The 127,001-nt window shown below is 52.0% G+C and overlaps 3 protein-coding genes across 6 annotated transcripts; all 3 read right to left on the bottom strand.

Annotated features, from left to right (window-relative positions):
- Window positions 1–11,647: 11,647 nt before the first annotated feature.
- LOC133340923 (rho GTPase-activating protein 1-like) lies at window positions 11,648–33,091 on the bottom strand. The gene is made up of 13 exons (XM_061549425.1): window positions 32,917–33,091; window positions 23,576–23,817; window positions 22,880–23,071; window positions 22,508–22,595; window positions 21,033–21,164; window positions 20,042–20,128; window positions 19,712–19,810; window positions 18,455–18,565; window positions 17,506–17,576; window positions 16,718–16,795; window positions 14,677–14,805; window positions 13,654–13,757; window positions 11,648–13,225 (listed from the first exon to the last, which is right to left on the bottom strand). The coding sequence occupies exons 2-13, from the start codon at window positions 23,775–23,777 to the stop codon at window positions 12,995–12,997; spliced, it is 1,524 nt and encodes a 507-aa protein (XP_061405409.1). The 5' UTR covers window positions 23,778–23,817; window positions 32,917–33,091; the 3' UTR covers window positions 11,648–12,994.
- A 5,173-nt stretch (window positions 33,092–38,264) lies between these two features.
- Window positions 38,265–60,141, bottom strand: ARFGAP2 (ADP ribosylation factor GTPase activating protein 2). Of its 4 annotated transcripts, none has more exons than XM_061549352.1 (17): window positions 60,023–60,141; window positions 56,395–56,513; window positions 56,119–56,191; window positions 54,914–55,045; window positions 52,879–52,962; window positions 52,193–52,280; window positions 51,343–51,405; window positions 50,484–50,528; window positions 47,656–47,708; window positions 46,457–46,605; window positions 45,376–45,510; window positions 44,777–44,899; window positions 43,972–44,163; window positions 43,150–43,285; window positions 41,987–42,077; window positions 40,815–40,930; window positions 38,265–40,424 (listed from the first exon to the last, which is right to left on the bottom strand). In XM_061549352.1, the coding sequence occupies exons 1-17, from the start codon at window positions 60,089–60,091 to the stop codon at window positions 40,407–40,409; spliced, it is 1,686 nt and encodes a 561-aa protein (XP_061405336.1). In that variant the 5' UTR covers window positions 60,092–60,141; the 3' UTR covers window positions 38,265–40,406. The 4 variants fall into 4 exon arrangements, with proteins under 4 accessions (XP_061405336.1, XP_061405344.1, XP_061405353.1 ...); XM_061549360.1 differs by having other exon boundaries at window positions 38,266–40,424; window positions 45,376–45,507; XM_061549369.1 differs by lacking the exon at window positions 50,484–50,528 and having other exon boundaries at window positions 38,266–40,424.
- A 2,925-nt stretch (window positions 60,142–63,066) lies between these two features.
- Window positions 63,067–125,210, bottom strand: LOC133341018 (protein kinase C and casein kinase substrate in neurons protein 2-like). Its single transcript, XM_061549595.1, has 10 exons — window positions 124,959–125,210; window positions 72,822–72,915; window positions 71,985–72,141; window positions 71,202–71,437; window positions 70,503–70,658; window positions 69,314–69,489; window positions 68,778–68,898; window positions 67,837–67,964; window positions 66,908–67,095; window positions 63,067–66,577 (listed from the first exon to the last, which is right to left on the bottom strand). The coding sequence occupies exons 2-10, from the start codon at window positions 72,873–72,875 to the stop codon at window positions 66,468–66,470; spliced, it is 1,326 nt and encodes a 441-aa protein (XP_061405579.1). The 5' UTR covers window positions 72,876–72,915; window positions 124,959–125,210; the 3' UTR covers window positions 63,067–66,467.
- Between the last annotated feature and the right edge of the window lie 1,791 nt (window positions 125,211–127,001).

The raw sequence follows: 127,001 nt of genomic DNA, 5'->3' as shown, positions 1-127,001 counted from the left end.
GCCAGACGTGTCTGATTATCCCCACCTGGGGAGAGCGGGGAGAGCGCGGAGAGCGAGGCGGTGGAGCGGGCAACCGTTCGGGACCATTGTGCAGGCACGGCCCCATTCACGCGAGTCAGGAAGGTCAAAAAGAGCGTGGTGGTCGGCGTCTTCAGTCCGCAGTTGTGCATACATTCGTGTGAGCCCAACACGCAGGTTCCATAACTGGCGCGTACTTGGCAAATGACGCCTCTTGGGACTCCGTTTAGATCGGTTGCCATTCGGTGCACTGGGCAGGAGAGGTCAAGAGGTCATGAGCCTTTGCCCAACGAACTCGGCGAAGAAAGAAGGAATAGGTGAAAATTGTTGCCAACGTTATTAAAGATGACTTATGTTTTATTGTGGAGACACCTATGTAATGCGATTGTAATTGCATGCAAACTCATCGTGCGTTGCAGTGGAGCATTATGGGTACGAGCAGTTGTAAGCAGAACTCAATTCTGTCTCCACATACACGTAAAAAAATATATGGTCTGTCTATTAGCCTATCAGTTTTCCAGACCAATATTATCAACAACATTTGTTTAAACAAGCGAACTCTGGACCAGTTGTGTGTTTTATTTCTATGGGGGTGCGGGAGAGGGGGGGGGGAATTATAATCGTCACTGAAACATATATTCTGCGTTTGTTGACCAAGTGTGGGCACGGCTTCCCCCAATCAAACGACAGAGACCGGTTGGAGGCTTGTGCTGTGTGTCAAGCGGGAAGGCGTCACGCCTGCAGTGTCAGCTGTGACTTCAAGTTGTTTGTCGCGTGGACCGAGTGAGGAAGGGCCCCTGGGTACTTGGGGCCTGGCGAGTGGTGGGGGGAAGAAGCCAGCGCTTGGCTGCTTGGCGCACGGTGGTTTGGTTTTGTTTGTTGTCCTTGCCCCCCCCACCACACACCTCCGATTCGCACGGTTGGCTACGTACGTGCACGTAGAGGGCATTTCACGTTGAGGACTTGGCGTCTCTCGCTGATCAACTCGAAGGTTTCTCGTCTTTCAGGAGGAGTCAAACAAAATGCCGTTTACTTTGGTCTCTGTTATTAGAATCCGTTGATGCAAAATGAAGCAGATGGAATTAATTTACTTGCTTATCAAGTTCACCGAGCAAAACAATACTCCGATAACGAGCTGCACATTGTGAAATAGATGAAGTGAAATGTGGTTCCTCCGACTCGGCTTGAAGGTGCATAGAGAAAGAAGCGTTTGCTTAATGGCTGTGGATATTTTTCTGTTGGAAGGTTGCCTTACTGAGAGCAGCTGTAGGATGCAATGACAGCAGCACAGGAAAGTCATAACAATAATGTTTAGTTTTAATGGGGTGATTCTCTCCCCTTCGCATTTCTAATTCTTTGTCACGACAAACGTGGAATGCCATCCCCCCACAAATGAGGAGACTCCGCTCTTCAAAGTGCACTTTTCACAAGAACGACGCTCAGAATTTATGCCGGGATGGTCCCAGACGCAACGTGTACAGCTGTCTCTCCGCGACATATCGTGTGCCGGTTTAAAGGTTAACATTTCCATTGTCCGCTCGGCACGAGCACTGCCGCCACAGACGTCGATGGTTGAACAGCTGACCTCGACGACCAAGGTTGCACTATGAAGTCAAATGTCAACACGCACCGGCAAAGTATTCGGGCAACTCGCTAAATGGTCTCCGTCGTCAGGCCTGGGTACAGCAACTCAGTCGGTTGTCCAACACAGCTGTGCTTTAACAACGGGCCATGTAACTTTGCGTTTATCGCTGAAGCAATGGGGACAATTTCGAAGTTTCACCTGCAGCTTATGTTGGTCGTTTCACGTGGGTCTTGACGATTTTTATCGAAGGGGAAATCAAATTATCCCGAGGACTGCCCCAGGGTCATTTTCGTGGCACCGCCTTTGTGGCGAGCGGCGCAACAATTGCAGCAGCGTCAACTTAAACCTTAAATGTTTCTCCTCCGTGCCCTCGGCGCCCCCGTGTAGCTGTTCCGCACGGTGACCTCGTGCCATCGGCCCGCCGCGGGTGCCGAAACTGAAAGGGGGGACGGTAGCAGCACCCGTTCACATTTCAAGTGACAGCGTAAACTTGTTTGAAGCACCAAAGACCATTGACTCTTGACCAGACGAAGAGGGCCGAGTGCGTGAAGTCCTTGGACGGTGGTGGCACACTCATCCTTGCAGAAAGATGCCTTCTCAATGATTTCACGTGGCCGGCCTGTGGGGTGACCAGCAAATGGCACAGCAGCAATGAGCTCAAGTCTACAGGTGATTCGGTCAATGCAGAGTTTGTCTCCGGCTACTCCAGTGTCCTCTTGCATGCCAAACGAATACGTGTATGGAATTGGCCAAATATCCAAATATTTATGCTGGAGGAATCCGATGAGCTGCGAAGCAGGGGACCCCCTTGTGATGAACAAAAGCGGGGCTTTCCTGCCCATTGAAAGGGGCATTATTCTCCGTAACCCGCTACTCAAACGGGACCCCCCCGCCCCCGATTGGAGCGATTCGTCAATCGAGCTGCCCATTGCGCCGTGTTAGTCTCAGGCGAGAGTTCAGAGAATCGATCGACCACGACGTGCCGCCCGTTGCACTCTTAAAAGTCGTTCAACCATCGACTTGCGCGCGGCGTACGGAGACCCAATGGTGGGGGGGGGGGGTCCTTACTGCTGGGAAGGGCAGGACCTGGGTACTCCTGGTGTGGGTCCTGGGCCAGTGCTCGGTGTGGTGGGAGCAGCTGATGGAGCTCACGGGAGGGGCGAGGAGGAGCTGCTGCCCGTCTCGCTCGTCGCAACCCGCCACTGCAAAGCTCACCGCCTTCAACATTCACCCTGCCTTGAGACGGGGGGGGGGGGGGGGGGACAAATGCCCGAGGCCCGCTGACGCTGTTGCGGGCAAACGGAATGATCTCTCCTTCGGAGCAGTTTGCCAAAATGAGGTGTTGAGCCCCCGTCGCCGTAGAGTTCTCCGGGTACGTCAGGGCGCTCCGGAACGCGAGGCGCGTCCCAAACTCGCGGCTCGTGGCGGCGACGTCGTAACAAATCTGTGACACGGCGTGCACGCCTGGCGCTGGTTCTACGGTGCCCCCCCCCACCTTCTGCTTCAAACAAAACCGGGGGGGAGGGGGGGCAATGCATCATGTTCACGAAGCATTCCGCGTCCAATTGTTGTTTTCTTCGGGCCAGGTGTAGCTCATGCAGGTGGTGAGTTTTGCTGCTTTGTGCTTATTGACCAATGCCAATGCAGTATATTTGAGATTTTTTTTTAGTGGAATTCTCACTCACGATGACCAATTGTTGGGGGGGGGGGGGAGGGCGCGGGGGGCATTCTTCAGACCCCTTCGAGCTGGAGACGTGTCGCCGGTGTTCGCGTACGTGGATGTTAGTGGCGTGTGTCTTGGTGTGGTCGGTCAAAAAGTTTTGAGAACGAGATGAAATATATTTTTCAAAATATATTATGCACAGCTCAAGACTCGTATAGTTTTTAAAGCAGTCACACTTGTATTGATAATACGTCGTTTTATATCATTTACTATTTGTGGGCTTCTCAATAAGCCTCGCAATAGATCTCCGCAACTTTTGATGTGTGTGTGTATATATATTGGGGTCTTATTCTCAAAACTTTTTGGTAGCCTTGTCTTTTTTTTTTACATAGCTATGATCGGACGTGCGGTGGGCGGGTTGGGGGGGGGAAACTAAAGATTTAAGTGGCATTAAGACTTTCTTGTTGCTTGGTTTGAGAATTAAATCCTCTTTTCTCCTCCTCGGAGTCGGGGTGTTGGATGGTGCAGGACTCTCAACGGTGCGAGCCGCTCCAGTTTGCTCGCTGGCCACCAACGCTGATCGCTGTTGACGATGTGTGCGTGTGTATATGTATATATTAGCCCCAAATGTTCACGGTAGGCCTCGTCCGCTCCCTGGACGTGCTGCCGCAGTCCATTCTTAATTAGTTTTTAATACGGTACCATAACGCGCAGAGGACGGACGCACATTTCTATCATAAGAGGTTTTTTTTGGGTGAGATCGCGTAAATATATAAATGTGTCGTTAAACCCGCCACCACCCGACACAGCCAACTAGTAACGGTTGTCACGTGAACAGAAGGTGCCAATTCGTCACTAGTACAGCACACCGGTGTGTTGGAGAGCCAAGCCACAACATTTACAATCTGAGTACGACGTTTCGTCGGTAATTACAACTAGCTTCATCAGGCGACAGCCAGATTTGTGGAGTGGTCCACCTGTTTGTTTCACAACATCGAGCGATGAGCGATTTGAAGGATTTGATTTGGTTGTCGGTCCTTTTTATTTGATCGTTGAACACGTCGAAACGCTCGCTTGTCGAATTTGAAAAGTAATTGCCGGCCGGTGCAGCTCCTGCGTGTACGTGTAATTGACACGGAAATGATTTATCCACGTGCTTAGCTCCAAGTGACGGCAGTTAATGCGCCCCGCGGTGACGTGGGTTGGGTTGGGCGCACAGAGCACTGGGGGAAAAGCTGCCGCGTAACGCCCCTTGTTGGCCACGGGTGAGCATCAACGGGAACAACTTGGCTTGCTTTGGGTACGCACCTACCAGCTTCGGGGGTCTGTCGAGAAAAGATTGCAGTTAATCCCATGGTGATGGCAAGTGTCCCAAATACCTTCGGCGTTAGTATTTGCTGGTTATTATTTTTGTGTCTCGGCTAAAATAACAAAAATTCCACTCCGCTTGGACTTTCCTAAAGTAGGAAAACATTGACAAAACAAATTAGAACTATATTTGCCTTTTCTCCGTGAGCCTTGCGCCTGCACGCGCACTAATGCCCATCATGCGCGTCGTGTGTGATGCGTACGAGCGTGTTTCAGTATGCAGAGGAACTTTCATTTCCCAAGCATACCTGAGTGCCATTTAGGCTGAAAAAAATCCACGGTGATTGGGGCGTGGACCTCCTCGAGACCTTGATGGAAATTTCTGGTCCAGCCCTGATTTGGCTTTGCTTCCTTCCGTTTTAACAACTGGAACCCAATGTGCCTCTCGGCAGTGACTTCACATCAACAACCGTCGAACCAAGTCCTGTACGGTGTCCCACAGGGGGCTCTGACCTTGGACCCCTGCTTTTTAATAGTTATTTCATTGCTACGCAGACGATGCACATATTTATCTCCATCTCTGCCCCCAATCCACTACAGCTGACTCACAACTCATCACTTCAATGTCATGAATAAAGTCACTGCTGAATCAGAACTACCCACAACGCAACAAATCCAAGGCCAATATTTTATTAATCGGATCTCCCAAAAACAGCTGCTTTCCTATGAGTAATTTAAGCTGGAAATTAATCATGTAGCCATTTGGATGCATTGCGTCGTGTAAATGTTAATTATTATTGTAAATGGAATATTTTAAACCAGATTTTCCTCCATATACGTATGACGTGATTAGATTTCGTTTATTGAAGTATGAAGCTGCAGATGGTGACGACATTTATGGATCTTGGCACATGATTACAAATGGGTGAGACGGCTGCAATCGGTGGCGCTTGAGCGTATTTATGATGACAACGGAATTGGTCGGTCAGTTTGAAGCTTCGCTTTGACGCAGCATCGTCGCTCGTGTTGAGAGGTCGGTTACGGATAAAGGGCGAGCAGGAATAGAGCACACATTTGTGGATCGTGGGGTGCGAGTGTGGGATCGGTCCATTCAATAATCTGTGACAGGTTAAATTTCCAAAGAGTGGGTGCTAATCGGTTGCCAAAAATGTCAAAATACCATCGCGCAAATCGGATTCACGTTTGTCAGTAACTGATCGGAGAGGTCCCGATGTGAAGAACGATGATGCCCGTATTTTTCACCCGCGGCGATTGAATTCCTGAGAAAGCGCGAGCGTAACGGCTCTGACCTCTTGGCGCCCTTTGGACTTTTGTCAGTTCACACCTCTGGAAGAGAGAGAGGAAGGCCCCCTTTTGTGGAAGGCGGTGGTTGTAGAGTGACGAGACCTACCACCAACCACATGTCCCAGAATGCAGGCTCTAGTCCGGTTAGTACTTGGATGGGAGACTGCCTGGGAATACCAGGCTAAGGGTGCTGTGGTGGCAAGATGTTAAATACCTCGCCTGGTATACAGGAGGTCGTAGGTTCGAGCCCATCCCCGACGCCTGCTGCTGTATATTTGGAGTTTGCATGTTTCTCTCCCTGTGGTCGTGTGGATTTGTCTCCGGGTCCTCCGGTTTTTCCCTCCAAATTTAGAATCAACGTCACGCATTCAGAGTATTTGGCTCCAATACGTTTCCACGTGATAATCCACTTCGTTGAGCCATCATTTGGGGCCGGGTCGCTTCTGACAAAGAGCGGCATAGTAGCTCAATGGGCCTTACGTGGTAAGATAAAGACTACGTAGTTCTCTAGTTTATTTTTAGGCTGCGTAAGCAGCGCTGCAGTCGTGGGCTAGGAACCAACCGGAGATAGAGGGGGGCAGCAGTCCGAGTGCTTGTGGACCCTCTGGCACCACGAGTAGAGCAGAGTGTGGTTTTGCGGAGAAAGTCTGTCATACCAAATCTTCTCTGTTAAAATAACTTGTTTTGTTCCACGCTTACTGAAACACGCTCGTTTATTATTATAATTATAAAAAAAGGCCTTCCACACGTGTAAATAGCGTACGTGTTCCGCATCGGTTAGGTGCATTTTGCGTGAAGCCCTCTGTGCGTGTGTCACATTGAATTTATTATCCATCACCCTGTGATCCGCGGTTCCTGTTTTACCGATGAGGGGGAGGGGCGGCCTAGCTGGTGGAATTGCCGCAGGGTTGCTGTGGCCTCGGTTCGACTATTGTCCGCTGCTCTGTAAGCGCGGAGACTCATTTCCAGACGCGCATTTCTTACGGTGGAGCAGTGCTTAAGTTGTGTTGTGAATTGGGCAGAAATTGCCTTTTTAGAAAACTTCTTTAAGCCAAAACTCCGTTTGTAGTCTCACTTTGTCCAACGCGCATTGGGGGGGGGGTGCCCGTTCTGTTTCTGCTCTCGACTCGCATTAACAATCGTCAAAGTACCTCCTCTTACAGCAACTAGCACGGTTGGCTGCGTACGGTGCGAAAGAAGTTCAACACAAGTACAATGCACGCCGGTATCTCAGGAGCTGTACCGCCTGCACACGCGCGTAGCGTGCAAGCGCTTCTGTCTTTTCAACTCGGCCATTGTCTCCAGCCAACCTTTTAGTTCTTCTGAAAGTGAATGTGCATATCATCCTTCGTTTATTATTGAAATGCTGAATCATGTGAAATGGCTTGGTGGTGACGAAACACCCCGGCTAAGGGTAGACTTTGCATTTCTTGAAAATGTGAATCCCGAGCGCTACGAAGCCACACAATCTCGGCACGTGAAGATGCATCAGATCGCAGATTATCTCATTGAAAAGTAACAGCGAATCTTCTCGTCGCTTACCTGATGAATCGCTAAACACCGATACATTCACAGTTTATAGTAAAATTTTAATAAAAATGATAGAAACCGCCATCGTGCTTTGTTGATTTTTTTTTTGCTTTTTTAAAACGAACTTTGTCCCGAAATCAAACTTTGTAAATTGATCCTTAACATTCAAAAGAGGCCAATTCGCTTGTTAATTGCAACAACCACTGAACCGGATTGAAACATGATAATTGGTTCTTTACCCTTCTATCTGGCAACAAAACTGACACCTTTTTGCAAGGAGTCATGTTTGCATAGACCGCAATACCTGCAGTCATAAATACAAACAAAAGACATAACTCTGATAATGTGCACTATCAGAGTTATGTCTTTTGTTTGTATTTATGACTGCAGGTATTGCGGTCTATGCAAACATGACTCCTTGCAAAAAGGTGTCAGTTTTGTTGCCAGATAGAAGGGTAAAGAACCAATTATCATATTTTTACTGGCAAATGAGGTCCCCATAGTGCGGATTGAAACAGTTGTGAAAAGCTAACGGGTCCGTAATTGAGCCATGCATCGTGCACCCATGCCGCACGGACCGACCGTGACAGCGTGACATTAGAAACGTTTTGCGCGCGCTCCGCTCGGTTCATCCGCACGGGATCCCTTCTGTAGGCGAGGCGCAGACCGTCCCAAGTGTGCTCGGCTCTCTGCGCTACATGCAGCGGCCGTGTCACGTCCACGTAAACCTCGGTTACAATGCAAAAGGCATTTCACCTCGGAGGAGAAGCGCGGTGTTCTGGTGACGATATCATTGACTCAAGGGATTCCCCAGTTCACTTCCTCTTGCACCCCCCCCCCCCCCCTGTCTTCGTTCGGTGTCTTGTCGTCAAAGTTTGACCTGCGTTCGCAACCTCCTGGCCAGTTCACATATCGCGCACGATCCTGTTGGTAGTGTCGTGCACAGAACTGTTTGGTGAACAACACTTGTGGATGCCGCATGATCAAAAATGAATCTTACGTTCAGACAGTGTTGCCGAATCGGAGCTTTTTTAATAGATCTTTTTGTGAATACGGTAACGTTTGGATGGCGGTGTTATAAGGGTTATTTTGGTAGACGTCATTTAATTTTGTACAATTCCCCTCCAGTTGTTTCTGTCCTGATTTTTTTTCATGCCGCATTGGCGTAATACCGCATCCTCCGAAAAACGACCACTTGTTAGATGTGGCCCTTTATTTTATCGCGCACTTTGTGAATGCGACCGGCCAGTTTGTCAATGTAGCTATATTAAACCTCATTATTCACACAGACAAATGGTGACGTTTTGACCATCCAGACGTTTCTTGTATTTTTTTTATAATAAAGCTTTCACCTAAAGGACCGCAAAAGGGTTCCTCCTTATCAAGGATTTGGCAACACTGCATTTCTGAGTAACAAAGAATACAGGGAGAGGGAGGGAGAAAAACACGGAACTGCTTTGTAACGCTGTCATGAAGTGGAGCTCGGAAGACGACCTCGACGCAGCGTGGGCTGCGAAGCAGCCTTATCGTGTGTGCCCTCCCCGCCATCGGCCGCGGGCCGTTTGGTTCGTTGTGTTCCTGAAACTTGTCGAGAGTATCGTGGGGACGCCACCATCGCCAGCGGCTCCTTAACCGGTGGAAGAGCAGCGTCCAAATTATACAACGGCAACAAAAAGTGGGAGCTGGGGGTGGGGGGGTGTTTAGTACGCGGGATAGGGAGAATTCGTAGAACAAGTGTTTTGAAAAGTAGACCTTTATATATAATAATAACGACTTGTTTTAGTTTTGTCTTCCCAAGCATTTGACATTGTCGCCATTTCGCAGTCTTCAAGTGCCGTTGTCACTCGAGGGACGAGGCTGGCGGGCGGGGGGAGGAGGAGGGCTGCGTTGTGCGTGGGTTGGGGTGTGTGGGTTGTGCGTGGGTTGGGGTGTGTGGGTTGTGAGTGGGTTGGGGTGTGTGGGTTGTGTGTGGGTTGGGGTGCTGCGTTGTGCATGGGTTGGGGTGAGTGGGTTGGGGTGCGTGGGTTGTGAGTGGGTTGGGGTGCTGTGTTGTGTGTGGGTTGGGAAGCTGGGTTGTGCGTGGGTTGGGGTGCGTGGGTTGTGTGTGGGTTAGGGTGCGGCGTTGTGTGTGGGTTGGTGCGTGTGTTGTGCGTGGGTTGGGGTCCGTGGGTTGTGCGTGGGTTGGGGTGCGTGGGTTGTGTGTGGGTTGGGGTGTTGTGTGTGTGTGTTGGGGTGCTGTGTTGTGTGTGGGTTGGGGTGCGTGAGTTGTGTGTGCGTTGGGGTGCTGCGTTGTGTGTGGGTTGGGAAGCTGGGTTGTGTGTGGGTTGTGTGTGGGTTGGGGTGCGTGGGTTGGGGTGCTGCGTTGGCGAGACGGTGGGGCGATGTCGTGGTGGTGGTGGCAGTGGTGTCAGACTTTTGTCCTCACAGGGGGCTAAGAAGAACAAACTCCCCCCCCCCCCCCCCCGTACCTTCCATTTTTAATTTTTTGCTATACTTAAAACAAAAAAACATTTAAAAAACACAAATACAAGATAAGTGTTAGCTGTTTATTTGCCAAACTGCGCCAACTTGTGCACGTGAGAGCGGATGGGGGGTGTTGTTGTGTTGGGTGGGTTCACGTGTACACAGGGTTCACGTGTACACAGGGTTCACGTGCGTGTGATGAGCTGTGCCCCCCCCCCCTCGTCCGTGCAGGAGAGATGAGGGCGGAGGGGAGCTCGGCATGACCCCCCCACCTTCCCCTTGCTACTTCTGTGGCGTCACTCATCACGTGACTGGGTACATGGTCATGTGCTGCCCCCCCCCCCATACAGGGATTATTTTTATTATTATTACTATGACCTAACATCACTGTATGAAATGCAACTCTGTAGGCCGTGTTTGTAATATAACTGATTTTGGGAACAAAATGCGGCAGGTGTCCCCGTGTCATTCTTTAAGTTCTGGATGAGTGTGGACAGGATTCTCTGTTGTGCTTTAACAAGGTTTTAACAAGATTACAGCGAATCGTTTCTCTATTTTTTACAAAGCAGGCACATCTTCCTATCTCCCCCCACCCCACAATCTCATTAAGTCCCAATGTACCCATGGATGCAATGTGACATTTTTCCATATGTAATGTAAACATGACATGTAATGTTTACATTACATTACTCACATTCGTAAATGTTGCGTGGGTTTACTCTCCAACGCACCGGTTTGCTGAACTAGCAACTAAGTGGCACATTTTGTTCACGTGACAAACCTTACCAATTGGCCGTGTCAGGTGGTGGTGGTGGGTTAACGACACATTTACATAGTCTCACGCGATCTGACCCAAGAAAAACAAATCTTTGTTGTGAATCTTGTCGAGGATTGCCCTCTGGATGGAGGACCGTCAGCACGGAGAACTTCAGGTGAAGACGCTGTGGCCTGGCCGAACAAATCGCGAGTACGCTAAAGAAGGCCCTCTCACCCCCACCCTTCCATGCGCTCGCAAGGCCTCTGCCCCCCACGTGGTGAACCCACTTACAGGCTGCAGACACTGGGGGGTGAATCACTCGGTCCTGGACCCTGATCGCCCATCTCCCTACCGCCGCCCCCTCCTCGGCACGGCAAGCAAGCTCCCGCCTCATTCCACATTCGCAAGGAGTGCTGCGGCGGGTCAACGTGGGTACTACCAAGGGGTAATAACACATCCCATGGGTTTCTACCTTCTGTGTGGTGTCAGGTTGATGCTGGTTTGTACCGACGTAATATTTTATTCCTTGTTTTTGTGGTTGTCCCCCCCCACACCGACGGTTAGCTACGCACGGTGAAAAAGAAGTTCCAACTTACGTACGTGTACATACATTCCAGGCGCTTGGGGTTTGGGTTTTTGTGTTAATCGGTTCAACTTGCGCAACGCGGCACGCAGCGCTCGCTCGCTCTTCGACGAGAGCGCGCGAAGGTGAATCTCTCGTCGCCCCCGTGGAGCTGGAGGAAATGCACGATAACAACTTTGAGAATGCACCACAAAATAACACCTTTTCAAAATCAACTTTTTTATATAGAGGAAGTGCTTTACAAATTAGAATTACAAATCTTTTTTTGTTGTGCGTGTGAACAATGCACGTACGGCGCTCCACATTCTGGCACAACTCGACGATTAAACGCGACTGCGATACATCTTCAGGGAGCCAAACTACAGCACAACGGCGATAACGTTGACAAGAGAAAACATTTGAAAAAGATATTCAACTTATGGTCTTTTATTTAAAAAAAAGTCTGTCAAATCCATCTTTCATGGTCCACTCCAACCACCTTCACCTAAACCACAAGCTCCACTGCACAAACTTTTCACTTTTTCCACACCAACTACACTGATAAACCCGCTATACCAATCACAATCCAGTCTGTGTGGGCACCGATTGGCCTGCACGCGATTCTCTGCTCGATATCAACGTCTTTGGGGGTCTATAGGCAAGTCTTTAAATGCACCCTTTTAAACAAATTCACATCAGGCCACTGCATTTAATGTTTACAAATGGCACGCAAATTCCTCGGCGATTAAGGCGATGGGACGGAGATGCACGTACACACAGCTACCCGCGGAAGTGATTTAAGTCAAAACTGAAAATCGTGCAACAAAGACATTAATCAAAAGTGGGTCCCTCTCTGCATCTGACACCCCTTTGTTCCCGTTCCTTCAAAGCTGTGTGGTCAAGTCTCCAGGTCAGACAGGAACAGGGTAATAAAGCTCCTCCTGGGCTGTGTCCCAATGCTGACCCAACACAAACGTGTATTGCATTTACTCAGGAATGCTTTCAACTAAGAATTTGGAAAGTTTAAAGTTTTTCTCTCCAAAGATCCTGCGCTTGAGATGTCCATACCATTTTAGGGTTATGTTCTTGCATGCAGGGAAGGCGACGAGACTACCCAGAGAGCGAGCCCATACATGCAAGACACATTCCTCAAAGGCAATCCTTATCAGTGGCTGTGCCACATTGCCCTGGATGTGGTCATCTTCCATGTTGCCATAGTGCTCGTGATAAACTGGAGCACCACACGCACAATTGTTTCAATCAAAAAAGGCGCAAGGACAAAGTTCCATGCAAGCTGTCTCAGCTGCGGCTTAAGGGAGGAATGCCTTGTGAAGTGTGTACTGCAGCATGGCAGGTAAGGGGCTAAGCCTTTCAATCGACCTTTCGAGCAAGCGAATGTGGGGAAGCACTCGTTCCGATTTGTTTCGGTCGGAGCTCACTCTTGATAGCGCTCGCTCGCGACTGCCATGCACCACCACAGGGGCCTCTTCCCAAGGTGGAGCCATCTTCAATCTGGGCAAACTGCGATGAACGATGCATGTCGACATTTAACAGACAGGTTGCTGTCAATACAATTGTCCCAATGCGGTCGTCAAATTCATCAACATTACCAAACATTTAGGTTCCTTAGCAAAAGTGTGCTTTTAATTGCACACATTTGTGATATTTAGTGAGAAAATAGGGGAGGGGCGGGTTGGTAATTTTACACTTGGCTTTAATCATTACCTAGAAAGCAGAAAACAAGACGTGGTCGGAGAGAGACGAACAACCAAGGGCACACGAAAGTGAGCGAGTCCACGGAGTTCACGGAGAGGCCGCGGGCGTCACGGTGGCGGCGGTGGGCGGCGGCGGCGGCGGCCGCACGGGGCGAGGGACCGCTTGGCCGTGGCTCTGCAGCAGGACGAGCGCGAAGTTGTTGACCGGCGCCATCGTGGCGAGGTTGAGCGACCGCTCGCGCTCCCACACCAGGTTGGGGCCGAACACGATGGCCAAGTTCTCCCCCGACATCTTGTTGACGCCGCTGTGCTGCTCCACCTGGCGTGTGACGAGGGTGGAGCGGAATGAGGGCACCGAGGGCGAGCGTGTTGCGGGGAATGGGTGCGTACGTAGGCGTGGCTACGAAGTGCTTTGGGATATTCGCGTGGAGGCGTGCCCCTGGGAAGTGCACGACGCTCGTGTCGAGCGTCGTGCACTTCCCAGGATTCCTTTCGTAACGCGTGCACGTGTTAAGACACGTGCGTTAAGAGTGGCGCAGCAGCGTGCGCGCGCACAAGTGTTTGATGAGAAATGTGCAGTGTCAAGCATAGGACGAAGCACGGAAACCAGCAGTTGAACGCACCCAAGTTTGCGCGCAAATGTGGTGTCCAAATGCACTCGTGCGTGCGGAGTTAAAATACGCTTGTGTGCGTCCAGGGTGAGTGTGTTGCCGTACGAACGTGGGTGCGCTACGCCTCGGGGCTCACCAGCTTCAGGAAGTCGAGCAGGTGATTGAGGACGGCACGGTTCTCCTCCGGGAGCTTCTTCACCATCTCCACGACGGCGGCTCCGCGCGCATCCTTCTCGAGGCCTGGGAGAGACACCGCGAGACGACCACGACGGTGACGACCACGACGGTGACGACCACGTCGGTGACGACCACGTCGGTGACGACCACGACGGTGACGACCACGTCGGTGACGACCACGACGGTGACGACCACGACGGTGACGACCACGACGGTGACGACCACGACGGTGACGACCACGACGGTGACGACCACGACGGTGACGACCACGACGGTGACGACCACGACGGTGACGACCACGACGGTGACGACCACGACGGTGACGACCACGTCGGTGACGACCACGTCGGTGACGACCACGACGGTGACGACCACGACGGTGACGACCACGACGGTGACGACCACGACGGTGACGACCACGACGGTACTTCACATCGCCGAGCCCACTCGCCTGCTGCTGGCCCGTCGACCCACAGCGAGTCGCGGGACATGGAACACCGAGTGGATGGCAGAGGCAAGGTTCACAGCAGCGATGTACGGGGACTCCTCGACTTACAAACGAGTTAGGTTCCAGAGGTCTGTTCGTAAGTCCCACTTTACTCCTGTTAATTCCAAACATGTACGTCATGTACACTAAACATAGGGAATGGCTTTCAAAGTTGTATAATATCCTGTAGATGTTGATGCCACTAGTTCACCATGTTCTGCAGATGTAGATGCCACTGGTTCTTCACGTTCTGCAGATGTAGATGCCACCACCGCCATCTATTGCGCGAGGCGGTTAAACTTACGACTCCCGGCCCGAACAGGCAACTGGATATTCGGGACAGATTTGTTCGTATCTCTGAAGATCGTAAGTCAAGTGTTCGTAAGTAGAGGAGTCTCTGTAATTGGTTGTGTTGGGGTCCGCAGGGCACGAGTGAGGGAGAAGAGAGGCCTACGCACGGCGCGAAAGAAGTTCAAAGGGGAAGTCGGTCCATACCTTGAACGCTGATGATGTAGGGAAAGAGGCTGAAGGTGAGAAGGGGCTCCGGGAGCTCCCGCAGGAATGTTTTGAGGATGACCGCAGCCAGGTGCACGTCACCCAGGGCTTGGAAGTCCACCGGCTGTCCTGCTCGCACACACGAGCACAGCGCGGGACACGTTCGTGCGTGCACATTGGGTGGGTGGGTTGGGGAAGGAGGCAGTGGGCTCCATAACATTGGGCTACACCAACGGACGATGCTGCAGGGATACTCTGGGAGTTACGCAGCAAGCGTGGCCTAATCCTAGCAGGCGACACACTGATCGGATGAGCAGACGCTGAGATTCTCCTTTGTTGGAGGAAACGTACGGAGCCAGTTGCATCGTGACAGCTTCTCCCCCACCTCCAACCCCCTCCCCTACACCCCACAATCCAGCTGCAGTTAATTCTCAAATTTGTGAAATTTTTTGTTAACACCAACGGGGTGCAAAGCCTGCTCGTGAGTGATGACGTCACGTGAGATCAAACTTCCACGAGACACGCGCTTTGGTCACCGGTTGTCGAAGCCTTCAAATTCGTTGGCCGCGTGAATGTGTCACGTGAATGTGTCATGTGAATGTGTCACGTGAATGTGTCACGTGAATGTGTCACGTCAATGTGTCACGTCAATGTGTCACGTGAATGTGTCACGTGAATGTGTCACGTGAATGTGTCACGTGAATGTGTCACGTGAATGTGTCACGTGAATGTGTCACGTGAATGTGTCACGTGAATGTGTCACGTGAATGTGTCACGTGAATGTGTCACGTGAATGTGTCACGTGAATGTGTCACGTGAATGTGTCACGTGAATGTGTCACGTGAATGTGTCACGTGAATGTGTCACGTGAATGTGTCACGTGAATGTGTCACGTGAATGTGTCACGTGAATGTGTCACGTGAAATGTGTCACGTGAATGTGTCACGGAATGTGTCACGTGAATGTGTCACGTGAATGTGTCACGTGAATGTGTCACGTGAATGTGTCACGTGAATGTGTCCGTGAATGTGTCACGTGAATGTGTCACGTGAATGTGTCACGTGAATGTGTCACGTGAATGTGTCACGTGAATGTGTCACGTGAATGTGTCACGTGAATGTGTCACGTGAATGTGTCACGTGAATGTGTCACGTGAATGTGTCACGTGAATGTGTCACGTGAATGTGTCACGTGAATGTGTCACGTGAATGTGTCACGTGAATGTCACGTGATGTGTCACGTGAATGTGTCACGTGAATGTGTCACGTGAATGTGTCGTGTCACGTGAATGTGTCACGTGAATGTGTCACGTGAATGTGTCACGTGAATGTGTCACGTGAATGTGTCACGTGAATGTGTCACGTGAATGTGTCACGTGAATGTGTCACGTGAATGTGTCACGTGAATGTGTCACGTGAATGTGTCACGTGAATGTGTCACGTGAATGTGTCACGTGAATGTGTCACGTGAATGTGTCACGTGAATGTGTCACGTGAATGTGTCACGTGAATGTGTCACGTGAATGTGTCACGTGAATGTGTCACGTGAATGTGTCACGTGAATGTGTCACGTGAATGTGTCACGTGAATGTGTCACGTGAATGTGTCACGTGAATGTGTCACGTGAATGTGTCACGTGAATGTGTCACGTGAATGTGTCACGTGAATGTGTCATGTGAATGTGTCATGTGAATGTGTCATGTGAATGTGTCATGTGAATGTGTCATGTGAATGTGTCATGTGAATGTGTCATGTGAATGTGTCATGTGAATGTGTCATGTGAATGTGTCATGTGAATGTGTCACTGTGAATGTGTCACGTGAATGTGTCACGTGAATGTGTCACGTGAATGTGTCACGTGAATGTGTCACGTGAATGTGTCACGTGAATGTGTCACGTGAATGTGTCACGTGAATGTGTCACGTGAATGTGTCACGTGAATGTGTCACGTGAATGTGTCACGTGAATGTGTCACGTGAATGTGTCACGTGAATGTGTCACGTGAATGTGTCACGTGCCCGCGAGGGGGCCGTGCGTCGTACCGCGGTTGTAGCGCTCTTGCGTTTCCCTGAGCGCCTGCGTACTTGCAGAACGCCGGAAGATCCCTTCTGTCTGCAGGCCTGCACGCAACGACATCACAACACCATCCCCTTGACGTGCGATGCGAAACATTTAGAATCCACGTGCATTCGGAGTATTTGGCTGCTGTAGATTTCTACACGATGATAAGCATCTTCTCTTTGGGCTATGATTTGTGGTCAGGTCGCTTCTGGAAAAAATGTATATAGCTCAGTGGACCTTACCTGGAAAATAGTATCTAGGACTAATTAAGACGGTATATCAAGACAACACCACGGTGAAATCCAGCACAAGATCGCCACACAGTGCGAGTATTTCTTGAACTTATTTCGCACCGTAGGTATCCAACCGTGATAATCGGAGGTATGGGGAAACGACAAACTAAACACACAAAGCAGGTCTAAAGACTTTACCGAAAAAACCTAAGAGTATGAATCCTTGCAGTCACGAAAGCTTCAAATCTAGAAAGTTCTAAAGAAATTAATTTTCAATCTACATTTAAGAGTGCATAGCTCCAGTGGCTTCCCAATAACAGAAGAGTGTTCCAGACGGCCGCAGAAGCGCATCTGAAAACACGCGATGCGGTGACCACCGACTTTCTTCAATGGCTTAGCCAAAACCCGCTGCTGCAAGGATGACCGGAGTTCGCGTGGTGATGGCACCCAAATTAAGAGGGCCGAGGGTTTGAGTGAAGGTCACAACTTGGGAGGATGGGAATCACGCAAGAGGCACCGTATCGGTGAGCACGCACCATGCTCTTTGAGGTACGCCACCGTATCCCTCACCACCAGGGGGATGAGCTGCCCACTATTCTCGGCCAGCCTGCACACAGCAGGCACAAGGGTGGCACGTATGAACACGCAAGTATGAACAGAGGAACACGCACAAGAATATCACGTGCAAGGAGGTCCGTGTGTGCTCGCGTGTACACACAAGCAAGGAAGTGTGCACGCAGGTAACGCACAAGCCATGTTTAAGAGGTTTTTTTTGCTGTTGGGGTTTTTTAACGTGCTTGTCATTACTGATTTTGGCAGGGCCACAAATCCGACTATGAAGCAGTTGTCGTGTTGACTGCACAAGCACAAAAAAAATACATTCTGGTCAATAAAATTGTCCTGAAAGTAAAAAAAAAACTACAATAGACAACGCTGCAGGTAAAGGGCACTTCTCTGCATATCCTCCAGATGTTTGTGTTTTTTCCCTCTCCCAATGATGCTGCGTGCAACTTGGAAGGCAAGAATCGGCCACTGCATGGGCTGAGTGACAAAGAGCGGTCGACTTTACGCAGAGCCATGAGCTCGGGCGTCATTTGTTGGCAGAGGCCTTGTAAAAGAAAATCCACGAGTACAAATGAGACATTGTCTTACGGAACAAGCTTGACAAGCGATGGACTCGCTGACTACCGACTAATGAGATATCAAGCCGACAATTGGATAATGTGATAAGGCCACCGAGCTAAGCTTCGGCTTTTCACCAGGGGTCAGAGGATCTCACAATATCCCCGTTACTTATCATTCAGATGACTAATTTATCACTCGCCGAAGCAAGGGCACCGCACCGCAGGTAATTAACACTGTCCTTGAAACACTTTATGGAGAGAACTGTAAGTAAGTGTTTTCGTATCCGTGACCCCGGAGACCACAAATCAACGAGGAAGCGGAGTGGTTTCCATCGCTAAAACGGCAATGTATTGTGTGTACCTCTTCAGGCCAACTCCGAACTGCTGTGTGGCCGGAATGTCAGCGACAACGCTCGCCTGGGTGGCTGTGGGAGCCATCACCTTTGACCTCTTGTTTTTCTCTTCATCAAACCTGGTCGCAGCATGCCGACACACACACAAAGATCCCCCTTGTTGCCTTAACAGACTGTTGGGTCAAGTGTTGTTAGCGAGCACCTATGAAGGCTGGAACGGTACATGAGGGGGTGGGTGGCCAGCACTACACCTGGCCGCCTTTGTCTCCCTAGTGCCAATGTTTACACACCACACCAGGTACTCATTTGAGGCTGAGTCGACCTAGGGGAGACCCAGGACCGGTTCAAATAATCGTCAATGGTGTTGGACCGTGAACAGGAATCGAACTCGGTTCGCCGGGTTTATAGCGCAACGCGCTAACCGCTACACTGCCGCTCCCCCCACCCGCACACACACAGATCACGGGGAAACCCCCCACGCTGGCGCCATCTGCTGCGAGGTCGGGCCGCAGGGCCTGGTGCACGAGAGATGCTGGCAGAGCCAATAGCACTCACTCACTCCACGAACTGAATTTTTCTTTCCCCGGCGCTGATGTTGAGCCAACGAATCATGAACTAAAATTCAGGTTTGAGCCCGGGAGAGGGCTCGCTCAAGGAAGTGGCCTCTGGCGTTGCGTGCGGAGCTAGCAACTTGTAATCTGGGTCCCTGTGATCGTAGCCTAGCGTGCTGGGCATCGCAAGCCACACTATAGAACACCAGAACACACGTGTACAGCACGCGCACCTGCAAAGGGAAGTATGGTCATGTGAACATCTTTACTGTTAAGGTGACCGCCGCGCAAAGGTTGCCGGCGGCTTGCAGAGGCTGGCGCTGTACCATTGCTCTCGTTCGCAGGAGGTCATGGGACCGACTGAGATGACCGGCAGATGCAACATACACACACACACACATTCATACAACATACACACACACACATACATGCAATGTGCTCAGTAATAACGTGCCCTCCTCTTCTTTGGGATCTACTGGTGCTGCTCTGTACTTGGTGGACACCTGCGTTGTCATTTCGTTGAATGTTATGACTGGAAAACCCTAAAATAAAGTTATTAACAAGTGGCACGTGGCACTACTCTCTCTCTCTCGACATACACGGGAGTCCAGAATTTAGTGAAAAGCACCTCGCGCTGCAGCTAAAGATGCTACCTGCTCAACAGTTGCAAAAAGTGGTGAAGGTACCGGGTGGACCATCGATGTGACGACTGACCTCACAACTTCCGGTGGGATGATGAGCATGGGGTCCTTCATCTGCAGGTGCAGCTCGCTCAGGTAGTTGAAGTACATCACCTTGCGGCCAAACTTGTAGCTGTCGGGTAGACAGGCGGCGAGCACAACGCACGAATGACGCGCGAACGACAGACGACACGCGCGCTGATCGCGCAAGGCAACGCGCCCGGAGCTAACGTGCACACACGCACACACCGCACGCACCGCTCAACTTGCGCCTCCAACGCACGCACGTACGTTAGACTTCTTTCGCACCGTGCTAATCGGAGGTGCGACAACGAAGATAGGAAAAGAAACCGCCTCTGTCCACCTGATGAAGGGCTTCAGGAAGCTCCACAGCACACGGATGAAGTTGGTGGGATGCACAACGTAGAGCGCCTTGAGGTTCTTCTTGTACCTAGGGGGTGAGCGGAGAGGGTGGCGTCACGACCACGTGCACGCGCATCGCCAACTGCCCATTGCCGTGGTTGCAAGAGTAAAAATGTTTATACCGATTCGATGAAACGTACTGAATGGTAGAACTCAACGAAACATACAAATATATATGAAAGATAACCCGGTGCGTAAAGAATATCGAAATGCAAGAGCAACAGATTGAAAGAAGTCTATCGATATTGACGAGCAGAAGCCAGTCCGTGCGTGTCGAGCAAGTATCAGGAGTAAATAAAAGACCCAACAAAACTTAATACCGACATAATAAATGGCACTCGATGCAAATGGACGGAAACACGTTCAAGCGGTTTTCTTATATTTCCAGTGCCTTCCTGTCAGCTTAATCTGCACTGAAAAAGACCAGGAGCTGTTGGGTTCTTTGCCATCTAAAGCCTCTGTCAATTGATTTGTATTTTCATCGCAGCACCTGTCCAAGCAGAAGACATTCCTTCCCCATGTGCACGAGCACGCATTCTTCCCCGTGCGTGTTGCTACATGCGAGCATCCGTCTGCTATTCATGCGCCATGCGTTTGCCATGCGTGTGCGCAAGTTCGTGGGGAGCGGCGGTGTCGCGCTATGAGCCCAGCAACCCAAGTTCGATTCCCGCTCGCGACCAACACCAGTGACGATTATCTAAACCAGTTCTGGGCCTCCACTAGGCCAAATGTGCCTCAAATGAGTACCTGGCACGGTACATACACAGCACTGTTTATGTACAGAGGTGGCCGGCATGGTGCAGGCCACGACCCCCTTGGGGTGCCATGCCAGCCTGCACAGGTACAGCTCTCTAACAGCACTTGCCCCGACTGTTGAGGCTACACGGGGGGGGGGGGGGGGGGGGGATCTTGGTCCGTGTGCGCGTTCGTACTTGCGGTCAAACTCTCGGTAGGCATTGAGCAGCCACTGGAAAGACGGCTTGTTCTCGCTGGTCAGGCCGTAGTGGAAATAGATGAGGGTGTAGTCACTCTCCACGTACTGATCCAGCGTGTACCGCAGGTATCTGCGCACAAACCACGGACGTGCATGCATACACACACACACGGGCACGCGCACACACACACACAACAGCAAAGGCAACAGTTGGCCTACAAAGAGAGCGGCAGCGACAAGTGGCTGTGGTGCAGCACGGCAGGGGCCCGTCTCACCCTGAATGTTCCGAACGTCGCCATCGACGGAAAACTGACCGCACGCCAATGAAGTTGTATCGGTAGTTCAACGTTAAAGTGGCCATTTCGCTAGGAGGCTGCTACTGCTGCGGTGTGGTGTTAACTTGGTGTGGGTCTGGGACTGTTTTGGTGTTGCTTTTGCTGCCGAAACCAAGCTGGATAAATCGGACTTATACGAGTAATATGTTTATAATTTATCTATATTTGGTGACATTTCCTCTATACTTTTGCACTCCTATCGTGTTTTTGTTTCATCGTTTGCCGTTGTTGTAACTTGCTGACCGCGCGCCCACGCTGGACATGTGTGAAATAGAAAAAAGCTTCGTAGCTCATCGGATTCCTCCTCCTGCAGCCGCCTAAATAAAGATTCTGATTTGAAGAGGCGCGAGCTGGTGGACGGTGCCCGTGAGCGCACGAGCGACTCCCGTACTCGTCTGCGGTACGGAGCTCAGGAATCCGTCCGCTTGGCGACGCCACACTGCCTGCCGGCCATCGGATTTTTCGCAGCGATGTAACGTTTCGTCGTGCACACGACAAAATGGATGTTTCATGGCCAAATAAATACAAAATCTCTTCAGCCCTTCCGACATCCAGTTAACCTGGCCCTTCAGATTAAACCACACGGCAGTGATTTGTTGTTGTTGTCCTTAAATTGTAAATATTTACCAATTTGTAGCTACAAATAAATAGCTGCATTAAACGATATTACATTTTCTCAGATATTTAGTAATTTAGAGGATTTGCGGAGATTCCCCCATAACTGGAAAACGCTTTCCCCACCAATTCGTAGGGCTCCACGAGACCTTAACGAGAAACACTCGGAGTGGCGTGGGGCCCGCACCGAGGAGGAGTTGCGGACAGAAGGGATTCAAGTTACACAAGTTCCACGATAGGCACACATTTTCAATGGCAGTTTTGCAGTTAATTGGGTCGGTTTTTTTTTTACAAGAACCCCTTTCAACGTAACAGCGCCAAAGAATTATGAACCTGAATTTCTTGATTCATTGAATTGGAATTTTACAAACCGGTTCGGTCATCCGGGAATGAAACGCGATACAACCCGTGCACGCGCGGACGGTCACACGTGAAAGCATACGCGACGCCTACGATCACAATACACCACGCACTCAACCCATGCAGGTGAGCCATGCAATCGCAACCGCTCACAGCTACCCACTCAAGCAGCTTGTGGTGGTTGAGCTGGTGTGTCGGTGGCATCCGACAGCAGCTGAAGATGATCACTTTTCGCCCAAGGTTGTCTTCACCTGTGCATGCAACACAAACACAATGCGTTTACATGCAGGCCACACCCACACGGGCGCAATGGCCAGAGGGCTGAGCACCAGGCCAATCTTTTTCAAGTGAGGGCCTGGGCAGGCGAGGGCCTGGACAGGTGCAAGCATTGAGCTGCTGCTCGAAGGTGGAGGGCGGTGCTTGGATGCTGCTGCGTGTGTGCAGCAGTGGGGGGAGAGAGTCCCGGGTGCGTGCGCGTGCCAGCGTGTGCGTGCCAGCGCGTGCGTGCGTCAAGGCGTGCTGCGTGCACACGTACCTACTACCTCCACGATGCCGTGGCGGGCCACGTCGTAGTAAGGGTGTTGGGGGTCCAACTGGGGTCGCGATCCTGGCACAGGCGAGGTGGCCTTCTCCGCCGCTGGGCGCTCAGGGGGTGGCCTGGTTGGGACCGGCGGGGCCGGGTGGCCTCCCTGCAGTTGCTTTTGCTCGTTCTCGTCCCTCTCCAGCTCTGCAAAGGAAGCGGCGCGGGAGGATAAGGGCCACTGCTCTCCAACTAAGAATCGTTACATGACAGCACCTTGTTTCTTTCAAAAAGCTGTGACGTCTTTGTGTAGGTTTCTTCACAAACGCAAATCAATAGCAAGTCACAGTGGTGAGATGTTAACTACCTCGCCTGGTATACAGGAGGTCGTAGGTTCGATCCAAACCCCCAACACCTGTATATTTGGAGTTTGCGTGTCTCTCTCCCCAAGGTCGCGTAGATATTTCTCCGGCTCCTCCGCTTTTTCCCTCCACATTTAGAATTATCATCACGTGTTTTAAGAGTATTTGGCTGCTATACATTTGCACGTGACGATAAGCCACTTCGTTGAGCTATCATTTGCGACCAGGTCGCCTCTGAAAAATAAGCTAATGGCTCGGTGGGCCATATCTGGTTAACTAAAACATAGTTCAGTTTCTAAAATAAAATAGTTTTTTTTATGGACGTTAACCCAAGCAAAGGAACACCCACCTTGTGCAGCTATCGCCTCAAACTCCTGCTCGGCTTTGCGCTCTTCAGAGGTCAAACTCAGCGCTTCAAAGCCACCGGCGTGCCCATCCTCACTGGCCAGGAAGGCCGATGGGCGTGAAGATGCCTGCCTGCCATTGGCCGGCAGAGCCGGCTGTGCAGCGCTGTCTCCAAAGTCGATGAGTTGGCCGTCGCCTGCTGCCATCGTGACTGCGGGGAGAAGGGGTAACGGGGCGGGGAGAGACCTGCGGGGAGAGAACATGGATACACTTACATGTATTTATTTACTTTATTAGATAAGGCCCACTGAGCTATGGAGCTTTTTTTCAGAAGCGACCTGGCCATCACAAACGATAGCTCAACGAAGTGGCTTGTCATCACGTGGAAGCCACAGCAGCCAAATACTCTAAACGCGTGTCATTCATTCTAAATGTGGAGGGGAAAACCGGAGAAAAATCCACGCGACGCTGGGGAGAGAACACGCAAACTCCAAATATACAGCAGGCGTAAAGGGTCGGGATCGAACTCACGACGTCCTTTATACCAGGCGAGGTAGTTAACCGTGGCGCCCCTACAAACCTCGTCCGTGAATAAGCAAGGCTGTAAGAACTTGGGTGAAGAGAGATACGAGGGAAATCCCAAGCCAAGCGGTGTGAGGAGACAAGCCAAAGTCGAAGTGTTGTGAGCTGCAGTGCGACGGTGGTGGTGGTTTGAACACAGCGGTGGATGAGATTGAACGGTCAGGTCTGGCAGACCGAGGCATCGACGTGGCTGGAGGAACGAATGAGTGACGGTTGATGAGAAATCACGCAGCGAGGTGAAGAGAAATGCTCCAGCAGAAAATCGCATCACTTCGGGGCATGGTTCGAGATGAGACATTCAGGAACGGTATTGTTTCGACGTCTCTCCAACGGAGCTCTCGCACCAAAGCACAAGACGACATTCCGCCAAGCTCAGCAGACCCCAGTCGAGAGCGGTCTGCCATTATTATTATTACTGTAGCTTGAAATGTGATGTTTCTCGGGGAAACTATTTTAGCATTTGCGATTTTACGCCTTATTTGCAATGTACTTTAATCGTAATTCTCACTTTATAAAATAGCTTGTTTTGGGTTAGATCTCTTAAATGTGTCGTTAAACCCGCCACCACCCGACATAGCCAATTAGTAAGGTTTGTCACGTAAACAGAACGTGCCAATTCGTGACTAGTACAGCACATACCCGGTGTGTTGGAGAGTAAACCCACTACAACATTCACAATTCGAGTACGGCGACGTTTCGCCAGTAATTGCACCACCCAGCATCATCACCCGGCACCATGATGTGCTGGTTGCTGTAATGGCTGGCGGAATGCCACGCTAGTCGAATTGTGAATGTTGTAGTGGGTTTACTCTCCAACACACCGGGTATGTGCTCTACTCGTGACGAATTGGCACATTTTGTCTACGTGACACAACTTTACTAATGCTCCACAATATAGGGTTTTTTTGGGTTAGATCGTGTAAATATATAAATGTGTCTCTAAACCCGCCACCACCCGACACAGCCCATTAGTAAGGTTTAGTGTCATGGAAAACAGAACGTGGCCAATTCGTCATTAGTACAGCACACCGGTGTGTTGGAGAGCAAATCCACATTTACAATCCGAGCACGACGTTGCCCCAGTAACTACAACCAGCATCATCAGGCTGACAGCCAGATTGGTGGTGGCGGGTTTAACGACACATTTATATTTACGCGATCTAACCCAAGAAAAAACGATATTATGGCGTAATCCTCACTTTAGTGAAATATTTAAAAGATGAATTTGTAATAGACTCTACATCATGTGATTTGTTGCCATTGTTTTTCACTCCGTTAAGTACTTATTTGTATCTCTATTGTTCTTGCGACCTGTTGCCGAGGTCACGCTTGCCAGGGAGCCGATGCTTCTGTTGATGAAACCCAATCCAAGAGCTTCTTTGCTCTCAACATAAACCGATGTTAAACTAACGTACAGTATGAGAAACGAACACATTCCTGCGGAGGGAGCTGGTAGGAACGTTGGGTTGCTCGGTCAATGGCTAGCGTCAACGGCGGCGTGGTGTATTCCGTAAATATGCCGACTGTGAGGGCGGGCAAAAGCCGGCGTGAGTAGGTTAAACGTTGAGTTTTATAAGGGCACCAGGGGGTGACCAGCCCCTCCCCACCCAGCCCCACCCCTCCCACCCCTCCCACCCTCCTCACTCAGCCCCTCCCCACCCTCCCCACCCAGCCACTCCCCACCCTCCCCACCCAGCCCCTCCCCACCCAGCCCCTCCCCACCCAGCCCCTCCCTCCCCTCCCCACCCAACCCCACCCTCCCCACCCAGCCCCTCCCCACCCTCCCCTCTCCACCCAGCCCCTCCCCACCCTCCCCTGTCCACCCAGACTCACCCCTCCCATTTTTGGATGCACGACGGATGGACACAATAATCCCCTGTGGGCTGGTGGAACCAGTAGGTTCCTACCAGTAAAACTTTATCCATCAGCTGGGCAAGGCTACACCGAGTGAAAAGGCCACTGTTTACATTTCCTCTGGCAATGAGTGAGCAGGCAGAGAGCACGATTCGTGACCACTTGCCTGCTGCTGCTGCCGCCCTGTCCACGCGTGGCCGCTCAGACTTTTACCGAGGCTCTCGGTCGTGCCGCGTAAAATGATCTGATGCAGGGAAAATGTACTCAACGAATGCCAAGATATTAACTACCGTGATCATCGCCCATCATCATCATCATCTCTGCTTTTAGCAAATAATTACCTCACTCTTATTTCATCACGCGTAACACTGTAAACTATCCCCCCTATGTGCACAACTATTGCTCATATTTCCGGGCTAACCAGTGATAAGTGTGGCTCAGCAGAAGCCTGTCCAACCAGATGTACATTATTTTGCATAATACCTGTCTCGTACGGCTCTGTACGGGTAACGAAAACAAAACCTATTACTCGCACGAATTTTTGTTGCAACAGTAAAATAACGTGGAATGCACTCACAGAAACGACATGTTGCGGTAGAAGTTAGCTAACACACAGACTTGGGCATTGCCGTCCACATGTTTTGTTTTTGCTGCCAGGGCTGTTAGCGGGCAACTATTTAGGCCGCTATTGTACGCACAGGGCTGCTGTGGATATCTATGTTGAACTTCTTTCGCACCGTACGTAGCACGACATCTGGCCGCCTTTGTCTCAGCAGTGCTGATGTTTTCACATTGCCCCAGATTATAATTTCATGTCGTGTCAATGTAGGGGAGCCCCAGGTTAAGATTCCATACCTGTCAACCCCTTAGCAGTGCCCGACCTTATTACACACCAACGCAGACCTTGTTGGTCACCCCGTGCCCCTCATAAATCTCAACGTTCTTCCTACAAAGTCCCATCACAAGGGAGAAACACAAATAGACGAAAAAAAATGTGCCCGTATTGAAACGGCTGTACGCCGTATGGACCCCGCACAAGAACACGGGTAAACCATATGGGTTGACCGGTATAAACGCTCCAGTTTAGCGGTGGTGAATGGGATACAACTTGTGGTTGTTACGCGTGTACACAAAGACAAAGCTCCACCATACAGCCTTAACGGACTGTTGAGGCAACTGCTGTTAGCAAACAGCGGCGTGGCACACGAGGAGGTAGGGAGCCAGCACCACGCCCGGCCGCTTTGTCTCCCGAGTGGCGGCGATGTTGACACGCCGCACCAGGTATCCGTGTGAGGCCGAGTCAACGAGGCGAGACTCGGGACCCGTTCAAGTCGTTGTCACTGGTGTGGGCGCCGCGAGCGGGGCTCAAACTCGGGTCACCGGGTTCGTAGCGCAGCGCACGCGGACTTCTACGCTGCTGCCATTCGCCACTAAGTGGCGGCGACGTCACCACGGCGCCTGTGCCAGGCCAGGTGCACGTTGAGGCCGTCACCTGAAGTGTCGAAGGCTCGCCGACAGGCAGTCACGGGACAGACCCAGAAGGTGCCGTGGGTTGGCCGACTCGAGATGGCTGGCAGATGCACGCCAGCTGTGCCCCCTGCTGTGCCAAGGTGCATGCACACACCCTCGAGGCACGTGCTAGGTGGGTTCCGAACGCACTGTCCACACACAGCTCCGTTCCAAAGAGCAACGGCGATCCGCTGCGGGCGTACTTCCCCGACAGCTGTAGAGGAGCTTGGCAAACGAATCGCGGGTTACCTCATTACGCACGGGTGACGGGCAGACACGTAAACGGTCCCACACAGAGACATCGTCGTCGGTCACTTGCACGCGCGAGTCTGGGAAAGGACCGAGGCAAGTGCGGCGCTGGGGGGGGGGGGGGGACAGGGGGGGAGCAAGTTGCAAGCGACCGGTTCGCCCAGCCGGCAATGCCTACGGCTCAGCAGCGTATTCGCGCTGCGACGCACAATGGGGCCCTTTCGGTTGGACCCTAAGGAAACAAGGAACTTGTCGCTTGCCCTCGGCGGTGGGTGTAAAAGTCTGACCTCAGCTGGCAAGTGTCATCAGGTAATGGCACTCGTGCCAAATATGTGGGGGGGGAGGGGGTGGTGGTGGGTCTTGTGGAAATTGGCCAATTATAGTTGCAGCGAAACTGCTCTCGGTGAATGCGGATGTTGTGCTCAGGGGCCCAGAATGTGGGACAACTTGACCCAAGACGCTTGACTCACCGCATCACAACGCGGCATAAGCATTCGCTAATTAAGCTGCGCTTGACTGATGACTTACTCTCCAACACACCGTTTTGTTTACGTGACAACCCTTACTGGCTGTGTCGGGTAGTGGAGGATTACGACACATTTATACTTGCGCGGTCTAACCAAACAAGCTTTATCATGATGGTTCATCGTCAGCCACGATCAGTCCACTGCTGGATGAAGGCCTAGCGAAGAACGTCACCGTGACGTGTAGGATCCGCATCGTAACATTCCGCCTGGCACGAGCCGATCTCGCCGCTCCATCTCTGCAGCGGACATCCCCACGGACGCATTCCGTCCTTTGCCTGTCACTCCTCTTCCCCTCTTGCCCACCGCCCACCTCCGCAGCGTCTCGCAACGCGTCTTGCATAAGGCCACTTTTAGTTGCGGCCAGATTATTTCTACAACCCGTCTGCGTGTGTGTTCTACAGTTCCTCATTTCAATAATAATAATTTACATTTATTTGCAAGAAGCCATCCACGAATGTCTCAAGGCGCCTTGTAAGATCTGGGTTAAGGGAAGGCCGAGAGAGGAGAGGTACATCGAATAGACGGACTTAGGAGGAGGGTGGTGTGTTATTAGACGCGACTTTAAAGTGTCCACATTGTCGGTTAAACGAATTTTCAACGCTAGGAAATGTTGCGTCTCAGTGTAAACCCACGCACTTTTAAAGCCTCTAAGTTATCTCCTTCATAGCGGTCGCCCACTTTTCTTAGCCAGGTCATAGCAAGCAACATGTAATGATTCATACCGACTTCATAGGGTAGTACATCTTCATCATTTCGATCCTGGGCTAATATTTCTCTTGACATTTTTTCAAAAAGCGAATCTTGAATCCGGCCTCAGCTTTCTTTATCAGGTTATTCAGCGCGTGAAGAATCTGAATGTGTGTGCTTATACTGGAGGAATCCGATGAGTTGTCAAGCTCTTTTCCACAACTGTCCAAAGTTTCACAGATGTCCGCTATAGGCAATTATGTGAAATGTGAACACGTGTTGACAATGGCAGTTACCCTATACACAACTATACTCCACTGGGTCTGGTGGGTTGGTTGTTTGTGACGGATACGAGATGTTAGATATTCAGATAAACAACATAATTTATTTATCGCAGCAGGAAGTGCAGCAATAAGCTGTTTCGGCTCAATTTCACGGCTATTCTGGGACGGTGCAGATGTTGGACGGTGCAGACCTTAGTCCACATTCATGGTTACATTTGGTCGCGATGCAAACAGGAGGCATCGATCGGCACATGCTGCACATGTTCTGGGCACTGCAGAGGGAACCGGGTCTAAAACGTTACGAAACGTACAAAGCTTGCTCACACTATACTGGTAGGAACCTCCTGGTTACACCAGCCCACAGGGGATTATTGTGTCCGTCCGTCCTGCAGGGAGGGGCTGGGTGGGTAGGGGCTGGGTGGAGCTGGTTGGGGGTGGGAGGGCTTGGTGGGGAGGGGCTGGTCACCCCGTGGTGCCCTTATAAAACTCAACGTTTAACCTACTCACGCCGGCTTGTGCCCGCCCTCACAGTCGGGAATATTTGCGGAATACACCACGCCGCCGTTGACCCTGCAGGCCATTGACCGAGCAACCCAACGTTCATACCAGCTCCCTCCGCATGAATGGGGTTTTACGAGCAAAACCAATGGGGGAGGGGGGGGGATGTCATTTAACAAGAAACATTGCACAAGGTGTTGGTCCAGATGTATTGTGACTCCACAATTAATTGACCCCCCCTAAGATATTTTTTTCCCTTTGCATATTAATGGGATACAAAAATTATTACATTTTAGACCATTAAATGGGGGGGCATAAGCCATCTGGACCACCCTGTACAGTTATATTGTGACATGCGACATCCGCAAATCCAACATGGTGAATGTTTTCTCGATTCATATTTACGAATTCGTTCCTCGAATACCGCTCGTTTTTGTCAGACAACATCCCGATGCTGCTGTGAATAGCGTTGTGCCAAAGTCGTCAACTTGCTCAACGTCCCTTGCAATCTCTCCATCTGCAGCTTGGTGCAGAATTAGCGTCCTTTCATCTGAGCGGCGGCGATGTTCCACTTCGCGTGGGGTTTTATTCCGACTCATAATTGATTTTTGAGTCGTGTGCGTAAAATGCCAACAACGTGACATGCTATGTTTGACTGCTTTAATTATTTATCTATATTGTAAGAGTATGATTACGTAGTCCTTGCTTTGAGAACGCTTGGAATGACTTGGGATAAGTCAAATGTGTGTGTCATGATTAATATATTATGTGTTTGTTGTGGTAACCTTCTTACTGGACATCTGTAAAAACTATATTTAGAGCTCATCGGATTCGTCCAGTTAAAATACAGATCCTGATTCCGAGTGGGAGGTCGACGGTAGAGAAACCTTTGCACAAACACCGCTCGTCTCCCTTGGCCTCCACTGACTTTGTTTGACTGTTGTCGTGATGATGTTCAGTGGCTGTGGGACAGGCCCATGTGGCGTTGCGTTGTCTTTACATTCCACCGTAACAAAGAAACAACCCCACACACACCTCGTTTCTGATGTTTGTCACAAACCGCCGTCAATGCTAGTCTGTGTGTGTCAGTGTGTGTGTGTATCAGTGTGTCACTGTGTGTGTGTCAGTGTGTGTGTGTCAGTGTGTGTGTGTGTGTCAGTGTGTGTCAGTGTGTGTGTGTATCAGTGTGTGTGTGTCACTGTGGGTGTGTGTCACTGGGGAGCGGTGGTGTAGCGGTTAGCGCACTGCGCTATGAACCTGGCGACCCGGGTTCGATTCCCGCTCACGGCCAACACCAGTGACGATTATCTGAACCGGTCTGGTACAGGCTACACGGGGGATCTTTGCCTTTGTTTCCCCCCAAGGCCAAACATTCCAGAGCCAAACGCAGCAGCAGCAGCACCACGGACTGATAGAATCAAGTTCCTGTCGGAAGTGTTGTAACACTGGGTACCCCCCCCCCTTGCCCCCCACAGCTTTGAGACGAAATTTGTAGAGTCTGCACCGAGGGCGAGGTGTTGTTGTTGTTGGTGTTGTTGGTGGTGGTGTTGTTGGTGTTGTTGTTGTCGGTGTTGTTGTGTGTACTGTCTACACTGTGTACTGTCTACACTGTGTGTACTGTGTGTACTGTCTACACTGTGTGTACTGTGTGTACTGTCTACACTGTGTGTACTGTCTACACTGTCTACACTGTGTGTACTGTGTGTACTGTCTACACTGTGTGTACTGTGTGTACTGTCTACACTGTGTGTACTGTGTGTGCTGTCTACACTGTGTACTGTGTGTACTATGTGTACTGTCTACACTGTGTGTGCTGTCTACACTGTGTGTGCTGTCTACACTGTGTGTACTGTCTACACTGTGTGTACTGTGTGTAACTGTCTACACTGGCTACACTGTGTGTACTGTCTACACTGGCTACACTGTGTGTACTGTCTACACTGTCTACACTGTGTGTACTGTCTACACTGTGTACTATGTGTACTGTCTACTATGTGTACTGTCTACACTGTCTGTACTGTGTGTACTGTCTACACTGTGTGCACTGTGTGTACTGTGTGTACTGTCTACATTGTGTGTACTGCGTGTACTGCGTGTACTGTCTACACTGTGTGTACTGTGTACACTGTGTGTACTGCGTGTACTGCGTGTACTATGTGTACTGTGTACACTGTGTGTACTGTATGTACTGTGTACACTGTGTGTACTGTCTACATTGTGTGTACTGCGTGTACTATGTGTACTGTCTACACTGTGTGTACTGTGTACACTGTGTGTACTGTCTACATTGTGTGTACTGCGTGTACTATGTGTACTGTGTACACTGTGTGTACTGTGTGTACTGCGTGTACTGTCTACACTATGTGTACTGTGTACACTGTGTGTACTGCGTGTACTGCGTGTACTATGTGTACTGTCTACACTGTGTGTACTGTGTGTACTGTGTACACTGTGTGTACTGTCTACATTGTGTGTACTGCGTGTACTATGTGTACTGTCTACACTGTGTGTACTGTGTACACTGTGTGTACTGTCTACATTGTGTGTACTGCGTGTACTATGTGTACTGTGTACACTGTGTGTACTGTGTGTACTGCGTGTACTGTCTACACTATGTGTACTGTGTACTGCGTGTACTGCGTGTACTATGTGTACTGTCTACACTGTGTGTACTGTGTGTAACTGTCTACACTGTCTACACTGTGTGCACTGCGTGTACTGCGTGTACTATGTGTACTGTCTACACTGTGTGTACTGTGTACACTGTGTGTACTGCGTGTACTGTGTGTACACTGTGTGTACTGTGTACACTGTGTGTACTGCGTGTACTGCGTGTACTGTCTACACTGTGTGTACTGTCTACACTGTGTGTACTATGTGTACTGTGTGTACAGTGTGTACTGCGTGTTCTGTCTATATTGTGTGTACAGTGTGTACTGTGTGCACAGTGTACACTGTGTACACTGTGTGTACAGTGTGTACTGTGTACAGTGTGTGTACTGTGTGTACAGTGTGTACTGCGTGCTCTGTCAGTGACCGCGTCAGGCCGCGGCCTCGCCCCGACTCCTCCGCCCGGAAACCCGCTCGCTGTCCACCGACGACGCACACACGGCGCACACTCGGGGGTGGGGGGGCTGGTGGTGGTGGGGGGGTACCTGGCAGAGGCCGCGGAGGAAGCCTGAGGGAGCCCTGCGAGCCGTGGGGATCCCTGGGGCCCCTGCGCGAGGGGGTGGAGCTGTAACGTCGGGGACCCGCGGGTGCGAGAAGCCTCGGGCCGCGCTGAGGCGGCGCGCGCGATCACAGCTCGCGGTGGGCGCCGAGGGGGCGGGGCGCCGAGGCCCCCACCCCGTCGCTCGCTCCCCATTGGTGCGAATTGGAGCGAGGCCCGCGAGGCGACGCTTTCAATTGGTGGGTGGGTCTCGCGAGGCCCCGCCTCATTGTGCGTAGCTCCGCCCCTATCTATATAAACCCCGCCCCCCGCCGTCACCACCACCCCCCTCTCTCTCTCCGTGTGTTTGTCAACCGAGGGGTCCTCCTGGTGGCCACGTGCACGAGTTGGTGGCCACATTGACAGCCACCGCAGTGCGAGACTCATCAGAAATGTTAACACGAAGTGGGAGTCGGAGGAGTCGGGGGCTTTCGCGGCCACTATTCTCAATAATAGAGAGAGGAGGGGTTTTTTGGGGGGGGGTTAGATTGCGTAAATTTAAATGTGTCGTTAAACCCGCCTGATGATGCCAGTTTCCTCTGGGAATGTCTGCCCTGTCCACCTCGCGTGTCTGCGGGACACGTCGCTGCGAGTTTGTGCCCTGTCACTTGATGCCCTGTTGTCCTCCTGCTGTCCTCCTTCAAGCCGTCACAGTTGGACGACCGTCACGTTGACCCTTTTCATGTTTAGCTTCGAGATTTATAATCCTGGGTTGAAATGCTATTATGGGTTTTTTTGCTATTTTAACCACCCTGCTCGGTTTGATGTCAAGATTTAATTCCACTTTTTCGCAGAGATAATGTATCCATGTTCTATTGTTGTCCCCCAAAGCGACTTAAAAAATGTTCTTAGTCCCCGTTATACAGTCCCAATAAACACGCCAACGTCGGTCCAACGTTGGAGCAACATTGGCATGTGGATGAACCCGTTGTCGCCTCTTGCATTTCAGTTCTAATCTCATTCTGCGTCCTGGTAGCACTTCCTGCTGGGGTCCACGGTGTCTTCTCCATCTCCTGAGCCGCTGGACCCAGAACTCAACCCAAATCGCAGATCAACTTCAACATTGTCCCTCACCCCTTCTCAAGGTCCCGCACGGGACCCAACTCCTCTCACTGTCACAGCACCTCCCTTCACGCCACGAAACCCTCCAGTCAGCCTTTCCCGAGGTGGGGCGACACGTTATGTCTCCTGAGCTCACACTATCGTCCACAATTTCAATTCCTTCAGACATCCATGCTGTTGACTCCATGTCCCTCTTCAATTCAAAGCTGAATACTCTTCTCTGCCTACGATGGGACTATGAGGAGATGTTGTTCAATGACAGTGCATATTATTAGTGCATATTATTATCATTATCAGAGTTGCTTCTTATTGTTAAGATTTTTTGACTACTTGTGTTGTGGTTATTGCAAACATGATGCCTTGTATAAAGGTGTCAGTTTTGTACCAGTTTAAAAGGGTAAAACCCTACTATTATATTTTGCCACTGGTAAAAGAGGTCTCATATTGTAAATGTTTTATTGTTGCTAAGAGCTGCAGGGAGGTCTACTCGGGATGTTGGCAGCTGACTTCCTCGCATAGAAACACCTGCGGGAGCGTACGCGCTAATCAGAATAAATCGAGTTGCGAATCAAATTTAAAAATATATTGTGGCCAGACATTTCTGAGTGGTCACATTGAAGCGCCACTATCGTTCCCCCCCGCTCCTCCTGGGAGAAGATTCATTATTTGAGGAAACATCATTTGGTGATGCAGCCGCTGCTGCGTTGGCTGCAGTGGTGCGCACGCACAATTAACACACGCGCAACAACACATCAACACAGATAATCATCAATAACAAACACCGTGGCCTTGAGAGGACAAATAAACAATAGGCGACGTTTCGGGCAATGGCCCTGGCATAGAAGGGCGACTGCCCGACACGTGACCCATGATGTATTTTCCCTTTCAGGCCACGGTGCTATTGACGACAGCATTTTACGAATTTTCGGTCGGCAAAAAGGGTGAGCAAACGCAACAACGTTTAGAGACGTTGATACGACGGATGAGAGTCTCTGTGTTTGAGACGAGTGATTACATACCGGCACTCGACTTTAGCCGCTTCACCGACTGAGATGTGTCTCTGTATATATCAACAGACAAAACTGAAATACGTGGCGTGCACGTGAGCAAAAACCATTAACTTTACACTTGCAATGATGAGCATGACACATCTAAAGATCAAAAGGTTAAAGTCCAAATTGTATTCTACGTTTGGGTGAATCATCTACTCTGTAATGCTCGAGTCAAGGAGCTGGTCCAGCACTGCTTGGTGGCGAGGAGATGTTAACTACCTCGCCTGGTGTACAGGAGGTCGTGGGTTCGATCGAGACCCTGACGCCTGCTGCTGTATATTTGGAGTTTGCGGTGTCTCTTTCTCGTTGTGGTCGCGTGGATTTTTCTCCGGATCCTCCGGTTTTTCCCTCCACATTTAGAATCAATGTGAGTTTAGAGTCTTTGGCTGCTATATATTTCCACACGATAAGCCACTTCGTTGAGCTGTCATTTGTGATAACCAGGTCGCTTCTGAAAAAGAGCTACGTAGCTCAAGTTGGGCTTTTACCTGGTAGGATAAAAAATGAAAAAAATTAATGACTTTACTATGCAAGTAAAAAATGTGTTTTAATATTTGTGGGGTTTTTTTTAATTTAGGACCCCTTTATAGCATATGCTACAGGCCCCGCACAATGTCAGCACATCGGTTCGCCTAGACGTGATACGGTGCGCGTGCACATGTTGAAGCTAAACAGTTAAATATCTAACACCTCGTAAGGCTTTCGCGACCAATACCATCCACAATAAAGGGTTTTTTTTGTTGTTAGATCGCGTAAATATAAACGTGTCGTTAAACCCGCCACCACCCGACACAGCCAATTAGTAAGGCGACAGCCTGATGAAGCCAGTTGTAATTACTGGCGAAACGTCGTACTCAGATTGTGAATGTTGTGGATTTGCTCTCCAACACACAACCGGTGTTGCTGTACTAGTACACTACATTATACACTACACTATACACTACACTATACTACACTACTATACACTACACTATACACTAGTGCTGTACTAGTGACGAATTGGCACGTTCTGATTACGCGACACTAAACCTTACTGATTGTCTGTGTCGGGTGGTGGCGGGTTTAACGACATTTATATATTTACGCGATCTAAACAAAACCCTCTATTGTGCAGTTAAATATTGACAGCAGTTGCAACATTGGTGAACCGCTAGCCCAGCGGTCGGGAACCTATGGCTCGCGAGCCATATATGGCTCTTCCAGTGACGGCATATGGCTCCCAGACAATTTTGAGTTGAAAAAATATAAAAAAAAATCAATTTGGAACTGATTTTAAAATACTTGTGATATTGCTTAATAATACTGTGTCATTTTTAAGTAAACAGAAATTAGTTTTGAAGATAACATTTCACGGGTCACGCCTGCACGAAGCTCAACCTCACCACGTATGAACCAGACTACAAGGCCATCAGCAAAACCATGCAGCACCAGAAGTCGCATTAAAAGTAAGACATATTTAATTTATTATACGTTAAAAATACTATATGGCTCTCAATGAAATATATTTAGAAATATTTGGCTTTTATGGCTCTCCCAGTCAAAAAGGTTCCCGACCCCTGCGCCAGCCACTTAAACACTGACCAGTGGGAAGTGTACACTGTCCAGTATTTCATGTTCAACCCAATGACGAGCATGGGGCGAGCTGGCGATCCCGAAGACGAGGTCACGCGAACTCTCGTCAAGATGGTTTTATTAATGCAATCGCAAGGACAAAGTTGCGTTGTTGCCGTGATGAGCAACAGACACGCGGTGGCTTGCCGACTCAAATGTTGGTGGGGCTGCAGGAGCAGCAGCAGAGCGGGAGAGAAGGGCTGCGTGAGAGATGGCACCTAGCGTCTCGCTGTGACTCTGTGACAGAGAGCCGCGATGGACCCCAAGGGAGCTCATCCCGACGAGATGTGCGCCGCCACGCGGACAGGATTAGTAAGTTGCATCTCATATTCTTTGGGTCTTTCGGTTAAGTCACGTAGATAGGTTTCAAAGAAGATCACAAAAAATGATAACTACGACGTTTCGATCCCTACACAAGCGATCGTCATCCTCTTTCCTCCTGATGACGATCGCTTGTGTTGTGATCGAGACGTCGTAGTTTTTTTTAATAAAAATGACTTCACCGACAGACCCAAGAGTATTGATTGTTTTATATTGAGGAAGCCGATGTCTAGGGTTAACATGAATCTGGAAGTAATCAATGACCATGAAATTATTTCCCCCCCTCCCTTTCTCCCCCCCTCCCGTGCCTATATAAAGCCACAACAGCAGATCATTTTCTCACCTGTGTTGCGATCGAAACGTCGTGTTTTATTTTATTTTTTTCTATCTACGTGACTTTACCGAAAGAACCACAGAGTAATGAGCATGTGACTTACTTAATTTTGGATGAAGTTCACAATCATCAATTATATTAATTGCCAACAATGATTTTCGACGTAATTCTCGATCTGGCTACAGATATATATTCTAAAGCCACGGCCCGGACGTAACTCTGATGATCGCAATTGCGGAAACCCGAGTTTAAATCCCGATGGGGGTCAGCTCAGCCCCATCACTTCCCTCCCCCCCCTCTCGTCCCAGTTTAAAGAGGACCACCACAATGAGGCCTGCACCAATCGATGGGAAACCAGCCAGTTGACCTATTTCACTACTGCAGTATTTGTATTTTATCAGGAGCTATGTAGCGCTTTTTAAGAAGCGACCTGACCATAAATGATGGCTCAACGATGTAGCTACTTAATCAGCATGTGGACATTTTTAGCGGCCAAATACTCTTAAACACACGTTGATTATATCATCAATGTGGAGGGAAAAACCAGAGGTCCCGGAGAACAATTCACGTGCAAACTCCAAATATACCGGCGTCAGGATCAGGATCGAACCTACAGCCTCCTACACACCCGGCGAGAGAGTTAACATCTCGCCACCGCTGCGCCCGATAGATCTGATGCCTGCCACCATAATGTAGAACTTTCAGCAAGTGTGCAAGACCAGCAACAAAGCAGTGACCAGTGATAATACCTCTTGAGTCAAAACAACTACACTCGGTAACGTAGCGCAAGACCATTGAAAGATTGGAGCCTTTTCATTCTCTATTTTATTAATTTATTTCTTATTCCATTACAAGTCCAAGTTCTAAGCGACGCCAACACCAAACAGGCGAAACTATTCCCCCAATTGACCCGTGGAGCCACTGCACCCCCACCCTCCCCCTCTGTAAGCTTGCGGTTGGGAGAAAAAAAAAACTGCAGGTAACGTGCGTTTCCATATCGCAGCACACTGTTGTAATTTAAGTTGACAATGTTCCTTTTAAACGTCGTCAAATGAAAATGCAAACAACAACAAAAAACAATCATTCGAAATTAAGCAGAACTTGAGAAACCGGGCGGCTTAATGCACCGTTTAGAAGTCGTTGTTGCGTGCCACCAGATGCACAGGAAAAGGCTTCGGTTACAACTCAACTTATCCTCCAGCGACTTTAGATTTCTCACACACAGGCCATCGAAGAACAAGTGAATGTCCGAGGTGGAGCGAGTTCGCATGGTTAGAAATGCACTACCAAGGATGCAGGTTACACTTTCAATTTGGAACGTCTCGCACGAATCATCGTGCGTCCAGAGGTGGCAAAGCGAGCACTGATGTTGCTCGGCGTGGAATTAGATGTGGCTGTTGTGTTAAGTGACCGGAATACCACTTCAAATTGGGCTTCCCATGCATGGCCAGCTCTGGACCAACAGTAGAGATGATGAACTCCATCCTATGGTCCTGAAAATAAGCACTTAATTCACAAGTAGATTGATTAATTAGTGAATCTATTGCTCAAATCTAGCCTGCATCAAGCAGTGAATCAGAGCGACTTGATTAAACAAAAACTGTCAGCGTAAAATCTACTCTCGACCGACACGGCAATCCTTTCATCGCGCTCGAGTCTTGCAGTAAAGCGCATTGAGCGACCGCCGAGATCATGCGAATCAAGGCGGAGGCCTCAATGAGGCGAGATGGTGAAGTCTCGTTGGCACGACACCTTTGAGTCAGGTTGAGTGAAGTTGACACAAACAAAAAATTGCGGCCTTGATTTCAACGTCTTAAACTTGCTACGCCATTGCCGGCGCCTCATCTGATACAATATTTAAAATGCCCGATAAGACCGCCCCCCCCCCCCACAACTTGACAAAAATATTTTCGGCAGAAAAAATCTTTTTTGCTGTTTCTTTTCTCTCTCAACACAACATCATGCAAAAACTAACATTTTTTGACCAATAGTAATCGGGGCCAATATATTAGCGTAAGAGTATTTATGCAACGTTTTACACCGCCACCTTCGAGCCGCGCTAAAACGGCGCACGTCATAATTACATTTGTGTTCCATTATCACGAAAGCGGCCTTCAACACACAACCGACAGGGGATGAGACTCCCCCCCGCTGAACAATGCCGAACGCAGCATCTGGAAGGTACAAGAAAAAAAAAGTTCCTATTCCACGGAGCTCGATTATTAAACTCAACTAACATAGTTGCGATGTACACCAAATTAAGAACGGACATTCTGAAACAAACAAAAACATTGTGTTATCGGGGAGGGTGGCAAAAAAGCTAAGAATTATCAATCTTTTAATTTACTTTATTTCGTGTAAAGTTAACATGCAAAGTCTCCAACTCCCTCCAAAAGAAAACGGTGCAAATGCTGAAGTTTAGTTCTTTTGACAGCTGTGAATATCCCCCCCCCCCCCCCCTCTTAAGCACAGAGGGCCGACGGTGATCGCATGACTTAAAGTCGCGACTTCCTCCGCCATGTGCCGAGGCCTTGCTGTGAAGGACCGAGAAAATAGCAAAAGTGAACATCTCCGCAGGCTTGACAGGTCGTGGATAAAGTCGTCACTGGGACGACCCCGGGGTCACTCTTGCCGATGGGACTTACCCCTGGTCTCTTGGATTCTCACCTGGTCAAAGTAATCTTGAAAGTCGAAGTGAAGTTAACGGTTTAACAATATGCGCAGAGCGCGTCTTGAAAACGAAATCAGCATGTGAATTGCACTGCGAGTGGCTGGTATTCTTAACGTGTCCATACGTGTTCCCGGTTAACGAGGCTAACGCGTTAGTCGAGAGCGGGCTGACTAAAGGAGGTGCAGCAGGCCCAATTTAATATCTAGCCGGACAGCACGACGACTCCCGGGGCGGTGTGGCGTAGAGGCGTGTGCTTTGGCAGTGCAGTGGTATAATGCGACGTAGTTTAGTAGTGGCGGGGTGTGGTAGAGCGTCTGTTCCGTGGACTTAAGACGACCTTCTGCGTCCAGAAATTTTCTTTTCCGTTTGCAACTTGCGCCCATTTATTAGGAGCCGTAGCGATCCTGCGGTGGGAGACAACACAACGGGCGAATACTTCTGTTTATTCAACATCACCAACGTAAGTGGCCACACCGGACGTCCCCGTAGAGGAGCGAGTTGCAATAATCGAGCCTTGTCGATGCCATACCAACACATTCAAAAGCGGTCTATGAGCTGCCCCGTTGCTTTCCCACCAGATCGGCGATCGCAAACGGCACGCGATGCTCACCGGGGCCAGCACTTGCCCAAAACTACCCGAGCCAAAACGGCGTCGATCTTTTCTCCGGCGAGAGCGGCAAGTGCTCACGGCTGCGCGGCGACGAGTCGCACTCACGGAGCGCCGTGGGCACGCGTGCTCAAAACTCGACGTCCGCGTCGTCCCGAGTTGCTGCGCGAGCGCGTTCGTGCCGCACCTGTATAGAGGTCATGACCCCATTGGCCAGCACGCTCAGCTTGCCGGCGACGGTGCGGACGCCCTGGCGGAACTGCGCCATGTCCGGAGCCACTGGAAGCGCGCTGCCCATCGACGCTGCACGACGACAAGGACAACAACAAGTCTCACGCAAAGACTGCTGGGGCAGCGGGAGGAGGAGGGGGCGGGGGGGGGCAGAGGAGGGGGCAGCGGGAGGAGGATGGGGTGGGGGGAGGAGGGGGCGGGGGGGGCTAGTGCACTCGGCAACCAGCGACTCAAGCCTGGCCACACAACACATGGATGGCGGGGAGGCGGAGGGAGGTGAAGCCGTTTGATGGAAATGCGAGCGGGGGGGTGTTAAGACTGCCGCACACATCGTAGGGGCAATCGCATGAACACGGGGGAAAAGATTATTGTGAAATAAGCAAAACCACAATTAGTCTGCTCAGAATTATGAAATATCTAAGCTGCCAATACTGCGAGAGCTACTTTGGGTGTGCACTGCACACCTGTACTCAAAATCGCCGGCTTAATAAATCAGGACTGGAATGTGGACTTCAAACCATGAAGTACCGTGTGGCAGGACAACACGCACACTTCTGGCCACATGCGCAGCGCTTATTCTGAGCAAGTTAACGGCTCCCCACGAGCAATAAAGGGAAACCCTCTCCATGTACGAGGCTCCTGGAGGCTCCCGGAGGCATACAGCAGCAGCGAACGCCAACGACGGCACTGACGAGTACCAATAAGGGTGAAACCGGTCTACAGCTGCATCTCTGTTTCAGCGCTGCCCGTTTTGGTCGGGCGAGCTGGTGGTCCAAAATGACAAAACGTTCCCACGCGTGCGGCACTTTGTGGAGCCAGCGGTCTGCACAAGGCCGAGAGATGTTTAGGTGCTTACAACGCACGCCTCCTGGACGCATCGTTAAACTTACGCGTTACTTTGAGCCTTTTCCCCGACTGAAAACAAAGGGTCCCTACGGGGTTGTGCGACGATGACACTGCGCGGCCTGGACGGGGCAGCAAACCGCACATCCGTGATAACAAGAGCTTCGTAGCTCATCGGATTCCTCCTCCAGTCTAAATCAAGATTCTGATTCTGACATCGTTTGGGAAAGAGGTTCAGTTTGCTCGTCGACGACGTTGAGGCGACGTTGCGTCTTCGGCCTTTACCGTTGGAGTCGTGCTTCTTGTCGCCAAAGAGGTCAGCCGAGCTGATGGCCGAGCTGCCCTGCATGCTCTCCAGACGGACACGTGTGTCATCCTGCCAGAGTCAGGGGTTATAGAGCGCGCACGGAGAGATCTGGGTCAAACTTTAATTGAGCGGAGCACACACGGACACGCGGACAAAACCGACGCTCCTTGGAAGGGCCTTCCCCGTTCACTCACTCTCTCACGCTCGCAAACTCACTCACTCTCACACTCATGCACTATTACACTCTCACACTCATGCACTATAACACTCTCTCTCTCTCACACTCATGCACTATTACACTCACTCTCTCTCACACTCATGCACTATTACACTCTCTCTCACACTGATTCACTATTACTCTCTCTCTCTCTCACACTCATGCACTAAACACTCTCTCTCTCTCACACTCATGCACTATTACACTCTCTCTCTCTCTCACTCGCTCAATACCTTGCTGATCTCGTCAAGGAGCATAAACCATCACGCAAACTCCGGTCATCCTCGCAGCGGCGGCTTTTGGCTAAAGCCATCGAACAGAGATACGATTCTGCGGCCGTCTGGAACGCTCTCCCTTCTGATATTAGGAAGCCACTGGAGCTCTGCACGTTTAAATCTAGATTGGAAACTCATTTCTTTAGGACTACTTTTTGTGTAGCTTCTGTCCGAACGGTTCAAAAGAAGTTCAACATAAATACATTCAAGACTTTCATTGTGGTCGATTTCTCTAAGGGAAAATGACAGAGAGCCGCACCCTTGTTTGCGTGAGACCCAAAACAGGGATGAACCAAGACAGACCATGAACCTGTGTGCATGCCACTGCCCACTCCTTTCCAAGGTGTTGTTGTATTTACATACAGAAGAGTGAGCGTGTGTAAATATACGTAAATCCCCGAGTGCACGTATAGAAACGAACATTTGACTCAAATGTGCATCTGTGTCTTAAGGGAACGCACATTTGCACTTATTCACATGCGCGTGTATAGGAGCAGAGGTGCGCGTCACAAGTTCATCACATGCCCCAAGCAGATGCAGGAGTACAATGAACGAGCCCGCAAACAAGGGGACGGCTTTCCACGCACAAAATGAGTGTTTAATAAACTCCCGAGTGGCCCGCCCTCCCCCCACCCCCCCATTGCCTGACCTCCGCCCTCTCGTCGCGGCCGAAGAACATGTCGGACGAGATGGCGCGCGCGTTGGCGAACTTCCTCTGCGCCTCGTCCGACGTTGGCGCGGGGCCGGCCGCCTCCGAAGTGTCCGCCTTGCGCCGGCTGGTCGGGCTGGAGGGGTCAAGGTTCAGAAGCCGTGCGGAGAGGAAGTCTGAGATTAAAATAATATAACCTTTTGTTTATTTTACCCGGTAAGGCCCACCGAGCGATTTATCTCTTTTCCAGAAGTGACCGTAAGAACGTTACAACAACAAACAATACAAAGACACGATAGCCGTGCAAAGTACAAGAAAAGTAAACAAATCATCCAAAGACATACCAATGAAACTAAACCATCCCCATCCAACCAGACAAAGCCCACTGATGCATTAACTTATTTTTCAGAAGTGACCTGTCTGTCACAAATGATTGCTCAACGCAATGGCTTATCATGCGGAAATTTATAGCAGCCAAATGCACTACTCTGACACGTTGATTCTAAATGTGGAGGAAAAAACTGGAGAACACGGAAAGAAACCCACGCGATCACAGGCAGAAAGACACGCAAACTCGAAATATACAGCAGGCGTCAGGGTTGGAACCCAACCCACGACTTCCCGCATACCAGGTGAGGCAGTTAACATCTCTGTCCGGGGCGAGGCCGCTTTGTCGCGAAGGCGGCGTTCACGATGCCGCTGAGCGTGAGCCGCCGCAGCTGAGCGGCGGGGCTCAAACAAACGCAGCCTCCGCCAGCGGGCGGTTTAGAACGCGAAGTCCGGCGGGTGCCGGGGCCGCCCCCCTGTGGCCAGCGCGCTCACCGGTCCGAGGACGTCTGGCGCATCGAGCGGCCGCTCTGGCTGCTCAGGTTGACCTCGGTGACCTCCTCGCGGTCCAGGAAGGACCAGCCTCCATCCCCGCCGGAGTCATCCGTGCCCCAGCCCCGGGCTCCGCCGCCTCCGCCGCTCGCCCCACCCAGACTGTCGCTCAGCGCAAACGGGTTGTCCCTGTACCTGCGAGCGCACGCGCGGAATACGGGGCGGGCGCAGGGGCGGGCGCAGGGGCGGGCGCAGGTGTGGGCGGATTCCCGTGTACAGACATTCGCTGCGGTGCAACCGCACTGAGATAATCCGGCACAACTGCCCGATGGTGCTGGCCATAGCTACCGGCGCTAACGTCGTTCTCCATGCTGTGAATTGCTCTCCAACAGCGAGGCACGGGTGGTGCTGCCGAAGCAATAGTCAAACGGGGCCACGTTTGTTCATCGCGGGGACATCATTCATGGGCTGTCAGGTGTGTGGGGAGGGTGCACTACACACATTTTACTTACGCGATCACGATTTGACCCCGAAAATCGATTGTGAATGGCAATAAAGTCGTTGTGTCTCCAAGGTCTAGACGCGGTGAGAACGCACCACATGGCGGACAGGTTTGCGTACGTATGGAGATGCGACGCCCGCGTGTGTGCGTGCCGAGATGTGACGCCCGCGTGTGTGTGTGCGGAGATGCGGTCGCCCGCGTGTGTGTGCAGAGATGCGACGCCCACGTGTGTGCGTGCCGAGATGTGACGCCCGCGTGTGTGTGCGGAGATGCGATGCCCGCGTGCGCGTACGGGGCGAGCCTCACTTGGGGGGCCCCGAGGTGAAGCCGGCGTCGTCGAAGGGGTCAAACTTCCCCTTGGCCTTCGAGACGGAGGGCGCCTCCTGCTCGATCGTCTTCATCTCCTCCACCACCGAGTGAGAAATCCCGCTGCGCCGAGACAACGCGACGCGGTGAGCACGCGCCACGCGGTTCGTGGACGTACGTCTGTGCGTGTGTGCGTGTGTGTGCAATGGCTCCGGACTTATTTAGCCTTGAAGGCGGCTTCGGACCCCGGCGTCACGATATAGCAGCGGCGACGACGAGACGGCAACCAGCGACGACCCGAATCTCTGCCAAACAGCCTCGAACCTCGTTCCTCCCTCTCTCTTATTCTCGGCGTGAACCTCACCCCGCCATAGGTGCCGCCTTCCCTTCTCAAACTCTCTTTTCTGCTGTCACCGCTGTCTTTACATATGTATGTTGAACTTCTTTCACACCGTACGTAGCCAACCGTGCTGATCGGAAGTGCGTGCATGCGTATGCGCGTACGTACGTGCGTGCGTACGTGCGTGCGTACGTGCGTGCTTAGTGTGCACGTGTGTGCGTGTGTACGTGCGTGTGTTCGTGTGTGTGTGTGTACGTACGCGCGCGCGCCGAGCCCCATGCCCAGTCGCTCCGCCTGCGCCCGCTTCTTGCCGTCGGCTGATTGCAGCTTCACCTCCTCCTTCTTGCGCTGCAGCTCCAGCTCCTGGTAGGCGAGGCGCATGGACGTCACCCTGCTTACACGCGCACACACACACGCGCGCACCGATGTGGACGCGTTTACACACACACATATCATTACAAGTGCACGCACAAAATACCAAGACAAAGATACCCCGCTATAGTCTGAACAGACTGCTGGGCCAAGTGCTGCTAGCGAGTGGCACCTATGAAGTTGGTGGCTGGCACCACGCACGGCCGCCTTGGTCTCCCCAGTGGCGATGTTTACACATCGCACCAGGTACTCATTGTTGGCCGTGAGCGGGAATCGAACTCGGGTCGTCGGGTAAGCAGCGGAGCGTAGCGCTAACCGTTGCCTCCGCGCTCTTTGTTGCACACATACACGCAGGCACGCACTCGCATACTAGAGGACACAAGTGCACACAAATAGACTTTCACGTGTAGCTTAGCATTCGGGCTGGGACAGTCGGTCAATGAAAAGCTGATCAACTGAGTAAAAATAATAAAAAGACGGTGGCCACCCCGACATCCTGCCACGTGACATTCATTACGATCAACCGTAAATCAGCAAGTAACAATCAACAATGATCAAACACCACTTTGCATTGACTAGCTATCCGTGCATTTATACGCTTTCACGTGTGCATCCGTTGTGTGTGCGCGTGTTCGTCCGTGCATCTGTGTTGATCAGCAATCGCGCTCTCCGTTGAGCCATGCATTCTGGGAAACTCGGACCCACGTCCAACAGACAAGGCAGGCGTCCTTGCCTGTGGCATCGGGCAGTTTCACCATCCCGCCTCTGACATGGCTCACTTCCAGACAGCAGTGTGGTTGATGGGATGTGTAAACGAAAATATGTGAAGGGGAAGCTATGGGGGAAGCAGGCGTAATGTACTCTCCGCTCGTTAATTTAATCAGTTACCAGGGGCGGCACATCTGCGTCTGCATGAGTTGCGATCATCAGCGCCCCTGCAGCCAAGCTGCCCGCCCCTCCGCACTCACATCGAGTCGTCCTCCGGCTGGTGCTGCTGCTGCTGGTGCTGCTGCTCGCACTGACGGTCCGTCGCCTGCGCTTGGCGTTCGCACTCGTTGAACATCTGGCCGCTCACTTTCTGGGCGCCGAGGCCGCCCGTCTTACGCACCCCTCCCATCTGTGGCGCACGCAAAGACAAAGATCCCCCGCGTAGCCTTCACAGACAGCTGGGGCAAAGTGCTGTTAGCGAGCAGCACCGATGAAGGCCGGCACGGCGCACGAGGGGGTGGGTGGCCAGCAACACCACGCCCGATACATACACACACACGCACCCATGCACAATCAGGCATGCACGTAGAGTACGCGTGCACCTGTTAAAAAAACACACAAGAGATCTCTTTTTAACGTGGACATTGGGGGTAAGCTTGGTTCTTAGCGGTGGTGGTGGTGGAAGCACAATATCCATTGCCATACCATCTGTTTCTCATTTTAAGCTCCATTGACTGACTAATTAGAGGCCGTTCATCAATTGACCACTGGCAACACGCGTGGGACACGGGCCACAAATCGAAAGAGCGCAAGCGACACACGTATTGACGGCGTTCATCAGACTTTTTCACGTGCCGTGCGGTCGAGTGATGGCAGCAGCGTCATCGTCGCGCGGAGCTGAAAGTGTGTGGGGCCACTTTGTGGGAGAGCCGGCACGGCCTTGTGGTTTCACCGTGCCCTCGATTCCGCCCGCTGGCTGATAAAGCCGTTAACTTTACCGGCGGTGGAATTATGGTGGGACCCATTAATGCACGGTGACGCACAAAGACAAAGATCTCCCGTATAGCCTTTAACAGGCTGTTGAGGCAAGTGCTGCTAGCGAGCACCTATGAAGGCCGGCACAACACACGAGGGGGTGGGTGACCAGCACCACACCCGGCCGCCTTTGTCTCCACAGTGGCGATGTTTACACACCACACCTGGTACTCATTTCAGGTTGAGTCAATGTAGGGGAGGCCCAGGACCGGTTTAGATAACAGTCACTGGTGTTGGCCGTGAGCGGGAATCAAACTCGGGTGGGCGGGTTCGTAGCGCGGCGCGCTAACCGCTATACGAGCGCACACATACGCACGCGTACGCACGCACACGTACGCACGCACACGTACGCATGCACACGTACGCACGCACACGTACGCACGCACATGTACGCACGCACACGTACGCACATAAAATCACTCACCCCCTTTTTAGCCGAAGCTGGCTTCTTTTTGCACACGATCGATGACTTCACTTCTAAAACAACAAAAACAAACATGAGAAGACCACAAGCACAAAACATTTTAATTCACTTCCAACATAAAGGGGCATACCCAAAGTGATGACGGTGCTGGTTATCGCACGCAGCCTTGTCTAAGATAAACACTCGATGAACACACTGGGTATCCTGAGCGGGACCTTCCCCTAAGAGAGTTCGAAACTCAGCGAGGCTGCGTAAACACATTTCTTTCTCAAGCGGTGTAACGGATAGATATATTCGACGACCATTAATGATTCTTCGCCTCAATATACACCACGCAAATCACGAGCACAAGAATCGATGTTTTCAATTCATATATTTATCTATATATTTCACACGGAATAGTGACCACAATGTTTAAGTCTTAACAATCAATCAAATAACAATGGGGAGGTGAATCCTTACACTGCTATCCAAAAAGCTGCATGGAAAATGCTGCTGAATAAATTTAAAATATCTGTGGTTATAGATGAATGAAAATACGGTGGGGGTAAAAGCGGAGGGAGGTCCGAATCAGAATCTTTATTTAGCCCGCTGGAGGAATCCGATGAGCTTCGAAGCTCTTTTACTCACAGACATCCAGTAAATGAACCAATGGGTGGCTGAGAAAAACGAATGCCAATTGGTCCACGTAGTTACGGTGAATAGGATTCCCTTTGGGTACGCCCCGAGTAGAATGAACCAAATGTAACCGTGCACTTTTTAACTCGTGCTAGCACACCGTGCACCACTTCACTGGCTGCCTGCGAGTGAAGAGGGTTAATGGGGCACACGCGTTGTTCACGTGCGAAAGCCTGTTAACATCATCAACACAGCACCCGAAACAGGGCCAGGAAAAACGTGGAAAGAAAAAAAGTTCACTCCTGTGAGAGCACGCACACTAATTGGCTTAAGGGATAATGGAACACGCACACACACACACACCGAGAGACAGGAGACGAATTCTGTATTGGGATCCCCCCCTTGGGACATACGGAGCGACCGCACCCTTTAAAAATTGATTATTTTAGCAATTTAAACTAAACTAATTTAGATTGTAGCAGGGATGGTCCACTGAGCTATTTCGCTCTATTTCAGAAACGACCTGGCCACAAATGATAGCCCAACAAAGCGGCTTATCGCGTGGAAATTTACAGCAGCCAAATACTCAAAAGCGCACGTTTCTAAATGTGGAGGGAAAAACCGGAGGGCCCGGAGAAAAATCCACACCACCACAGGGAGAACACGCACACTCCAAATATACAGCAGCAGGCGTCAGGGTCGGGATAAAAGCCACGACCCCCTCCTGCATACCAGGCGAGGCCGATAACATTTCGCCACCGTGGCGCCCCAATTAAAACTCGTTGGCAACGTTCGATCTGAGCTGACAATGCAGGCACTTTGATGCACCCACTGCAGCCAGTTTGTGTTCGCTGTGGACAGCGACAAGTGGAGCCTCTGGCTCTACACATCGCCACTCCCGGCTGACAACTCCCCTACCCCACGCGCGCAGCTCTTTGGAGGCTCTGCTAAGCAGGAGTCATGGAGAACGGTTGTGTCGCCAAGCAGAGCGAAGGTTACGTGACTGCGCTTGTATACATACGTTTTCCTCGCTGGTCATTTATTTTAAAGTTTTGCCGTTTCACAGTCAGGAAGCGCCAATCTGTTGCGCCACACACAGGGCTGCTGTGCCGCTACCGGGGATGCCAAAGGTGTTGTTCAATTTGCTCCTTCACCCCCCGACCCTGGCTGGAGAATCTCTCATGGCATTGCTCCATAATCCCGTGCAGACGATCGGGGGCACAGGAAGTCACGCAGAGCTCGAATCCTGTGCAGGACACTGCGAGTTCAAGACACTCTTTGGCGATTGGTCCCAAATTCCACGTACGGCATTGTAGAAGAGGCAACAAATGCCTTGTTTGGTCTGCAATTCTATGCCAAGGGCAACTGCGTATGGAGGGGGGTTTCTCAAACTCCAGTGCTCGCGACCCCACACTCCGTCTTTTCGCGTTCATCAATTTACACCCCACTTACGTAAAAATGAACTTGTCCCACGCTGCTCGTGCCCAACGATTGTTAAAGAATCATTGTTAAACAATCACATTGAAACCTAATTTCTTTAAGACCTGCTTGTTGCGTTTAGTTTTTGCCCTTCCCCTGCACCTCCTATTAGCACGGTTGGCTACGTACAGTGAGAATAAAGTTCAACAATGCTACGTCTGTAGGTGCCACGTGACGTGCTGAGAAATGAACGCTGCCTGCGTTAATAGAGAGCCGACTCAAATTAAGACCGAGATCTCCGCGTGGGTGTGTGTGCGCTCGTGATCCGCGTGAAGAGGGCAGCGTTAATTACTAAGCGCGTCACGTGGGGGCCTTATTTAACAATCATCCGGCGCGTAAAGCGTGTGGAACGAGTTAGCTTGTATTTGAATGGGTAGGACAAAATTTGTAAACGAGGTGGCATGGTGGTGCGTTACAAGGATTGGAGTTTGGGAAATCCTGGCATAGAGAATATCTCATTTGATTGATGTTCAGTTCTGTGCTAGGGATTATCGGGGACGGAGGTGCTCATCCAATTGAGCTATGCATGGCATCTCGCTGGTAAAAACGAGTTAATAATTTTGTTTCACCCAGCATCCACTCATGCACGGCATGCACATCTTGCAAGAACAGATCATAAAACGGTTAAGACAGGAAAAGCAAACAAAAAAATTAAACATTTACATCCACATTTTGTGTGAATCACAGAGCCAATTAAAATGGTGGGCATTTGCTTTGGGAAGGCCGGTCACCTTTCCTTGGCGAAGCGGCGCTGCCACCTAATCGTTCACAATCAGCTACAGGTGAGAGACACAAACGGTTACGTCACATCCCTAGAGGTAGCCAAGCAAAAAAAAACACGTTGAAAATTCAAATATCTCTCGTCATGAGGCATACCCCCGTGTGTGGCCAAACCATCTGTACTTTACGACGGAACTCGCAAAGGAATGTTCTAAACGTAGGCCCGGACAGCGATAGACAATTGTCGTACTCTCGCAAAGTAAGCTGAGACTTTCAAACCGTAAAGATACCAATAGAAATTGGTGTGAGGCCCGTGATGCTTGCTCACTGCGCACGGGCAGTGAAATGCATTTCTACGCCACATTGATCGATATATTGAAATCAATTTGGCCACGGTTTGAAGAAATGTCGCGTCTGTTGTTGTCCTGCATGAAGATGCGCAAAATCGCTGAGCAGGGCTCTCATTGCACCTGGACGGGACTTCTCTGAGCGTCGTACGTTCCTGCCGATAAAAACTAAAAACGTAGAAAATAAAAATTGGGTGGAAACGTAACTTGTCGGGGATCCTGTGAAAAATAAGATTGTTCGCCATGGATTTTCTTGGGCAAATAAATAAATGGGTGGCAGCAGAAAAGTTTCCCAGCATTCAGCAGGTCAAATACTATCCGCGCCCTTTGCCAGGCAGATTCTCTTCATTCACCGCCGCGCCAACTGGTTCCCTGCAGCGGTAATTGGAGTGCGCGGTCGGCCAGCCTGAACCGGACGCGTTTGGCGTGTGGCACAGGGCTGGCGGTGGCGCCCGCACGCACACACTCCACCACCCCGTGCCGCGGCGTGTGTCTGTGTGCGAGCACGTGTCCCGCGCATTACCGATGGTCGCAGCTTTAGGGGACGTGCCCAGGTGATCCACGCTCGGGCCCCTCTCTGGCTCACCTGACGAAAACGCAAAGCTTCAGTGGTTAAAACTCTTCTATCATTACCGCTTCTCGCAGCGAGCGTTATACACCGAAGCTTCATGGCGCCCGTCCGAGTCGTCGTCATGACGCGGTACGGCATTTCCTTACAATGTGAGGGCACAAAAGTAGTTTAAGTCAGTTTAACACGTCGGCTTTCGTGACCAATATCATCCATAATGCAGGTTTTTTGGGTTAGATCGCGTAAATATATAAATGTGCTGTTAAACCCGCCACCACCCGACACAGCCAACTAGTAAGGTCTGTCAAGTAAACAGAACATGCCAATTGGTTACTAGTACAGCACATAACATGCAAATGTTGTGGCTTGGTTCTCCAACACACCGGTGTGCTGTACTAGTAACGACTTGGCCACGTTCTGTTTACGTGACAACCCTAACTAGTTGGCTGTGTCGGGTGGTGGCGAGTTTTCACGGCACATTTATATTTTTACGGAATGCTCTGTGTATTTAGTGTTATCCTGCGCGGTGTTTGGTGCCAAGGCTAAGACTATGAAACAGAACACACTCGCGGATACGATAGCATCACACAGGTGATGGCCCAGAGTCACCTGTGACACTGTCACCTGTGACACTGTCACCTGATTCGGTCACCTGATACTATCAATCTGTGTGATGGCATCACACAGGTGAGTGCCCAGATTCGAATGCAGGAACCGGAATCGATCCAACCCATTGCTCTGGCATCATGAGTCGTCCGAGCGCCCGGCCACCGATCGATGATCGGCTCGCGGACTCCCAACTCACTGTCGTCCTTGTCGGGGGAGAGAGCAGCTCCGGCTGGGTTTGAGATGAGGGCGGGCACGCTCGGGGCTGGTTCACTCTCCCACGTGTGCTGCACACGCAGGCGCACAGCAGCCGCAGCATAACGCGTTAGCCATCGTACTGGCAAGAACACTTCACCCTTAACATAAGGTCTGCAATGAGCAATACCGAGGTGTGTACCAGCTAACGGCATCATTTTTATATTCTTTTTAGCTTTGGTCACAGAACTACTTGCAGGGCAGTGGCTAACGTGAGGGAGCAGCTCAGCAAAGGAGATCACAGACCTACTTGCGAGATCCCCCCAAGTGACCAAGTAACAACGGGAGAATATCTGCAGCGGCCAACGTGCCTTGCTGCTTTGTTTGTTGCCAGGCAGCCCAACCAAAATGCCACGTGGTTTTTCTTTCAATCATCAGACCCGGAATGTTTGTCAAATTACCTGCAAAACCAAAATGTACTTTTTGTGTGTGTGCGCGTTTGTGCAATCGGTGACCAGGCCCAGATCGGCGAACTGCCGCACTACGTGCCGAGGGTAAAACGCGTTCGCGGCGACGGCAGAGGGAAGCCCACTGCCGCAGGCGATGTGAATGAACGGGGATTGACCCCGGTGCGGCGTACTCGACCCCGATACGGACCGCACACGCACCGCACGAGTCGATCGCACCCACCTCTGTGTGCTCCGCAAAAAAGTCCGCCTCCTTCTTCTGGGGGGAGGTAATGGCCGCCGTGGTGCTCGTGCCATCCAGCCATAGCTGTGGAGAGACGAGCCGAGGGAGAGAAGAGGGTGTTGTTGGTGTGTGTGTGTATATACATATATACACACACACAAGGTGGTGTAGCGGGTAGCGCGCGACGCTACGAACCCGGCGGCCCGGGTTCGATTTCTGCTCACAGCCAACACCGATGATGATGATGATCTAAACCGGTCCTGGGCCTCCCCTAGGTCGACTCAGCCTCAAATGAGTACCTAGTGAGGTGTGTTAAAACATCGCTACTGGGAAGACAAAGGCGGCCGGGCGTGGTGCTGGGCCGCCCACCCCCTCGTGTGCCATGCCAGCCATCATAGGTGCTCGCTTACAGCACTTGCCCCAACCGTCTGTTCAGGCTACATGGGGGATCTTTGTCTTTGTATGTATATACAGTAGGGGGCACATCTGGTGCATCTGCTCGTCATTTCAGTCAGTCGACCCACGGCACCTGCTGGGTCTGTCCCGTGACCTTCTCCTGTCAGCGAGCCTTCGACACTCCACGTGGCCTCAAAGTGCACCTAGCCTGGCACAGGCGCCGTGGTGACGTCTCCGTCACTTAGTGGCGAATGGCTGTTGTTGCCATTGCTATGTTCGTTGAACTTCTTCTGCACCGTACGAAGCCGACCGTGCTAACCAGAGGTGCGGGGGACGGACTCAAAACGAAAAAAACGAAAAGCAATTCCAAATAACTTAGTTTTCAATCGAGAGAATAGGCGGTGTGGGGGAACAACTGATCACTGAGACAAGATATGGGTCCCAGCTCGCGCTAAATAATATAATAACCCCGGCAGCCAAGTGGGCCATAACTACACGCACATATACTGCACAAAAGTGTATGCAGACCTACGTATACTGTATATGCATACGTGTACTGTGTATGCATACGTGTACTGTATATGCGCATACGCTCATAACTCTGCCCGTCGCGGTTTTCCCCATCGCGGGAAAGCTTTTGGTGTAAACCGTTACGAGTACATGACACATTAACGATATAACCGTGAGAATATCTGGCCACGTAGTGTCGCAAACTGTAAGGTTACAAGGTCAAATTCTGGTCCAAGGTCGAATCAGCTGCACCTCCGATGAGCACGGTTGGCTACGTACGGTGCGAAAGAAGTTCAACATACGCACATACATAGCTCAACCATCCCTCCAGGGTCAATAAAGCGAGTACCACTTTGTGGGAAGTCAACAGCGCCTATCCTGTGGAAGGTGCCGGCCTTTGTTAAAACAAAGTGAAATTTCCACCACTGGCTCCTCAGGGGGGCCAGTGGTGGAAATGAGCACAGCCCAGCGTTCGTCTGCGGACAGACACGCTGCGATGACTATTAACCCTTTACCATTCCGAGACATCTGTTAGTCGCAGGGCGGGAGTCACAATCACCCCTCAATCTCGGAACGTGCGAGCGGCTCGGCGTATATTTTTTGTTTAGAGAGGCGTAGTAGCGCCGGTGTTCTAAAGACGTCGTTACTCACCGCGGAGAACCGTAGCAACACGACCGCAACCCTACGATATCCGGCACCAAACTGTGCCACACTCCCTCCCGCATGGCCTTGCAATGGAATGTAATCAGAAATGTGGCTGTCGCCTGATGAAGCTAGTTGTAATTACTGGCGAAACGTCGTACTCGGATTGTAAATGTTGTGGCTTGGCTCTCCAACACACCGGTTAGTGCTGTACTAGTAATGAATTGGCACGTTCTGTTTACGTGACAACCCTTACTAGTTGGCCGTGTCGGGTGGTGGCGGGTTTAACGACACATTTATACATTCACGCGATCTAACCCAAAAAAACCTGCATTATGGAATCAAAAGATTCCGTTCGGAATGGGAAAGTGTTCATAACAATATTGATAAACAATCCACACGCATTCTGCTTTTCTTTTAAGGTGAGAAACCACCGACATTCACCGTCCTGTCCGGCAAAGTCTCAAGCCGGTGCTGCGCGTCTTACGTCCGTGCCGTGTGTGCGCAGCGCGTTGTTCGCCAGCCCCTTGATCTTCTCGCGGTAGAGCGAGGCGGCGCGGCTGTTGTACTTGGCGTTGGTGTCCGTCGTAGTGCAGCCGTGGTGGCAGAAGAACGTGCCCTGCGTGAGCGGCGCGCGGTGCACAAACGTCATCGCACGGCCCCAAGCGCGCACAGCCACGCGTGCAGTCAGCACGGCCAGCGACGGAGCCGGCGACGCGTGACAATGCCATGAAGCAAGCAGCGACGTTACCACAGCTGATACACTCGTGGCAAAATTCGAATCGGCCGTTACACGGTATTCATCTGCCGGACGTGGTGCTGGCCACCCACCAACCTCGTGTGCCGTGCCGGCCTTCACAGGTGCGACTCGCTAACAGCACTTGCCCCTACAGTCTGTTAAAGGCTACACGGGGGGATCTTTGTCTTTTGTGTTTGCACGCACGTGTGTTATTTTTGAGCACTACAGCCCAAGTGTCAGCCAGGCGGTGGCGGTCTACGCATGTGGCCTATAAACCGGCACTGGGGAGGCAGCGACGGTTGGCGGATCTCCGCACAGATGTTGTGAAACTCCCTTTCCTTGGGCGTCGAGGAGGAGCCAATCATACCCTGGGCTCGCCAGGGGAAAGTGGTACAAAAAAATGTGGACCGTATGGGTTGTCTCCGGGCACTCCGGTTTCCTTGGCCGATAGCACCTTAACATTTTTGCACTCACTGGTTCACCGTGTGGCTGCTTCCTGGCTTGTCTGTGGTTCTCTCTAGCCCAGAGAGAACACTCTGCGACGCGGTACCAGTTGAAATGATTATGATTACTATCACAGACTCCATGTGTGCGTGTGCTTGTGCGCGTGTATGACGACAAACCCCCGTGTGTGCTGTGCCGGCCTTCATAGGTGCCCCTCGCTAAAAGCACTTGCTCCTACAGTCTGTTTAGGCTTTACTGGGGGTCTTGGTTGTCTTTGTACGATGGGGGGTGGTAGTGCAGCGGTTTGGGCGCTACAAACCCTGGCCACCCACCCCCTCGTGCACCACTGCCGGCCTTCATCGGTGCTATTCCCAAACCGCATTTGCCCCAACAGTCCGTTAAAGGTTATAAGGGGGACATTTGTCTTTGGTATGATGCGGACCACGCCCAAGACTCTGACGGAGGCGGGCACGTTGTGTCCGGATGTGTACGAGCCCGCGAGCCCTCACCGCGTTCGCATTGCCGCCCACTTGCATGCATCGCAGCTGGAACCAGGTCCAGTTTGAATCGAGCTCCGTGGACCTGCCAGAGAGAGGGGATGTCACACGTCAGTGCAACTCACACAAGCAGATGCAGTGCGGTGTGATGGTGAGGTGCGGTGTGATGGTGAGGTGAGGTGTGATGGTGAGGTGAGGTGAGGTGTGATGGTGAGGTGAGGTGAGGTGTGATGGTGAGGTGAGGTACGGTGTGATAGTGAGGTACGGTGTGATGGTGAGGTGCCATACCGGATGAAGGTGAGGTGCACGCCCAGCGAGCGGTGGGTGCCCGAGCAGTCGATGCACAAGAAGACGCCGTACGTGATGCTCGCCCAGCTTGGGTTCTTAGCGCCACAGTCAAAGCACACCTGCGGGCACACGCATGGCGGGCTCACGATGGATTCTTCAAGAGCCCAATGATGAGGAAAATATGTCCTGACAAAGATGCCAGCAACGGCGTGACGCCGGTGCCCATCATCTTTCCGCGACCTCCTCTTTCATCCGCGGTTAGAAAACCTCCTTCTGGGGAGCGATGGCGCAGCGGTTAGCGCTACGAACCCGGCGACCCAAGTTCGATTCCCGCTCACGGCCACCACCGGTCACGATTGTCTGAACCGGTCCTGAGCCTCCCCTAGGTCGACTCGGCCCCAAATGAGGACCTGGTGCGGTGTGTAAACATCGCCACTGGGGAGACAAAGGCGGCCGGGTGTGGTGCTGGCCACCTGCCCCCTCGTGTGCCGTGCCGGCCTTCATAGGTGCTGCTCGCAAACCGCACTTGCCCCAACAGTCTCTTAAGGCTATATGGGGATCTTTGTTTTCTCCCAGAACCAGCAAGGGCCCATTCAATTTCCTCTTAATGATGTTTTAAGCGTGTGCGCAACTACTCATTCAGCAGATTCCCTTTGTTCTGCCACTTCTTCATGAGTTAGTTAAGCTTGATGTGCTTTCCTCAAAAATGTCAATACAGATTGACATTGTTTTAGGCAAGGCGGGCTGATGGTATGTTTAAAGACAGCAGCCTAATGCGGGAACAAAACATGCTGTTCTCTATTTAATCAATATTTTCATCGGCAACGCAAATCTACTTAAGTTTTCCCTAAACTAATTTATGTAATCATAACCCACTTAGGAGTGTACACTGACCCTTGAAGCCAAGGTGCAAGAGCCAAATCAGTAACCAATGGCATTCAGGGACCCAGGTTCCCTCCCGCACAAGGCAAAGCCAACCCCCTCCCCCCTCCCCGTCTGAAGGAATTGTTCACCAATGCAGGTCTCAGTCGGCCTCACCGTGGATAACGACCATCATCATAATCAATATTATTATTGACAACTCAGATTCTGGTCACTGCTCTGCTGGGAGTCTTGCACACCAACTGGAAGTTCGACATTACCGTGGCCGGGACCAAGTCTATATGGTGCCGTGGAGGCGGCGAGATGTTCACTCTCTCGCCTGGCATGCAGGAGGTCGTGGGTTCCATCCCGACCCTGACGCCCGTACTATTGGAGTGTGCATGGCTCTCCTCGTGGTCGTGCGGATTTTTCTCCGGGTCCTCCGGTTTTTCCATCCACCATTTAGAATCAACGTCACACGCTTAAGAGTATTTGTCTGCATATATATGCTAGCTATATGGGGTTCACCGTCTCTAGCAGTTGAGCATCGGGGAGGGAGGAGCAGATTACTGGTTCACAGACTGTCACGTACTCTGTAGAATGATCTGAAGCTGCAAGGCACTGTTTTCTACGGTGACCCTGGGCCAATAAGTGATGGCGAATACAAAAAGAGTTCAACTACCAGCCGAGCGCACGAGCCAAGAACAAAATATCACAAATAAATGTCAATCGCACAATAAACTCAAACGTGTCGCAGCGCATTAAACATACAGTGAATAAATACCGACATCGCTATCGTACAAAGAACGCACCTTCCGATTCGCACGGGTTTGGCGACGTACGGTGCGAAAGAAGTTCGACAACGAATCAACAATCAAACGAGGTAGAAAAGGCAATCGGACTCGAAATTAACATTGAAAACTTTTCAAGCAAAGCATCCCGTTTATCGGAGGAGGAGGATAAGGGTCCATTGCAGATGACACGCCAGGTGATTCCGGTGGAGAGGAAGAGGAGGGTGTAGATGAAAGGGGGACCTTGAACGGTGGACATTGCTGTGTGATGTATTGCAATGTGCATTGAGGGAAAAAAATAGATATAAAATTCTGCATTCCAATGACATCATAGTGCTTGTTATTTTATTTATCCCGACTGTTTTGACGAATTTCACAAAACAGATTAAAAAGGCCATAACACGAACCACATAAAAAATTGTATTCAGGCACCAAACTCTGGAGTTTCACAAGTTCACACTCAATGCATTCTAATTTATTTTAGAAATGACGATACAAATATATCGATATGACCCAGGGTAGTGGTGAAAACTCCACGTTATCATGGCGGGGAGCAGACTCCGCATTCGACGACCAACTGACAATTTCATCGAGGTTTGTGGGTTAGATCGCGTAAATATAAATGTCTCGTTAAACCCGCCACCATCTGACACAGCCAATGAGTAAGGTTTGTCACGCAGACAAAACGTGCCAATTCGTTACTAGTCCAGCACGCCGGTGTGTTGGTGAGTAAACCCACAACATTTACAATCTGAGTAACGACGTTTCGCCAGTAATTACAACCAGCATCATCAGGCGGACAGCCAGAGGTGTGGAGAAATCTGTGGCTGTGTCGGGTGGTGGCGGGTTTAACGACACATTCATATTTACGCGATTGAACCCAAAAACCTCCATTATGGATATAACAGTGGTCGCGAAAAGCCCTCCTGCGTGTTGAAATGATGACTTGCAGCAATATTGTAATTCACGTTACCGAGGCCGGGGGGTGGGCGGTGGGAAGGAGCAAGTGGGATGATGTCTAACTCGAGATCTTCCACCAAGTCCCCCGCCGTCAAGAACGTCGCACTAACAGGAGTGACACTCACTGCGTTGACGGCCAATACAAAGTAGAATAAATTAGCCTCACTGCAATGAAAGATGCGTGTTTTAGATGTTTTATAATCCTCATAACTTAGGGGTTCTCTTTAATGGTCACTGCAGCGGTGTGGAGCGATGACTCATTGTGTTCACGTTTAAAAAAAAACTAAAATCCGATGACAAACAGGAATTTGATGGAATCTGTTTCGGGACTTAAAACGCACTCACTGTGTTCTAAAACACCTCTCATTGATACTATGAAGAACTTATACATAATCAGCGAGTAAGCAGGATGATTTTAATTTTTGAAAGGACGTATTGTTTTATCCACCCTATCGATTTTCCCAACAGCTTTAAATTATAATGCAACTGTTATGCAAACGGTGTGTAACAGAGAAAGCGGTAGATGACAAATTGACAGAACAATATAAACATCTAAGACATCAGCAGCCAGCGCACCGACACCGTCACGCCGTGGCAGCAGAATATCTTCACCTAAGGAGCCAGCGGTGGCAATTCGGCGGCGATTCCACATTCACATGGCGGGGACCAGGCTTTCCGAAAGGCAACTGCTGCTATAATTTCCATAGAGCCGTCCGTGTATTCTCCACAATACCACCCCGCACGAAGACTACAGAGACGAGACAGAGACGAGGGGGGGGGGGGGCAGAGACGAGGTGGGGACGAGGTGGGGACTGAGCCGGGGTCACTTTCCGAGGCGTCTCTCGCCGACTTTTCGCTTACGTGTACCGTGCGGCCTGACTATCCGAGGCAGCCCCCCCACCCCCGCGGCGTCTCAACTCGCGCGTTGCGGGCAGGGGGGGGGTCCCACGACGGACACCCCGGGAGGTGACGGGGCAGAGCGCGAGGGAGCGAGCGAGCGAGGGAGGAGGCGTCACCTTGTTGGTGGCGGCGGCGCGAAGGCGCTTGAAGACGGCCTGCACCTCCTGCCTGCCCGCCTCCGACATCTTTCCCGAGCGGACCCGGCAACCGGAAGTGGCGACACGACGGCCCCGCCCACTCGGCGTGACGTCAGCGCCACGTTACTCGGGCGAGGGGCGGCGACGTGGGGAGGGGGGGCGGCGACGTGGGGAGGGGGGGCGGCGGCAGCCATGTTGGGTGGGGGGCGGGTGGACAACCCCCCCCCCCACCCCTTCACGCGGGCGGCGGTGGTGGGGAGAGGATGGCGGTGGGGGGGGGCTGGGGGGGCTGGGGGAGGGGGGGCGGTGGGGGGTGCTGGGGGAGGGGGGGGCTGGGGGAAGGGGGGGCTGGGGGGAGGGGCTGAGGGGTCCTTCCCGACGCAAGATGGCCGCCCGTGGTCGCCAGGCGTCGCCGCCGCCGCTCTGTCGACGCCCCCCGGCGGAGCGAGGCGAGTCCCTGACGCAGCAGGCGACAGAGATAGCCCGCACCACCACCACTAACACTACTACCACCACTAACACTAACACCACCACTAACACTAACACCACCACCAACACCACTACCACTATCAACCACCACTACTACCACCACCACCACTACTACCACTACCACCACCACCACTACTACCACCACCACCACTACTACCACCAACACCAACACCACTACCACCACCACCACTACTACCACCACCACCACTACCACCACTAACACTACTACCACCACTAACACTACTACTACTACCACCACCACTACCACCACCACAGCTGTGAAGCCGCTGGGGTCACGTCGTGTTCTCGCGCTGCAGGGAATTGAGTTGTCGAGCCGCTTCAATGCGGGCAGAAACATTTTTATTTTGTCGATGTGTTTGCGTTTCTCCCTCGTGAAGGGTGAACGTTAAGATTAATGTGCTGAACTAGTAAATGATTGGCAAGTTTTGTTGACGTGCCAAACTGTACGAATTGTCAGTGGCCGGGTTAACGAGCACAACAGTGTACTGTATGTGCTCTCGCTCGTGGTTTGTGTGTGAATGTCTTTACTCGTCAACTCCGTAACGTCGCCGGCTGTGAACACGGCGAGGGGAAGTGGAGCTGCGTGGAATCTCCTCGAGCCAAGCGAATCGGGAGACGCGGGGGTGGAGGAGGGCAACCGACTTCAACACAACAACACCATCAAGAAAACTCTTAGGTGTTTTCGGTAAAGTCACGTAGGTACAAATAAAAATACACTAATAAAATAATAATCACGACATTTCGGAAGCAACACAATTATCCGTCATCAGGTGGGACCGTCACAGCCAGATTTACTGTCTCAAGATTTCAAATCTAGAATCATCAAGCAGTTGTATAGAAATGGGAGTTTTCCATCTCGATGATTTGCAAGTGCACACAGCTTCCCACTGGCTTCCTGCGATATCGAGTCTTGTCGGACCAAGCCCCACGAACACACAACACGTGGTGGCGACAAGCCGCTCTCGCTCGCTCTGCAGCGGTGCCCATTGCAGACCGGGATGTTGTTCACGGGTTTAGCGCCCTCTGTTGCCAGCACGATGGCTGCGATGTGTTCTGGACGTCAATGCCAAATGTCTGTTGCTGCTGATGCTGCTGCTGATGCTGATACTGCTGCTGATGATGCTGCTGCTGATGATGCTGCTGATGATCCTGCTGCTGCTGCTGCGTTTCGCGATTCCCAACGCCATGGCACGAGCGCAGGCTCCAGTCGTTCACGCGATGTTCCAGTTCACCGGACACGCCGAGCTGCTGATGCTGCTGCTGATGATGCTGATGCTGATGCTGCTGGTGTTGGGCCGTGGTGGCACCGCGGACGAGGACTCAGAATCTGTGTCCGTGCTGCAGGAGGAATCCGATGAGCTGTAAAGCTCTTTCGCGGGTGTCCAGGAGGGGCACGGGGTCAGAACGTTGCAACAAACACGATGCAAAAACACGATCGCAGTGCAACGTATGGGAAAAGTAAACAAATCACTTAAAAACATTAAGGTTTCATTTCACCTGGTAAGGCCCACGGGGGGATTAGGTTTTTTTTAGAAGCGCCCTGGCCACAAATGATAACCCAACGAAGTGTCTCATCATCGTCACCACCACCACCACGTGGAAACATCCAGCGGCGTCGAGATGCCAAAACCGTGGCTCGCCAAAGACAACTAAAAAGTGGACTTGAGCTCCGTCTGAATGGGATCGTATTGCCACGCAAGCACTCGACGTGTACACATGAATTGGCGGATTTATAAATAAAAAAACCTTTCACATTTTACAAACTGCGAATTGTAAAATGTTAGCATTACACAAGTGTTGAGTATTCATGCGCAATGTGAGGAGGGACTGTGCATCGTGTTATTGCCTTAAGCTTGCTTTTGTTGGCAAATCGGCAGGAATGTGCTTATACAATTTGTACTTCTGTACTTTATTTTATTTTCGTGAGTTCCTTGTCTAGACGTTCTACTTCGTTTTGTGTCGGTTGATGTGGCTCGCTGACCCCGTGACCCGACTGCACATCTGTGGAAGAGCTTGACAGCTCATGAGATACCCCCAGGAGTAAATTACGATACTTCATGTCACGCATGCGATGGCATCGGCAGGAGTTTATCGAAGTTCGCGCGTGTGTGTGTGTGCACCTCCTGCGTAAGCTGTACAATGCGCCGTGGTCGGTTTACGTGGTGAAAAACGACTGCTTAGCAGGCGAACTTAAATAATCTCCGGCTCGGGTCACCGACCTGCGGTATTTACACACATTGCTTGACCATGCTGCTGCATTGGCAGAGCTCGTCGGATTTCTCCAGCGGAAATAAAGATTTCGATTGAGAGGACCGCAGAGCTTGGGAAATTGTTGGCGGTGGTGGCGGCGCGCGTCACAAGTTGAAATTAGCAACGATCAAATCAAGATTGAACAACGATTGTTACGCGAATTCATCAACTCGCCAAAAATAGTGTACGGGGAAATGCACGCGTGTTTTCGCGAAGGCAAATGCGGTGCTAAACACGCGCACAATAACAAGGTCGCAGACAGGTTGCATGTATACATATTTATTGTCATAACTATTCATATATTTATTAATTCTCTATCTGTACACAAGAGGACATCCGTTAACGAACGGGGAAAAAAATCTTTTAAGCAAAAAAAATGTTAAAATGGGTAAAACGTGGGGGGTCTCCCTCTCGACAGCCAAGCTAAACGCGCGGAATTGTTCGATAAATTTAAACCGTAAACACGTGAAAGTGTGCGAGACAAAAAAACTGTCACTTAAACACATTCTCTCCTTTTTATCAAGCAGATTATATGAAAATAAACTTATCTTTACGATTTTTGTTTAAAGCAATATGTTTAGGATTTATTTAAGCATTTCACTGTCTAACGTCAGTATGTAATATGCACTTATTACCAAGAACCAAGGGAAGGCTTAACTTTTAAAACTCCATGCACAAGCCAGTCCACGTGGATAAAACGAGTGGACCATTCCATTGTCACAAAAAGGATGGGCGACGGGAGGGGGGTAACGGGTCAAGATGTACAGGTCCGTCCACTGTTGCAGACGAGGAAAAGGGGTGATGATGGAGCATGTCCTTGGACTGTTCCGTTCACAGAGGGATGTCATCTTAAAAAGTTTGTTGTTGGGAGGTGAAGGGAGGAAAGGGGGATTCTAAGGGACGTGTTTGTTTAAACACACGTTTGTGCCAAAGTGACCCCGAAGAATACCACGGTGGAGGGATTTTACAAAGTAAAAACCGGCGACTGAACTGAAAACCAATTGCAATCACGCTTGTGCATTGCGACTTTTGATGTTTGTTTGCTTTGAGAAGAACAAAAAATTATTCAACAAAAGCGAAAATATAGAAAGAAAAAAATACGATTTGTTTTAACCGATAACGTTTCCTAAAAACGACATTTTTTTTTGCATTTAAAAAAAAAATCGCAGAACAGAAATCCCATTTGGATAAAGCCATCTCGACTCCAGACATCGCGGCCCACGTATCACGTCACACATCCAGCTGACAAACAAGCGAACTTTTATTTTCTCTTCTAGAAGCAAGTCTCGATCAACAGTTGTGAGAACGAGACTATTGGTGCCCTGATAGGAGGCGATGAGGCCTGGAGCCCGAAGACGAAATCCACCATAGCCGATGGCTTTTGACAGCTTTTCCTAAGGCCCCTCTCGTCAAAGCTGCTATGCTTGCTGCTGCAAGAAGAGTCAATGAAGGCAGTTAACAATGATATCCACCCCCTTAAAAATAACTTCGCCGTAGCATTTGCAGTGTATTACTTTAATACTGTTATGTTTGGCCAATTAAAATAATTATCAAAGAAAGCCTGGTTAAAACACGTGTTTTGTTTTACAGGATTGGAGTTGTGTTTGGGATGTCTGGCCAATTGGCTTCCATGTTGTTTGCAAGCTTGGGTAAACTAGGGCGTCTGCAGTAAGTCCACGCATTCTCGAGGCTAAAAATCACATGCCGCACTGAAGGTGAGATGTCCTTAATTACAGCTCAAGGTGGAAACAGGACAATTGTTACCAAGGTCCTTTTCTTACCGACCTTCCACAACCCAACATCCATGTCGCTGCATTAGCAGCATACATTGCCACTGCACATCGTCAGTCTTTTCAATTACACTTTAGAAGGCAGGTTAACTTTCAAATTGGGAAATTGGCCCGCAAAAACACGCTTTGTGCTACTGTTGCAAACGACGGGTCTTAGCCAGTCTATTACGTGGCGGACAACGCAGCCGTGTTAACTAATGATTGCAGAGATGCCTGGGTGAAGAGGTGTAGTGGCGTTCACACACCGACTGCCTGGAGGCACCCCGTGAGTTACCGCTTAGAGGTCTGCAAAGCGCTCCGCTCGCGTACGATTTGGCTCGCGTTGGGAGGATTTGATTTTCCTCGGGGTTTCTCTCGCATGAGTAGTCTTGTCGATGCAACACCAAAAATCTTCCCCATTCACCGGCAAGTAAGACACCACAAAGGCACGCGTTGGGGTCAACTCACGGCACGACTTGCTGTTGCGTAATACTGTATCGACTGCGGCATTTTGGTGGGGTATTTTGCTGGACGAGATTTATTTTGCTTGACGTGAAAAATGCTTCTGAAGTAATTCGAGAACACGTTTACCTTGTCAAATAAGAATTTTACATTCCATTATAAGCATACAACCACCACGCGAACTCCAGTCATCATCCTCACAGCGGCGGCTTTTGGCTGGCCATCCAACAAAGACGGTCGCTGCATCGCGCGGCGCTTTCAGATGCGCTCCTGTGGCCGTCTGGAACGCTCTTCCTTCCGATATTAGGAAGGTACTGGAGCTACGCACTTTTAAATCATCATCTAGATTGATAAACGAATTTCTTTAGAATTGCTTTTTGTGTTTAGTTTGTTGTCCTTCCCCCGCACCTCCGATTAGCGCGGTTGGCTACGGTACGGTGCAAAAAAAGTTCAACATACAGAAGGTCAAACTTGACTATGCCGGCAGGATTTTATGGTTATGATCGAGCAGCTCACAGACATAATGTCAGGAGCGGGACACACGTTAGCACGCGTGTCGATTGCAAAAGCGTCGACGCTGGGTGCGACTGTGACCTGGAAGCCAGTTTAGGCAAGACCACAAGGTTGCTGTTTGAATGAAGCATCCCTTTGGATTGTGGGATTATCGTGTGTACAAATTGACACTATGACTTCACTTTAAGAGCGAAGACTCTCGTTTAGATTGGTTTTTGCAGTAACGTGACGTCAATATTAATACTTGGACAACCGCTACGGAGTGACAAAAAAAAGAATTGCAGCATTCATAGCAGCTTTTTACTTATCTATTTAACATGAACAAAATGATGTAACTAATGCTGGCTCGCCAGATAGGCTGCTTGCAGTAATCTGTATAAATACAAAAGCAAAAAAACAATAACTGAAGTCACCAAGGCAACAGAACAAGCCAATCAGTGTGGCAGGTTGGGTGTCATGGTAAAGAAATTATTTTTTTGTACGATTTTTATTTTTTTTTGCTCAGGCAAAGAAGTGTGGAGGTGGGAACCCCACATGCTCTTTGCGATTCGAGAAGTAGCACAGATTGCCACCACGACCGTCGCCACTGCCACCGCCGGTCACCGTGCCGCGAAGCGGTGAACATGAAACGTGGGGTAGGCTCCAACGCGGCCAGGCCAATCGGAGAGCAGGAAGTAAGGCAGGCTCAGTGAGGGCTGGAGCAACTTTTGATCAGCTCCTTGTGCAGACGGGATTCATGTCACGTGGATATTCAGGATAAAGAGTCCTCGGTTGGAGAGTGGGGAGGGGTCAGGGGGGGGTCGGGGGAGGGGGTCAGGTGGGGTGGAGAGGTCAAGATGGGAGAGGGTAAACATTTGGGTTGGTGCTTAAATGACCACGGCGGGGAAGGGGGGGGGGGGTGGATGGACGGACGTGTGATCCTAGATGGGCTCCACGTAGTTGGCGGGGTACAGCCCCACCTTCCCGCTCTCCAGACGGCCCTTGCACCACCCCTGCTCGTCTTCATCCTCCAGCTTGATGAACTCTTGACCTGCGGAGAGTTCACCAGTGAACAGGGCGACCGTGAAGACTGCTGCCTCCATCTCACCGCCGTTCAACACCCGGTCAGGAAGGCGAGGTGAGTGTGTGCTGGTGGTGATGAAGGGGAGGTGAGTGTGCGCTGGTGGTGAGGAAGGTGAGGTGAGTGTGCGCCAGAGGTCGCAAACGGGTTTTGATTCCTTACCCGTACCCGGCCGCACCAAGGTCGCAAACGGCTACCCGATACCCGGCCGGGTATCGGGTAGGGTACGGGTATCGGGTACCCGATTGCGACCTCTGGTGTGCGCTGGTGGTGAGGAAGGGGAGGTGAGTGTGCTCTCACCGGTGAGGAAGGTGAGCTCGTCCTGCTCCTGCCCGTCGTAGTCGTACAGCGCCCGCACACGCACGCCGGTGGCGGCCGGCGCGCCGTCCTCCTCGAAGGGGTTGCTGTGGCCGTTGGTGCCGCCACCGAACGGGTTGGAGGCCTCCTCGTCCGACCACTCGCCCGCAAAGTTCTGGTTCTGTTCAAAGCTGCGGCGGCGGGAAAAAAAAAAGTGAATTATTTTCTACTCTTGGCACGACAAAACTAAACTTTTTTTTATTTTACCAGGTAAGGCCCACTGAGCTGTAGAGCTCTCTTTAAGAAGCCACCTGGCCATCACAAATGATAGCTCTACAAAGTGGCTTATCACGTGGACATTTATAGCAGTAGCCAAATACTGTGAACGCGTGATGTTGATTCTAAATGTGGAGGGAAAAACCGCAGGACCCGGAGAAAAATCCACGCGACCACAAATATCTATCGCTGCCCCGCACAACGGCCGCCATTCACCACTCCGTGACGGTGAAGTCCGTGCCAGGCCTGCCAAAGACAAAGATCCCCCGTATAGCTTTCACAGACTGTTGGGGCAAGTGCTGTTAGCGAGCACCGATGAAGGCCGGCACGGCACAAGAGAGGGTTGGTGGCCAACACCACGCCCGGCCGCCTTTGTCTCCTCAGTGGCGATGTTTACACACCGCACCAGGTACTCATTTGAGGCTGTGTCGACCTAGGGGAGGCCCAGGACCGGTTCTGATAATCGTCTCCAGTGTTGGCCATGAGTGGGAATCGAACTCGGTTCACCGGGTTCGGAGCGCTAACCGCTACGCCACCGCTCCCCACCAGGCCTGGCGTGCACACACACACACGCACGCTCGCGCGCACACACGCACGCGCACACACACACGCGCTCACGCGCACCATCGAGCGGACACGGACGGAGGGACACGCACCTCTCTGTGTTGGCCCTCGCGGTTGTGTAGTCGCCGGCCTGCGTCATGTTGGTGAGCGTGACGCCGTCGGGTGCCTTGCGAGACTTCTCGCGCTTGCTGATGGTGCGGTTGGTGTCCGGCGAATACTCCTGCACACGCGCACGGCGCGCAAAGACAAAGATACTCCCACACGACCTTCAACAAAATTCTGGGGCGAGTGCTGTTAGCGAGCACCTATTAAGGGTGAGGCAGGGCATGCCCGCCCACCACTGCCGATGTTTTACACACCTCACCAGGTACTTGAGTCGACCTAGAGGAAGCCCAGAACCGGTTCAGATATCCATCACCAATGTTGGCCTGGTTCGTAGTGCAATGCACTAACCACTATGCCACCACTCCCCATACGTCTGCGTATATACGCACGTGTGCGTCAACGGAACGGAACCGGAAGAAAAACTGAAGTCAAATAATTGTATCCGTAGCGAGGCTCCCACAAGGCCATGCGGGAGGCCGTGCGGCACAGTTTGGCGCCGGCTATCGTAGGGTGGCGGTCGTGTCGCTGCGGTTCGCTGCGGTGAGTAACGACGTCTTTAAAAACAACGGCGCTGCTACTACGCCTCTCCAAGTTAAATAAATGCGGAGCCACGCGCGTGTTCAGAGATTCGGCGGTGAACGAGGCCCCCCCCCACCCCCTGCTACTTGGAGACGTCTTGCAACAGCCAAGGGTTAATATAACATTCATAATAAGTTTAAGACGTAGGCTTTCGCTATCCGGCTTCAAATTGTTTGTTACCTTTGCTATTTCGTAAAAATGCAAAACTGAAAAGCGGCCAGATTTTGACCCAATCCCAATTCACCTCCCTTCTTGCTGGCCACGCACCCAGCTGCTCTCAAAGCTGCCCCCCTGCTCACGCTGCCACGCCCCCCCCCGACCCCCCCCCCCTTGCCCTGGCTACCCGCACCTCGAAGGCCGGCCAGTTCATGGGCATCCCAGCGCCCATCGTGTTACGGAACCACTTGAGGTCCTCTTCCTTGTCGATGCTGGAGATGTCATGCTGCAGTTCCCGATAGATGGCAGCAAATCTGCGCAACAGCACGGGGGAGGGGGAGGAGGAGACAGGGGGCAGGGCGGGCGCTCGGTAAGTGCGGCTCCCTGGACGAGCATCCGCTTCTTCTCCCGTTGAGGTGTTGCGCGCTTCTGCATCGGCAGCTCCTCCGGCCGTCTGGAACGCTCTTCCTGTCTGATGTTAGTCACTGAGAACTATGGCGCTTTTAAATAATCCAGATTGAGAACTCACGTCTTAGTCCTTGCGGACTTATCCCAGCCCGTCTCAATATTTACGCCTCCACAGTTCCCTGAGCCTCACTCCATTATTCCCCCATCGGTTACCGACATACGGCGCTGAAGAACTTCAACGCGCACACACACGTACGTCTCGAGAACGCCAGCCGTACGCGATGTCAATTTTCCTAGCTCGTCCGGAAACGGGTTTCTCACTTGTCGTTGTTGGACAGGTCGAGGTGAACCTTGACGCTTGAGAGCACGTCCTTGAAGAAGGTGAGGCGCTTTCCCTCGGCCTCCTGGCACTGGTCAAACACCAGCTCCATGTCCTCCATGTACTTGGGGTTGGCCAAATTCAGATCCTCCAGAACCTTCTGGTAGCGGTCCTTGCTCTGCAGGGGAACAAGGTGGAAGGGAAGAGTCGTGCGTGCGTTCGTTGCGAGCGTGTTTGCGCGCACACGCACAGGTGCTCGATAACAGCACTTGCCCCAGCAGTCTGTTGAGGCTATATGGGGGATCTTTGTGTGTGTGTAGAGACGATGGTAAGCGTGCTGCGCTACGAACCCGCCGACCCGAGTTCGACTGCCCGCTCACGGCGAACACCAGTGACGATTATCTGAACCGGTCCTGGGAGATTAAACCCACAATATGAGAATAGGTTTTCATACTCTTTGGTTCTTTCGGTAAAGTCACGTAGGTAGAAAAAATAATAGATCACGACGTTTCGACCGCAACACAAGCAGTCGTCATCAGGTGAGACAACCACAGCAAGAAAACACCAAAAAGTGCCACAAGGTGCCTCTGGTCTAACACCGTTTTGAGACTAGGCTCAAAAGAAAGCTGTCTCTGGTGTGGACCAATCCGTTTCAAAGACAGTATGTTTTTTGTTTGCATTCTGACCACAAGTATTGTGGTTAAAGCAGACATGATTCCTTGTAAAAGGTTTCAGTTTGGTGTTTTAACATCTTAGCACCTATAGTGATAGGTTTTTACCCTTTCAACTGGTACAAAAAACTGACACCTTTATACAAGGCATCATGTTTGCAATAAGCACAACACAAGCAGTCAAAATGCAAACAAAAAGAACACCTCTGATAATGATAAGCACTGTCCTTAAAGTTGATTGGTCCACACCCGAAACAGTTTTCTTAGAGCCTAGTCTCCATTGGTGTTGGACCAGATGACGCCAAAAGGCGAACAACTCAAAAACAGCGCACTATCAGAGTATTGAGAGCTCGGGGTAAGCATTTACACTATGAGACATCTCCTTTACCAGTGGCAAAATACCTGCCCAGAGAGAAGCCCATTTAGAGCAGTCAAATACTCAAATCCCTTGTTGCCCCTGTGCACGCTCACCCGTGACGACGACACGACTCTCTACCCAGAGCACACCACCCCGACCCACCTTTTGCACTTCGGCCTTGCAGCGTTCCACTTTCTCCGCCAGCTTGCGCTGCACATCGGGTGGCTGTGCCGGGTCAGTCTTGGACTGGTTGTCGCGGCTCTCTGCCATCTTCTCCTCCTTGCAGGCCGCTTGGTACAGCTTCTTGCTGGCGTCCACCTGCCCCGGGCACGGCGCGACACGTTCGAGGAGCCGAACGTACGACGTAGCACGACTCTCGTGTCGGAGGCGCGGGGGCAACGACAAGAAACTAACACGCAACAAAAAAGCGGTCCTAAAGAAATGAGTGTGTCAATCTAGATAATGGTTTAAAAGTGCATAGCTCCAGCCGGCTTCCGAATATTGGAAAGAGGAGCACGTTCCAGACGGTCACACAGGCGGAGGCCGTCTCGCTCCGGCCCCGTGCGAGCTGTCATTGCAAACATAACGCATGACAGAGAAATAATATTTTTCTTATTTATTTCTCTCTAGGAATTCCTCACCGAGCCACAAGACGATCGAGCGAGATTTCTACCTCGGGTTATTCGGCCAATTCCCCCTCTTCGGGATTAATTTTTTTCGTGGAATAGTAAGAATAGTAAGAGTTAAATCTAAAAAATCTCAATCGCACAGTCTAAGGAATACGAGACCATAGCACGGCGGCGGCCGGCGCCGTCGTGACCCCGTGCAGCCAGCTAGGCCAGCTAAGCCCCCCGCACGCACCTCCTTGAGTTTCTTGGCCCACGGCTTCTGCGCCTTGCGGAAGTTGTCCTCGGCCTCCTTGGTCTCCTTGAAGCCGCCAATCATCTGCTTGTGGAAGGCATCCTTCTGCCAGCCCTTGATCGTCTCGATGTCCTTGCTCATGAGCTGCGTGCGCATGTCCACGTGCAGCGTGCTCACGCTGTCCGCCTCGTTCATCAGCCCCTTCCACGCGGTCGCCACCGTGCCGTACTGCGGGCCTGCGGGGGGGGGGGGGGGGACGCAGGCACGCGGGCCACATCAGCTGCGTCGTCGACAATGGCGCCGTCGTCACCGCGAGCACCGGCAGCGTCACCACGAGATCCGGCAGGTCCAGGCGGGGGACTTTTCGCAGGTCACATAATCCGCTGGGCTAAAAAACCCCTGATATCGTTAAAAAAAAACAAGAAACTGTGCAAATTTTAAGAGTTTTTAGCCAAGGGAGTCCTTAAATTCGGGGATTTTACGAGTCGTGCCGTCATGGGCAACAATTACGAACCTGTACGGTACGTGCCGTGCTCGTCCGCACGTCGCAAGTAATATTAAAATATCCCTGAACGAGACGGCACGAGGGTATGTTGGAGGTTTGCCGCGACGCGGTGTGCCAGTCGGTGGCGGTTGGTCACCCCGGAGAAAAGGGCGAAACCGCAACCTTCCCAAATATTTGTCTTTGTCGTCGTTGTTGTAAATATCGGCAACCGACGAGCATCGCCGTCTCGCCGGGGTGGTGGGGGGAGCCGCCCGCCCGCCCCCCCAGCCCGCGCCCACCTTTCTCGATGAGCTGCCGCCACTTCTTGGTCCACTCGGTGAGCTGCGTGGCGTAGGCCTTCTCGATGCGCGCACGCTCGTGCAGGCAGGCCATGAGGTCGTTGCACAGGCGGTAGCCATCGTCGATCCTCTTCACCGTGCGCTTGTAGTTGCCCACCTGCGTGCGGGGGCGCGGGCACACAAGCGGGGGGGGGGGGGGGCGTCACGCGAGACCCAGACCCGCGATTCCGCACGCTCTGCCATCTGCGCTTCTGCGGCCGTCTGGAGCGCTCTTAGGAGGCCGGAGGCCACTGCAGCTACAAACTCTGAAGAGGTGGAGAACTTACAAACTCCAAACGGAGAGGCACCCGAGTAGGGAATCGAACGCGGGAACTTTTCTGTCGCGAGCCGCGAGCGTTACCGCTGCGCCGCCCCGCCGACCACTGTAGGCGTCAACTGCCCACAACGACGGCGGTCGACGCTGTTCCACACAAATCTGCTGCGGTCCCACAAAGGTTGAGAACTCGTGGTCTCGACACACTTCTTTCACACCGTACGTAGACAACCGAGTTCATCGGAGGTGCGGAGGGGGAGGATAACAACCTCAGTGCGGCTGCGCGGTGGTCTACACTCCCTCCCATACAGAGATACCCCGAGCTCCGTGTCACACAATCCACACGATGGATTGGAGTGGATGTTTTCTGCATTCCTACTGCGGTCCAGAACGGACGAGACACCTGCAGGCGAGTGTCACGTTGCCACTGCGGTGCAGAACGGACGAGACACCTCGAGCAGTGGCGTGGGAGGGACCGCGCCTGTCTCCGGGACGTCTCCCGGAGGAGAGGGGGGGACACTCACCTCCCAGAAGCTGTCGCTGCCGGCCTCGCCGATGGGCTCATCGTACAGCGACATCTTGCTTGTGTCAACGCCTGCTCCCCAGCACACCAGGCCACTGCACACGACCACCACAACAACAATAGCAACAACAAGTTACACTCGACCGCCCTTCCATCAAACCGCCCACCCTCCCACAAAGTTCACCACTCGGCAGGCCAACTTCTCCAAAACCAAGCGCCGTGTTCGTGTCGAGGCCGGCTCGCCAGCAAAGATCCCCAGTGTAGCCTTAACAGCCTATTAAGGCCGGCACGGCACACGAGGGGGCGGGTGGCCAGCACCACGGCCGGCCGCCTTTGTGGTCCCAGTGGCGATGTTTACACAACGCTGCACCAGGTACTCATTTGAGACTGAATCAACCGATGGGAGGCCCAGGATCGGTTCAGATAATCGTCACCGGTGTTGGCCGTGAAGCAGGAATGCAACTGGGGTCGCCGCGTTCGTCGCACCGCGTAGCGCTAACCGCTACACCACCGCTCCCCCACCACCTGGCAGGCCAACGCCTCCAAAAGCCGGAACACGCCGGAACACCGTGTGTTGCTGCAATGAGCACGCGTGCAGCCCGAGCATCGCCAGCACAGCCTCGGCGGCGAGGGCGCGGCGGCTCCATCGCCCGGCGCCCGCTACGCCCCGGGGGGGGGGGGGGGGGGGGGGGGGGGGGGGGTTTGCAGCTCGTGACGACGACGACGTTGTACGTGTGTGTGCATGTTGAACTTCTTTCGCAATGTACGTAGCCGACTGTGCTGACCGTAGGTGCGGGACGAGGATCTTTCAAGCGGATGATGGCACGCAGCATTTCGAAACTTCACGAGGCCAGTTCGTCACGACTACGGCTGCTATTTTAATTTAACAAGGTAAGGGCCACGGAGCTGTGCAGCTCTTTTTCAGAAGCGACCTGGCTATCACAAATGATAGCTCAACGAAGTGGCTCATCATCACGTGGACATTTATAGCAGCCAAATACTCCACGCGACCACATTACGAACACGCCAACTCCAAATATATAACAGGTGTCAGGGTCGGGATCGAACCCACCCCCTCCTGTATACCAGGCGAGGGAGTTAACATCTCACAGCCACCGTGGCGCCCCGCCTAGACCGCGGCCCCTCCTGCATCGAGCCCCAATGCCGTAGTTTCCTTACCCAAACTCTACACGCATCAAAAAGAAAATAAAAAAAACCACCACGTGGCTTGCATGAGCGCGCATTCATAAAACGCGTAGAACAATGGGTAAGAGTGCACCTGGCCGAGTGATCTCCCCAGCTAATACGCACGCACACGCAACATTTCACGAATGAAATACTTAATCCCAAAGTGACGACCCCCGATTCAAAAGGCAGCGGTAGAATTACGTACGTATGCACGCACGAATGTTGGACTTTTCTCCGCACGTAGCCAGCCGGAGGATCCGGTAAAGCGACGCTCTCTCGTGCCAATGGTCACCGAGCAGCGGTGGCCAACGAACCGGGCGCCGCGGCGGTCCATTCTGGTGGATCTCGACGGGCAGTCCGCGATCCGCCACCAGAAAGCCAACGAGTATCAATTTACCCGGATGAATGTAATCCTATTGCTGTGGACGTAACGTACGAGCGTCATATACGTTGGTTGTTCTGTTTTTTGCAAGAACGAATTCTCAGTTTGGGATTTTTGGATTTGCCGTCAGCCGTCGCGAGAATTTGCCGCGTGCCGACATGAGCGCAGATTTCTCCTGGCACGCAACGGCAAAATCTTCCGCGGGCCCACGTACATCGGCCACCGCTGGTGTGACGCTTTGTACCGCGCAGACTTAAGCATGAAGGGAGCGGTGTTGGCTACGTGCTGTGCGGAAGAAGTTCAACATGCGTACGTGCATACAAGGTAGTGGCACCCAGCATGCATTGCAAGAAAGAAAGATTTGATTTTTTTTCTTCTTCTCATATTTACAAAAAAAGTATTGCAGAGAAATCTCTCAACGCAGCTCATGTCCCTCGCAGGCTGCAGGCCTAGTAAGGTGGCGAAAGTTTTTTTGCACAAGCTGCAAGATGGAGTTTAAGAACTGTATGTATTATTATTGTCTGTGAAAGGCGCCCGACTAGGTCAGCGATGCCACGGTGGCGAGATGTTAACCACCTCGCCTGGTATTCAGGAGTAGGTAGGTTTGATCTCGATCCCTCACATCTAGATATTCGGAGTTTGCATGTTCTCCCCGTGGTTTCGTGGATTTTTCTCCGGGTCCTCTGATTTTTGCCTCCACATTCAGAATCAACGTGCATTTGGAGTATTTCGCTGCTACAAATTTCCACTTGCAATAGCCAGGTCACTTCTGAAACACAGCTACATAACAGGTGATGACGAGTTCAAACAACGATAACAAAATAAATGGTTCCAGTAGTAAAACTACATAAAACTCGGGAAAAGAGATTTTGTTTTCCACGACCCCCCCCCCGCCCCGGAACGCCGCAGAACAGTTTCAACAACAACGCGAACCCTTCCCTTTCGACGTTTTGAGTAACCGGACATCGGAGCAAACCAAACGGCCACTCCTCCCCCCGCTGTGGCAATCTGGGCCACTTGGCTCACTGGAAAGTGCGAGTCGTGAGCGAGTGACTAATTCCGCACGAGAGTATGACTTATTACAAACATCTTGAGCTTTTCATACAAATTCATCGCGTGTGCGCTCGCGTGCACGCGCACACCATTTTTGTAATTAAAAACGGATCAGAATCACAGCCATGCACCATTAAAATAACAAAGTAGCTTCACCGGCGTGAGCGCTGGAAGGTTTCCCTTCTCAATGGCTTCGCTCAGAATACCCCACACGGTGTAACGTCTCTCCAAAGAATGTTCTTCACACTTCTTCTGCCGTGTGGCTGCTGATGTAGACGCCGCAATTTCACATTCAGGTGGTCAGGCCCAGACTGCCGCGTCAGGAGCAGCAGCGGTGTGGCATCGCTGCGACGACTCCTTCGTATCCCTCCTGGATCGGGGCATTGCGTCATTATACTACTGCAGAGTTTTACATTTGTGCAGCATCAGGATATCCGCATCTACTGCTGCCACGGTGTGTGCAGTGGATGCGGTTTGGGGTGGACCACGAGCAGCCTCGTGGAAGATCAAACCCATGGATCTTCTGCGTTGGGTCTCTCTCACAGAATGCACTGCATTCTTCACCGCAGTCAAGAATAAAATCCACCGTTCTGCGTCAGCGATGTGTTGCGTTGGCCAAAAAAAACCACTTCACCCACCACCCCGCAAGGAACGGCAGACGGAAAACGTTGATGAAGTTCACGATTCAGCGTCACGAAACGTTACGATTAAAAAACAAACAAGCAACCGAGCATGCGTAAACACATAAAACACGTGATTGGAAAAGGATAAAGTTTAAAAGTAAAAATGTGCCACGCGGCCACCGTGCAAAACGATACTTGGCATGCTGTGGTCAACTACCCCCCTCCTCCACCACTTCAGAAATCAAAATCCCGGGAGACATTACACCTCGGTGGGCAGCTATGACTGCACCCGAGCCGTCACATTTACACGAACCGGCTATGCGGCACGCGTGTGTGCGTGTGGGTGTGTGCGTGCGTGTGTGCGCGTACGTGCGTGCGTGGTTAATGCAGGCGGTGCATCGGCCCGTCATCTCAGTCAAGTCAACCCATGGCACCTGGGTCTGTCCCGTGACCTCCTGCCGGCGGACGTTCCGACACTTCACGTGGCCTTAAAGTACACTTAGCCTGGCACAAGCGCCGTGGTGACGTCACCGCCACTTAGCGGCGAATGGCGGTTGTTGTTGGTTAGTGCAGGGGTTAGCTAACCCGGATACCGGAGTTCGATTCCGTGGTGCGGTGTGTAAACATCGCCACGGGGAGTGGTGCTGGCCACCCACCCCCTCGCGTGCCACGGTGCCGGCCTTCATAGGCGCTGCGCGCTCACAGCACTTGCCCCAACGGTCCATGAAAGGCTTCACCGAGGGTCCCTTTGCCTTTGTGCTGGCCACAATGGGCCCCCCGGGAGCGTGCACGCGCGCCCACGGCATTTTCCCTCGGGCACGGCCCTCGTCGCGGCATGCAACGCTGCCAACGGCCGATAACATTTGGAGATCCGAATTAATTTGTCCCGCAGCAAAAAGGAGCCTTCAAGAAATGTGGTCGCAACTGGGGAAATGGGCAACAGCGGCGAAGCTCCCCCGAGGAAACAAACAAATAAACAAGACGCACAAACCACGCAGACAGAGCGCACCACACATTCACGAAAACTCCGCGCGCTTGCACGCGTCACCACACTCGCGCATCAATCCGATTCATTTTAATGTTTCTAATTGCGCGATTAGTAATGCGGGTTGACGTCAACCCCCCCAACAAGTCGAGCGATTCACTTTTCTTCGGAGAGGTTTTCAAAAGGATGCGAGAGGGCGGGGTGGCTGCTTTGCCTCCACATGGCATGACACTCCCCTCCCCACTCCCGCCACCACCCACCACTGCTACCACCAACACCACCACCCACCACTCCCACTCCCGCCAACGCCACCGCCACCCCCGCTCACCGGTGAAACGTGGTACGGCCAGGTATCTAATTGGCAAGCACAGCAGGTTAGGAGGACTTCCGGGGGGGATGTGGGCAATGAAGTAAAATATGTTTTAATTAAACAATAAACAACAAGAGCAAAAAAAAACACAAGAGCAAAAAAATTAAGACAAAGATCACCCGTATAGCCTTAATGGACTTTTGGGACAAGTGCTGTTAGCGAGCTGCACCTATGAAGACCAACACGGCACACAAGAAGGGTGGGGGGTGGCCAGTACCACGCCCGACCGCCTTTGTCTCCCCAGTGGCGATGTTACACACCGCACCAGGTACTCATTTGAGGCTGAGTCAACCTACGCGAGGCCCAGGACCGGTTCAGACAATCGTCACTGGTGTTGGCCGTGTAGCGCTAACCGCTAGACACGCACCCACACAGTCTCCATGTTGGAGCGATAAGGAAGCATCCTGAATGATAAATTAACTCAACACTCGGCTATCTAAGGAGTGGAGGTGCTACATAAAACGACGAACCAGTGTAAGGAACGTGCAAGAGCTGAAGCACCTAATGAGGGATCAGCAAAAAGGCCAGAATTTAGAAAGGCTTTTAAAAAAACTGGCAAAAAATTTTACGTCAACAGAGACAAACATCTTCTTGCCTGTTTAACACGTACGCTTTCGCGACCAATATCATCCGTCATACAGGGTTTTTTTGGGGCTAGATCGCGTAAATATATAAATGTGTCGGGTGATGGCGGGTTTAACGACACATATTTACGCGATCTAACCCAAAAAAAACCTGTGTTATGGATCTTCTTGCCTGTTGTGTATTGCCGTGTCGTATTGCCCACGAGGGCAGGAAAGATTTCCTGATTGGAAACTCTGTCTCAGTCGCCAGTGTCCCCACTGGGCCCCCTGGGAGTTAATCAGTCACGGGTGCCCATGATAGAGTGTGGTCCAAACAACAACAGTTTGCACAGAGGAGTTGTGTGGTTTTGTGGACAGGGGGGGACGGCAAGCAGGCCTAGAAGCCTTGGGGGAGGGGCGCACGTGCTGCCCTAGAGAACTCTGAATTTAAATCGATGAAGTTTGAATCGCCACACGGGAAACCTTAAGGAGGTGTAGTGGAGTCTCCCTGGCCAGGAGTCTGGCTTTCTGACACTGGGATAGAGTGTTACCCCTTGCAATGAAGAACACTGGGGTAGAGTGTTACCCCTTGCAATGAAGAGCACTGGGATAGAGTGTTACCCCTTGCAATGAAGAACACTGGGATAGAGTGTTACCCCTTGCAATGAAGAGCACTGGGATAGAGTGTTACCCCTTGCAATGAAGAACACTGGGATAGAGTGTTACCCCTTGTAATGAAGAACACTGGGATAGAGTGTTACCCCTTGCAATGAAGAACACTGGGATAGAGTGTTACCCCTTGCAACGAAGAACGCTGGTCTCATTATTATTATTATTTGATATTATTTGATAGACATAGAGAACGATTGATTCACGAATAAAAATAAAAAATATTTAGTTTGTTGTCCTTCCCCCGCACCTCCGATTTAGCAAGGTTGGCTACGTACGGTGCGAAAGAAGTTCAACATACATACATCATACAATTAAAATCTGATTCGTAACCTCATAATGCATCTGGCATGGCACACGAGGGGGTGGGCGGCCAGCACCACGCCCGGCCGCCTTTGTCTCCCCAGTGGCGATGTTTACACACCACACCAGGTACTCATTTGAGTCGACCTCGGGGAGGCCCAGGACCGGTTCAGATAATCGTCCCTGGTGTTCACCGTATAGCGGGAATCAAAATCGGGTCGCCAGGTGTGTAGCGCAGTGTGCTAATCGCTGCGCCACGGCTCCCCACTACCGCACGCACACACACACACGTGCACCACCAGCCCCATTAACAAAAACCTCCACCAAGGCTTATTAGTAAACAATCACACATGATACAGATACACACAGACACACCTTCATAAACACACACACAGACATAAAGATCCCCGGATAGCCTTTAAAATAATCTTGGGGCAAGTGCTGTTAGCGATCACCCATACGAAGGCCGACAAGGCCCACGAACGAGGGGGTGGGTGGCCAGCAGCATGCCCGGCCGCCTTTGTCTCCCCCAGTGCCCGTGCTTCCACACCGCACCAGGTACTCTATGATGCCGAGTACACACGCACACACCACACACAAATCTAAACTCAACTCTCCCCTCCTGTTTCACACCTGATGACGATTGCTTGTGTTGCGATCGAAACGTCGTGATCTATTATTTTTTCTACCTACGTGACTTACCGAAAGAACCAAAGAGTATGAATCCAGATGCGTGCCTGGTATGCAGGAGGTCGTGGGTTCGATCCCGCACCTGATGCGTGCTGTATATTTGGAGTTCGTGTCTCTCTCTCCGTGGTCGCGTGGATTTTTTTCCAGGTCCTCCGGTTTTTCCCGCCACATTTCAAATTAACATCATGCGTTTAGAGTATTTGGTTGCTATAAATGTCCACATGATGATAAGCCCCTTCGTTAAGCTATCATGTGGCCAGCTCTCTTATGGATAAAGAGATACTTCATAGCTCAGTGGGCCTTACCTGGTAAAAGCATCATTTAGACTATGTCCTCTTTTCGAGGGAAGTATCATCTTAACGAGGGAGGGAACGAGTACAGGCAGAGACAAATCACCGCACAGCCGCGGTGGGTTACACAACACTCCGCGTGAGCCCAGAGCTGTCGGCAAAGCCCACAGCACTGCACATCCTGCACGACGGCCGCCGACGACTGGGGGAGTACCGGTGACCTCCGACTCACGACGGCTCGACTTGCGGTCCCCGTCCAGGAACCAATGAGGTCGTTGGGTGCGGGCGGAGGGGGGGGCCTGGACACAACAACGACGAGCCCCGTTGCGGAGATCGCAAGTGAGAGAACGGATGTAAGGCAGCAGACAAAATGAGGCTCCCTCCGCCACGCCTCTCCCTACGCCTCTCCCTCCTCCGCGAACAAGTAATAACGCGCTCCACCCAGCTCGCACGGCCGAGGGGCCAGTGAGAAAGCCACTGCAGGTGGGTGGTGAGTGACCACACCCGCCATCATCATCATCGCCGCCGCCACCACAACAGCCCATTCCTGTGCGGTCTCTAAACCAGATCTCCAAGTTACTCGATTGCGGGTTTGCATCATCATCATCACCACCAACCTCTCCTTCTTCACCAAAGCAGCAAAACAAGAGAAACCAGCAGCGCCGGTATCTGCTCCTTGTTTGGTGAGAGCAGCTATCGGCAAGATAAACAGAGTCCTGTGAGAGAGCACAAAAACAAACACGTGGCGGCTCCTTCCATTGTACTACCCCCCTACCTCTGCAGGGTCAGACTAGGCGTGATGTCATCCCCCCCTCCACCCACCAGGCAATCCACGATTTGTGTTCTTCCAAAGCTGTGGTAAATACTTTGCGCGTAAACAAACAACAAATGTACACACGGGGACTCTTCTACTTACGAACATTCGACTTACGGACTTTCAGAGATACGAACAAACCTGTCCCGTATGTCACGTAGATGCCGCAGGAAGAACCAGTGGCATCTACATTTACAGAACGTGAAGAACCAGTGGCATCTGCAGAACCGGTGGCATTACATCTGCAGAACGTGAAGAGCCAGTGGCATCTCCATCTACAGGAGATTATACAACTTTTAAAGCCATTCCCCGTGTTTAGCGTACAAGGTGTAAAGTTGGACTTACGAACAAATCGACTTACGAACAGACCTCTGGAACCTAACTCGTTTGTAAGTAGACGGGTCCCTGTATACATGTAAAGGGCGACATTACGGGCAGAAATAAATACTGTGGCCTTAGAAAATAAACACGCATATTACGGGCAAAAATGTCTATATTATAAAAAATGTAAACACCCCGTGGTTAAGATGAAGAGGGTCAATTGTTCAAAATGTAGTCGATGAGACACTTTGTTATCCGGTGTTATTGCGCGGCTCTCTGGGCTTGACCACCTGAATGTGAGATTGTCGCTGTTTGCTCTCTGCATCCACAGCAGCAGCCATACGACGTCGACGTGGAGAAGGTTGAGATGATTGAAGAGCGCGCGTGTTGGCTTTGTTGTGATTTGTACACGCCAAATGCCAATGCAGCAGCTGCAGCAGCATGGTCAAATAATGTGTGTAAATACCGCAGGTCAGTGACCCAAGCCGGAGATTATTTAAGTTCGCCTGCTAAGCAGTCGTTTTTCACCACGTAAACCGACCACGGCGCATTGTACAGCTTACACAGGAGGGGCGCGCACACACACGCACGCACACACACACACACGCACACACACGCACGCGCGCGCACACACGCACGAACTTCGATAAACTCCAGCCGATGCCATCGCATGCATGACTCGACGTGCACCTATCGGAATCTCGTTATGTATCCTGGAGAAATCCGACGAGCCATGAAGCTCTTTTTCAAAGACCTCCAGGAGGGGGCACGGGGTCAGAAAGTTGTCGCGGGGCTGCTTGTAGCGGCAGTGCAGTGATTAGCGGTAGTGCAGTGATTAGCCCCGCAGCTATACGAGCCCGGCCACCCGAGTTCCATTCCCGCTCAGGGCCAACAGCAGTGACGATTATCTGAACCGGCCCGTGGCCTTCCCTAGATCGAGTCATCCTCAAATGAGTACCTGGTGCGGTGGCGTAATTATTAGCATAGCGGAGCATTCATGCCTCAACTGGCTTATAGATCATTGTCATTGATATACGTACGGCCTTTGGATGCAAGTTTGGAATTTGTGACGATTAATAATCTCAGGGATAAGCCTCGCGTGCTATTAGAGGGCGCGGCGATTCGCCTCCCCTTGCGATGCAACAATTTGTCACGATGCCAGGGGTCACGATTGGACTTTTTCTTTATTTAGGTTGTAGTGAATGTGCACCGCACCTACGATTAGCACGGTTGGCTATGTACGGTGTGAAAGAAGTTCACCATACATACGGCACGGTTGGCTACGTACGGTGCAAAAAAGTTCAACATGCGTACGTACATGTAAGCAGGTGCTTCAAAAGTGAGGCCAGAGGTCACACAAAACCCATTACACACAGCGGGTACAAATGGCCAAACAGCGGTTTGTTGCACACTCAACCCGGGCGCACGCATCGGGAACTTAAGAAGGGATATTAATCCACAGTGACCCAAGAAGCATCGTTACACTCCCACCACCACCACCACCACACGGTCACGTGGTGCGTGCACACGTGGTGCGTGCACACGTGGCGTCCGACCCCTGTGCGGACTAATGAGCGGCGGTGACCTCATAGGCAACTGCGGCTCACGTACGCTCAAGCGAGCGGCGCGTTGGCATCGGGAACAAGTTGATGCAAGCCGGGACAAAGACACCCAAGCCGGGAGTGGGGGGGGGAAAGAATAACTGGTTCATGGAGATTCTATAACAGGTTGCTGTTTATAAATATTTATAAATAAAATAACATTTGGTAACGGACGTGCCTCTGCCGTCAACACTTCAAATATACAGCAGCAGGCATCGGGGTCGGGATCGAACCCACGACCTCCTGCATACCCTGGCGAGGCCGATAACATCTCTCCACCGTGGGGGCCCCAATTAAAACTCGCTGACAATGTTCGATCAGAGCCGACAACGCGGGCACTTTGACACATCGCCACACCCTGCTGGGAGTTTAATGTCACTCAAATAAAAATCCAAATCCTCTGAACGCGCGCTTATTCTAATCGTGGCCACGCCAACAGCAACACGCGCGGCGACTGCGCGTGGGAGGGGCGGAAAGCCGAAACAATTGCATAGAGCCTGGAAACGACAACACAGGGGCCGAGTGAATATCTTGCAACGGGTTTTGACTCGGCGTGTTGGGTGGAAAAACGCCTCGACTGCGAAACTAGTTTTTTTCTTATTCTACAAAGGTGGCGCCCCCACTGGGCTTCGTAGCTCTTGTTCAGAAGCGACGTGGCCACAAACAATAGCTTCACAGAAGTGGCTCAACATCATCACGCGGATATGTCTAGTGAAGGGAACAACCGGAGGACCCTGGGAAAAAATCCACACGATCGCGGGCAGAGAGAGAGAGAGAGACACGCAAGCTTCAAATGTCCAGCAGGCGTCAGGGTCGGGATCGAGCCCGCGACCTCCTGCGTACGAGGCTTTGTAGTTAACATGGCGCCATCCCTGCAGCACTCTGGGATTGGCAGCGTGGTGGAGCACTGCCCTCGGATCGCCAGCCCCGATATTCCGCGAGTTGCCACGATTCGCGGTCTTTCAGGCAACAGTTTGCCTTGTTTCCAACCACCGTGACACGCGTGCAGAATCTACGAGGGCTTCGCCACAACCGCTGTGAGGGATCCGCCGTTAGCGACGGTGTCGATGTGGTTAGTTTGTCGTCCTTCCCCGACGCACCTCCGATTGGCGCGGTTGGCTAAGTTCGCTCCTGGGACTTCAGAGGTTCTTCGACCAACGTGCCGACTAGGAGCATCGCTCGCATTTTTGGAGGTCGTGCAAATCCGCGTTGGGGCAGAGTTGGGGTGGCGTTGGGATGGCGTTGGGGTGACCTTGGCGCAACGTTGGGGTGGGTGTCAGGGTGGCATTGGGGTGGCCTTGGGGCAGTGTTGGGGAAGCGTTGGGGCGTGGTTGGGGCAGAGTTTGGGCAGAGTTTAGGCGTGGTTGGGGACTTGGGTTACCGTTGGGGAGTGGTTGGGGCAGCATTGGGGCGGCGTTGGAGCCCCGTTATTTATCGGAGAGTGTCGGTGGAGGGCGGCCCCCCCGCTTTGCTTTTTTTCCCAAGTGGGGCGGACGCCAAGATCGCACTCATAGTTCAGCGTGGCAGTCAGACACGCGCAGCATTCCTTCCCTAGTACGCACATAACACGCGCGCTCACACACACACGCAGATACTATTACACACTCACGCGTGGATACCGACTAGGATACTTATAGACAGTCTCTCTCTCTCTCACGCACACACCCATAGATAAAAAGAAAAGCCCACTCTTGCCCCCCCCCCCCCCCCCCCCCCCCCGCTGGCTTGGAGGACTTTTCTCTTCGTTACCCTCTGACAACTTTTGATGTTGCTTTCATGCGAATGCGCTCGTCTCTTTGGCTGCCGGAGATCGTTGCCTCCCAGCTGCTTCGCGAAGCGCCCGGCGCCCTCCGTCGCCGGCGCAAATGTGAAACTGAAAAGCATCCACTGGTGAAGATGTTTAGGACACGGGGGCGGCTTCAATGTAATGTCAGTTATTGTGTGCACGTGCTAACAGCAAGTCTATCTTTACAGAATGCGCATTAGCATTTTAAGATTGTTATCACAACTATGCTAGCCCCCCCCCCCCGCCAACAGCCCCCGCCATAAGAATGTGGAATTTCTACCACTGGCTCCGAGCTGTAAACAGCAGGTGGGGGCACCACTTCAACGCTCACCCGAGCAGGAGATCACTTGGGACTGTTTGACTTGCGAGCCGAGGCAACCTCGAGCTACTGGGGCACATCAGCGATAAAGAGCTTCACAGCTCATCGGATTTCTCCGAGCCACCGCAACGAGGACCTTCGGCCCCCAGCAGCAACAGGCGGTGGTGGCGGCGGCACGGCCTTCACGCTCTGTGCACAGGGGGGGGCGGTCCGCACCCGAGTGGCCACCGTCAGCGCTGGTTAGGGTCGGATTGAGCAGCGCTCCCCTGCCTCGGCGATTGGAGCCACCCAACTCGGACGACACTGCGAGCTGGCACCCGGGCGGGCGTACACAGGCACACACAGACCTTGCCCCCCGTGCGCCACGACAAGGGCCACACGGCCCCCGCCAGCCTCAGCCGCCTGTGTAAACAATGCAATGAGCGGAGCCAAAGAACAAATGGAGGGAAGGAACCTCCCATCCACACGTGGTATTGTCCCTCAAACCACGTGGGGCTCTCCGTGGACTTGTTAAAACTTTCCACTGCTTCACCATCACCCTCCAATCACACCCCCCTCCACCGCCTAATCATTCTCTGCATCATCATTCCATCACTGCGTCACCTGTCCCTCCGTCGTGAATTCTATCACTTCTTCTTCACCATACTTCTCCATTTCATTCTTCATCCTCTTTCATTTCCTGTTCACCCTTGCAGTTGCCCCCTCACTTCTTCCTTCACTCGTTCATTCCTTACTCTCCATCTTCCTCCACGTCTCTCTCCTTCCTTCACTTTGCTCCCTTGTGCCCTCAACACGTCGCACCTTTCCACGTGCTCACGAATCCTTCAATCTCTCCCTCGCGCCTTTTAATTCCTCCTCTCTTTTTCTCTTCTCCTTCCATCCCATCTCTCACTTTTTCCGACCCCCTTCACTTTTCCTCTCTCTCTCTCGCTCTCTCCATCATTTCCCTTTGTCACTTCCCATCCCTCCCTGCTCCTTCTCTTCCCTTTCCCCTCTCGTTTCCAATGAAAGAGGCTAAAATCACGCGGCCTCTCTCCAACTCTCTGAATCAAAACGTCGCCACTCCGTTTCCCCCTCCTCAGTCCTTCCCCATTAAACATGCTCACCCGAGTACCCCCACCCTGCGCCCCCCTCCAACCCCAGCGAACACTCCGACATAGAGGGGAGCCTTTTCCCACAAATCAAGACCTAAAAGCTGTGCCCCGTTCATCGTCCGAGCGAAGAAGTGGCCCAGCGCGGCCTTTAACTGGCACGTTGGAGAACACCGGAGCAGCTCCCGCCAGAGTTAATCACACGCGGCGACCCGTGACTGGCCGTCAAGTACGCGGCTGCACGCATGGGCTCCCCCCGCTCCCCCCCCCTACTCCCTGCGAACTCACCCCCCGCCACCACTATCGCTGAACCCACGTGGCACTTGCCCTGCAAATCGAGCAGAGCGCGGAAAAATGTGCGGAATCCTCCACTTCCCCGGGGGGCTTTACATTTGGGAGAAGAAAAAATGAAATCTGCTGTCCTCCACTTGGGCAAACTCGTTGATTTTGCCCAATTTAGGCGCTAGACTCAGGGTGCACGCGCGAGGGTGTTACCACGGCGTAGGGGGGCATGGGCGTCTTTGCTGCTAGCAGCGGCGGCTAGGAGATGTTAATTACCTCGCCTGGTATACTGGAGGTCGTGGGTTCGATCCCGACCCTGACGCCTGCTGTAGACTCTCTCTCCCCATGGTCGCGTGGATTCTTCTCCAGGTCCTCCGGTTTTTCCCTCCACATTTCGAATCAACATCACGCGTTTTCAGAGTATTTCGCTGCTGTAAATTTCCACACAATAAGCCACTTCCATTGAGCTATCATTTGTGACGGCCAGGTCACTTCTGAAAACGAGCTACATCGCTCAGCGGGGCCTGAGCTGGTGAAATAAAGGTCGTTCAGTGATCTCCTCGGTCACCATATGAACGCACCAATGCAAAATAAATACCATCACCACATCAGTGCCTGATTATCCGCACTTTCAAGGGCCCCGTGCTAAATGCTTTCAAGCTATCAATTCCGGTTCAATGATTCTGCACTTGCTCTATTACTGTAGTACTATACCGCCTTCGACTTTTATGAACGACTGGGTGTTTAAGGTTAGCGATTTGTCGTATTATCTGGCTGTGTAGCAAATGAAAAAATACAATTGCTCTACTAATTTACTATGCAAGTTCAAAATGTGTTTTAATATTTTTATTTATTTAGGACCCCTTTATAACATCATGCTACATGCCCCGTACTATCTCAATCTGGCACTGCACCACATACATACGCTTGTGCATGTCAAAATCTGAAGTGGAAAAACCCCCCTCCAATATATGTTTAAATGAATTTCCTACGAATGATAAGAGGACACCCACTGTTTAGAGACCAAGAAGGGTTCAGCATCTCATGTTGGGGGCGAGAGGCTTACTGAAGACATTCCTACATACGCTTGTGCAGGCTTACTGAAGACATTCCTTCTCAATCTGTTATGCAGTTCATGCCCCAAGGGCCAATCCTTGACACGCCGACACGGGGGCTCTGCCTCATGTGATAATTCTGCAAGGAAGCGTTTCACTCCGCTCATTGCTCGACTCTCGTAACGCAATCGGGACACCATTCTCGAGAGAAGCCAACGCGACGACTCCGCCGATTAGCGCGGTCGGCTACGTACGGCGCGAAAGAAGTTCGGCATGCACACGCGGGCGCTCAACCACCAGAGCCGTGTACCACATGGGCAGTCCCACAGCAGGTCTGTCAAACTCACGGCGTCTCTTCTCCACTGCCAACTCCCATGCTGAACACCCCCCCCCGACTCCCCCCTCAGTAGACCGTTCTCGGCCCCTCTAAGACTGCGACATGCCTCCCACCCCGCCACCACCCCCCCCCCAACGTATTTCCCAACGCACACTGTTTACACTGGGCGCTAGATGAATGCTTGGCTCGCGAAGCTGAAGGAATTTTCGCCGTAATGCGAACACGCCTGCCTGTGACCCTGGCAGGCCTGGGAGCGCAATCGGGTTTAAATGGAAAAACGGTGAGGCGGTGGCGGTATGGGGGCAGCGTGGGGGCAGTGTGGGGCTGTAGGGTGGGGGGCTGTAGGGCGGTGGTGGTGTGAGGCTGTGAGGCGGTGGGGGCTGTGGTGGTGTGAGGCTGTAGGGTGGTGGGGTGGTGTGGGCTGTGGTGGTGTGAGGCTGTAGGGTGGTGGTGGGGGCTGTGGGGCTGTGAGGCTGTAGGGTGGTGGGGTGGTGGTGGGGGCTGTGGGGCTGTGAGGCTGTAGGGTGGTGGGGGGGTGGTGGGGGCTGTGGTGGTGTGAGGCTGTAGGGTGGTGGGGGCTGTGGGGCTGTGAGGCTGTAGGGTGGTGGGGTGGTGGTGGGGGCTGTGGGGCTGTGAGGCTGTAGGGTGGTGGGGTGGTGTGGGCTGTGGTGGTGTGAGGCTGTCGCGTGGTGGTGGGGTGGTGGTGGGGGCTGTGGTGGTGTGAGGCTGTAGGGTGGTGGGGTGGTGGTGGGGGCTGTGGGGCTGTGAGGCTGTAGGGTGGTGGGGGGGTGGTGGGGGCTGTGGGACTGTGAGGCTGTGGGGTGGTGGGGGGGTGGTGGGGGCTGTGGTGGTGTGAGGCTGTCGCGTGGTGGTGGGGTGGTGGTGGGGGCTGTGGGGCTGTGAGGCTGTAGGGTAGTGGGGGCTGTGGGACTGTGAGGCTGTGGGGTGGTGGGGGGGTGGTGGGGGCTGTGGTGGTGTGAGGCTGTGGGGTGGTGGGGGGGTGGTGGGGGCTGTGGTGGTGTGAGGCTGTGGGGTGGTGGGGGGGTGGTGTGGGCTGTGGTGGTGTGAGGCTGTGGGGTGGTGGGGGGGTGGTGGGGGCTGTGGTGGTGTGAGGCTGTGGGGTGGTGGGGGGGTGGTGTGGGCTGTGGTGGTGTGAGGCTGTGGGGTGGTGGGGGGGTGGTGTGGGCTGTGGTGGTGTGAGGCTGTCGCGTGGTGGTGGTGGGGTGGTGTGCGTGCGGGGCAGAGCGGGGAACCCCCCCCCCCTTCTCCTGCTCCACGTGGCTTTTTTTCTCCTTTGCTCTTAAAAAGCCCAGCGCCAAATTCCTATCGCCATGCCAACGTACAAAAACAAGAAAACTCTGAAACAGCCCGAGCAACGACTAATATATATTTAAAAAACAATGCAGATACATAAAATTCCGGTTGCAGATGTGCACGCACACACCCAGAGCCAACCTTGAGGGGGCCCACGACCACATTGATGCGTCACTCGTCGCGATGGCGAAATGTTGACTACCTCGCCTGGCATACAGAAGGTCGTGGCTTCGAACCTGACCCTGACGACGCCTGCTGCGTACCTTCAGTTTGCACGTCTCGCTCTCCCTGTGGTCGCGGAGAAATTTCGGTCGAAAGCTTTAGTAGGTTGCCGAGATCAGAGCGAAGAGCGCTTGTTGACAACCAAACAAAGATCCCCCGTGTAGCCTTAACAGACTGTACGGGCAAGTGCTGTTAGCCAGCACCTATGAAGACTGGCACGGCACACGAGGGAGTGGGTGGCCAGCACCACGCCCGACCGCCTTTGTCTCCCCGGTGGCGATGTTTACACACCGCACCAGGTACTCATTTGAGGCCGAGTCGACCTAGGGGAGGGCCCAGGACCGGTTCAGATAGTCGTCACTGGTGTTGACCATGAGCGGGAATTGAACCCGGGTCGCCAGGTTCATAGCGCAGCTACATTCCCTCCCGACCACACACACGCCCACACAAATGGATAGGGGACATCCATCAGAACCTAACCATATCCGTAATCACTGCCAATGCACACACATTTTAAATAAAGAGTCCTCAAGCAAACATAACAACACACCAGTGCATTACTGCAGACACACACACGCACACACACACCACAGCAAACGGGGGACCGTATCCCCTCTCAGCCTCACACAGACTCCTGCGCAGGTGCCGTTAGCAAGCGTCAATGATTGTTGGCCACGGTCAGTGTGGAAGAGATGGGGGCAAGCGCCCTGCCTCCACAGCCACCTTTGTCTCCCCCGCCAGTACTCATGTCGCAGACCACGCCGCTGCTTTACCAGGCAACCCTCGTTACTTTTTTTTTTAGGCCGAATCGACCTACAGGAGGGGCCAAGGCCAAGATCCGATATCATTTACTCATTCATTCACGATGGGCGTGTGAGACCAAGAATAGCAGGCAGGATGCCGCGGCCATGGCGCAGTATGTACACCCGCGCACACGTGTGATATTACGTAAAATTTTAGGCCGAGTTGACCTAGGAGAGGTCCGGGCCAGATTCAAATTACCACTGCCGTGTAACTTGGTTGTCGGTGAACAGCTCCGCTTTTGTAACTGTGCCCTTAGGAGTTGAATAATCCCGTGAAGGTTAACCCTTTGTAGGTTCTCTGCCGTAGTTCCATGAAGTCACCGAAATTCCATGGAAAAATGGTAAACCCAGGCTTCGTGATGCTTTTTTTACCCGAATATATTTCACATTTCTCTCATCGTAATTATCATCATCATTAGCAGCAGCGATGATCTACCCACTGCTGGATGAAGGCCATCTGACGGTCTTTCTTTGCAACAATCCCCTGGGCCCGATTTCATGGCTCCATCTCCACGGCCGTTGTTCCGTCATGAACCCCAACCGCTGGGCCACCCATCTCTTCCGGCAAATAAGGGCCCCCCCCCTCCCCGCCTCTCTTAAATTCGCCACTTTCACCATATCTCATGCGGGTACGACTCAAATCAGAAGGCGACATTTTCCCAAAAAGCAGGATAATTCCGCGGCTACTTCCACCTCTGCCCCCCCCCCCTGACCCGCGCACGGCTCCCCGGGAGCGCGGCCACGTGAGCCATATTTTTTCGCCAAGCGGCGCTGGCAACATTCGCCCGCCGCAGAAAAAAAACGGGGGCAGGCGCGGCACGACTACACCCACCGGGCGTCGAGCTTCAAGCACTTGGGACCATATGTGGAACAAACCGTCAGAACGAAAGGGGAAAAAAAAGAGAGCCCGGATTTTTCCAGAGGGCCCATATTGCCTGCAGATGTCGAACGCGGCGGGATAATCGAGTGAGCGACGCTTTTCCAGGCCCCCGCGCATCAAGGAGAGAACTGGCCACACCTGACCATGCTGCCTTCTGCTCCTGCTGCGGAAAAAAATGCCTCATCCCTCCGGTTCCACATGTGGATTCAACGTTGAAGTTACCGAGGCCTCTGTTAACAATCAGGCGTGCTCGCGTAAGCGTGCACACACGTGGTGCGCAAGCTAACACATGCACACACACACGCCCGCACGCATAAGCGCTTTTGCACGCGCGCAAAGTAAGTTTCCGTACCTCGGTAAAAATTTGTCTTTCTGATCGACAGCCACCGTTCGTTGTACACTTGTTAAGATTAACTGCCGATTAACTAGCGACCTGTGGAGACACTAAATAGTGTAGGCTTTCACGAGCAATATTTTTTATTCATAATCAGTTTATTTTGGGTTAGGTCTTCGTGTAGGTATCACATCGATTATTAACGAAAACCCTCCACCGCCCGGCAGAGCCGATCAAATCGCGTTGTCACGTGGGGAAATATGGCAATCGGTTTGGGGTCTTTCAGCAAACGGATTGTTGAAAAGCGAGCAAAGATTTGACAATTGTATAACACCGGTGGACTCGAGTTAATAAATGACATGCACGCATATTGCAAGTATGAACACGCACACACGTGCATACGCACACAAACATAAAACAGTTGGTTGTTTCGCGTGTCTATGTTAATACTGTACTCTAACCAGAGGACAGTGGGCCTCTGAACTAGCAAGTCCCTCCACGGTGTGCGTGCATGGATGTATGTTGAACTTCTTTCGCACCTTACGTAGCCAACCATGCTAAGAGGTTTGGGGGGGGAAGGAAAACAAGCTAAACAAAAAAAACACTTATAAAAAAATGAGTTTGTCAATCTAGATGATCATTTAAAAGTGCATAGCTCCAGTGGCTTCCTAATATCGGAAGGAAGAGCGTTCCAGACGGCCGCAGGAGCGCATCTGAAAGCGCCGCGTGACGATGCGGTGATCGTCGCCTTTGTTCGATGGCTTAGCAGCCAAAAGCCGCCGCCGCCGCTGCTGCTGACGAGCGGAGTTCGCGCGGTGACGATTTATCCTCGTTGACGAGGTCAGCGAGGTGTTGTGGTTCACTTGTGGCAAACACTTGGTGTGTAACGAGTGCAACCTTGTAATGCAATCGTTCGGCAGCGATGCTTATACCCCTAAAGCGTGTCGCTATAAATGTCCAAGTGATGGGCCACTTAGTTGAGCTATCATTTGTGGACAGGTCGCTTCTGAACAATACGTTCATACCTCAGTGGGTTTTGCCTGGTAGGATGGGGATGGTTTAGTTGTATTTGTTTGTGTTTGGGTGACGTGTTTACCTCTCTTGTACTTTGCACTACCATCGTGTTTTTGTTTTGTTTGTTGTTGTGGCGTTCTTACCCCGTGCCCCTACTGGACATCTGTGAAAATCATCGGATTCCTCCTGCAGTATAAATACTGATTCTGATCTCAAATAACCTGCACGTGCCCCCACGATGGTTGCAGCGTCGAGCGACGCTCACTGCCCGAGAGGGTGGCAAGAAATTCAACATCGGCACGCGACGGCCCGGCGACCTCGTAATCAACAACCGCCACAAGCCGCGTCGAGTGTTGGAAATTCCACATTTCCATGGCATAACTACGGCTTCCCCAACCCCCCCCCCCCCCTCCTCCGTAATGCACACAACAACCGCTATGGACATACCATTAAAAGGGTAGAAATTCCACAATTCTGTGCCAAGGCTCGGTTTATTTTTAACGTGCGCAACAAGCCGTGCTAGAAACGACAGATTGCTCAGCCGAGCCGGGGCAAGCCTCGTCCTCGTTACTTAACACGACGGCGTTGTTTACCTCCGAGGGACGGAGAAGCGGACAGGTGGTAAGGACTTCTAGATTACAGAGATGTGAACTCGCAATCTTAGCACCATGACCTCCAAAGTGCTCCCAAAGCACAGCCAACCTGACAGTGAATAGACTGATCACAGCCCTTCACGTCATGTATTTTAGCACGGACTAATGCACTCAGCTACCCGACACAACCACGCGCATTCCCAGTCACACACCAGAATGTTTGTGTTCGTGTGGTCATTGTAAAGTCGAAAATGAAAGGTGCAGGATCTCGTGAGCAATTAACCATCGTGGCTCGCAGGAACAATTCATTCACAGCTATTACTGTCGACTGCAACATTTGAACAAGTTTCATAATTGCTGCGTAGCGATATGCTAATTACAACTGTTTTGTCACCACAAATCACTTCGTTTGCAAGAATATACTTGTTCTAATAAAAAATATTTTCATTATTCGTAAGATTGCAGTGGAAATGTGTGGTGACGTAAACCTGAGGCATTCCTCAGGGTTCCCATGAATCCGGTGACAGGCCCGAAGGCTTAAAAACATATTTAACATTCCTACGAATCGGTGGAATCACCAAAACATTTAATAGATTGCATTAAGGCCAACAACAATACCAGCAACGATTCTTCACGTTTCCCGTGAAACACTCCCACGACTCGGACACCCAAATCAAAGCATTTCGAAAATTCTTAGAATCCGTTAAGAAAACCCCCAAAACTGACAAGGCTAAGATGAGTGGTCGGTCCTTCCCTCGTGAATCAAGCCGCCAATGACCAGTTGCCTCGTCCCTCCAGTTAATTATATAAGAATCCAGAGCAGGACAGTGCAAAGGTGAAAGAGACAAATGATATTTAATGTGTAAAAAGCAGAGCGAGCCGACTCCCTCCAGCTCAGATGGAAAATACTGCGCGTTAATAATGTCTCCGGGAAGCTCCCCGCACCGCAACCCCCGCACCGCCACCGCCACCACCCAGGCCGCCCCCCCCCTTCTCCTTCCTTGGCCGCCCGCCCCACCCGGCCACGCCATGGACGTGTGCCGCTGCGTTGCGAGCCCCGGCCCGCGGCCCCAACAATGCGGTGGTGGTGGTGGCGGTGGTGGCGGCAGCGCCGGCGTCGTTATCTGAGCAGCGCAGCAGTCAGGGGGCCCCTTTCCTCCCCGGCGGCGGAGGCAGCGGGAGGAGGGAGGTTCGCCCGCCCGCCCGCCCGCCCCGCACGAACGACCTGACCGGCTGACCAACTACACACGACACGCACGGCTTCTATCACGGTGATCTTTGATACCAGATGGCTATTTTAATGCCTTTTAACAGCCGCGTGCGAGTTTAATGTTATTGCGGACTGCTCACTCGTTTTTTCCATCGTACAAGCGTCGTGGTTTTTGCGCTGTTGTTGTTATTTATTTGTCACGTTCATTAAATTTCCCCGCTTTGGGTTTACGCATCTCCTGTAAACCCCTCCCGTTCCGTGTAACGTGCTGGCTACCATCGTAGCAGCCGCTTTGGCCGGGTTGCCATAAAAAAAAGAGATTATTCGCTCAATTGACCTTAACGGCAATAAACGGACTCGACAGCAGGGAGTATCACGAATGGTAAACCCATGTAAAAAGAAAAACCAGCACACAAATACATGACGAGTTCTACATGGAGGCCCGATTTGGAATTCACACTCTGAAAGTGATGTTTCAATTTGGCCTATCCTTATCCCAGGCCTGTACTGGAGTCTCGCATTATTATTATTATCATTAATATAATGGATGGGACTGACACCGTGGTCCAAAACCTCAACCTATTCGTCATGTTGTCGACGGATCGTTCGTGTTGTTCTGACACCAAAATCAACCCCGACTGTGTCACGGTGAAGATTTACGTGGCCGAGCTGCTGCTGCTGCAGCAGCATCGATGCCCAACTAACCGAAACAACAAAAAACCCACATTTCCATTCATTTCTAAACTTGTCACTTTTCTTAAAAAAACGTTATCACAGATCTGTACAGGATACATGCCGTACAGTACCCGCACGCACGCGTTTGCTTGCGAGCTGTACATTCGGGGGTGACTGGTGATTTCACGCGCGACCACACAAACGCACACGTGCGTGTGTGTGCGCGAGTCACAACACTCACACAGACGCGCAAAGACAAAGATCCCCCGTGTAGCCTCAACAGGCTGTTGGGGGCAAGTGCTGTTAGCGAGCACCTATGAAGGCCGGCGCAGCACACGAGAGGGTGGTGTGGCCAACACCACGCCCAGGCCGCCTTTGTCTCCCCAGCGGCGACGATTTTACACACCGCCGCACCAGGTACGCATTTGAGGCCGAGTCGGCCGAGGGGATTCCCAGGACCGGTGCAGATAATCGTCGCCGCCCTTTGGCCGCGAGCGGGGAATATCGAACTCGGGTCGCCGGGTTCGTAGCGCGACACCGTGTCGGTCGCACGCGCGCCAACACAAGCAGCGCACGCGGCGTCGCCAACGCCACCGCTCGCGTTCACGCCGAGAGGATCACGCCCGAGCGGCACACAGGTGGCTCTCGCTCGGGGGGAGGGACGTGTTCAAGGCAGCCCTTCCTGCCGGCCTTTTAAAGCGGCCGTTCGGAAACCACTCTCATTGTGTGCGGGTTTTTTTTTGCTATTTTCGCAGCGATTCACTTTTTCCACACGCGCGCGCACACAGAGAGCGCACTGAAAACACCCGACGCCCGACCAGAAAAAACAACGCGGGGCAGCCTTCGTCTTCCGAGGGAGGTGGGGGGGGGGGTGAAACGGGGGTGGAGGGGGAGACGTTAACCAGCAACACCCCTGCCTGGTCGCTAAAGCAACCCAAGCATTGACCGCCAACGCGTGACCAATGTTTAGGCTTCGACACCAACGGCACGTGGCTTGAGAACACAGCGGTACTTTTTTGGGAGGAAAAACACCTTCAACTTTTGTTCACGGTTACTCTATGGGGCATTGCCGTGCGTAGAGACCAGGCTGTTCAGAATCAGAATCTCTACATCGACTGCAGGATGGAGGATGAGGAATCTGATGAGCTATGAAGCTCTTTTTCACAGATGTCCAGTATGGGGCACGGCGTCAGCGAGCGTAAACTCTGTGGGGGGCGGTGGGACACGGTGGTCGACAACAGTACTGGGGAAGAGGGGGGAGGTGAGACAATTCTGTTGGCAAGGGCTCCGTGAAGCTACCGCTGGAAGCCACACAGCTGGGAATCATTCAAACCGACACTGGCAAGTGGCAGGCAAACTTGGCCGCCAGGTTCCACGCGGCCAACCAAGCCACAGCGGTTAAACTGCAGCAAAATCGGAAAGCTCCATGAACTGGCATGTGTCACAGAGCGGCAGGAAGAGTCTTCCTTCACGAGCCCGGAAAAATTCCCAGAGCCATCCGGCATCTTGCCCGTGCACTTTTCGTAGATTTGTTGTTGTTCACGGAAGCTGCCGGAAACTGCTGAGCGGTGGCGCTAGCTGAAGTCTGTACAACACACACGGTACTGTAGAACTGTATATTGTCCCCTAAGCGGCCACACTGCTTCTCTACAATCGACTTAGAATGCGCTACACCAGTGGTTCTGAATCTGGGGTGCACTCACTCCCTGGGGGTGGGAGATGCCCTTTCTGAGAACCCAAGGGATGCAGGCTGCAGTACCAGTTAAGATACACTGGTCTACAACTACCTGGTGAGCACCTCTGTAACAGAGCATATTAGTTCTGACATCACACGTTAAAACGTAGGCTTAAGTTTCTTTCCCGAAAAGTTTTACGTACTTGGAAAAACGTGGCGAACCACCGGCACGTTTGATTAACTGGCACCCTCCATTCCCCATGGATAGCGGACAGCTGAGCGTTTGCCGTACGCGGGTTGGTAAAGCCCCTTCACAGGTTATTCGAGTTCATTGGCGCCGGACAGCGGAGGCCAAAGCAGTGGACATCGGCGGGCAACGTCGCCGATGCCGCCACCGACTTTGCCCCAAAAGCGCTCTCGCTTCCCTTCCGCCCCTCCGCCAAATCCAGAGAGACGGCAGAACGACATTCTCAAAACGTCGATAGGCCGCACAGGCGCACGAGGAGCACGGTACACAGAGCCGCTCATCTCGCTCGGGGAACCTCGGTTTACCCTTGCTTGTTATTTTAAATTGAAGGGAGTACACGATTTGTATTTTTATGAATGTGGATTTACCACCACCGCCGCTCACGGGTGTCGTTAATGAGCAGCAGCAAATTCTTGTGCGAACATGGAGACACTCCTGGGACCCTGGGACGTGCTATATTCGACCTTCTTGTGTGGACGGCTCAGAATGTTGAATCCGTGCACACTGTTTACGAGTGGATGCTGGCAATGTCATGAAAACAACTGTGGTGGTGGTGATGATGACAATAAACCTGACCTCACAGTCTGGGCGCACACTGCACGTGGGACACCTTTGGCTGCTTGCGGAGCGTTGGCGCATTGGTTAGCGTGCTCAGCCACGAACCCGGCGACCCGGGTAACGATTCCCGCTCGCCGACCAATAACAGCGAGAGAAGAAGAACATCTGCACCGGCCCTGGCGGCTCTCCCGTAGACCGACTCGGCTTTCAACAGGCCGTGTGTCAACACCAGCCTACCGGGGGCGACAAAGGTGGACGTGGTGTCGGCCACCCAACCCCTCGTGTGCGGCGTTGGCCTTCACGGGTTGCTCGCGAGCAGCGCTTGCCCCACACAGCCTGTCGACTGCGACACGGGGGATATCTTCGTTACTCATAAGCCGCCGAGATTGGCGATCGTGCACGCTGCGAGTGGAACTCCTTCCACGCCTCGCGTCGCCAAGCCGTGCTCATCGGAGGTGCGGCAAAAACACTCCTGACGGGCCGTCAAGATTCCTTCGCCCAAGCGGAATGGAGAGTGGCAGATCCCGCGCCGCCGCATTGTCCTCAGCAGAACGAGGTGGCCAAGTTTACTCACCAAGCAAAGCCCCCTTTTGAGCCGTACAGCTGCATTTTTTCAAATTAACCTCCCAAGAATTTAACGACCTAAAATCTGAGGATTCTCCGAGAATATACTCGGGGCACGATGGGCGCTACGCTTCAATTGCCCGCGGACTTTCAGCGGGAACCCCATCAAGGAGGCACACGCAACACCGAGTGACATCGGATTCCTTACGCGCGAGAGACGCGCCCGCCGGGGTCGCGGCGCGTGACGATCCGTTCCTCGCGATCGATGTAAATTATACGGCGGCAACGTCACCGCTGATAGTTAACGGCGCGAGCGGGAACCGGGCGGAGAGTGGGACACAACTGAGAAAGAAAGAAGCTGTTTTAAAGAAAGCAACAAAAATGTCTTTACGAACTAAACGGATCTTGACCCCTGAATCGTGACCATTTTGTACAATCCCAGGCTGGGGGGGTTGTGGCCGGGGGGGGGGGGGTTTAGAGGGTTAGGCCAGCATAGTTCCAAGTGTACTTTGAGGCCAGGCGCGTGTCTCCTGCCGCTGGACAGGGGGTGGGGGGGGGACTGCCGTGGATCTATTTCTCTTTGCTGATGGACGCGGTGGTGGGGGTGAAGGTGGGGGGTGGGGGTGGGGGGTGGGGGTGAGGGTGGGGGGTGAGGGTGGGGAGGGGGGTCAGGGGACGAAGTCTGCGCTAGGCCACGCGGAGCGCACGTGCCACGGGACGACAGACAAGTCCGCGGCAGCCGCGTGGCCCCCCCCTCTCTCTCTCTCTCTCTCGCCCGCCTGCCCGGAACTATTTGAGGCAGTGAAGACACGTGCCCGCGGCCGACAATAGCAATTCTCTCCGCGCGCCGATCACATGGCCCCCCGCGCGCCTCTGCGGTGTCGGACGCTCCGGGGGGAGCGGTGGTGGGTGGGTGGGGGGGTGGGAGTTGTGCCGAGTGCTACCGAAGGAGGAGGCGCTCGGTTCGTCGAGAGCACGACTCAGGATCGTTTAGAGTATACGGATGCTGTGAATTTCCACGTGATCAAGACATTTCGTTGAGCCATCATTTGTGGGCCAGCTCGCTTCTGAAAAATAAGCTAATGGCTCAGTAAGCTTAACTTGGATAAAGTGATTTGTTTACCATTCCCGTTGTAGTGTTTCTTGTTCCAACTACTTTCTCACCCGCCCCTCCTGGATATCTGTGAAAAACAGCTTCATAGGCCGTGGGATTCCCAGGCCTGGGAACGTCTGGGCATTTATCAGGAAGAGCTACAGTCTGTGTATAGTGTAGTGTATAGTGTAGGAGTGTATAGCAGTATATAGTGTAGTCGTGTATAATGTAGTAGTGTATAGTGTAGTATTGCTGGAGTATGTCGCCAGGGAAGGGAGACGTGGACCGTCACTACGCAATACGCTGCCACCGCCATGACAAACGAGTTAATGACAAGTCATTTCTTTTTCACGAATCGTTACCCAGTTGTTGTTTTCTTGTCTGCTTTCAACTCACAATTTGAATATTGCACGGCGGGTGCGGTCACAACCCGATGGCACGGGTGTACGATGAGATTAATAATAATATAATCGACTTATTTATCCAGCAAAGCCAGACCTGAGGTGTACGAGAATCCTGCATCGAGTTTGTATTTGCAAGATGTTTTCAGCCAATGAATGAGTCGCCGCGTTCATTATTATTATTACACAAGTGGGAGGGGAAACCGCAGCACCCGGAGAAAACCCGCGGCTGGCACGAGGAGGCAACGCTCCATCCCCCGTACAGATGAAAACAGATGGTGATTAGTGCACTCGCTCTACCGCCTTCTGCTGGCGAGCCAGGAGTATGGTGGCACCTCCTCGACGCCCGCGGGAAGGGGACCTCACAACCCTCGTGCGATCCAGCAACCCGGCTGCTGCCTCCACACTGCTGGATTTCAAGGCCACGTGCATGGCCACCAGCCCATTCCATGATGCCCTGCTCAAAACGTAAGCCCGGTGCCAGCTAACCGCACGCACGCGGAGGTTAATTAACTGCGTTTTGCTCAAGCCATGCACCTCCCCCATCGGAACCGATCCACTAATGTTGGGCGAGATGGAAACAGATGGCGATTAGTCCACTTGCTGTACCACCTTCTGCTGGGTTAGGGTGAGGGCACTTCCGACACCCACTGGAAGGGAGTTTCACGCAGCATCTGTGTGCAACCCACCAACCCACCCACGCCTCCACAGTGCCATGTGAGTAGCCACCATTGCCCGGACAACCAGCCTCCAGCCCTCACACCATCCAACCCAAAGCGTGAAACTCGTCATTCGACAGAGCACAAAACTTCGCTCGTTTGCTGGCAGCGTCTCGGGACAGTGGCACAACGACGCTCCTGGAGGCCTCGCTAACAACCGGCTCGACCCAACTTCCACGTCAACGTCGCTCATCGCCCTGCCACACAAAAAGAGGAAGGATAAAAAGACCGTGTGTGGACATTTTTTTCTTCAAGTGCCTTTTTACATTTAGCACAGTATAATGGAGGCTAAATCTCAGAGATCGCGATCACTCTTTGAGCAAAATATATAACTTTAATACTCAACGAGAAAAAAAATTTCGGTTTACTTTAAACAGGTGATGAATATCTGCAGCTCTACAAGGGATTCCTCCACCAGGGCCCAGGAGTACAACCAAACTCGAGGGAAACGAGACACCACGACGGAGACCTTGAACCCCGAGTGAATCCCGCACACCAGGGACACGAGACGGACTCGCAGGAGACCCAGAGATTTCCAAGAGAATTGAGTGGAGCGAGCAAGGAGTTCACGTGGGCCGAGGTCAAACGTTGCGTTTTTGTTTTTGTTTCACTGCCAACGTCGGGGACTTTACATTTATATATCCGCGCAGCAGCGGGGGAAGCTCGCATTACTTGTGGCGTACCTCGTTTTTACCTTCGTAAGCGATCACGTGCGCGGTAAAAGCGCAGGCTTGTACTCGTTCTGGCAGGATAATACCGCTGTTGTCGGCAGCAGTGAAGCCGTGGTGGATGATAGTGAAGCTTTGTTACGCTCCGCAGCCGACCAAAGTCGCTGACGCCAGCAGATTTTCACGAAGGGTTTGAAATTCTCGACAAGAGCAAGGACGATCGGCGAGCAAGGCCAGAAAACAAGGGGTTACTCTTGCAGCAAAAGAAGAATATTAGTGGCTGTAATAAAAAAATAAATAGCGCTCAACAAAGACCGTTCATCGCATGCAGTCGCCACAAGCTACCCAAGGCAACAGAGCTCCATCCGAGGACGTGGCGAGATGTTGACTACCTCGCCTGGTACGCAGGAGGCCGTGGGTTCGATCCCGACCCCGACGACGCCTGCTGTATATTTGCAGTTTGCTTGCATCTCTCTTCCTCCTCCCCGTGGTCGTGTGGATTTGGCTGCTATAAATTTCGACGTGATGAGCCACTTCGTTGAGAAATCATTAGTGGCCAGGTCGCTTCTGAAAAAGAAGCGAATAGCTACGTGGGCTTTACCTGGTAAAGTAAAAAAAAGTATAGTTTAGTTTAATAGTTAGATTCGGGCAAAACCCGAAAGAATTACTCGCTCCGTAAAAACACAAATGCACACGCGCCGAGACGGTAGAGGTGCCACGGTTGTCGTACTGCACTTTATCTGCCGCCACTTAATGGGCTGAAAGGGACAGGGGCTCAAGAGGTCGGAGCCAAGAGGAAACTCTTTAGAACTTGATAACCGATTCAACGTCATCCGAACCGAGCTATGGCAAAGAATGCGATCGTTGTAGGGTGCGTCGGGCGAAACGCCATCGAGGTTAATTCCCGGAGTGCACGCGCGCGTGGAGATGCGGTGCGTTAACTTAAAGAGTTCAAATCTCACCCCGACGATAGTCGATCGGTGACGATGGGGGACGCGCACGACATGGGCGAAGCGTGCGCGTGGCTGAGGCCGCAGTTCGTGAACCCCCGCGTGTGCGTACCGTCCGCAGAGTTAGCCGGCACTGGGCTTAAGTTCAGACAAGGGCATCGTGAAATATGCTGCGGGAGAGAACCGGTGGCCATGCACGTGGCCTGCGATCCAGCACTGTGGAGGCTGCGGGGCGAGGGTTGCTGGATCGCACGAGTGTTGCGGTGTTTAACCCTGGCTCGCCAGGTGAATGCGGCACAGGAAGCGTGGACTCCACGTTCCATCTGTACGGGATAGAGCAGCGTTCTTCACAACATCTCAGAGGGGGCCACTTGAGCGACAAGACATGGTCGGTGTGAGGAGGGCTGCCACACATTTGAAACCATTGTTGTGTTTGACAAGCAGCACGATAATGATGATGGGGGGTGTTTTCAGATGTGTGTCTTGTGTCAGGGGGCCACACACCATGGGCCACCAGGGGCCGCCAGAGGCGTGGGGGCCTTGCAATTAAGAACACCGGTGTAGAGTGTTACCCCTTCGCACGGAAGCTTTATCTGTGTGGCCCAGTTTTGCTCCCAGTTGTAAACAAACACTCATTCATTGGCTGATAATAATAATGAACACAATTCACGTGCCAGAGGAAACGCACAACAACAACTTTGAGAATGCACCACAAAATAAACACCTTTCAAAATGAACTTTCACACACCTACAAACAGGCACAGCACAAAAGTGGTTTGCCATTCTGGCAGCGGTGTGAACTCGAGCTCGACGGCAGGTCGTGGGAATGTGTAAAATTCACAACCTTAGCGGCCGAGGTGAAAGAACGACCTCAGCACGGTCAACAACCAAACATAGGCAAGCACAAGCGCGACTGAATGGGAGGTGACATCGCCACGGCAGCTGTGACAGACGGCAGTGCACAAAGCTTGGCATGGTACAACAAATGCAAAGATCCCCTGTTACAGCCTTAGCAGACTGTTGGGGCAAGCGCTGTTAGCGATGACGGCCGGCACGGCACAGGAGAGGGGGGGACCCCAGTGGCGATGTTTGTACATCACACCGGGTACTCATATGAGGCTGAGTCGACCTAGGGGAGGCCCACGACTGGGTTCATATAATTGTCCCATTCAGTCTACACAACATGTCAGGTCCACTATGACACTCAACGGGGTGGGTCACATGGTCTTCACCATATTCACGTTTCCACCACATAACCAAATAATTTTACACCAACCCAACTTCTATGCATCTCCGTTGAACTTCGTTCGCAACGTACGTGGCCGACCGTGCTCATCGGAGGCGCGGAGATACATAAATCGGGAGACGCAACTTCAAGGAGATGCATAATCAGCCAATTGCCGCTGCTGCCGTTTGCAGTCAGGAACGGGACCCCTAGGTTACCAGGGTCACAGTACAGGGCGTGGCCTGTGACCAGGCAATCGACGCCACCGCACACGAAGATTCCCCGGTTTAGCCGCCCAGCCACCTTCGTCTGCTCGGTGCAACGTCAACGCTCCGTGCCGAGAACTCGCATTGAGCGCAATCGACCAGACATACAAAGACAAAGATCCCCCGTAGAGACTCAACAGACTGTATGGGCAAGGGCTGTTACCAAGTTGCACCTATGAACGCCGGCACGGCACACCAGGGGGTTGGGGGGCAGCACCACGCCTAGCCACCTTTGTCTCCCTAGTGGCAATGTTTACACATTGCACCAGGCACTCATTTTAGGGCGAGTCAACCGAGGGGAAACCCAGGACCGGTACAGGCAATCGCCACTGGTGTTGGCCGTAAAGCGAGTATCGAACTCGCAAGCTCACACACCACATCACGATAGCTTGCCACAAACGAACCACAAAGCCTCGTCCATCTCGTCAGGGAACACAAACCACCACGCCAACTCCTGTCGTCATCCTCGCACTGGCTTTTTGGCTGTCCACCCAACAAAGACGGTGGCCACCGCATCATCGCGGCGCTTTCGGACGCGCTCCTGCGGCCATCTGGAACGCTCTTCCTTCCGATATCAAGGAAGCTACTGGAGCTACGCACTTTTAAATCTAGATTAGTAGTTCTTAACCTTTATTGCACCCTGCACCCCGTTGGTTCTCAGAAAGGGCATCTCGCACCCCAGGCTAAGAGCCCCTGATCTAGATTGAAAACGAATTTCTTTAAAACTGCTCCGATCAGCACGGTTGGCCTAGGTACGGTGCGAAAGAAGTTCAACACACGCACACAGTTCAGAGCTTGGACCTCTCTGCTCCACGCTGTGAACACCGCAAGGGGAGGGACACGCAGCGGTGGTGGCCGCGAGGCGACGTGGCGGGCGCAGCGGCGGCAGGAGGAATGGGCCAAGGGTAAGAGCGGCAAGCCCAGCTACGGCGCATCCTTCCGGCGGCTTCTCAAGCCGCTCGCGCCGCCCTCCCCTGGGTCTGCCGACAGCCGACACCGGAGCGCCGCATTTTAATTTTTAACGAAGCTCCATGACAAGATACGGGCAACGCACACGCGCAGCCGCAATCTAATTGCGCTCGAGCGCTTAAGGAGAGGGACGGCAATAAAACAACGGCCTTGCCGGTTGCGCGCGGGGGTAACGATGCACCCGTAATACAGGTTACTTGGGTTAGATCGCGTAAAGAATATATTCACGCGATCTAACCCAAAAAAACCTGAATTATGGATATTGGCCGCGAACGCCTACGTGTTGAACTAACCTTACTAAATTGTCTGCGTCGTTGTGGTGGCGGGTTTATCGACATTTATATTTACGCGATCTAACCCAAAAATAACTATTATGAATAATACTGGTCGCAAAAGCGTTTAAGCGTTTAGCTGACGAAACTGTTACGGAACCCGTCGTCAAAACAGAAACGAGACCGCAAAGAGGAATTTGATTGGTAAATCGCGAACAGTAATCCTGAAAGATCGAGATGTAACCATAAGCGCAACGCACACATTCCAAGAGGAGGCGGGTGGGTACGGAGAACAACGCTTTCCCCTACGGTCATTCACAGTAGCAGCGGAAGATATTTTCTGGACGTGGGAGACTTGGTTTAAAGGAGGGGAAAAAATGTACACAGAGAAAAGTATTAAACCAACTCAGATTTGTTGACGACAGTCATGTTAACAAGCAATGATCGTTAACCGAAGGAAATTTACCGAAGAGCAAAACAAAGGCGGCTGCAGAGTTGGGCTCAACATAAACATGGGAAAAACAAAAGCCATGGGCAACAGAGGTTTGCTCAACAAAGGAAAATAATTGGAGAGGAAATTGGAAAATACAGCACAATATTCACAAATCGGGGGCTATCATTGACATGAAATGAAGATCGCAAGAACAGGATGAGAGTTATTTGGAAAAAAAACATTACTTTGATCATGGAAAAAAGCAGCAACACCATCACGCGCGATGTCGAGAGCGTACCCGACCGGTGCGTCGATTCACGCGCACCGACGTGCGTACTACGACTGCGTGACGGCCGCCGCCGTTCGCGTGCGGGCAGCCAGGGGACCAATGGCGCGGCGGTGCCGGGCGGCCCTGGCGGCCCTGGCCGTCGTCGTTGCCCTGCACATGGCACTCTGTGGCTACGAAGGGCCAACGTCCACTCGTAATATCACATCGACACGCGTACGTTTATTTCATTAGTTCCCTTGCGTGCCTGGTGCCCTGTGCAAAAGTCACGTGTAAAGAGCATTCGCTAAATGAATAAATAAAAACTGTGCATATTTCTTGCCGAGACAAACGCAACAGAAAACAGACACGGGTCGTAACAAACACACGTTAGACGACGTATCGACCGTTGGGGAAATTCATTTGGCGCCGGGGGGGGGGGGGGATGGAAGGACGCGTCGGATGCGTGGCGGCGAAGGCAGTGGCGATCGTGCGAGAGGCCGGATCGACCGTGTGATTGACTCGTGAGCAGGAGGGAGACGGATCGAGGCATTGCAAGACCCTCGAGGGCGCGAGAGAAAGCGTTCGTTCGGCGGCGCACCGACCAAGCCCGACGACGATGGGAGACGGGTGGGAGCCGTGGGAGAGGGAGAGACGGTTACGACGAGATCGAGTCGATGCTCGCGAGCCCCTGGGCGAGCAGCTGCTCAGGTGGATGGACGCGCTGCCGGTGGACGTGGTGGGGGGGGTGGCGTCAAGAACTCATCGACAACCCTCACTTCCAGGAACGACAAAAATCGCGCTCACGTATCATTTCGATTGCAGCAAAGGCATTTGCCTCGCGTCGTTGAGCATTGATGTCACCACCACCGTCAACTTTCAACGTTGGTGAACACCGCCGCACGTGATTCGTCACCACTGTGATAGAAATGACCCACGAGGGCAACCGAAAAGGAACCGAGAACATCTTTCAAATCCCAATTTTGTATTTGTTCGCTCCAGGCCGTAGACATCCCGTGAATGTAAAAAATCCCAACCCCACCCCTCGCCCCACCCCTGCCCCCCCTAAACTTAGCACGGCGGTAAATTCCAAGCGTGGAACCACCCCTCCCCAGTAAACTTGCGCACCCCGCTGCCAATCTCTTTGAGCCAAAGGCACGCGTGGCATTTACTATTTTTCAAATATTAGCCACACAGCGTTTCCTAGCTCCGGTGACAGACACGAGGCCCCCGCGCCTCTCGCTGTACCCTGACCCCGCGGGATCGCGTGACGACGACGCCGCCGCCGCCAATCGTCTCTGGCTGGCATGACAAGGTAGGCCACAGTTCAAGAGATAGACTCGCGCACACTGAAACTAAACTAACAAAAGCTATTTTATTTACCAGGTAAGGCCCACCGAGCTATTAGCTCTGTTTTCAGACGCGACCTGGCTATTACAAATGAGAGGTCAACGCAGTGGCTTGTTCATGTCAGAATCCAGAACGATGTGTATTGTAGTGGAGGAATCCGATGAGCTATAAAGATATTTTTCACGGATGTCCAGTGTGGGAATTTATAGCAGCCAAATACTCTAAACGCATGTTCATTCTAAATGTGGAGGGGAAAACCAGAGTACCCGGAGAAAAATCCACGCGATCACAGGGAGAACACGCAAACTCCAAATATACAGGCGTCGGGGTCGAACCCACGACCTCCTGCATACCAGGCGAGAGAGATAACAGCTCCGAGCCACCACGACACCCTTTAAGGAGGGCTGGTCCCCTTAAAGCAAACAGCCTGGACCATTTGGTTACTTTTTAATTAATTGTGCATTCATGCTTTTTGTTAATGAGAACGCCTTTTTAATTCCCACGATACATGCACGAACGCACCGCCTGGGATGGTTGGCCGATTTATTTTTAATTTAATTGTACGTGCTTGTGATGTTTGGATAAGAAATGGCTCCCCTACTTTGGGTCGTTTCGTTTGAGCAATTTTTTTACACGCAAGAAGATTCCAGGATGAGGAGAGGAATTCGCACGCTTGCGACAGAATACCACCACCACCACCACACAGTAGTCGAGGTCACCAACCTACCTTCTGGACCGTTGCCTACGGGACAGCACCTTGTTGTCATCGAGATGTGTGTCTCCCACAGGCCGACATCCAAGTCTCCACCAAACAAAGCACAAGCAACGACATTATAACGTGAGCGTGCAAAACACTGCCCACCGCCCCCCCCTTCCTTGCTCACCTGGCTATCAATGCCGACTCGCCCAGCGACGGAACAAGGCCCGTTATTTTTATTCAACGCAGCCTCTGAAGCGAGTGCATTGTGATTGGCTGTCTGCCGACCAGCTGAGCCGGTGACCGAGGGCCATCCCACATTCTTATGGCAGGGCCTGGTACGTGCTCGAGCCGAGCCACGCAACAGGCGCTCACAATACCCACCGACTGAGAGCGGCAGAGATTTTCAAGGTTGGTGTGTGTGTGTGTATATTCTTCGTGGTTCCCAGGATGATGATTTGATGATGCTGCTGCTAAAATGAACGAGTCGACATCCCGGACAGTATTTCAACACAAACCCCTTGTACAGTTAACTCGTGATTATTAGTTGGGGGGGGGGGCGGATAATCTGGGTTGCAGATTAACTGTGCTCAGGGGGAGGGGAGATTTAAAAAACCCCAAGAATATTAGAAAACCCTCATTAGCACCTCTGAGGCACGCACACACACACAGACACACGGCTGCTTTCATTATCAGCTGCTTCTCACTCACGGCTCGGTGACCGTGTGACCTCAAGCAGAGGCAACGAAAGCCCAAGCAACGTGCCACATCGCCACCACCGTGCCACGCAAAGTGAACGCAACGCTTCTGCACGGCCTCGTTACCATGTTCTGAACGTTGCATGGTTTTTCGTGATCCAGGTCACCCCTCCCCTTCTTTCCCCCCCCCCACCGTCTCACATTAACCCAGAAAATCGAAAGTTGATTTAAGTGACAGCTCCACTGTTTCCCCCCCCCCCCCCCAACGGAGCCGTATCCTGACCGCATCCTGACCCTTACTCCGCGCGACAACGGTTGCAGTCATTTTAAAATCTGCCAGCAGAGCCGTTGATGAAACGATTCGATAATTTGATCAAATCGGATTTACGACCGAATTATCGATCGCAAAATCACGGCGTGCATTATCCAATCCCGGTTCAACCGCGAGGACCGAACGTGACCGTTTGAAGCGCTCCTTCGGTTGAGCGGGAGGGGGGGGGAGGCACCTGCAGTCTGAAATCAAAAGATGAAACAGCGATGCACGACCCAGGTCGTCGCTGGTGCCAGCAAACCGCACCGTCCGTCTTCCAGAAGGGGCACGCTTCTTACAGCTTGCACGTGACTTCAAAGGTCTGCTTTTGGATTTAGGGCGCCACGGTGCACAGATGTTAACTACCTCGCCTGGTATACAGGAAGTCGTGGGTTCGATCCCGACCCTGACGCCTGCTGCTGTATATTTCGAGTGTGCGTGTCTCTCTCTCTCCCCATGGTCGCGTGGATTACTCCGGGTCCTCCGGTTTTTTCTTCCACATTCGGAAAACACGCGTTCAGAATATTTAGCTGCTAGACGCGATAAGCCACTTCGTTGAGCTACCATATGCGATAGCCAGGATGCTTCCGTAAAATATCTACAGAGCTCAGTGGGGCCTGACCTGGCAAAATAAAAAAAATAGTTTAGTTAATAGTTTTACCCAAGACGACGTGGCATGAAACATCTCCGTTCATCTTGGACTTGTTTCCACTCGAATGCTCGCTTGCCTCAATCCTCTACACTCGCACCACCCACACACCCACCGACTTTTCTTGAGAAACACAACCCTGCCACTTTCTCATACAAACTTTCAAGTTGCTCATCCTATCATGCCGTTCAATTTTCAACCATTTTGCTATCTATACTCAATGGCCGCACCGATAGATAGATATATAGATAGATTTTTCCCAGCTGCTCTGGTAAAGTCTAGCTCTGATCTGTACATTAAGATGCACGTCCTGCCTTAAAGACCTCTCTGAACAAAAGCTGACATCTGCACCATCCCAAGTGGTTCCTTGCATTCTGTCAAAATATGTTTTACGAACGCAAACACATATACTCACATACAACACTTTTTCGTGTCAATAACTATCGAAGTTTTACTAAAGATGGAAATCCCTCTAGCAATCGAAATCCGTATCGAGAACGTATGCAAATGCCCGGTGGTTTTTAATGCATGTATCCAAGTTCATATGTAATGCAAGAGTAATAAGGGCATGTTTGCCCAATGTCATCCCTCGAACATGAAATGTGCAGCGTCAAGTCAGGGAATACTGCCATTTGGCGGGTTGACCACACGCATTCAGGGAAGCAATGAAGACAACGAGAAGACGTGGGAATTCACCCACTTGAAAAATACAAACAGTTATTTCACACCCAACCGCTGGCAAATGTTACGGCAATTGTTCGTTCGATGGTCTGGTGAGGGTCGCGGGGGCAGCAGCGTGTTGAGTAGTAGCGGTGCGACAGACTCCAGCACTACATTACTATACACTACTATAACTATACACTACACTATACACTACAATACACAGACTCGCTCTTCTTCGTGAATTCCCAGGTGTTCCCAGGCCAGCCGAGCGACGTGGTCCCACTGCCAGCATGTCCTGGGTCGGCCCCAGGGGTCTTCACCCAGTGGGACGTGCTGCTGCCCGGTAGAGTTCCAGGGGGAGTCGACTTACCGGGTGCCCGAACCACCTCAACTGGCTCCTCTCGATCCGGGAGGAGCAGCGGCTCGACTCAGAGACACTCCTGATTTCCATCTATTTTCTGTGAACGAATCGCTTTCGTCGCGGGTGATTTGTTGTATGCCGAGAATTTATCAAAGAAAAGCGACTGCAAAAAGAAAATCGACGTGACCTTGGCCGCATAATGCAACGTACTTACTTTATGATTTCTATCAACAACAAGGAATCTAAACTGGTGTAAAAAAAAAACGCTGATCCAGCGATGTAAGTACGAGTTAGTAATCGGCTCGGTGAAATAAAACCCCACCCACAAGTGAGCTGTGACTACATGTGCAGTCAGAGGCCTCTCACATGCCTGCACACACAAAGACAAAGATCCCCGTACAGCCTTTAACAGACTGTTTGGGCAACTGCTGTTAGCGAGGAGCGCCTATGAAGGCCGGCACGACACTCGAGTGGGTGGGCAGGTGGCCAACACCACTGTGATGTTTACCAGTGGCGATGTTTACACACCGCACCAGGTTAACTTTTCAGGCTGAGTCGACCTCGGGGAGGACCAAGACCGGTTCAGATAAACGCCACTGGCGTTAGTGGCCGCGAGCCGGAATCGAACCCGGGTCGCGAGGTTCGTAGCGCAGCGCGCCAACCGCTACACTGCCGCTCCCCACACATTCCTGCACATGCACACACGCACACACATGCGCGTGCACACACGTGGTGCTGCTGCTGCTGCCCGGTTTCAGATTGCTTCGCGGCCGCAAAGTTCGCAAACACTCCCCAGAGAGGCCAAGGCATTGCCCGCGCTCCATCGGTCGGGTTTCAAGCGGCCTCACCAGCAAAAATCGCGGCTCAGGTCGTCAAGACAACGCGCAATAAACAGTGGTCGCGGATTAGTTCAACGTGAGAAGAGCCGCTCGCCAAGCGTAGCTTTCTAATCCCAGATGGCGAGGTCAACTCGGCCGCGGTGCCACCACCACGACCGTCGTCATCATCGTCGTCCATCGACCCACCCCGTCCAGGGCCTACAAAACGAGCACCACCCGCGCCACTCCTTCGGGGGACGTCACCGGCTCGCGGCTATTCAGAACATAGTGGCTCCCCCACCAGAGGAATGTGGATAAGCGCCTGACCAATGCTAAATTGAGTTTGGCGAAAGCTTTGCCCCCGCTCCACCCCCCCATCATAGGAATGTGTCATTTCCACAGTGGCTGTGGGCACCAACGCCTCAATGCTCACCGGAGCAAGGCATCATCGTCATCATCACCCTCGACTGCGCTGAACAAGGCTTCTTGGAAGACGAGCCGGTCACAAAGGGCAGCCTTGACACGAAGCGCGACGCCGATGGCCTCGGACCACGCGGCCGAGAAGCCAAGGACTCGCCGCTCGTCTCGTGGGCGAGTGGCAGGAAGCCTTCGGGACGAAACGAATCAACAGCCCCTGGGTTTCGTTCGTCATCCCCCGCACGCCAACATTTCACTTCCGAATCATCACCAGCTGCCGAACGTGGATTTGGATGCTTCGGAAGCCAGCACGCTGGGGGTCAATGTATTGTTTTCCGAATAACAGTGTGGTGAAAATGACTGGTTACTCCATAACGCAGTTACAATCACGGGACTTTTGAAAATATTTTTTTAACGGTATTAAAATACACTGTAATTTTATTTGGTTTTATATATTAGTAATGATGCACTCTATATATTGTTCTTAACTGAAGGACATTCACACACCTGTGTGTGTGTGTACGTGTGAGATTTACTAGGGGCGAGCGGTAGTGTGGCGGCTCGCTACGAGCCCGGCTACCGCAGTTCGATTCCCGCTCCTGGCCAACACCAGTGACAATTATCTGAACCGGTCCTGGGCCTTCCCTAGGTCGACTCAGCCTCAAATAAGTACCAAGCGCGGTGTGCAACTATTGCCATTGGGGAGACATCACAGGTGAATGCTCGCGAAAGGGTTGATGGATCACACGTAGAACTCGGCCATCGTGGCATCAAGGTACATGACAAGGCAGCTGGGTTGACAGATTATCTACATCTGTAGTGTCCTCAACTTGTGCCTGGGTTTTCTCTGTGTATTCAAAATGTCTGTGACACACTAATACCATCACAAGCAGCCTCTTCCTCCAGGAGTCGTGATGACCGAGTGAAGCTGTTACGGTTATAAAGATTGAGACTGATGATCAGCATCCACCTTACAGCACATGGCACATTTTTGCCAAGATCACAACAAGAACTTTCCGTAGGAATTACCAAGCTGGCAACGGCAGGAAACCGAGGAGCCGAATGCAGCAATAAACACAAAGCTCGTGGGAGAGTGTGCGTTCCACCGCAGGCTGTAGCAGCTACCACTCATGTGCTGCAGGGTTCTCCAAGGAGTTCTCACACGGGGGTCTCCGGCTGTAAAAGCGTCAACAGGCACCGTGGACACATCACAGGAGAAGCGATCGCGGGGTGCACCAACGTGGACAACTCCGAACGGACCTCGCAAGGCAAGTCGGCAGATCAAGACCCAAGCTGGCCACGTGGCGGTGGGTGCTCCGTGAAACCAGAGAGCCGGGATTATCGCGGCGAGAGGCAGACAACGCGCCAAACCTGCCAACCCCTCGGGGGAAGAGGCCCCTTGCACCATCGCAAGCTCTCGCAACAGGCAACCTGCGAGCGGGCGATGTAATGTGCTCACGACTGGAAGGACTTTTCACTTTGGTGGACGGTCACGGATCGAAGAATAACATGAAAGACTGTCGTGTCCTGCCTGCTACGGGTGTACAAAGTGCCAAAGTATTTGGAAAACAAAGGACAACCCGTGCAAGATGTGAACCATACAACGCTCCGCACCGTCACAAAGAGACAGGGCTACCCACTGACCAGACAGAGCTGCGTGCTTGACCTTCAGGGTGTCGCCGACGGAGAAAAGCATCCAGACAACTCGCAGCGACAATGCCTTGCGGGCACCCATTTCATAGCCCGCACCTAGCGGCGTGCGGTTGGGTGGGTCAGATGTTAAAAATAAAAACCATGCCAACTGGATCGGCGCAAATTCCAATTTTGGATCGCGAGCGACGCCCAGATAATGCCCACACATCCGATGAATGCCACGAGCTATTATTAAGTTGCAATTTGGTTGAATTACATGCATGCACCACGTATTTATACCCTCGTACGCGAGCGCTAATCAATACCAGAGGCGGTGACCAGTGTCTGTTTGTTGGTGAATAACCCAGCAGTCAGCTTGTTTGCCACGGTGGACACGTTAAAGCAGCTGGCTGTTCAATTGCCAACAGAGACATTTGCTAAAACTGAACACAAAATGTACGAAGCTGGTGAGTGTTGGATTAATCATCACTGTGAACGTTAAAGACTTTGCATCATCATCATCATCATCATTTTCAAGGCGTGACGGGGCATGCCTCTTAGTCAAGTGACACACGGCGAAGGGAGTTGGGAGGCAGGAAAGCAACGAGGAATCTGGCTACATTTGGAGACGGTAAAATAAATAGGATTCTTGATTTGTTTTACCCTATACAGGCAGTCCCCGGGTTACGGAAGGGTTAGGTTCCCGAGAACGATCCGTAACCCGGATTCTACGCGTGTAGGAAACTGAACAACTTTCCCCCAAAATCAACGATAAATTCCACTTACCTTAATCTCAGTGAAACTCGAGCGAGGCGTAAGGGGGCTGTGCCTGCCTTACGCCTCGCTCCACGGTATGCCGTCCGCAACCTCACCACGCTGCACTACTTGCACCTACGTAAATAACGCAAACATTTCCGCGTCATTTAATTTTTTTACGTGATTTATGGGAGCATTTTCTGTAAAGTCGGATTTCGGGTCTTCCGGAACCCGGGGACTGACTGTTTGTGTACGATAAAACTGAAATAGATCATTTGCCACACCTGCAAACATCATTCTTGAGATATTTCTGCACAAGCAAATGAGTTGTTACAGAATCAACAATGTTGGCCCAATGTGTTAAACCCGACATCGTGATCACATTCCAAACGATTGGCAAGGGACGTGTATAATTTGTTTTAATCAGCGCAAGTGTTACGTAACTCGGCTCGACACACACTCTCTTGCACAAACTTATAGCAAACAGCAGTGACATCTCAGCGGATCTATAGGATGTCAATACACACCATACCACATAACAGCAGATGCATCATTTTCATATCAAATCCCATAAAACTCAAGTAGATCATCCCCCCCCCCACACACACAGAAGACAAAGAATATTTGTTTTAATTGACACGCACAACACTGCAAACCGGGTTATAAACCCCTAAGGGCGTCGCGCTCCAGAGATTCACATCACGCATGTCAGGCCCCATCACATCACGGCGGCGATGATGATGAAGATGATGATGATGGTGGTGGTGGTGGTGGTGTTGGTGATGATGATGGTGGTGGTGGTGGTGGTGTTGGTGATGATGATGGTGGTGGTGGTGGTGGTGGTGTTGGTGATGATGATGGTGGTGGTGGTGTTGGTGATGATGGTGGTGGTGTTGGTGATGATGAGGTGTGGTGTTGGTGATGATGGTGTGGTGTTGGTGATGATGATGGTGGTGGTGTTGGTGGTGTTGGTGAGATGATGGTGATGATGATGGTGGTTGTGGTGTGGTTGGTGATGATGGTGGTGTGGTGTGGTGGTGTTGTTGGTGATGGTGGGCTGGTGGTGGTGTTGTTGATGGTGGGGATGGTGGTGGTGTTGGTGATGTGATGGTGTTGGTGGTGGTGTGTGGTGATGAGGATGGTGGTGGTGGTGGTGTTGGTGATGATGATGGTGGTGGTGGTGGTGTTGGTGATGATGATGATGATGGTGTGGTGGTGTTGGTGATGATGATGATGATGGTGGTGGTGGTGTTGGTGATGATGATGATGATGGTGGTGGTGTTTGGTGATGATGATGATGGTGGTGGTGGTGGTTGTTGGATGATGATGATGGTGGTGGTGGTGTTGTGTGATGATGATGAGGGTGGTGGTGGTGTGGTGATGATGATGATGATGGTGGTGGTGGTGTGGTTGGATGTGAGATGGTGTTGTGATGGTGTTGGTGATGGTGGTGGTGGTGTGATGATGAGATGGTGGTGGTGGTGTTGGTGATGATTGATGGTGGTGGTGGTGTTGGTGATGTATGATGGTGGTGGTGGTTGTTGGTGATGATGATGGTGGTGGTGGTGTTGGTGATGATGATGGTTGGTGGTGTTGGTGATGATGATGGTGGTGTTGTGGTGATGATGATGGTGGTGGTTGGTTGTGATGATGATGGTGGTGGTGTTGGTGATGATGATGGTGGTGGTGTTGGTGATGATGATGGTGGTGGTGTTGGTTGCTGATGATGGTGGTGGTGTTGGTGATGATGATGGTGGTGGTGTTGGTGATGATGGATGGTGGTGGTGTTGGTGATGATGATGGTGGTGGTGTTGTGGTGATGATGAGGTGAGTGGTGGTGTTGTGGTGATGATGATGATGGTGGTGGTGGTGTGGTGATGATGAGGTGAGTGGTGGTGTTGTGGTGATGATGAGGTGAGTGGTGGTGTTGTGGTGATGATGATGGTGGTGGTGGTGGTGTGGTGTTGGTGATGATGATGGTGGTGGTGGTGGTGGTGTTGGTGATGATGATGGTGGTGGTGGTGGCGGTGTTGGTGTTGGTGATGATGATGGTGGTGGTGGTGGCCGGTGTTGGTGTTGGTGATGATGATGGTGGTGGCGGGTGTTGGTGTTGGTGATGATGATGGTGGTGGTGGTGGCGGTGTTGGTGTTGGTGATGATGATGGTGGTGGTGGTGGCGGTGTTGGTGTGGTGATGATGATGGTGGTGGTGGTGATGATGATGGTGGTGGTGGTGGTGGTGTTGGTGATGATGATGGTGGTGGTGGTGTTGGTGATGATGATGGTGGTGGTGGTGTTGGTGATGATGATGGTGGTGGTGGGTGTTGATGATGATGATGGTGGTGGTGGTGTTGATGATGATGATGGTGGTGGTGGTGTTGGTGATGATGATGGTGGTGGTGGTGTTGGTGATGATGATGGTGGTGGTGGTGGTGATGATGATGATGGTGGTGGTGGTGATGATGATGGTGGTGGTGGTGGTGATGATGATGGTGTTGGTGATGATGACGAAGATGATGATGATGGTGTTGATGATGATGATGATGACGAAGGTGATGATGATGGTGTTGGTGATGATGATGATGACGAAGATGATGATGATGGTGTTGGTGATGATGATGATGACGAAGATGATGATGATGATGGTGTTGGTGATGATGATGATGACGAAGATGATGATGATGATGGTGTTGGTGATGATGATGATGACGAAGATGATGATGATGGTGGTGATGATGATGATGAAGATGATGATGGTGTTGGTGATGATGATGATGAAGATGATGATGGTGTTGGTGATGATGATGATGACGAAGATGATGATGGTGTTGGTGATGATGATGATGACGAAGATGATGATGATGGTGTTGGTGATGATGATGATGACAAAGATGATGATGATGGTGTTGGTGATGATGATGATGACAAAGATGATGATGATGATGGTGTTGGTGATGATGATGACAAAGATGATGATGACGGTTTTGGTGATGATGATGATGATGATGACGAAGATGATGATGATGGTGGTGGTGGTGATGATGATGATGGTGGTGATGATGGTGGTGATGCTGTTCAAGCAGCCGAGGTTAAGACAACGGCCTCCGGAGCCACGACCTGACCGCCTTAACAGGGCACATTCATTATTTAAACGACGCACTGTATGTGCGTGTATGTGGGTTATAGCGGGGAGCGCACACACTGCCAGCGCAATTCGCTCCCTTCTTTCCCACTGTTGGAATGGATGGACGCTCTGCCCCGGCCCCGTCCAAGCCCTTTCCACGGATTTCACACTGCTCTCTCTGCAAGATCCCTGCCTGTCCAAATACACATTCCTCCACGTGCTTTATTTTTATTAATAAATAATTTTTACGACAGATTTCTTCCCTTATATGCTGATATCGGAGTAATGAGAGGCACGGGGAGGCAGGGGGGGGACTTAAATTCTGGAACACTTTCCAAGTTACAAAAAACGATGTTGACAACCGTGTCAGGATCGGTCCCTTGTAGCCAACATTTGTTGGCATGTTTCCGTGGCTCTGTAAGTAACTAAACTATTTCTAGTTTATCAGGTATGGACCACTGAGCTATACGGATTTTTTTCAGAAGCGACCTGGCCACGAACCAAGTGGCTTATCACGTGGAAATTTATAGCAGCCATATACTCTAAACGCGTGTTTCCAAATGTGGAGGGAAAAACCGGAGGACCGGGAGAAAAATTAATGCGACCACGGGGAGAGAGACATGAAAACTCCAAGCTATACATCAGGCGTCAGGGTCAGGATCGGACCCACGACCTCCTGTATACCATGCGCGGTAGTTAACACCTCACACCGCACGTCAGCCATGCAATTCATTTGTTAATTTTGGCGCTCGAAACTGTGCCCAGCTCATATTTAAAAAGCCAAAACTTACGCGAGTCTTCTGTGAGCAGGCCAAATCCACAGAAGGCATTAACATTTCCAGATCCAGTGCACAGTCGCGTAAAATACTTCGAGTGGCATTTTTGTCCCAGCGTTTGTCGTGTCGAACAAGATAAAATTAACAATCCACTTGGGGTTTTTTCTTTTTAGAAACTGACCCTTGCTTTAACCATGGTCAGGGGCGTGTATTTTAGCTCGCGAATGTAACGGTAATGGTGCTGGCTCAAGGCTACGTTAAGGGCATCATGAGGCCTCGAGCCATCCGGGATATTTCCCCAGTGTGCGTTTACTGTGGCTGCGGCCTGCTCTGTGAGAATGACTGAGCCACACCCCGTACGTTTTTTTCTTGTCCTACCAAAACCTATCCGCGTTTTGAAGTGACACGGTTATTTAATAGCATTGCCTGGAGAAATAAAGCAATGTTACCACCTCACCCGAGAATGGAAGCATCACTTGGTGGCATGACACCCAATGTTGCTGTTGTTGTGTTAAAACTGGGAGTAGAATGAGTCCCATATCCTATGATGAAATGGGTCACATTATAGGAATACTCCTCCATTCTTCAGTGGGGCAATGGTGGTTTACCATGGACCATGTAAACTAAACTAAAGTATCTACACTATGGGGACCTCATTTGCCAGTAAAAAATATGATAATTGGTTCTTTACCCTTCTATCTGGCAACAAAACTGACACCTTTTTACAAGGAGTCATGTTTGCATAGACCGCAATACCTGCAGTCATAATACAAACTAAAGAACATAACTCTGATAATGTGCACTGTCCTTGAAGTTGATTGGTCCACACCCGAGACAGCTTTCCTTCGAGCCTAGTCTCATATGGGTTGGACCAGATGACGCCAAAAGGCGCCTTTTGGCGTCATCTGGTCCAACCCATATGAGACTAGGCTCGAAGGAAAGCTGTCTCGGGTGTGGACCAATCAACTTCAAGGACAGTGCACATTATCAGAGTTATGTTCTTTAGTTTGTATTATGACTGCAGGTATTGCGGTCTATGCAAACATGACTCCTTGTAAAAAGGTGTCAGTTTTGTTGCCAGATAGAAGGGTAAAGAACCAATTATTAAACTAAAGTATTTCATATTTTACCAGGTAAGACCCACTGTGCTAAATAATTATTTTTCAGAAGCGACTTGGCCACAAATTATAGCTCAATGAAGTGCCTTTTTACGTGGACATTTTTAACAGCCACACACGTGTTTCTAAATGGGGAGGTTAAAACCGGAGAACGAAAAATCCACGCGACCACGTGGAAAACATGCAAGCTCCAAATACATGAGCGTCAGGGTTGGGATTGAACCCATGACCTCCTGCATACCGGGTGATGTAGTTAACATCTCGCCACCGTGGCATCCTCAAAAACCACAGCCCCACAAGAAATCGTTCATTGGAGGAGTGCAGGATGATACAAAGTGCTTCCAAGATGCGATCAATTGGCTCAAAAGATTCAACCTAATATCTAAGAAGTTTAGATTTTTTGGTACATTCAGCCATACGCGAAAAGAATAAGGAATACAAAATTCCTAAACCTTGTTGATGGCCAACAATGAGCACTACATTTGTGCATCCGAGCAAAGGAACCAAGCCATTGTTTTGTTGCTGTATAATTCTATACTCATGAGACACGCTCACTGGGTGGAAAGATTGAGGCTTGGCAAGTGCTTATCACCACAGTGCTTGACAGGTTACACATGACGTGCTTGACAGCTGTGTGAATGCCCCAGTACTAGATAATGTGTGCATATGTTTACACTTGAGTGGACCACTGAAATGTTGGGAAATTGGACCTAAACGAAACTATTAAACTCAGCAACTTTTTATTTTACCAGGTAAGACTCACCGAGCTATGTACCCTAAACTCATGTTTCTAAATGTGGAGGGGGAAAAACGGAGGACCAGGAGAAAAATCCACGCAACCAGGGGGAGAGAATATGCAAACTCCAAATATACAGGCGTCAGGGTCGGGATGGAACACACGACTTCCTGCATACCGGGCGAGGTAGTTAACATCTTGCCACCGTGGCGAGTTGACAACTTACAAATGACAAGTTGTCCAAATGTCATGCATAAGTGAAACCGTGTAAAGTGCATAATCCATAGCATGCTGCGTGAGAATCTGAAATACACTACTCTGGTAATATTGCACAGGCAAAAAATGTTAATAGGTGAATTGAAACACCACTCAAATAAAAGTAGAGTGCACAGCAGTTTAAATTACAAATAGTTGCAGCACCAGGGGGCGCAAATGCATTTGTTATAATATTTGGAGATGGATGACCCTATGCATTGTTGTATACTTGACCGTCATTCCAGAGGTTTAAAGGCAAGCTAGCAACCTCATTGTTGTACACCGGTATAATATGAACTCTGTTTAAAAGGAAACCACAATCTTCAATGTCCGTTCGTTCCGGCAGGAATGAAGCATGAACACAGGAGAGTGCGTCTCCCTGGAAGGGTAACCACTCGAACCACAATGCCCTCGCCACCAACGGCAATTTACCCTGGCGCCTGGTCCGTACAACACGCAGGATTAATAATAGTAAATAAAACCTATGACCCGTTGCACACCAAGGAGTATAAGTGTATGTGTATGAACCTTCTACGCACGTACCGAGCCAAACCGCGCTAATCGGAGGTGCGGGGGAAGGATAACAATTCTGAACACAAAAAGCACGGTCGCCTACGTACGGTGCGAAAGAAGTTCAACATACATACAAAAGGGCAGGCAGGGCAAGAAGGGCAGGCAGGGCAAGATGACCGGGAAAGGGAATGGATGCGATGTCGGAAGTCTCCAAGATGGACAAAGAGGGCACGGCTCAAGATGAACAGCTGCAATAATGAAGGAGCGCCATGGCAGGAAGGGGAGACTGAATGGTTGGGACAATATAATTGGGGGGTGACAAGGGAGGGAAGTGGGCGACAGAAGGAAGATGCAAGCAGGAATAAGCCACACGGATCAGCGTCTGTTTTCAAAGGGAGGAGGGGGGGGAGGGAAAGAGGAGGGGATTCAGAGTGGGAGTGGCTACACATGGGTCACGTGATTTATGGGAGGTCTGAGCTAATATTGCTGTGTAGATGTAGATCCCGCGTCGCCTGGCCCCCCAGGCAACGCCTGTGTTTTTGTCTTGCCCTAACACTGCGGAAGTATATTGCGTTGCCTATTGCAAAGCTCCAATTTGTGCAAGGTTGTTTTAAAACGCTGTAATCAACGAAAGCGTTCGTGCGATTGACAACGGCACATTCCCAAGGGCCGCGTTTCAATTGCTATAATGTAATCACAATGTTGAAAAAAAATAAAAGTTAGGCCCATTGCTCTCACGACACTGTCTGTGGTTACCAAGCCAGTGCTAACATTCCACGTTCATAGGGCAGGGGCAAGTATGTCCGTATGCTCACATACACCGTCGTCTTCACAGGGGTAAGTGAGCAAACCTCACCAGCTGCTGTCAATTTATTCCAGAGGCGATGACGTGCGACTGCGCATGGCAACGAGTCAGCCCCTCGACAGTTGTGGAGTCGCCCACATGCCACACGGTAATCAGAACCAGAATTTATACTAAAGGAGGAATCCGATTAGCTCTAAAGCTCTTTTTCAAATATGTCCAAGTAGGGGCACGAGGTAAGAACGCCACAACAACAAACAAAACAAAAACACGATGGTAGTGCAAAGTACAGGAGAGGTAAACAAGTCACCCAAACCCAAACAAGTACAACAACTAAACCATCCTCGTCCTACCAGGCGAAGCCCACTGAGGCATCATAACGAACACCAGGCTGGACTTCACTGGATGGGACAGCCATCCGACACACAGACTTCCACATATACAATATACCCCCCACCCCATATCGTCTTTAACAGACTGTTGCGGCAAGTGTTGTTAGCGAGCACCTATTAAGGCCGGCACGGCACACGAGGGGGCTTGTTGGCCAGCCCCCACGCCAGGTACTTTTTAAGGCCGAGTCGCCCTAGGGGAGGTCCAAACTCGGTTCAGACATTCGTCACCGATGTGTAGATGGGAGTCCCGGGTTCGATATCGAACCCGGGACTCCCATCTACACACTCGCATACACAGACTCGCTCACTCAGCCCTACACATACCTTGCACACAGTCACCGCACTCACATAATGACTCAGAGGCATACTGACAAGTCCCACACACATACAGACTGACACACACAGACTGACACACACACACAGACTGACAGACACACACAGACTACACACAGACTGACAGACACACACAGACTGACACACACACACAGACTGACACACACAGACTGACACACACACACAGACTGACACACACACACAGTCTGACAAAGATAAACAAAGACAAAGATCCCCCGTATAGCCTGAACAGACTGTAGGGGCAAGTGCTGTTAGCGAGCACCTATGAAGGCCGGAACGGTACACGAGGGGGTGGGTGGCCAGCACCACGCCCGACCGCCTTTGTCTCCCTAGCGGCGATGTTTACACATCGCACCAGGTACTCATTTGAGGCTGAGTCGACCTAGGGGAGGCCCAGGACCGGTTCAGATAATCGTCACTGGTGTTAGCCGTGAGCGGGAATCGAACCCGGGTCGCCAGGTTCATAGCGCAGCGCGCTAACCGCTACACTACCGCTCCCCACAGGCATACTGACAAGTCCCACACACATACAGACTGACACACACAGACTGACAGACACACACAGACTGACAGACACACACAGACTGACAGACACACACAGACTGACAGACACACACAGACTGACACACACACAGACTGACACACACACACAGACTGACACACACACACAGACTGACACACACACAGACTGACACACACACACACAGACTGACACACACACACACAGACTGACACACACACACAGTCTGACACACACACACAGTCTGACACACACAGACTGACAGACACAGACTGACACACCGCCCTGACACTCACACAGTGATGACTCACAGAGACAAAGATCCCCCGTGTCGCCTTAACAGACTTTTGGGGCACATGCTGTTAGCGAGTAGCACCTGGGGTGGGGGGAGGTGGCCAGAACCACGCCCGACCGCCTTTGTCTCCCCAGTTAGTGTTGTTTACACACCGCACCGGCTACTCACTTAGGGCTGAGTCGACCTAGGGGCAGGCCCGGCGTGACTCACAAAGACACTCTAACACCACTACCCCGCCGTTCGTCACCAAGCCTGTGCCAGGCTAGGTGCACTCCGAGGCTGTCGCGTGAAGTGTCGCGGGCTCGCTGCTGACAGGAGGAGGTCTCGGGACAGACCCAGGTGGTGCCAGGGGTTGGCCGACTGAGATGACCGGCAGCTGCACCACCACCAGCTGTACCCCCCTTACTGTGCCAACACACAAAGACACAACACTCACACACAGACACTTGCACACACTCACACACAGACACTCATAGACAGACACTCACACACAGTCACCCATACACTCACACACAGACACCCACACACACAGACACCCACACACACAGACACCCACACACAAAACAAAGAAGAACCCCCGTATAGCCTTTAACAGACTGTTGGGGCAAGTGCTGTTAGCGAGCACCTATGAAGGCCGGAATGGTACACGAGGGGGTGGGTGGCCAGCACCACGCCCGACCGCCTTTGTCTCCCTAGTGGCAATGTTTACACACCGCACCAGGTACTCATTTGAGGCTGAGTCGACCTAGGGGAGGCCCGGGACCGGTTCAGATCATCGTCACTGGTGTTGGCCGTGAGCGGGAATCGAACCCGGGTCGCCAGGTTTGTAGCACAGCGCGCTAACCGCTACACCACCGCTCCCCACAGACACCCACACACAGACACACAGACACACACACACACACAGACACTCACACAGACACTCACACAGACACCCACACAGACACAGAGACAACCACACCCCACCCCCCACACGCCTCGCGTCCCGACCCTCGGCCTCGGCGGGGTGACGGCGACGACGCCTCGGGAGCGAGACGCGAACACTGCCCCGTGAAGACGACGCCACGAGGCACGAGGCAGCAGCAGCAGGAGGAGGCGGCATTGACCACAACTTCCGTGGTTTAGCAACCCAACCTGGAAACCGCATAGCCCGGTTCGGCGAATTTTGTTTTAAGGATCTGTGAACTTTTAAAAAGGTTGTTTTAAATCGTCGTCGTCACCACCACCATCATCATCATCACCTGAGTGCTCTTTCAGACATCCACTGCAGGCCCTTGACGAATCGTCAGAGAGGGAGGCACCTTTAGCCGATAAGACATCATCAGCGTGATGGAAGCCGCCACACATTTTTAAACCATTTTTTGGGTTGACAGCAGCGCGATGATGGACGATGATGATGACGATGATGATGGATGATGATGGGGGGTGGTGTTGTCACTCTTCGTGTAGTGTCAGGGGGTCGCACGAAAGGCCACCAGGGGGGCTCGCCATTGCCCCCCCCCCCCTTGCAATTAAGAACGCTGCACGATATCGTCTCATGCCCGCCTGTCTCCACGCGCTACATACGCCGTACAGATGGATACCGTAAGATTCCAAGCCGTGTCCTCACCCCCCACCACCACCACACCCGCCTAACCCCAGCCATGGCACGGTTAAGGCAGACGGGGGGGTGGTGGTGAGTGGTGGGGAGTGGAGGTGGTGAGTGATGAGTATTCACACAGAAAGACGAAGCTGTGCTCGGCCCTGGGAGATCACGAAGCCCTGAATCCACACTCCTCCAGCTGACCTACACGGAGCTCCACTACTCCACACGGAGCTCCACCACACTAGGCTGAGCTCCACCACTCTACACGGAGCTCCACTACACTAGGCTGAGCTCCACCACTCTACACGGAGCTCCACCACACGAGACGACGCTACACACGACTACTCGTCCCACACACTTCCACCACACTCGCTTGAGCCGCCAACGAAAGTCTGAGCCCCCCCCCAACCACACAGCGGATTTACACTCCAGCACGGAGCTCTCTACTCCAACACACGCGGGGGGTCCGTGCGCTACACAACAACACTGCCACCAACACTGCCACCCCATCACAACAACACTGCCACAACACCACACACCAACTACCACCACTGCCACAGTACAACACACCAACCACCAACACTGCCACCACCACCCCACCACACCTACACTGCCACCCCACCACTGCCACCACTCCACCACTGCCACCCCACCACTGCCACCACTCCACCACTGCCACCCCACCACTGCCACCACTCCACCACTGCCACCCACCACACAACAACACTGCCACCCCACCACTCCACCACTGCCACCCACCACACAACAACACTGCCACCCCACCACTCCACCACTGCCACCCCACCACACAACAACACTGCCACCCCACCACTCCACCACTGCCACCGCACCACTCCACCACTGCCACCCACCACACAACAACACTGCCACCCTACCACTCCACCACTGCCACCCACCACACAACAACACTGCCACCCCACCACTCCACCACTGCCACCCACCACACAACAACACTGCCACCCCACCACTCCACCATTGCCACCGCACCACTCCACCACTGCCACCCCACCACTGCCACCACTCCACCACTGCCACACTGCCACCCCACCACTCCACCACTGCCACCCACCACACAACAACACTGCCACCCCACCACTCCACCACTTGCCACCGCACCACTCCACCACTGCCACCGCACCGCCGAGCGTCTCCCCAACCACCCGCAGCTGCTTCCCCTTCCTACTCGGCGATGGGCGCGGCGGTCGCGAGCCGCGGAGGCACTCACGTCGGTCGCGACGACGACGACGAGGGACGAGGAGAGTGGTGACGACGAGGAGGGCGAGCGAGCGAGGCGGTGTCAGGAACGCGGCGTTCACTTCCCCCCTCCCCGACGACGCGAAGACGACGACGACGACGCTGCCGCTGCTCGCTCGACCGACAGTGCGAGCGACGTTTCGCGACTCTCCCCCTCCCTCTCTCTCCCGCGCGCGCCTTCTTTCTCAGAACTCCTCCTCCTCCTGCTGCTGCTGCTCCCGCCTCCTCCTGAGCCTCCTCCTCCTCCTGCTGCTCCCTCCTCCTCCTCCTCGTCGACGACGACGTCGCCCCCTTCCCTCCGCCTCGAGCCCGTCACGGCGGTAGGAGTTGAGGGGGAGGAGGAATCGATTCTCGCCGCTGATGTCGCGCTCACGATTCGATTCCTCGTGTTGACAGTTTTGACGTGGAGTGGGTCGCGAGCACGCCGAGGGCGAGAGGCGCTGTGGGGGGGGCGAGTGGGGGGTGGGGGGTAGGGGGTGGGGGGGGGCGAGTGGGGGGTAGGGGGTGGGGGGGCGAGTGGGGGGTAGGGGGTGGGGGGTGGGGCGAGTGGGGGGTAGGGGGTGGGGGGTAGGGGGTGGGGGGTGGGGGGTGGGGGGGGGCGAGTGGGGGGTAGGGGGTGGGGGGTAGGGGGGGGCGAGTGGGGGGTAGGGGGTGGGGGGTGGGGGGTAGGGGGGGGCGAGTGGGGGGTAGGGGGTGGGGGGTAGGGGGTGGGGGTCTTACTCTCTCACAGGGAACCCGCTGCTACCCGACCCTCACTCACAGTCGTGGGGATATTCAGATGCTCGGTGTGGGTCTACGCTCTCTCTCACAGGGGGGCTGCTGCTGCTGCTGCCTTATCCCGGCTCCCAGTGGAGGGACATTCAAATACTCGATGGAGAGGGGGGTCTAACTCTCTCACAGGGGGCATGCTGCCTTATCCCAACTCCCAGCGATAGAAACATAAAAAAAGATTGATTACCGAAAGAACCAAAGAGTGATTACCCTCAAATTATACAATTTTGGATTGCGCATCAAATCTCTCACGACTGTGAAAACTTGGCAGGACCCTCCTGAAAAACAAAGGCTTCACAGACACTTCTGTAAAATTATTATCGGTTTTTCTCGTGATTTACAGGCCTCTCTGTCTAAACAAGCGAATTTACTGGGTGCCTGACGAAAGTGTTGAATTCTAGTTGTCTGCCCATGCAGCATCACGAAGAACCTGTGTATACTACAGTACTGATAACATAATGTAAAGTACATCGTGTTATTTCAGTTTAAAAAGCTAAAATTGGAAGAAGGCAGCGGCGAACATCGCCTAATTCCCACTGTTCGCGACGATATTCACATTCCGCTCTGCAGTGCAACGCGTTGTTGTGTGGAATAGAACGAGATCTGGATGATTTTGAAAAATGCACCACGGCTGAGTGATTTATACACGTTTTGTGCGTTGTTTGAACCGTATCCTTTTCCAGCCTGTACTATTATTCTGCGATAATAAACACGTTTCCTCGTTATTTACAGATTTGTATTCTTGTTGACAGTAACCAAGCCAATGTGCCCCCTAGTGTGGAAGTGGGGACTTCCCATTTATGGTTCCCAGAAGCAGACCGTGCAGCAGTGACCATTGGTGACTTATATAGTGGACAGACGAGGCCAAAACCGGTCCAGATGCCTCTTGCTGCATTACTGCTGCTGCTGTCAGTCAGTCACATTTTGAATGTGAACTTAGACAAGAAAACACAATGCGCTTCTTCAGACTGCACTGATGTGTTTTTTTTAATACACAATGCACACAGTGCTCTTTACACGTATCTGTGTGTTATTTGAATGTCATAATTGTCCAGCATGCATTATGTTTCGCTGATGATGGGTTTTTCTCGTCCTTTACAGATTTGAGTCAGTATAACACAAAAAAACAGCAGCAAGTTGGGTGTCATCTTAATGAGGACACGCAGACTCCACCGTCTGGGGATGCGCGTTCACAGCGCCACAGAACAACTCATCATCCCTTCCTCTATTCATATCGCTCTTG

Source organism: Lethenteron reissneri, chromosome 2 (genome assembly GCF_015708825.2).
Source record: "Lethenteron reissneri isolate LAM-NWPU_2019-01 chromosome 2, ASM1570882v1, whole genome shotgun sequence".
NCBI lineage: Eukaryota > Metazoa > Chordata > Hyperoartia > Petromyzontiformes > Petromyzontidae > Lethenteron > Lethenteron reissneri.
This window is presented reverse-complemented; position numbering and strand designations above follow the sequence as displayed.

Coding starts and splice junctions, on each gene's coding strand:
- ARFGAP2 (XM_061549352.1), bottom strand. CDS start 60,091: ATGTCGGAGGCGGGCAGGCAGGAGGTGCAGGCCGTCTTCAAGCGCCTT. Junction 52,281..52,878: donor TTTTTGCGGAGCACACAGAG/GTGGGTGCGATC, acceptor CTGCGTGTGCAG/CACACGTGGGAGAGTGAACC. Junction 46,606..47,655: donor CAGCTTCGGCTAAAAAGGGG/GTGAGTGATTTT, acceptor CGTGCGCCACAG/ATGGGAGGGGTGCGTAAGAC.
- LOC133341018 (XM_061549595.1), bottom strand. CDS start 72,875: ATGTCGCTGTACGATGAGCCCATCGGCGAGGCCGGCAGCGACAGCTTC. Junction 70,659..71,201: donor GGGCCAAGAAACTCAAGGAG/GTGCGTGCGGGG, acceptor TGCCCGGGGCAG/GTGGACGCCAGCAAGAAGCT. Junction 67,965..68,777: donor TGAACTGGCCGGCCTTCGAG/GTGCGGGTAGCC, acceptor GCGCGTGTGCAG/GAGTATTCGCCGGACACCAA.
- LOC133340923 (XM_061549425.1), bottom strand. CDS start 23,777: ATGGCAGCAGGCGACGGCCAACTCATCGACTTTGGAGACAGCGCTGCA. Junction 21,165..22,507: donor AACCACCACAAGCTGCTTGA/GTGGGTAGCTGT, acceptor GTTTGTGCGCAG/ATACCTGCGGTACACGCTGG. Junction 13,226..13,653: donor TGCTCGACTTCCTGAAGCTG/GTGAGCCCCGAG, acceptor GTCACACGCCAG/GTGGAGCAGCACAGCGGCGT.